General features: G+C 43.6%; 1 protein-coding gene across 5 annotated transcripts; it reads right to left on the reverse strand.

Moving 5' to 3' along the window:
- Positions 1-4,940: 4,940 nt before the first annotated feature.
- On the reverse strand, positions 4,941-87,825 carry NAXD (NAD(P)HX dehydratase). 5 transcript variants are annotated; one of them, XM_050948874.1, is made up of 11 exons: positions 87,716-87,825; positions 83,627-83,998; positions 79,646-79,796; positions 74,108-74,153; positions 72,807-72,895; positions 41,561-41,669; positions 30,463-30,513; positions 30,274-30,378; positions 29,794-29,914; positions 17,033-17,153; positions 4,941-5,349 (listed from the first exon to the last, which is right to left on the reverse strand). In XM_050948874.1, exons 1-11 carry the CDS (start codon positions 87,780-87,782, stop codon positions 5,199-5,201), a joined length of 1,383 nt encoding a protein of 460 aa, XP_050804831.1. In that variant the 5' UTR covers positions 87,783-87,825; the 3' UTR covers positions 4,941-5,198. The 5 variants fall into 5 exon arrangements, 4 of the variants coding, with proteins under 4 accessions (XP_050804831.1, XP_050804817.1, XP_050804850.1 ...); XM_050948860.1 differs by lacking the exon at positions 87,716-87,825 and adding an exon at positions 85,302-86,195; XR_007773782.1 differs by lacking the exons at positions 4,941-5,349; positions 87,716-87,825 and adding exons at positions 25,740-25,859; positions 85,302-86,199 and having other exon boundaries at positions 17,055-17,153.
- Positions 87,826-144,179: the final 56,354 nt, after the last annotated feature.

Consider the following 144,179-nt stretch of genomic DNA (forward strand, 5'->3'; position numbering starts at 1 on the left):
CCTCTCCACTGGAGCCAGCCTAGAGGGTGACTGAGCTAGGCTAACTAAGGAGAGGCAGAGGCAACCAGGACAAAAAGGGTTGACTAATTTTTTTAGAACTTTTAAGGGAAAACCCCAAAATTGTACCAGGAGTATAAATAATATACAACATAAGAACACACTTTTCCCCCACTGCAGACAAGGACAAAAGGGTCTGTTCTTGCACTTGATGTAGGAGCAGGGCCTCAGTCTCTTCCAATGAGATTCTCCATAAACATAATACTTATAATAATAAACTATAGGCTACCAACACATGAACCTTTGTGAGCTTGTACATACTACTATTGTCTGTGCAGATACCAAACATTTATTAACAAAAGCACTTATAGTGTCACTTAAGAGAACAATCAACTTTTCCTCTCCTTGGCTGTCAGTCCAGCTCCATGCTTGCTGTCCTGTCCTTTGCTTCTCTTCCAAAGGACATGCTCCTTACGGCTGCTGTTCCTGGGGCTGAACCTTTTTCACCTAAAAGCAGCAAAGAGTCCTGTGGCACCTTATAGACTAACAGATGTTTTGGAGCATGAGCTTTTGTGGGTGAATACCCACTTCGTCAGATGTTAGTAGCAGGTGTTAGTGCTACTGTCAGGGTTTATAGCTTTTGGTAAAATTATCAGAAGTGCTTTGACTTAGGCCCCTCTCCCAGTGACTATCAGTGAAATTTAAGTTGCTTTTGAATGTTTTTCCCCCCGTTTATGTAGTACTCAGGCTTCTACATTATTTATATAGCATAAAACAATGCTATTAAAGTATATAAATTAGCAAGCCACTTAGGCCATATGTAGTCTCCCATGGCATTCCAGGTCATGGCAAAGATGAACTACAGGTGCTTCCTTCAAAAGAAAAGAAAATGACATGCATTTTCCTCAGCCCAGCACTATAAAAAGTTGAAGTGCAGCTGCCATTCTGAAAGCACTGATCTTCCAGAACAGTACGTTATGTGTGACAGTGGAGAAGCCAGCATCCTAATCGGAGAAGGAACATAAGCAATTTAGAAACTAAGGACTGGCTTCTTCCAAAAGAAGTGTTTTTTTAAAATTCTGCTACACTATTCAAAAATATTAAACTGCTTTATAGGCTAATCTGCTAGTGCAGACCTGTGCAAAGTCTCACAGAAGGCACTGCAGCACTCTGCACCTATACAGGGCCTATTAAGAACCCACTTTTTTGCCCACTGCAGAAAAAGAAAAAAGGGTCTGTACTTGCATAACTTGAAGTAGGAGCCAGGATCTCAGTCTCTTCCAGTGAGATTGCCCATAACCACCTCCAGCTCTAGGCTCAGGAGTATAAAGTTACAATTAACAGTAGACGCCATGAAAACAAGCATTTAAAATACATAGACAGTTGCTCTGAGTTCTTCTTTAACCTGTAAAGAAACCAGCTCTCACTTCAAGAAGAGGTTTGGTAGGAGGGTGGGAAGGGCTTCCACTTACTAAAAGACATCTAGGAACTTTTCTATGGAGCTAGTCTCAATGTATTCAACTGCTGGAAACCCTCTCTTATCCCTGCTTAGCCTGCAGCTTCTTGTTGCAACCAGCCTCACCACACCCATTTGCTGAACCAGCCACAGGGGCAAAATGTGGGCAAGGGCATAGAGGGAAGTGTGGTAGGGGACATAAATATTCTCTTGTCCTTAAGCTTTAACATTTCACAAGCACAGAACAAGCCTGACTCTTAAACTTCTGCTTTTTTCCATATCTGATAACATAGATTAGGTCCTATGAGGTCTGTAACGAGGTTAAGTAAAAGATGCTATCAACTTACCTGTGGCTATTTCTGATTCAAGGTGCCTGTATTTCTAATTCACTTTTGCACAATGTAAGTTACAGCTGCCTAACAATGGTAGTGGAGAAAGCTCAGGAACTATCAGCATTAGAAATCAATTCTTAATGTGTATAGTACTTCTCTCGCTGAATCGTTAATCCTCACACCACCTCTGTAAGGTAAGTATATACTTTCGGGGATGAAGGAAAATGGATGTTAATAGACTTTCCAGCAAATCATTGGGCGAGTTGGAATTAGAATTTGGGTGCAATATAAGAACTTGAAAAGAACAGAGACCAGCTGTTATACTTAAAGCCAGGCTGCTTACATTGAATTTTATAATTTCTAACTACCACAAAAGGATAGTGTACCTTTCCCAAAGAGGATACTTAAGTTCATATTCAAATAAAGAACTGGATGGTTTAGGTAACTGGTAGTGCAATATAGAGTTTAACTTCTGGAGTTAAAGGTCTACATTCAAATTCTATTATCTGAAAGTTGGTATGAGCTCACTGGAGTTCTTCAGTGTTTAAATGAAGCAATTTGTGAAAGTATATGAGGGGGAACATAACTTTAGATCTACAATGATCTCTGAAAATATGAAGTAATCCAATGTATTCAATAGGCTAAATATTTGCTTTTTAGCCATTTCTTTGATTAGAGAATAAACTGTCACTACCAAGCAGTTTTCCTGCCCCGTTTTTGGGTACTGGCACTCTTCAGAAGGCAGGGAAGTTTCTTTCACGTGCGCACACACACAGCTGGTTGGAAGTTTTTCAACAAAATGCTAAAGAGTCTCATGAAAGTGAGTCAAGTTTCAAAGGCAGGGTTACAATGGAAACCTGGCTGGTTTCCTGGCAGACTGTCTGAGGCCACAGGATTTCCAGGGTCTGTGGCAGTTCTATCATGCAATGAAGTCATCCAGGAAGCTCATCTTGAGCCAGGGCTTCCAAGCTTCCTGGTGCACAGCTGGGAGCCCCAGAACAAAACCAAATTTAGAAATTTCTAGTGATCCCACATTTCAACCAGCTCTACACATGATACTGTTCATATAAAAATTGCCATCAGTTGTATCAACTCTGTCAGTAATAAAAGTGAATGGGTACGGAGTCTAAACCATCTTCAGCTAAAAGTCTCTTCAGCTACTGTGGGTGCTGTGTGACTAAGTCACTGCAGTTAAAGTACACACGACAGTTTTGTTTTATTTGCTATAGTTTTATTTCCTATGGAAAGAAACTTGCTACATTTCCAGAATCTTTTAAAATTAACTTGTAACAATTTGTATACAATGGTGAATAACAAAGTTACTTTTGTGTATAGTTCAAACAAAGGCAAATTGAAATTTATACTGACCTCTGATATCAAGCGATTTCGTTAAAAAAAAAACAAAAAAAACCCCACAAGGTCTTATTTGATTTGGCTTTACCTACAAATGTAATTTAGAAATAATACTTCTTATATACCAAATACAAAAACCTTATTTTAAAATCAATTCAACAACTGTTCTAAAACTGTTTAACTTTTTGATTTTAAGAATTAGCGTTCAAAAGTCATTCCAAGGGGAGAAAACAACAATAGCTTCTGTTCCCCAGGAAAGTAGACAGTTTACAAACCAGTGCTTTGGTAAAACACTGAAGTCTTTTCGTAGGAGTAAACAACTGCTCTAATTTTAGAAGTCTTAGAACCCCAACGGAATAAAATGAGCAAACATATAACAACCTATTTTAAAAATAGGTTACCAGTTCAGAAAGAAAAGCAAAAATGCATTGGGGGTGAGGTAGTAGTCACAGTGCATCCAAAAATATGACTGATAAGGGCCAGAGCTACTCAGAAGAGCCTTTCTGATTGAATGTGTTCACTGAAGGAAGATGTGAAAGTGCAATCTGACTAATACATGGGGTACTAAACTCCATTCTAGAGATAGGCCACTGGAAAAATGGTTTAAATGAATATGTAACATCTAATAATCACCATAGTAGCTAGTTTACAAAATGAGTCCCTATGCTCTAATGAATATGCACACTGAGTTAGGTGGCAGGCTAAACCACAGGGCAGTACATTGGTACTTACTGAAACTTCAAGAAATGTACTTCTGACCCCCCACCCTATAAATTAGTTTTACCCCAGTATTCAACCCTATGTCCAGAAGTTTAAGAAAACCAGACTGCACAAATCTCTCAACTTCTGATTTCTTCCTGCCTGCCATCTACTCAACCAGCAAGACACACATGGAACTGCTGACCTGTCCTCCTTGACACTAAAGTGCTGCCTCTGTTAAATGATGATCCAGCAAAAGCCTTTAAAAACCTTGCTACTGCCACGGCTTGACCACCCCCCCTATTTTTCTATCCCGTGGGCCCACTACAGTCTCCTAGTGGACTAATTGTATTTGACTGCCTGCATGGCACTAATGTCGTATAATTAAGTGCAGCTTTCTGGCTCCTCAATTACTATTTATGCTGGCAATAAATAGCCACATATGCATACATACAGTAATGTGCTCAGAGCTCTACACCAGCAGTTTGAGTTATAACTTGTTCTGAGCTGGCATAAAAGCACTCAACCTTCTACCACCACTGACATTTTTGACCATTTAAATATCACTAGTTCCTCACCACACCTAGTACCTTTTCTTCAAATGATAAGGTTTCACATTGTGTTCCATATTCAATTTTAGTCTAGAGCAGTAGATGGAATATACAGTAAATTATTTCAGCTAAACATAATTCCTACCGTTCATGCCAACACTTCTAGAATAAATCCTTACTCTAAGGGGGTTCCCCCCCCCCCGGCTTTTTAAAACGAGAGCCTCTGAAAAACGAAGAGCAAGAATTTCAAAATCAGATATTGCTGCCTCAGTGTCTAAGAATGGGCAAAGGCAACCAATTACATTCAAAATTGAAAGCAACTCCCAAGCTTTCCCTTTCCAAAGAGGCAAAAATATAAATGAAAAATGAAGTGCAGTAGCTAATTCTAGATACAGAGTCTAATAACAAAAACATGACAACCTTGGTGCAAGCCAAGGAATTCCGTTCAGCTGGTGGAAGAATTTTACTTTCTTCTTAAGTATCAAGTGCATTTTTGCAGTTCACACACACACTTTAGTTATTGCTCAGTAACTATGAAAAAGAACAGAGGAATACTTTCACTTTAGTTTTATTATATTATATAACAGATCTGCAACTACAGCATATTTCAGCCAAAACATTTTTTGTATTCCAAACTCTTAAAAAATTATCTACATTAATCATTTTTTCTATTTAAAAAAAAATATCTACCTAGCATACCAATGCTGCTACAGCACTTGAAAGGGGGTATTACTTATGTATATTCTACTGTAAATGTAATTACTGTTGTAGCCATTGTTCTTCCTTTCCTTCCACTCTGCTGCTTTGGCTTCAGGTTTCAAAAAGTTTGTTAAAAGCTGTTCCAACTTCTGAAACCATATCAGATGTAGTCATTGAACGTCCACATTTTTGAAAGGCCTGGTTGTTACATTGCCTTGTAAGAGAACAAGCACCAAATGCAGCCACTAGAAAAGGATTTTGACTAAAGGAAAAAGGAAAAAAATATCATGTTAATTTTCTTTAAACACTTACATAGGGGAACCTTGCACAATCCCAAAAGGTAGTGGCTTATCAAGATGGAGGGTTGCAGTAAAAATTAAATTCAGCTGGAATACACTACTGTCTTGTTACTGAATTTAATATTACCATAATTTATATGCATGAATGATTTCTGTTATGAATTCTGAGATTCTTCAGTGCTTCCATGTACCTTCTTGATACCTACATTTTCTATAGCTGTAAGAGTTTCTCAATGTTAGAGTGAAGCACATTTATCCTTATTTACTACCTTATACTGGTTCTTACATTTCCATATTACGGACCCTAATTAGGCTAGAAATCCCGTTGTGAAAGTTTCTCCCCCGCCCCCAGTGATATAGTACTCAACTATATGAAAAGTAATATTAGGACAGAAGGCCAAGATAAAAACAGACTTGCTTTAGCGTAATGGGGGAGTGCTTAAGTCCATTCCTATCCTGCATCTGTGTATGACATTTCTCTTCTCTTTCTTGAGGGGAGGGGGAGGGATTTACATTTGTTAGTACGAAATCTCTCCTCCTTCAAGTGCTTGCTCATGTCCATTCCAAAGTAGGTGAGTGCTCGCCCTGAGCAGAGCCACCAGAAAGTTTTTCCCTTAGTGACATCTGTCGGGTTAGTTCTGATGCCACCTGGAGTCGCGTGCTCGTAGCACTGGCATAAAGGGGCCTGCCACCCCTTCAATTCCTTCTTACCCCCCATGCCAGTCATTGGAACTTCGGCTCATCCTTGCAAGTACCTCTCTCAGTACTGTTCTTTTATTGCCTGTACATAGTTATTTGTAGTGGTTAAGTTTCAGTTAGTCTGTTAGTAAGTTAGTTAGATTAGTGGACTGTGCTTTATGCGGTTAGCCCTCCTCCGGCACTGGGGCATGCCTCAGTCCCTGGGGTTTAAGCTGTGTGTGTCATGCCATAAGCTGATGCTGGTTAGTGACCCCCATTCCAGCTGCCTCAAGTGTGTGCGGGAGGCCCGCGTGCAAGAGCGCTGCAGGATCTGTAAAGGGTTCAGGCCCTGCACTAAGTCACAGGGACACCAGGCTTAAGCTCTTCCTCATGGAGATGGTACTTCATCCTCCCCCAGAGCCAAGCCAGGCCAACTTGGCACCAAGTACTTTGGCCTCAGTAAGAAGCACACCAGCTTCTCTTAGACAGATGCAATGCTGTTCTGCTCTGGCACCAAGGAAAGACGTTCCTTGGGCTTCTTGGTATTCCCGGCCCCAAGAGTCATCCCTGGTGCCAAAGAGGACCACTCCTGCAAGGGACTCTTGGCACCACTCTCCTTGGTCGGTGCCTGGAAAGCAGCAGAAGAAAACTGACCGGGGGTGATCCCCAACACAGAATATGACCCGTGCCGGGCCACTCGGAGATACCTGCTGTACGGTGGGTGCTGTTGACTCCAGCCCCAGGAAGGGCTCCATTGAGTCTGGCACCTTTGAACTCTCCAACAAGAAAGAGCCCTTGGACAACTACCCTGGTGTTACCATCCACGCCAGAGGCAGCAAGAGAGGAGCCGTCGCTCCCAATACCACTGTCCCCACCATTTGGGAGTTGTCAGTGGCGGCACAAGAGGCAAGAGCTCCCATGGCACTGAGACCCCAGGTGCCGTCAAAAGGGAAAGGGGCCACAATGGCACAGCACCAGTCTCCTCCCTCCCAGCATTGCTCAACCGGCACGAGTGAGCACCGCTTCACCTTGGTCACCAGGAAGCATCTCCTTGGAGTTGGACTCAGAGGCGGCGTACACCTCTCTCAGGAGCCGACATTGCTCTGGTCTGTGTTACCCAATCGCTGACATGAGCCAGGGCATTCCACCGGTGGCCTGGCCACCAGCGCAGTGCCAGATGCCTCTACCCCCACTGTCACTTCCCTTGAAATAGGGACCAGGTTCTGGTGCTGAATTTCAAGATTTGGCACCGCGAGACCCATCTGGTGCCAAGGGGGAGGAACAATACCCCTTGCCTGTACAGGCTTCCTCTTCCTCTCCTGAGAAGGCAGTGGAGGGAACAAATATAGAACCCATCCAGGACGGTTATAGGGAGCACCAGGAGTGCCTCAAAAGGGTAGCTCAAAACCCAGGGATCCAGGTACAGGAGATTACAGAGTCCTCTTGTGTCCTGGTGGACATTCTTGGGGCATTAGGTCCATCAGGAATAGTTTTGCCTTCGAATGAGACCGATAAAGGCCTTATGGCAGACCCCTGAGTCCCTGCAACCAACAGCAAAAAGGACGGAGAAGTAGTACTTTGTTCCAGCCAAGGGCTTTGAATTCCTCTACACCCATCCTCCACCAGGATCACTGGTGGTATCAGCGCCCAACAAGCGAGAATGGCAAGGTCAGCAAGGTCCAACTCCCAAGGCCAGAGATGCCAAAAACTTAGACCTTTTTGGCAGAGAGGTCTGTTCAACTGCTAGCCTCCAGCCCAGGATTGCAAACCAGCAAGCGCTCCTGAGCCATTATGAATTTAATTCTTGGAACTACACCTCTCCCCCGCTATAATGCTGTCCTCAGGAGCCAAACAATCTTACCGCGTTATATTGAACTTGCTTTGATCCACTGGAGTGTGCAGCCTCCCCCGCTCCCCGAGCACTGCTTTACTGCATTATATCCAAATTCACATTATATCGGGTGGTGTTATATCGTGGTAGAGGTGTATATGGCAAAATTCAAGGGACTATTGCCAGAGGAGTCCAGGAATGAATTATCAGCTCTATTTGAGGAGGGAAAATTGGTGGCAAGAGCATCCTTACAGGCAGGCTTGAACGCAGTGGACTCTGCAGCCAGACTCATGTCTTTGGCTGTGATTATGAGAAGCTTTTGGTTTCAGTTCTTGGGCTTACCCTATGAAGTGCAGAAGACCGTACAACATCTCCCCATTGAGGGTCCATTGCTCTTCTCGGAGCAAATGCCAAACTGCACAGCCTGAAGGACTCAAGAGCCACCCTGAAGTCCCTAGGGCTACATACACCGGATCCAGCTAGGAAGCACTATAAGCCCCAACTGGTTGCTTGCTTCCATCTGCCACAGACATGACAAGACTATAGTAAGGGAAGGTGCAGAGGTTACAAGAGGAGACCTCCACCTCAGTCCTCATCTGCTTCCATGCCTGCCCCCATCCCAGGCAATCAATAAGGTCTAAGCAGGCCTTTTAATGGGATGCTCAGAGACGACATACCAAGACAATATATGGATCTCATTTCCCCCATTTTTGTGGACTAGTTATCCCACTTCTATCAAGCGTAGGTCTGCATTACCTTGGATCGGTAGGGGCTATGCACAATAGCACGGGGATACACCCTTCAGTTCAGTTGTTCCCCTCTTTTCCACTCCCACCCTCCATCCCTCCTTCCGGGGCCCTTCTCACAAGCAACTCCTGAAAGTAGGAACAGTGGAGGACGTTCCACTGGAATTAAGGGGCCGAGGGTTCTACTCCCATTATATCCTAATCCCGAAAGCCAACAGTGGTCTCAGACTAATTATGGACCTGTGACACCTCAACAGATTCATGAAGATGATGAAGTTTTGTATGGTCTCCTTTGCCTCCATCATCCCTTCCCTGGATGGGACTGGTATGTTGCCCTCGATTTGAAGGATGCTTATTTTCACATTTCAATCTTTCAGGGTCACAGAAGGTTCCTCAGATTCATCGTGAACCACGTGCGCTACCAATTTGCTGTGCTTCCATTCGACCTGTCAGTTGCCCCTCAGGTGTTCACGAACTGCATGGCAATTGTCACAGACTTCTTCAGAAGACAGGGGGTTCAGGTCTACCCTTTGCTCCATGACTTACGATCAGAGATCGGACCAAGGCCCAGTTGAATTCAAAATGTAAATTTAATACAGTCAACTTTCCAGGACTTAGGTCTGTTGATAAATATGCAGAAGTCTACTCTCTCCACCCAGTTCTGAGGATAGAATTCATTGGGGTGATCCTCAATTTGGTTCAGGCCAGAGCCTTCCTCCTGGAAACCTGGTTCTGAGCAATTAAGGTCCTCAGAGAGTGCCTCAGAAATCATCCCAGCACCACTGCAAAAACCTGCCTAAAACTCCTAGGACATATGGCATCATGCATCTATGTGGTGCAGCATGCGAGATTATGGCTCAGACCTCTTCAGGCTTGGCTGGCATTGGTATACATGCTAGGCTGACACTACCTGTAGACATGGTTGTCACAATTCCCTCTTTGGTGATCGTCGCCCTTTGGTGCTTGGACCCTCGGGCAGTACATGCAGGAATCCCATTCTTGAGACCTCAACCATCAATGTCTCTCATCACAGACACCTCAGCAATGGGATGCGGAGAGGGGAGGGGGGCTCCCTCAGAACTCAGGGAGCTCAGAGCAGTTCACCTAGCCTGCCAAGTGTTCCAACCCCACCTGGACCACAAGTGCATGTCAGTTCTTACAAACACCACAACGTTTTACATAAACATGCAGGGTGGTGCGCACGCTCCTCTCTCCTGGGCCAGAAAGCTCTTCACTTCTGGGAATTCTGCATAGCTCACTTGATCCACCTTGAAGCCTTTTATCTCCCAGGGATGCAAAACAAGCTAGCAGATCACCTCAGCAGATCCTTCTCCAACCACCACGAGTGCTCCATCCATCCAGATGTTGTGAAAGGCATTTTCCAAAAGTGGAGGAACTCCCCAGATAGATCTGTTCATGATTAAGCACAAATGGAAGTTTCTTCAGTTCTGCCTGTCCCTGAGTCAAAGTCTGGTGTCACTCACAGACATCCTTCTCCACCCTTGGATGGATCATCTCTTCTACACATTCCCTCCCATTCCTCTCATACACAAGGTTCTGCTGAAGGTCAGATGGGACAAGAAGCATCTTGTCCTGATAGCCCAGGCCTGGCCACATCAGCACTGGTTCACCCCCCTCTTAGACCTCTTGGTAGAAATGCCAATCTGCCTGCCTCCGTTTCCAGACCTGATCTCCCAGGACCACCTTCATCATCTGAACCTGGAGTCCCTTCATCTCATGTCCTGGAAGCTCGAGGGATGAATCCCACAGAAACAGTTTGCTCTGGGCCAGTTTCCAAGGTGCTTTAGGGAGCAGAACACTGTCCACTAGAGCAGTGGTTCCCAAACTTTAACAGCCTGTGAACTCCTTTCACTAGCTCATCAAGTCTCGCGAACCCCCTTTTGAAAATGAATATTTCCAGGGATTTTCTCCTGTACCTGGGTATAAATTATAAAAGCAATGATCTTGGAAATATAAAATTTGTTTTTATGACATGCTTATTACACACTATTTATTTTTTATAATTACAGTATTTTTATTACATTATGAAAATGGCAACACTCGTCCAAGATCTCACTTTTCCAAGATCTCACTCAAAAGAGTTCCTCCTACACAAGCATTCAGGTCTTGAGCAGTCCAGGCAAACAGCACATGTTACAGAAAAGCTTAAACTTGTTCTTCATAATAATTTTAAAAACAATACTAGCTGCCTATTCAATTTTAAAAACATCAAAAAATATTTACTTCCCTTTCTATTTCTAATAAGGAGTCTTGAAGTTTAAATCTCAGTGTGATAGATATGCTTGCTTTGATCTGCTTAGTTCTTGGAAGTCTAGGGGCTCCAGGCTGCTGGCCCCATGCTGCCCAGGATCCCTAGGGAAGCTCTGTCCGCCATTAGGGAATTTTTTTCCCCCGAGAACTCCCTGTAACATTTCGCGAACCCGTTTGGGAATCACTGCACTAAAGCCACTTTTCTGGCAAAGTGGAAAAGATTTTCAGTCTGGTCCACACGAAGGGTGTTTCACCTACACAGTCAACACTACCTTTGATTCTAGATTACTTGCTCCACTTGAAATAGCAAGGCCTAATGTTATCTATTAGGGTCCATCTAGCTGCAATCCCAGGTTTTCACCCATGGATGAATGCCCAATCTATCTTCTCAAACTCTTTCTATAGTCATTTTCTCATTCTACCCCATGTATGGCAGCTGCTCGCTCCCTCAGACCTCAACTTTGTGTTGGCAAGGCTAAAAGGACCTCCATTTGAACTGCTGGCAATGTGCTCTCTGCTGTTTTACTTATCCAGAAAGGTGGCCTTTCTGGTGGCCATTACTTCTGCCAGAAGGGTCTCAGAGATCTGATCCCTTATTTCAGAACCATCTTATACGCTCCTCTTCAAGGACAAAGTTCAACTGCAGGCACATCTGACCTTCCTTCCAAAGGTGGTCTCAATTCCATAATAACTGGGAAGCCACATACTAATAGGGAGGAACAAACTCTACTCACTGGGTGTTAGATGTGCGTTAGCCTTCTACATAGAAAGGACTAAACCTTTTTGAAGAATCAGTCCTGGTCTGGGTTACAATGAGCTAGAAAAGATCTATAGATTTCTGTAGCAAAGTAACAGTTCTGTGGTTCAACTAAAAGCAGAGGATAATTATATTAAACAGAACTTGAATTCAAGATTAAATGGAGCAGCACAGCCAAGTACTGTTCCCACTGAAATCCGCAACTAACCTATTGCTACTCCTCTTCTAGGTGTGGAGGCAGTGACAGCATTAGCCATCTTCTCCCCAGCAGTTAAAAGACTTCCATAATTTTGCACACTCAGATGCTGCCCTCTGATCAACAAGAATCACTTTAGGAATCCTAAACTCAGAAACAGCTAAAGGTTAACACCAGTAGGAATCTAGTTTCTAAAGCTACTACATATGCAGCTTATTGCATTAGCAAGCTCCAGAGAGGAGTCCTTCCTATATGTGGTGGAGGAGACTGCTCGATGCCCTCAACTGAGGTATCAAAACTGCCTCTTAGAGGGAGGTGCAGACTGGATAGTGGTAGAGGCAGATGGACCTCTCTTCTGGAGTTTAGGTCTTCTCCCAAAGGCTCCAGGGTTTGGGGAAGGCATGATGGTATTGAAACAGCCTGGACTGCTGAGTGGTTTGAGATCTGCTAAAACAAATTCCCAAAGACCAGAGTGTTGCCCTGGAGTCCTCAGGCTGTGGAAAGAGGAGTCCAGGTGCTCAATGAAAAGTTTGGGCCCTTCACTGGAAATGTTGTCTACAGTGTTCTGCTCCTTTCTCATGAGGCGAGAAGACTGAAACCAAGATGATGTTCTCATAATCACAGCCACGGTCATGGATTTAGAGGCTGTGTTATCAGCATCTAGAGCAGACTGCAGGCAACTAACTGGCCTTCAGAAATGAGGGACAGAATTTGGTCTCTCTGGTCTTGTGGCAGGTGTTCAATAAAGTGTGTGAATTTCAAGTAATTGTTGAAATCCTATTTCATCACCAAGGCCTGATAGTTGGCAATTTGAAATTGAAGAGCAGATGATGAGTAGTATTTCCTGCCTACTAAGTTCAGTTGTTTGGACTCCTCATCCAGAGGTCTAAAGCATATCTGACTGTTCCTTTTGCTGGCTATGTCCACCCTTAGGGAATTAGGGGTAGGATAGAAGAAAAGGTGCTTCATTCCCTTAGGTGGAATATAATTTTTTTTAAATCTGTCCACTTACAAGTGGGTAGAACTGTGGCAGGTGTTTGCCACAGAGTGTGAGCCGGAGATGATAATCTTTCCTTTGGGACTGATGTTAAAATACTCACTGAAGAGAGTGCTGGGACTCCTGGCCTTCTTCCAGGGGGATCAGGACAGAATTTGCCAGGCACTTCATGAGGTCCTAGAAGGCCCAGCAGTCATCAGGATGTGATGGTAGCAGTGGCAATGCTGCCTCCTCTGGAGAATGAGGACCAGCTGGCTTAGGAAGCGAGACCTCTTCAATCTGTGGTTCTTGCTTCTCCTGTGTACCATTTAATACTGACAAAGTGTGCGGTACTGGAGATTGGTTTATCGATACCTGAGGGTGATATGGTACTGCTGGGAGCTGAAGTTTCTTTTTTGATGACATCCTGAAGAACTGTCCTTCAGAGCGGCCCTGTGATTCCAGCAGGCACAATGTAGATGGGGAATTAGAGAGGGGGTCATCAAACATGGTCACAGTCCCAAGACGTAGGAGGTTTGGTTTGTTCTGGGAGACGCTCTTCATTAAATGGGCTCATAGGAGCATCATGGTATGGTATAGAGGTTAGGGAGAAGTAAGTGGGGGGCAGGCCTCACATATTGTTATCAGTACCAAAAGGTTGGAGGCTCAACTGAGAATTAGCGTGCAGGTGCCAGGGCTGTATTGGGGAGGAGACTATAATAGACCTCTTTGAAATGAGGGACTCCAGTTCATCCACAACTACGAGGTGCTCTGTGGAAAGGAATCTGGAAGGCGATGGAGGGCTATGATAGCCAGTGGCCAAAGCCAGGGTCAGGACTGGAGTGAATATTGGCCAGTAGCTGGTGAATGAAGTACTAACGAGTTCTCCGGATCTTCTTGGACCTCAGAGTTATGGTAAGATGATGATACTGGAGCATGTGGGGAAGGTGTGTGTGTTGCGATGCCAAGGTGTCAGATGGTACCAAAGACTACGGCGCCCTGAGGGTAGAGGGCTTGTCTATGTGGAATTTTTTATGAAGTACTGGTGTCTCAGTGGTATCCTTTTAGGTCTGTGAGGTCTCCTGATAAGTCTTTTGGGGTGAACCACCCCTCTGATTTGTTTCCCTGCTTGGGGAAGTATGCTTCTTTTTCCTGAAGGTCTTGGTGTCAAGAGCTGCTGACAAGGTTCCAGCAGACACTGGAGTGGCCCAAGAAGTTGAGGCTGATGTACTGGGGCTAGGGAGGCAACAGATTCATCTGGAGCTAGGAGAAGTTCAGTATAGTTTTCCTGTCTTTCTTGGACCCACCTTTGAACCCCAAGTAGACTGTGCACTTGAAGGAATGTTGGATTCACCCAAGCACATCAGGCAACTTGAGTGTCCATTGCTATAGGGAAAAAACCTTTGGCAGGTCTGATAGGGTTTGAACCCAAGGATTTTAGGCATAACCAACAGGATCTAGACATTAACTCCAACTTCTAAGGGATAAAACTATTCCCTCTCCCCTCCCCTCAGAGCACAACTGTGCTACAGTTGAAATAAACCCAATGAAATAAAACAAAACAAGTAAAGGTTCACAGGGAAAAGGCAGGAAGCTGAAAAAAGCAGACACCAAATTTCTCTGTCTTGAACTGCAGGTACTTAAGAAGGAAGCTGAGTAGTGGCAGGGCCACACGAGGCACTGCTCTTCACTGGTGCGGACCCATGGACACTATTCTCTGGTTAAGAGTGCATGGGCCCGCACACATCTTATGGAGGAGCACCCATAGAGACATATACCCAAAAAACTAAGAGTTCTCAAGAAACTTAAGAGTAAAATGGCTGAGCTGCTTCTAAAAATATGTAATCATTAATATCAGCTACTATACTGGAAGGCTATGAACAACTAATGGCTATTAGCCAGGATGGACAGGAATGGTGTTCCTAGCCTCTATTTGCCAGAAGCTGGGAATGAGCGACGGGATGGATCACTTAATGATTACCTGTTCTGTTCATTAGCTCTGGGGCACCTGGCATTGGCCATTGTCGGGAGACAGTGTACTGGGTTAGACAGACCTTTGGTCTGACCCAGCAGGGCCACTTATGTTCTTATATTCTAACTTGGGTCAGCAACCTTTCAGAAGTGCTTTGCCGAGTCTTCATTTATTCACTCTAATTTAAGGTTTCGCGTGCCAGTAATACATTTTAATGTTTTCAGAAGGTCTCTTTCTAAAAGTCTATAATATATAACTAAACTATTGTTGTCTGTAAAGTAAATAAGGTTTTTAAAAAGTTTAAGAAGCTTCACTTAAAATTACATTAAAATGCAGAGCCCCCCGGACCGGTGGCCAGGATCTGGGCAGTGTGAGTGCCACCAGGAGCGGCACGAGGGTTTTTGGCGCCCTAGGCGCAGGGCCAGCTCGCCAGTCCCGCGGCTCCAATGGACCTCCCACAGGCGTGCCTGCGGACGGTCCGCTGGTCCCGCGGCTCCGGTGGACCTGCCACAGGCGTGCCTGTGGATGCTCCACCGGACCTGCTGGACCAGCAGACCATCCACAGGGACGCCTGCGGGAGGTCCACCGGAGCAGTCTGCCACCCTCCCAAATCCTGGTGCCCTAGGCGACCGCCTAGGTCGCCTAAATGAAAGTGCTGGCCCTGAGTGCCACTGAAAATCAGCTTGCGTGCCGCCTTTGGCATGCGTGCCATAGGTTGCCTACTCCTGTTCTAACTGCTAAAAAAAGAAAAAGATACTAAGGGTGATGCTAGGATTTACAGACCCATGATTCGTACTTCAGTACCAGCAGAATAAGTAGCAATGATTATTAAAATTAGAATAAAAAAACCACACCTAGATGAAAATGATAATGAGAACAAAGAACTGGGCATCACGGTGGACAGTTCACTGAAAAACATCTTGCATGCACACTGGTGGTCAAAAATAGCAAACAATATTAAGATGAATAAAGAATGTAATAGAAAAATAACTGATAATTTTATAATACTCTGAGTCAATGGTATCCCCTAACCCAAAATACTGTGTTCAGTCTTGGTTACCTTATCTCAAAACAGATAAAGTGAAAACAGAAGGGTTTTAAAGGGAGAGGGGGAGATGATGAAAATGCCTAGAAGCATAAAGAAACTGCCACAAGGAGAGATTAAAAAGACCGAGACTCTTTAGGGAAAACATATAATAAGGTGCATCATAAAAAAGTATAAAAAATAACATTTAGTATAGAGAAAGTAGGTGGGATGATCCCATTTACACTCTCAAAAAAAATGAGGGGACATGCAATTAAATTTAAAAAGGCAACATTTAAAACATAAAAAAGGAAAAATTCTTTTTTAACATGGTGCACAACCTGTGGAACTGATTGGCACAATACACCATTGAGGCTAAGAGTAGAACAGGATTCAAAAAAGGATTACATAATTATATGGCTAATGAGATCATCTCCCATTCCTAAAGACAGGGAAAGTTATTCCATAATTGCGCACTTCAGGATTTTTTGTGATTTCCTTTGAAGCAGTGGTACTGGCTACAGAAAGGATATAGAACTATCTGGATCACTAGTCTGATCTGATAGGAATTATTAAATATTCTTAAAACAGCTGGTAATGACCTTTTATTTTAAAATGTTTTATTGTGAACCCAAATTACTTATAAGATTTTGACATATCCAAATGAAACGTTTTTAAGTACCTGTAACTAGTTTAGTTGATTCTTCGGTTAGTCTATTAGCATTTTACAATTTATTTATACATTTATAATTTAAATGACAAATTACATTTGTTGAATTACCTGACTGAACCAACGCACTCATCATCAATACACCACAGAGAGGAAACAAAATTATATAATTTGTATATTGTTGAGATTTCACTGCTGTACAGCAACTGCCATTTATTTAATATTACGTTTGATATATATTCTGTCTATGAAAATCATATAAAAACATGTGTTCTGTAAATAAATATTCTTGGAAATCAATTCAGGTTTGTATTGCTTTTCTGCCTTGTGATCTTGAGCCATTCTCAGGGTCAAGAGACAGTCTGACCTCATCAAAATCAGAACTATTACAATGACTATTGCCTATTCTACAACGTAAAGTTTGTCAGAGTGATCTATTTCAGTGGGTTTCTTAATAGCATTTCTACAGGAGTTGCTGTGAAGAATATGGGCTCATATGAGATAAAAGAACTAATGAAATCATACCCATTAGTTTTTTCTGGTCCAGCAAGAAATGCCCAGTGTGCCAAGACTCCAAGAGAACCTGAAAGAAGGTCCCCTTGTCCACCACATCTTCGGCTGCTTCCTTCATGACTGCACACAAGTACTACAAAGAAACCAAAAACAAAGGGTTATGTATACTTACCCTCTATTTACGTGACATACTACCATGGCTGTGAGGGTTGAGGAAACACAGGAAATGCAAGGTATGCTAGAACATTTCTTCTCTGAGGAGAGACATTGTCAGGTTAGAATTTACTTTAAAGAAGACGTCATCGCCCACTTCTAAAAAAACATCTTTCAATGATTAAAAGCAACATCATTTAAAAATAAAACTTTTTATCTAGTATGCAGTTTACTTTTTCCATTTCTCTCAGCATGGAAAATCGACTCTGTCTCTAGCCAATTTCACATGTAGGTTTTCATGCACTATTAATTATATTACCATAATGACCAGAAGCCTCACTCAGGGCTGGGTCTCCACTGGTATGAGTCATTGTACAAATACAGTGCACAAAAAAGTCTCTCACCTGAAGAGTTTACAAATCCGACGAGTGATTTACAAAGATGGAGCGGGGGAAAGAAATACAATTAGAAACCAATCAATCAACTAGTAGTGTGTGGGTTGTAAACACAGCTTGGAAATTTTTTTTTTTTTAAATAAAACCTACATTGTGGGCAAAATTTGATCAACGTATCCCTTTCAAAGGCCATAAATAATAATCAAAATACTAAGATCTTATAATATCTGCATTAACTGTCCCAATAAAAGGGGGTAGGTAATTTTTTAAAAATTAACAGAAGATTAGGGCACAGAAGTTTTCTGGGTCTCTTAACACACTGTAAACTCTCAGGAGAAAGGACTGCAGGTAAAATTTTTAAAAGCATCTAAAAGTAATTTAGGAGCCAAGGTCCCACTGAACATTAATGAGACTCAAGCACTTTGGAAAATGAGACAAAGATTCTTCTGAAATTTTTACTTTGTGTGCATCAGATAGCACTAATATTACCATGGATACCATATAAATTACATTAATACCCACTCAGTCTACAGATACAATGCTCAACACGAAATGATTGAGAGAACAATTTTTTTTTAAACAGAACATTTGTAACAAGTTTAATATCGGAATCCAGCATCCATCAGGCTATTTCAAGTAGTCCACACTTCCCACAAAAGGTTGTCTGCAAAACTAATTACATTTTATAGGAATGAGGAGAAATTATTGCAAAGTGCTGTTAATGTTCTGTTAACGTAGCTATAGAAATTGAATTTTCCCATTACTGGCCTGCCGGTGACCTTGGTAAGTCATTTCATTTCTCTGTACCTCAGTTTCCCCATATGTAAAATGGGAATGATGCTTACCTCCCTTTTATAAAGTGCTTTGAGATCTACTGATAAACTATATAAGCAATGGGTATTACTATTTTTATAAATGTTAATTGTGACACCTTTATGTTGCATTACTTTTGTGGGGAAGGAGATGGGGGGTGCTTTTTCCCTTTTATTTAGGGAAGAGATTGCTTGTGCTTAATAGGTTCCAGATAGCATTTAAAGTTATTTTCTTATGGGGGAGGAATAAGGGGGAGGGGGAAGGGCAAGTTCAGACCTTTGCAACTGAGATTTTCTTCTGTTCTTTGTCGACAGTGTTACTATGGAAAGGATAGGTTACAGTATTAGATTTTGCATTTTCACTCTGAAGGCACCCAGCTTCTTGGAATGAATTCAAGATAGTATGGGCGTGCTAACAGTTCAGCTGTAATCTAACTGCTACTGCCCACAGGTTCACTTTCCTCCATTCTAGACATACTGAGATGCAAGGGCTCATAAAGCAAATAAAAAGAAAACAAAATGAATTCAGACACATCCCCTCCAAAACCCCTCCTCCAGGCAAACAACCAGACTCACCTTCTTCTCTCTTTGTTGTTGGGCTATGGGGCAAGGGTCACAAAGCCTCTCCCAGATCGGAAGCAATTACTTGGGACATCAACCCCTGGCTCCCAAGTCTCTAAAGGCCACCTCTGGGTCCTGGCCTTGACTTCCCCAAGACCCCTGAACATTACTGTTCATCTAAAATATCTGAGCTGCTCTCACTTGAATTTTCTGCAAGAGGAACCACTGCACCTTTTTATTTAGAAAATGGAGCAATTTGCATGAAAAATTGGGGAAATTTATTTGCATGTGCTTAAACAATAGCATTTAAAATCCGGTTATCACAATCACACCCTTTCCAGTTCAGCTTTAAGGCTGTACTCTCTCTTTGTTGGTGGGTGTGGCAAAGAAATATACTATGAGCTCCTGTCATAAACAGATAAGTAAGAGTTAATAGAACAAAAGTACTTCATATCTCTTTTGCCTGTAAAGGGTTAACAAGATCAGTGAGCCTGGTTGTCACCTGACCAGAGGACCAATCAGGGGACAGGATACTTTCAAATCTTGAGGGAGGGAAGTTTTTGTGTGTGCTGTTAGATTTTGGTTGTTCTCTCTGGGTTCTGAGAGCGACCAGACGTGCAACCAGGTTTCTCTCCAATCTCTCTGATACAGGCTCTTATGTGGTCAGAATAGTGAGTACTAGGTGATAAGGCGAGTTAGGCTTATGTTTGTTTTCTTTATTTGCAAATGTGTATTTGGCTGGAAGGAGTTCAAATCCGTATTTTGCTGAAAGGATTTTAATTTGTACTTGTATACTTAGACTGGGAGGGTATTCCCAGTGTCTATAGCTGAAAGACCCTGTACCTATTCCATCTTAAATTTACAAAGATAATTTTTACCTTTGTTCTTTCTTTAATTAAAAGTTTTTTCTTGTTTAAGAACCTGATTGTTTTTTTTTATTCTGGTGTGAGACCCCAGGGGACAGGGTCTGGATTCAGCAGGGAATTGGTGGGGAGAAAGGAGGGAAGGGGGAGAGAAAGGTTAATTCCTCCCTGTGTCAGGATTACTTTCTCTCTCAGGGAGAGTCTGGGAGGGGAGAGAGGAGGGGGGGGAGGTGAATTTTCCTCTCTGTTTTAAGATTCAAGGAGTTTGAATCACAGTAATCTTCCAGGGTAACCCAGGAAGGGGAAGCCTGGGAGAGGCAACGGTGAGGGAAAGGGTTTACTTTCCTTGTGTTAAGATTCAGATAGACTGGGTCTTGGGGGTCCCCGGGCAAGGTTTTGGGGGGGACCAGAGTGTACCAGGACTGGAATTCCTGGTTGGTCGCAGCGCTACAGGTTCTGAGCTGGTAATTGAGCTCAGAGGAATTCATGCTGGTACCCCATCTTTTGGACGCTAAGGTTCAGAGTGGGGGATTATACCATGGCAGCTCCTCTCTCTCCTGCCAGTTGTCTAAGCAGTAATCCATCTGGGCTCATCAGGCCAAGCAACTGTGCTTTGTTGGTGTCATCAAGAGGGCATGGATTCATTAATCACTAATAACATTTTTGCAGATGCCACCACAACATGCCCAGAAGTTAATTTTTCAATCACTCCTCCCTCTACCTTCAGTTATGGATGCGTTTCTCAGTGTGTACTATCTGTGAGTCAAGCTTCAAAGGTCAGAGTTTTTTTTTCCATTAGCTGTGTGACAAAGGTGATATAATTTTGGGGAAAATCACTAATTCTGCTATTCTGAAGATAATATATCACAGGATTTTCACTGGAAGGTCTTGAACTCTTGGCAGGAGGCAGGATGGAAAATCTTCTGTTCAAAGCTTTTATTTTGGCCATTGAGTGGCAGCTGAGCACAAGCCCCTGCTTATCAGCCGTGTGTCACCATCTGCCACTACCTCACAGTCCCTTAGCCTGCTAGTCAGTTCTGAATTGCACAGGAAGCAACTGCTCTTCAAACTAAGCTAATTATAAAATTAAACTATAAAGTAAAAAGATTTCTGCAAGCCTCATATGTACACACCACCTAGAAGGTAACAAAAGTGCCCCCCCAAAACCATAAGCAGAGATGATGGGACACAAATCTGAGGAAGCTTCAAAGAAGCAGAATTCCATGTACGTAACAAATAATGGGAAAAGGTACCATCATCCTCACAAGTCTCAGTCTTAGAGACTCAGTAACTCAAGGTGTGTTTCAAGATAGGTTGATACACTGCAGTAAGTGCACTGCGAAAAGAAATAAGGCTGATGACAAGTATTAAGATCTGTGAACTTTTAAAATTAAAATAAATAAAAAGGAATAAAATACTTCCAAGCAACAACAAAGGCACAAACTGATGGACTAGCAGCGCCTCAGAGGATATGTCTTTGTCATGCTTTTTCAAAAATTTGGCTAGTTCAGTTGGCTAGTTCTTTGACCCCCACAAAGGAACCGCAGGTCACCTGGTCTTGGAAACAGGTTCTGCAGTACTAAGAATTTAGATTGGGGCTCTTCCCCAGAGGCCAAATCTAAGCAACAGATCTTTGTAAAAATGGACAGGGACGACCATGTGGTTGACCTTCCACATGCCCTGCATGGGACAGTGGCAGCTAGTGGCAATGGTGCTGGCCCATCACTGGACAGAGGTGGTAAAATTTATTAAACGGTGCAGAAAAGAATTCAATAAATATTTCTGTTCTGCATTTGGAAAGAACCAGGATGATGCACATGTATCATAAAAGAATAAAGTATTTTCCAGACCATTAGTTACTAAAGAGGATGTTAGACAAGAATTGCAAGGCATAAACATTTTAAAATCAGCAGGCCTGGATAACTTGCACTTGAGTCCTAAAAGAGTTGGCTGAAGAGATCTCTCACCTGCCAATGTTAATTATAATAAATCACGGTATACTGGGGAAATTCTAGAAGACTGGAAGAATGTTAATGCGCCAATATCCAAAAACGGCAAGCAGGATAATCTAGGTAACTACAGGCTGGTTAGCCTGACATCAATCCCAGAAAACATAACAGAAAAGCTGATATGGGATTCAACTGATAAACAATAGGAATATAAATGAATACCAGTCAACATTCTTTTATAGAATATAGGTCCTGGCAAAGAAACCTGATTCCATTCTTTGGAGAGATTGTAAATTTGGTTGATAATGATAACTCCATTGATATAATAAACTTAGACTTCTTGTAACATGTTTAACTTAGTATATCATGATGCTCATTATAAAACTGGAATTATACAACATTAATGGAGCTCTTGTTAAACAGATTAAAAATTGGCTGACAAACCTAAAGAAGTAGTTGTCGATGGAGAATCATCATTGAATAGGGTGTTTCCACTAGGACTCTAGCTACAAGCTAAACACTATTCAACATTTTTATCAATAATCAGGAAGTAAATATAAAATCTGTGAATGACACAGATTGGCAAAAAGGTAAATAATAATGAGGACAGGGTAGTCATACGGAGCAATATGTATCTCTCTGTAACCTAGGCCATTCAAACAAAATGCATTTTGATACATCCAAATTCATAGTATGCAGGCCACACCTACAGAATGGGGAAGTGCATCTTGAAAAGCAGTCACTCTGAAAAGGCGCCACAGTGGACAACTAAACATGAGCTCCCAGCACAATACTGTGGCAAAATGGGCTAATGCGATCCTTGGACCTATACCCAGGCGAGAAGTGAATAGGAGTACAGAGATTATTTTACCTCTGTACACAGCACTGGTGAAACAGATACTGGAACACTGTGTCCACTTCTGGTGCCCACATTTTTAAAACCATGTTGAAAAATTGGAGATGGTGCAGAAAAGAGCCACAAAAATTATTGGAGGGATAGATAAGAAATGCCTTATGGTGGGAGACTCCAATAACTCAATCTGTTCATTTTATCAAAAAGATGATGAAAAGGTGATTTGATTACACTGTGTAAGTACCTTCACAGAGAGAAAATAAGAGGTATAAAGGGGCTTTTTATAGGAGAAATGCTTAACAAGAACCAACAGCTGGAAGCCAAAGCCAGACAAATTCAACTTACGTCAGGTACAACATTTTTACAGCGAGGGTGATGAACCATTGCAACAATCTACCAAGACTAAATGCCTTTCTGGAAGATTGGCTTTAGTCAAACAAGTGATTGAGTTCAATATAGCACTAACTGGGTGAAATTTAATAGCCTGTGTCACACAGTAGGGCAAATTAGGTGATTGAACAGTCACCTTCTGGCCTTAAACTCTGAGTGTATGACATGAGAAGATTAGGAGCAAAGTGGTTCAATTGGTCCAGTGGACCTGGTTCATTTCCTAGCTCTACCACAGACTTCCTATGTGACCCTAGGCAAATCACTTAGTCTTTCTTGTGCTTGTATTTCCCATCTATAAAATAGGCATTTCCCTATCTCACAAAGATATACTGAGATTAAAACACATTAAAAATTGTTAGGTGCTTAGATATTAAGAGGGCACATTAGATAGGAACCCTCATGCCTAGCTACCATTGCCAAGAAGTTTTGAACTGAAGGAGTTCCTATTCTGTGGCAAACTAGGTGCTCAAAACTCAGAGTAAGACTCCTGTGAGGATGCTATGCTTAGGAAAAAAATCAAAATGGCTGGAGGTGCTCCAAAATTCCAAAAACAATTTAATCGTTTTGCTAATAACAAGCATGGATAATTTCACCCTAAAATCAGGAAGTTATGTGAAAACAGGAGGTTATAAGCAAGCAGTCTTACAGCATTTGCTATTAAGGGTATGATATAATCAGAAAAATCAAAATGCATGGAAATATTCAACACAGCAACACTCAGGTTATTCATAGTATGCCATCAATGCTTGATTTATAAAATGTTAATCAGAATTATTAGGTTAATTTTAGATATTCATGTTCATAGGTTTTTTTTATTTTTATTTATTCCTATTTTAAATGTGAGATATGGGCAAGTTCTAGCTATGACCAAATGCTTAAGTAACACTGGTAAAGATAATGACTAGTGTAAAGATTTAAAGTGACATATGTATAATGAGGCTAGAGACCAAGACACAAATTCAGAGTCACATTCCTGACTATGCTTGTCTAATTCCTGTCTGTAATAGATCAGGCAAGTCGCTTAACTTTCTCTGTGCTTGTTTCCTCATCTACAAATCATAATTGAACAAGGTGTTTCTACTAGGACTCTAGCTACAAGCTCAACACTATTCAACATTTTTATCAATAATCCGGAAGTAAATATAAAATCTGCGAATGACACAGATTGGCAATGTCTCTTACCCACCTTCTCAAAATAATCAGAGATCCTCAGATGAAAGGTGCTGTAAAGTGCAGGTCTCACATACTGTCTGGCCCCAAACAGAATTATATTTCTTCCAAAAGTTTCTCTCAGACAACATCAGTTTTCACACACAAAACTTACTTGGCCACTTCAGATAGCTATCCAGGCCCATTTTGCTTCACTAAATGGAAGATTCAGCTTTAAGAAAAAAGTTATTCCAATTTGAATGAAATCCCCAATAAATACATTTATTTGATCTGGCAACTATTAATACTGATGAGTACAGGAGCACGCCAGCTTTTTTGGCACCTTAGGTGGCGGAAGGTCCTGCCGCCGAAATGATGCTCCCGACAGAGGCAGCAGAAGATCCTGCCCCCAAAATACTGCCACCCGGGGAGGCCGAAGATCCGGCCGCCGCGGTCACCGCCTCCCAAATGTTAGCACCCTGGTTGCCTAATGGGTTGCGCCGGTCCTGAATGAGTAACATTTTAACCTTTTCTCTTTTGCAGGTTGGTCCACAAAGAAATCCCAGCGACATGTCCCAGCATGCAAAAGAAGAGTGATATAAATGCTAATGACTAGGGCTGGAGTAATCAATCTAGTGATGTGGGAAAGGTAAGCTGGCTTTTATTTAAAGGGTGTTTATACTGTTATATTCCCTAATCACACTTAAAATTTAGCTAGGTCCTTGAGAGTAAGAAACCAATTGTTTGAAAGTTAAATAAAAAAATAAAAAGTCAGATTTCATTTTAATTTTCCAGTCATCTCTGTTTCTTTGATGGAGGCAGGAACTGAGGAGCTGCTCTGATGGCAGGTGGTATAAAATAATGCCAGGGAGAATATAGGCTGTGCTCAGTAGAGTGTATATTGAATCAGTGCACTGGAACTGCAATCTCTCAATCAGGTCTAGCTTGGAGATGCAGAAAGGGAACAAACATCCTGTCCTCTGATTAAAAGACCAGAAGACTATTGGATGGGCTCGGACATTGCAAAAGCAGCCAAGCAAGACAGGGACTCTAACAAGCAGCTGAATAGCCACTTATCCAGCCATAAAGGGAGCAGGGGGAGGATGTGGGACCTTTAATTCAAGGCTTGAGTGGCAGTGGACTGACTCTTATGCCAGGAGGTAGCTTTTTAACCTCTGTTCAATAGCAAGATACTCCCCTCACCTGATGCTTTCCTACTTTCTCATACACGTCTCCAGGCAGTAGGAGAGGAAATGGAGACAGTAGTATGCTGCTGCTACCTACTGGCAGAGGGCTTGGGGAAGAAGCTAGCTCGCTACTTGTCAGAGAGACTGTGTCTTTTCAAGCTATACTTTGAGGAGGGAAGCCAGTAACTGTTACAGGGTTGGAGAAAAACATAATAAATTTTTATTTTATTTTATTTTATTTTTTTAAAGAAGAGTCAAAATACAGACACTTCTAGGACCTAACTAAATTTTAAACTTGTTAGGAACAAAAACCGGTATAACCACACTTTATTATTGCCCAGTTCTCCAAAGAATAATAAAAAGAAAACCTTAGAGAGCTGTGCCATATTGAATAAAAGCTGACTTACCTTTTCCCCTTAAGCTGAGTACTCACGCCTGCCCTGATCAGTGATGGTACTGATATCACCTATCAACAGAATGGTGGGGCACATCTTTGTAGAGCAGGAACTCAACAACTGTAGACCAGGCTATAATGTAGAATTGCAAAAGAAAAGAGAAAAAACGAGTATAAAACTTAATTAAAAGCCTTGCCAATTATGTTCACTAAGCAATTGGCAGTGCACACCTGAAGTTGAGACTTTTAAAAACATTACAACTCCTCTCACTCCCCAGAAAAAACAGTAGAGAATTATTACTGGTTTCTCAGAGAACTATATATGTGAATAAACAATTCACAGCTCAGAAGGGACCATTATGATAATCTAGTCTGACCTTCTGAGTAACAGGCCACAGAATTGCATCAAATGGCTTCTGCATCAAGCCCATATATTCTGTTTGAGCGTTAGCATATATTTTACAAAGATATCCAGCCTTGATTTAAAAATACATTGACTGAGAATCCATGAAGTCCCATGGTTAATTACCTTTACTGTTAAAAAATACATGTCTTATTTTATTCTGAATTTGTCTGTCTATCTTCAGCTTCCAGTCACTGGACCTCACTATGCTTTTTTCTGCTGGATTAAAGGCCCCTACTATCAGAAACCTTCCCTCCATGTAGGTACTTATAGACTGTGATCAAGTCATCCTGTGACCTTCTCCATGTTAAGCTAAATAGATTGAGCTTCTTTAGTCTGTCACTCAGACTCAAATACCAAAGGAAAAGGCTGCTTGTGATGACTATATTTGCTTTACAATCATCTGAACAGAAGTATGCAATTAGCCATAGCAATCAATTGATAAAAAAATAATGCTCATCAAGCTATAGTTTTCACTGCTACAGACAGCTGTATGGTCAAAGCTTTACTCTGCACCAACTAAGCACAAAGCAGCCTGAAGGCTTTATCTTCAAAATTCCAACTTTTTTACCTTTTCTGTACCATATTCAGATTTAGTTTTTAATTTTTTTCACTAGATGTGTAAGAGGTGAGGATGAGGTCTGGAAACTGCAGTGTTTAAACAATAAGGATTAGCGTGTTAAATATGTAGGCTGAAGTATAGGAGCAGAATTTTATAATTGTACTATGAGAATTAATGTATGATTTGATTTTATCCTGTCAGCCACCCTTTTTGAAGAACAGAAAGGAATGACAGATCAGAACAATCCTTATGACTGATTATGGTCATCCTTTTGTTTTAGGATAAGTTATAATGTCTACTATGGTTTCCTATATGTATTACATATTAGGCACTCTAGTTAAATATACATTTCTTTGTTTTAAGGTTTTAGTAAGTAAGAGACAGGATCTTGTATTGCATTTATGTTAAAGAGATTAGAGGAAAGTTGAAGGCCCGAAGCCCCAGTGTGAATTGTTTTAGTTATAAGATTTGGCAAGGCTTGATTTACAATGTATTCTGCTGAATATGAAATACTGCTGTTTGTGTACCTTTGAAGGTTTCTGTAAGTGATTGTTTGTGTGAATGAGGAACGCATGCGTCAGTAAAAGATAAGGTGTGAAAGCCATCACAAATGTCCAAATGGTCAAGAAAAAGTGAGAGACTTGGAAAAACCAGGAGACAATCAGGAAACATCCACTGTATCCGATGCTAAACATGTTAGCAGCATGGATGACCTCAGAGGTGAAGCAGGCACCCCGAAGGTGAGACAACAAACAGAAGATAACAATGGGAAGCCCAACAATAACCATTAAATGATAACAGCAGAAAACCCCAAGATTAATACCACTTAAGGACTAACGATTACAGGATGACATTGCAAAATGCATGGACTCAAATGGGAATTTATAACTATAAAACTGAGGTGTTTTGCCATGGAACTCTGGGTTTAGTCCTGCAAAGCCTCAGCGCATCGGATCATGACCAACAAGAGCCCAGCTCCTCACTCGTGCTCATCTAACTGGCCATTAGATTGACTTGAGCTACAACAGACTGGTAACTATAAACATCAACTGGCAGGAGTGTGCGTATGTAGGGGATAAAGATTGTTGGAAGATGGCAACTTAAAAAAAAGAAGTAGGAAGCAGGAGTACAAAATTTTTCAGAACATGGAATTATGCCCAGGGCGCACTTTCCTAATCCGATGATATGGATTTTCCCCAGACTGGAATAATCATGTGTGTTGTCTCATCTGATAAAAAATTACATCAGACCAAGAGACCACAATTACAAATGAAGCAGCAGAAGTAAAGACTAAAGATTTTGGAGAGACATGGTATGGAGATTGGTCCTTAGCTGCAGCACAAAAGCAACAAGCAGTGCCTCCCCTCTCAATGCAATTTTGAGAAGCAGTTCTGCAGCATCAAGATCCTCTTAACATTGCCAGAAGTCCCCAGACTCAACTGGCTGAGTTCAAAGAACCTCTTTGTCAACAGGAGTCTGAGATGCACTTTGCAAACGGAATACTTGTATTGGTTATAACCTCTTTCCAGGCATGACAGACAAACAAACATGGACGTTTGTAACAGACATCATATCCCTGAAGGCTGCTTTCTTAGCAACATCAATAACGCTGCCTGAGACATCAAAGGACCCAAGACAGGGAAAATATTGAATATATGGTCTGATGGGACTAATATAACAAGTAAGGGAAGCAACCTAACACAGCTGGGCCTCAGACAACACATGTAATGGCCTGGCAATTGAAAAAAGTTTTGTTTTTTTTTTTTTAAAATGAAAAAGAAAATGAATGGCCATACAACTATGAAAAAATAGTACTCAATAGAGCGGGCAGGGGAGGGAGGAGAGAAACAATTAGGAAACACCACATCTGCTCTGAGCTCATTGCACACCTGGTGGTTAAAAGGCACTGGAGAACAGTTGGGGCACCCCCTCTTTTATGGCCTCTGAATCCTGGGGGGTGGAGAGGGGGAACGCTGAGTGGCCCAATCTTCTAGAACATTCTGAGGATGCACTTATCCAAGGAGTGGGAAGCTGCATGGGCAATTTTCAAAAGGAGAACAGAGAGCTATTCCCTCAACTTTCCACCATCCAGGAAAACACCTGTATGTAATAAGGAAGCAGTGAAGAAAAACAAATATTGCAAAAATCCTACATTGCTCTAAACACTGTTGGCAACTAACAGCACACCCACAGGACAGCCATACACTGGAAGTCAGGATATTCTGACTTTGACAGTGTATTCATAAAATAACTGTTAAAGTTGCATATATGCTTGTCAGAGATTGGTAGTTTATATCAGCCCCTGGTAAACCTCAGCTCTCTCTTGTTTGTTATGTAAACCATGATCACACAGTCACTCGGGCATTACGGCATTGTTTGAATTAATTTTCTATTGATTACTGGAAAAATCGTGGCATCAAGCCAACTACTCCTTTTTTTAAACTGCTAAGTAGTAAATTTAACAATTTTTTAAAATAGAAGTTTTGAAGGGGGCAATTGTTATCTACAAATAATTTAGCAAAAATATTGCTAAGTCTAAAGTATGTTGCAAGTACAGTAAGTCTAATAGATATGAGTGATGTATATCACTGCCTGTAGCGTTGTTGATAAAGAGTTCGCAGATCTATAAAGAGGATAGATAATATCAGGTGATCAAGCAGTTGATGGAGCCATTCAACACATCTTCATTCCTCAGTCACATCAATACACAGTGAAACAACTAAGTTTCCCTTGAGTAAATCCATCTGGAACTAGTATGTTAAATACACTGAACTTATAATTGCACTCCTTTCATCTCAGGATTTTAAAGAACTTCACAAAAAAAATTAAGCTTCTCAACACCTATGTGAAGTAGATAAGTATTATGCCCATTTTAAAGAGGGGAACAGGGAAGTTAAAGGACTTGCACATCAAAGCCACTAAAAAATCACAACAGCTTTTTTAAGCATCAAGCTTCAAAAGGCATCTAAAGTGCTGTGCAAAACTGTATCAGTCAATCCTTGAATCAAATGAATCAGCTACAGATGGACTACAACTTAAAAAAACAAAAACAAAAAACCCACTAAAAAACAAAATAATCATACAGCTGAAGACTTCATTTACCTTTTTCTCCATCTGAAATAAGATCTCTTTCTCCTTTCTGAACAATTGTCAAATTCCCCATGGCTTGACTGAGCCGTAACACACATCCATGGTGATCATTGCTATCCACAGGATCTCTAAGCTACAATACAAGAATTCCATACAGAATTACTCATTTTACCATTAATGCAAAACCAAACAATTTAAGTCTATGAAAAAAGATTTGTTATTCAACATTTCTATACTATTTATATTCTTTTCATTCATTCAAAAAAGAAAATTGTTTCAAAAATGTCTTTTTTGCTTGCTTTAAAGATGTGCCAAACAATGATCCAGTGTTGTCATGACAACCATCACATGCAGATTTACCTATCCCCAGGACACTTTTTACATAGATAAGGAACAATATGAAAGTGCTTGATTCATCTTTCAAAAAATGTATGTTGATATTGTAACAAATACATACTTATGTATCACCAAAAAATTAAATCAGCAGCTCACCATAGCTTCATAAAGTCTGCTAAACTCCATATAGTTTGGAGTAAGAATCGCTCGCTGGTAACCCTGAATAAGAGAGGGCTGTTGGGAAATGAGCCACAATCCATCCTGCACAAGACAATTAAAATTTTTTTTTTATTTAATAGCACTTTAAATGTCAGACAAATAAACAGTATGAAAAAAAATACTTACAGCATCAATGACAATTGGAATTCCTTTGACCTTGGCTTTTTCTATAATACCCTGCAAGAAATGCAAATGATTGTAAGACGCTTGGTATGTTAACTCCCAAAAGATCTAAATGAAATTCGGCAGGTTTATTTTAGTCTAAAAAATGCTGCCTAAGGAGTCTGGTCATATAGATCACCATTTCAAAGAAAGAATTAAAAACATGGTTAGAGTACGACAGAAGACACTTCTGTATCAAATTTGTGCATTTTACAGACCAATATCTTCTAACTGCTAGCAATGCACCATTAGTAGGAGGTTTTAAAGATAAGCTGTGCTGTTTCTGGTTCACATTTAACCAGCAGCAATGGAATTCTGCAAAGTGAATCTAGGATATTATTTATTTGTGTTGATATGTGAATGAGAAAATAATCCAACTCTCACTCTCATAGCTGTAGCCGCTTCACATGCTAATAAGTAAAATTCAGGAAAGAAAAGGAAGACGACGACGACTAAATACATTCAGGAAATGTATCTACTGAGCAAGACTGTGCTAAGTTTAGTCAGGGCCAGTGCAAGGATGTTTCGTGCCCTAGGTGAAATTTCCACCTTGTGCCTCCCCCGCACCCCCACTCTGAGGCGCCCCCCCCGCCCCGCGGCAGCTCTCCACCCTGAGGCGCCCCCCCACCCCAGCTCACGCCTGCTCCGCCTCCACCCCGAGCACACCATCGCTGCTTCACTTCTCCCGCCTCCCAGGCTTGTGGTGCCTAAGCTGATTGGTGTTGCAAGCCTGGGAGGCAGAAGAAGTGAAGCAGCCACGGCGTGCTCGGGGGGGAGGCAGGGCAGGGGTGGGCTGGGGCAGGGAGTTCCCCTGCATGCCGCCCCCCCCTTACTTGCTACAAGTAGCCCTCCCCACACTCCCCTGCCCCAGCTCCCTCCGCCTAAATGCACCCCTCAAATGCCAGTGCCCTAGGCGACCGCCTAGGTCACCTAAATGGTTGCACCGGCCCTGAGTTAGTCACTTTTCTGACTATAACCACACCGTAATAAGACTGTGTTAATAACATACATTGTGTGACAAGACAAACATGAGATGTGCAGTTTCACTTATAAAATGGAGATTTTACACTAGCAGAATGAGTTTAAAAACAAACAGGAATGGTGGACTTTTATTTGCAAAATTTCTTGCAATAAGTACATACCTATCCAAAAATAAACTGTCTGTCTCTTTGTCCCCTCATAACTGAAAGGCAACAGTGATTAATAAAAGCTTTTAGAATGTTTGTCGTTGGCTTACGTACCGACGCTTATCAAAAGGGGTAGCCATGTTAGGCTGGATCTGTAAAAAGCAACGAAGAGTCCTGTGGCACCTTAAAGACTAACAGATGTATTGGAGCATAAGCATGCATCTGACGAAGTGGGTATTAACCCACGAAAGCTTATGCTCCAATACATCTGTTAGTCTTTAAGGTGCCACAGGACTCTTTGTTGCTTTGTACTGATGCTTGAGGGTTTAGATCTTCCCCCCCACCCCATATAGCATAACAGTGGATGTTATCCATCTAAATGTCTAATCATTTTTTTTAACCCTAAGCTTGAGTTCAGATGATATCACATTGCCATGAGCTCCACAGACTGACTATATATAGTAAAATCTGTGTTATCTGGCACTTTAATAAAGCTTTCCAGTTGGTAATCGGCATTTCTAATATCTCCCAATACAAATCTTCAATCTAGTAACTGGGACTAGTCCAGTGGTCAGCAACCTTTCAGAAGTGGTGTGCCGAGTCTTCATTTATTCACTCTAATTTAAGGTTTCACATGCCAGTAATACATTTTAATGTTTTTAGAAGCTCTCTTTCTATAAGTCTATAATATAGAACTAAACTATTGTTGTACGTAAAGTAAATAAGGCTTTTAAAATGTTTAAGAAGCTTCATTTAAAATTAAATTAAAATGCAGAACTCCTCAGACTGGTGGCCAGGACCCAGGAGTGTGAGTGCCACTGAAAATCAGCTCGTGTGCCGCCTTCCGCACCCGTGCCATAGGTTGCCTATCCCTGTTGTAGAGCAAACAAATGGCGAATGAGTCAAGTACTTTATTCTATCTTGTGCACCAAAAATAGAATTATTATGTTCCAACAACACTAACACTTGTGCAAACCCACTGAAGGCTATGGAGTGGCATGTGTGCTGAGGGCTTGATTTGGTTTGCAGAACCTTTAATAGTGGTTATGATTTAAAAGACAGAAAGAATGAACCCAGCTTGATTGCGGGGATACATCAACACTGCAATAAAAGACCACGGCTGGCCTTGGTCATTTGACTCAGGATCATGGGACTTGGGCTGCAGGGCTAAAAATTGCAATGTAAACATTCATGCTCAGGCTGTAGCCTAGGCTCTGAGACCCCACAAGGAAGGAGGGTCTCGGAGCCTGGGCTCCAGCCCAAGCCCCACCCCCAGCCTGAATCTCTACACATGTCGGCAATTTAGGTGTTACCCTGGATTTGAGGGGTGTGTACCCCAAAATATTACCAAGCCAACTGCAACCACCTTATGTGCATTCACCCACCGTTAATAAAAAGAGAACACCACAAAGTCAGGGGTTAATTGGAAAGCAGGTTTTTAGAGGCAAAGTCAAAACTAGCTGGCAGTTTCTGTTAATCAGAATGGGAGGAGGGGAAGAAAAGTAAACAAATGAGACTGAAAACCTTGGTGGTTGGAGGACCTTAACTCTGGGCTCCTCTGATATTAAAGGTATATTGGAAGTTAGGAGAAATGATAGCTCATAGTGACCCCCTGCTGGCTTACGTGTTTTGTAAAAATTAGTTATAAAAAGACAAGATAATAGAGTGTAATTTGGAGCAGTCCTCTGAAGCCACCTTGAAAGATTTTTTCCTGACACCTTTTCTCCCACAGCGGGTGAGCAACTAGTCACTGCAAACCTGCTGTTAATTACTCACTATCGTTCCAGATGTTAGGTAAGTATTTGGGATGTTTTAAAACTATTGCTTAACTCTGTATGTGCTTAAATCTAATAAACTGAAGTCTCAGATCGAGCATGCTTACTTGCATTCATCTTTTATCAGACAGAATTGCTATGTTACCATTGATTTATTCCTGATACCACCTGGAGTGAAAAAGTTAAGTTACTCGTGCTGGGGAGTCTGAAAATCCTGGGGAATAGGGGCATCTATTTTATGAAAATATTTGCCCTTCTGTATATGAACGTATTAATACAAATCAACTGAAAGCTAGTTAAGAGATTTAATTTTAACAGGTACAGAATGCATTAAAAAGTTTACCATCACCTTTGTAGTTTAAAAGGGTGGGGAAGGAGAGTGGTCTTTGGCAGAGGAAAAAAGAAATCTTAAAATGATTTGGGAAAAATTAAAAAAGCAGAAACACCTAATCACTGAAACTAACAAAACTGGAGAAACTACATATAAATTACTCCCCAGTTTTCTTTTTCAGAGGAAACAATTATAGGCAAGACCTACCTCTAAGTTTCTCTCTGAATTCAAAAAGAATCCTTTGCCAGTGCACCTGTTTGGAATCCGCAATTAAGGGCTTTCACAGTACAGGGCAACTGCACCTGTATTCCCCTCAATAGTTCAGCAAGGGCAACAACTCTTGGCTTCCAGCTCCCCAGCTGTTGCCTCTTTTGGGTCTCTCATCCTACTGACCAGGATATTCCCAGGCTGAACAGCTGCCTTTCCTTTATTGTGTCATTCCCAGTCAGGTTGTCCTAGGACACCTGCTTCTTTTCTTTTCAGAGATGGGTAACAGAGTGATTGTTACAAATGCAAGTTACCAAACAATTCTTTGTAAGCAAGCATACTTTATAAGGAACAAAGCATTACAGAGAAAACATAACTAAAGAACCTACATGGCATGTTAATACATTTACTAGAGTTCATCCCATAAGAACATAAGAACGGCCGTACCGAGTCAGACCAAAGGTCCATCTAGCCCAGTATCTTTCTACCGACAGTGGCCAATGCCAGGTGCCCCAGAGGGAGTGAACCTAACAGGCAATGATCAGGTGATCTCTCTCCTGCCATCCATCTCCATCCTCTGATGAACAGAGGCTAGGGACACCATTCATTACCCTTCCTGGCTAATAGCCATTTATGGACTTAGCCACCATGAATTTATCCAGTTCCCTTTTCAACATTGTTATAGTCCTAGCCTTCGCAACCTCCTCAGGTAAGGACTTCCACAAGTTGACTGTGCGCTGTGTGAAGAACTTCCTTTTATTTGTTTCATTTGGTGACCCCTAGTTGTTGTATTATGGGAATAAGTAAATAACTTTTCCTTATCCACTTTCTCCACATCACTCATGATTTTATATACCTCTATCCTATCCCTCCTTAGTCTCCTCTTTGCCAAGCTGAAGAGGCCTAGCCTCTTTAATCTTTCCTCGTATGGGACCCTCTCCAAACCCCTAATCATTTTAGTTGCCCTTTTCTGAACCTTTTCTAGTGCTAGAATATCTTTTTTGAGGTGAGGAGACCTTTTCTGTACACAGTATTCGAGATGTGGGTGTACCATGGATTTATATAAGGGCAATAATATATTCTCTGTCTTATTCTCTATCCCCTTTTTAATTATTCCTAGCATCCTGTTTGCTTTTTTGACTGCCTCTGTGCACTGCGTGGACATCTTCAGAGAACTATCCATGATGACGCCAAAGATCTTTTTCCTGACTCATTGTAGCTAAATTAGCCCTCATCATATTGTATGTATAGTTGAGGTTATTTTTTCCAATGTACATTACTTTACATTTATTCACATTAAATTTCATTTGCCATTTTGTTGCCCAATCACTTAGTTTTGTGAGATCTTTTTGAAGTTCTTCACAATCTGCTTTGGTCTTAACTATCTTGAGTAGTTTAGTATCATCTGCAAACTTTGCCACTTCACTGTTTACTCCTTTCTCCAGATCATTTATGAATAAATTGAATAGGACTGGTCCTAGGACTGACCCTTGGGGAACACCACTAGTTACCCCTCCCCATTCTGAGAATTTACCATTAATTCCTACCCTTTCTTCCCTGTCTTTTAGCCAGTTCTCAATCCATGAAAGGACCTTCCCTTTTATCCCATGACAGCTTAATTTACGTAAGAGCCTTTGGTGAGGGACCTTGTGAAAGGCTTTCTGGAAATCTAAGTACACTATGTCCACTGGATCCCCCTTGTTCACATGTTTGTTGACCCCTTCAAAGAACTCTAATAGATTAGTAAGACATGATTTCCCTTTACAGAAGCCATGTTGACTATTGCTCAACAGTTTATGTTTTTCTATGTGTGTCTGACAATTTTATTCTTAAACTATTGTTTCGACCAATTTGCCCAGTACTGACGTTAGACTTACTAGTCTAATTGCCAGGATCACCTCTAAAGCCCTTTTTAAATATTGGCGTTACTTTAGCTAACTTCCAGTCACTAGGTACCGAAGCTGATTTAAAGGACAGGTTACAAACCTTAGTTAATAGTTCCGCAACTTCACATAAGAGTTCTGAAAGAACTCTTGGGTGAATGCCATCTGGTCCTGATGACTTGTTAATGTTGAGTTTATCAATTAATTCCAAAATCTCCTCTAGTGACACTTCAATCTGTGACAGTTTCTCAAATTTGTCACTTACAAAAGCCAGCTCAGATTTGGGAATCTCCCTAACACCCTCAGCCGTGAAGACTGAAGCAAAGAATCCATTTAGTTCCGCCACAATGACTTTATCGTCTTTAAGCGCTCCTTTTGTATTTCGATCGTCAAGGGGCCCCACTGGTTGTTTAGCAGGCTTCCTGCTTCTGATGTACTTAAAAAACATTTTATTACCACCAACTCTGACATGGGCTCTGGCAAGTGCAGTCTTTTAATTTCATTGCGTGACCCCAGGTTCTTGTTTTATGTGAAGGGGTAAATAACACTTCCTTATTCACTTTCTCCACACACTTCATGATTTTATAGACCTCTATCATATCCCCCTTCCCTTACTCATCTCTTTTCCAAGATGAACAACATTTCTTAGTCTTTTTAATTTCTCCTAATATGGAAGCTGTTCCATACCCTTAATTTTTGTTGCCCTTCTCTGTACTTTTTCCAATTCTAATATACCTTTTTTGAGATGGGGCAACCAGGGGGAGGAACAGCTCAGTGGTTTGAGCATTGGCCCGCTAAACCCAGGGGTGAGAGTTCAATCCTAGAGGGGGTCATTTAGGGATCTGGGGCAAAAATCTGTCTTGGGATTGGTCCTGCTTTGAGCAGCAGGTTGGACTAGATGACCTCCTGAGGTCCCTTCCAAGCCTGATATTCTATGATTCTAACAGAACCACAGATAGTATTCAGTGTGTGGGCATACCATGGCTTTATCACAATGCCACTATATATTTACCGTCTTATCTATTCCTTTCCTTATAGTTTCTAACATGAGAAATAAGAAGCCTCAATTTACTAGTATCTTAGCTCACTCAGATACTATGGAAATCTTCATACACTACAGACAAGATCAGAGTTAACACAGATGGACAGAGACCTAAGCCTTCCACTCACTAGAAAGGAGCAAATCTTATAGCCCTCCTCTTTCCCATCTTCACTGCCAGTCAAAGAAAGATACAAGGGATAATTACAAACCTACATCCCATTCCTATATGCATAAGGTAGCTTGCCTAGACTAGCCAAAAATATTGTAAAAGAAAAGGATATACAAAACCCCACCCTTTAATACAAATTTAAATGGCCAGTTGCTGTAGTTGCCTTTTCCCCTCGGGAGAAAAAAAAGTTACAAAAGTTAAATTTACCACTGAAGCAAACAGACTGCACCTATCTCTAGCACAGAGATGATGGAAACACCAGGCCTCGCTAAGTAAGCAACTGGGATTCACCTGCCCTAACTACATGCACATACTGAAGCCTCAGGTGAATACAATATTTAAACAAATCCAAATAAGCAACACAAAAGGAGATTGAGAAGTAGGCCCTTTCTACCCTGTACTAACCCAGAAAAAAAAAAAACACACGCAAAACATGGCTCCTGGATTTGATGTGCTTTTGTACAGTGTCTAGCAGAATGGAGCCCATATCCTGATAGGCTTGGTCTTCTCTGCTAAAAAAAAAAAAAAAAAAGTGCATATTTCACCTCAGGGTAATGAATGTGCCTGAGCTATCCCCATGGTTAAAACACAGTGAAGACAAGACATTTCAGTTTTACCACCAGGTAAGCTTACCAAGGTCAACCATATATCCCTGCTTGAAGTTGGCGTTGACTAGCTGACCACATGGCGAAACTAAAGCACCTTATCGTCACTGTGTTAATACCTCAGGGATAGCCTATGTATGTCAGTTACCCTGAGGCAAAACACACACCTTTCTTATTAGTGAAGACAAGGCTATAGAGGCTTCTTCTACAATACAAATGAATCAGCTGGTCAAAATATTTAGACCAAAATTGTTTTTTACCTTCAATTTCACCCAAATTTTGGACTTTTCATTGAAAATTCTAAACTTTGTTTTGCTTTTCAAAAATTTGAAATAAATAAAACTTTCAAATGGAAATGGAACATTACTATCATTTTGTTTTAGTTTTTTGTTGAAAAACAAAACTTCTAATAAAAAAGTAAACATTTTTAATGAAAAACTGTTTTGTTCTAAGTTTTTCACAGAAAAAAAACTGGATTTTTTGACCAGCTTTATAAATAAAGAGAACCCTTCACTTGTTAGCACACTGGGACGGTGAGGGCACGGTGTCTTTTCACTAATATAAAAGCAGCAAAGAATCCTGTGGCACCTTATAGACTAACAGACTTTTTGGAGCATGAGCTTTCGTGGGTGAATACTCACTTCGTCAGATGCATGTAGTGGAAATTTCCAGGGGCAGGTATATATATATATGCAGGCAAGCTAGAGATAATGAGGTAGTTCAATCAGGGAGGATGAGGCCCTGTTCTAGCAGTTGAGGTGTGAAAACCAAGAGAGGAGAAACTGGTTTTGTAATTGGCAAGCCATTCACAGTCTTTGTTTAATCCTGAGCTGATGGTGTCAAATTTGCAGATGAACTGAAGCTCAGCAGTTTCTCTTTGAAGTCTGGTCCTGAAGCTTTTTTGCTGCAGGATGGCCACCTTAAAGTCTGCTGTAGTGTGGCCAGGGAGGTTGAAGTGTTCTCCTACAGGTTTTTGTATATTGCCATTCCTAATATCTGATTTGTGTCCGTTTATCCTTTTCCGTAGCGACTGTCCAGTTTGACCGATGTACATAGCAGAGGGGCATTGCTGGCATATGATGGTGTATATTACATTGGTGGACATGCAGGTGAATGAAACAGTGATGGTGTAGCTTATCTGGTTAGGTCCTGTGATGGTGTCGCTGGTGTAGATATGTGGGCAGAGTTGGCATCGAGGTTTGTTGCATGGATTGGTTCCTGAGCTAGAGTTCCTATGGTGCGGTGTGCAGTTACTGGTGAGAATATGTTTCAGGTTGGCAGATTGCCTGTGGGCGAGGACTGGCCTGCCACCCGAGGCCTGTGAAAGTGTGGGATCATTGTCCAGGATGCGTTTTAGATCCCTGATGATGCGTTGGAGAGGTTTTAGCTGGGGACTGTATGTGATGGCCAGTGGAGTCCTGTTGGTTTCTTTCTTGGGTTTGTCTTGCAGTAGGAGGCTTCTAGGTACACGTCTGGCTCTGTTGATCTGTTTCCTTATTTCCTCGTGCATGTATTGTAGTTTTGAGAATGCTTGGTGGAGATTTTGTAGGTGTTGGTCTCTGTCCGAGGGGTTAGAGCAGATGCGGTTGTACCTCAGTGCTTGGCTGCAGACAATGGATCGTGTGATGTGCCCGGCCATCACATACAGTCCCTAGCTAAAACCTCTTCAAAGCATCATCAGGGATCTACAACCCATCCTGGACAATGATCCCATACTTTCACAGGCCTTGGGTGGCAGCCCAGTCCTCGCCCACATGCAACCTGCCAACCTGAAACATATTCTCACCAGTAACTGCACACTGCACCATAGGAACTCTAGCTCAGGAACCAATCCATGCAACAAACCTCGATGCCAACTCTGCCCACAAATCTACACCAGCGACACCATCACAGGACCTAACCAGATCCGCCACACCATCACTGTTTCATTCACCTGCATGTCCACCAATGTAATATACACCATCATATGCCAGCAATGCCCCTCTGCTATGTACATCGGCCAAACTGGACAATCTCTACGGAAAAGGATAAACAGACATAAATCAGATATTAGGAATGGCAATATACAAAAACCTGTAGGAGAGCACTTCAACCTCCCTGGCCACACTATAGCAGACTTTAAGGTGGCCATCCTTCAGCAAAAAAACTTCAGGACCAGACTTCAAAGAAAAACTGCTGAGCTTCAGTTCATCTGCAAATTTGACACCATCAGCTCAGGATTAAACAAAGACTGTGAATGGCTTGCCAATTACAAAACCAGTTTCTCCTCTCTTGGTTTTCACACCTCAACTGCTAGAACAGGGCCTCAGCCTCCCTGATTGAACTACCTCATTATCTCTAGCTTGCCTGCATATATATACCTGCCCCTGGAAATTTCCACTACATGCATCTGACGAAGTGGGTATTCACCCACGAAAGCTCATGCTCCAAAACGTCTGTTAGTCTATAAGGTGCCACAGGATTCTTTGCTGCTTTTACAGATCCAGACTAACATGGCTACCCCTCTAATACTTTTCACTAATATAGAATCTTTACATCAAATAATTTTTAAAAATAAAGAGAACAGGAGTCGGAGTGGTTTTGGGGATTTCTGCATTAAAACTTTCTCCATCACATTCAGGATACTTTAACCTTCTGGTTTAAGTGTTTCTTGAATCTACTGTTTTGTAAATTTCAAGTTTAGATGTCAAGATCTCTGAAAAACCCAGCAATCCAACTGTCTGTTACTATCACTGATTAGCCCAGCATTTCGCTTCATCAAAATTTTCTGTATTGTACATGCAGCTTCCGGCATTAAACTGAAACATTAACTTTGGTGTGATACAGTTATTGCTGTCATATGTTAACAGTTTGTTCCTGTCTGCGTAGAGATATTTAAATGCTCTTTTTAAAAACTTTTCACCAAGATATGAAACAAGCAAGAATATTGTTTCAACTAGAATAAGAAGTTTATATTTATTTATTATAATGAATAGCAACTCCTCCAATGTGTGGGTACACATTTGCTTACTGATATTGTTCTTGGCAAAGAGTTTTCAAACCTGGGTGCCTAAAGCGAGTTGAAGCTTAAGCATTTCAATGACTATTTTTGATCATTTCCATTTTGGTGGTGAATCTGTTTTAAAAAAAAAAAAGGGGGGGGTGGGAGGCGGAAGAGGAGGTTGGGGACAACATTTTCTGACACAGGTGCCTAAAGTTAGGAGCCTAAATATGGAGTTAGGTGCTTAACTTTAGACATCTGCGTTAGAAAATGTTGGCCTTTGTTTTTACAGATTTACCATCAAAATGAAAGTGATAAAGAATAACCACTTGGATGCATAAGCTTCAAGCCTCACTCTGAGTTTCCGATAGTGAAAATATGACTTTGGGCTGGTCTAAAGGGCAAGCTAGCAGCAAGCCAAACGACAACTCCACAGTGTATAAGTTTGCCTCCCATTTGAAAGTGGAGTACATCCAAGTGTACTTCATAACTGTTACTGTGTGGTAGCAGAGTCCATACAGTGACTTAATGTGCAGCGATCTAGTGTGCTACAGAGTCTCACCGTAGCTTGCCATGCACCAACTTGCCACATAGACAAGTCCTAAGATCTATGACCCTCACCACAAAGGCTAGGCAACTCCTAGTTTTAACTTTTCTCTTTAAATTATAGTTACTAACATTTAGCAACCAACAGATCTTAACTACTACCCGTCATAACAAAAAGAAATCATTTACAGAAAGTTCATTTGAAGGCAGTTTTGATTCACTTATAGCCAGTAATTCTATTACAGATGTTGCTTTCCAACTATATTTTAATGGCTCCAGTAAGCCTATTACACAATAACCCCACTGAAAAACATTCGTTTAGCTGCACAGAAGCTGCAAACTTGGTTTATAAATTCAGTAACGAAGATACAGAGCAAAATACTAGAGTATACATTACCTTAGCATTCTCAAGTAGTACGTCATCTCTACCTAAACCAGGTCCTATGACAACTGAATGCAGTCGCGGCAACCACTTTTCCACTTCATGAACAGCATTAGGACTGTCACTAAGTAGAGAAAACAAGTACAAAGCATTTACTTTCAACACAATCAAATCTGAAATCTAGGATCTCCCATGTATATCAGAGGTTAGCCAAACATTACTGCTATCATGCTGGTTTTTGCCCCCTAGTGAAATAAACAGATTTTTGTTTTGTTGCAAGTTAGTTTGTTTTTTAATCTTACTGGGGAGAGGAGACTTGGGAACAATTTTGGGCCTGAGCCCGAGGGCTCTCTAAGGAGTTAACACAGGCCACAGTCTTGCAATTAGATCTGTGCAGGCAGATTCTGATCCCACAAGGAATCCTGTTCACTTGAACAGGATGCCACACAGATCCACCCTCATGGATCTACTTGCACAATCAATGCCTTAATTAGGAGTTCTAGGGACCAGGATCTTTATGCTCAAACGCCCAGCTATTTCATTAGTTAAAAAGGACTGGTGTTCTCTGTTCTATATAGAGCACAGGCTCCCCTCAAATCACTACCTAAAACTGTAAAGAAACCACCTTTGAAAAATAGATTTGTGGTAAACGATGCATCTATTTACTTATCCTTCACCTTTCCGAAGGTAAGGTTCACTTACTGAAATTACTGTATGCCTCAACTGTAAAAAAAAAAAAAAAAGTCAAACAAGTGGAGTTCTACAAAACTCAGATTTGAGTTTTAAACTATGCCAGTATGAGGAACTTGGCAAACTACAGTATAAAGGTAAGTGTCATTGAAGAAATAATAGATTCCCATTAGATTAGTACATGAGGCCTTGTGTATACTAGAAAAATGCAGTTGTTTAATTAAACTGATTTAACAGTCAAGCTAGTTCAACTTGTGCAAACCCCAATACAGTGTATCAATACGTTATCAACTTAAGAAACGGTTAAACAGGTTTAAATACATCTAGGATTATGGATTTGCACTGGTTTAAGTAGACTGATTTTTACATCTACACCTCTACCCCAATATAAACTCTGTTCCCGGGAGCCAAAAAATCTTACTACGTTATAGGTGAAACTGCGTTATATCGAACTTGCTTTGATCCGACAGAGTGCGCAGCCCCGGAGTGCTGCTTTACCGCGTTTTATCAGGTCGCGTTGTATCGGTGTAAAAGTGTATTTAGTTAAAACAGTACATCTTTCTATATTGGAAAAAGCCTTAGAGATGGAAGAGATCTCTTAGACCTAATCAGTCTCCCTACAGAATTGTTCCCTACAATACATGCTGTATTTCCCACAGGAATATGAAGGTTACTTACCTGTAATGGAGTTCTTTCAGAGGGATTCTGCATATTCACACTACTGGGGATATGCCAGTGGATACACCTCAGGAAAACCCGCTCATAGCAATGCCAAATGAGAACATCATGCACCCCACCACCACTCCCCTCTGCGTTCTTGAACATTCCAAGGCTGAGGCTATGAAAGGGGGCTTGACGCCCTCTGCCACCTCTGTTCCTTCCACTTCCTCTTCCAACTCAGGGAGATTCTGAGGAGGAGGAGAAGGTGAGCAGGGAGTGTGACAATGCAGAGTCCATCTCAAAGAATTCTCATTACAGGTAATTAATCTTCATGTCTTCTTTTAGTATCCTCTGCATATTCCCACTCATGAGGTAGTTTGACAAGCAGCACTCCTGTAAGGAAGGTATGATTTGGGGTCCTAACTGAATAGGGATCAAAGTAACGCTCTTCCAAATTGCGCTTTCCATTGAGATGCTAAGTCTAGGGAGTAGTGTTTTGTAAATGTTGACAGATCTTTGCAATTTGAACATGTCTATGGTGTGCTACGAAGGCTACCATTGCTCTAGTAGAATGTAATCTAACCCCCAAGGGGGATGGAATGGATACTAGTTCACAGCACTCCTGCTTGCACTGCCTAACCCAACTAGGTAGCATCTATGAAGAGATAGTGTGCTCCATACTGTTATCAGCATATGAAATGAAGACACTGTTAAGACACTAAGTCTTTTAGCATCCAAAGTATGCAGCTCTGTCTTGTTTACATGAGTACAAGGTCTAGGGAAGAGATATTGGATAATAAATCATTTGATTAAGGTGAAAGTCACACACCACCCTGGGAAGGAAACTAGGATTAGAGCAATGCACCACTGTATCCTCTGGAAGACAGTGAATGAAGGATACACCAGGCAAGCACAATCCACTCATTTGTCTAGCTGATGTCACGGCTATGACAAAAGCCTTTTTGATAGACAAGTAGAACAAAGAACACTCTGCCATGGCCTCAAAGCAAGTCTGAGTAAGGACTAATTGGAGATCCCAGGATGGGGAATGAAACTTTTATGCATGGATACTATTGTAAACAGATGGTTAAGGGTTAATGCCTCTTACCTGTAAAGGGTTAAAAAGTTCACCTAGCCTAGCTAACACCTGACCAGAGGAACCAATGGGGGAACAAGATGTTTCAAAAGGAAGGAGGGAAGTTTTTCCTTTGTTTAGAGTTTTCAGTTTCAGCCAGAGTGAAAAGATCAAGGAACCAGCCTCTTACCAGAGTAGTAAGTTTCAGAAAGGAATAGGTTATGTTTATTTCTTTGTAACCTGTTGTATGCAAATTGAGGTAGAATCAAATTGGGTATTTTGAGTATTTTTTTTTTGTATAACTAAATTTGTGCCCAGGGGAACATCCTCTGTGTTTTGAATCTGTTGTCTGAGAGAGTAGCTGGTATGCTAATCTCTCCCAGAGGGTTTTCTTTTACCTTTCTTTTCTTTAATTAAAAGCCTTTTTTCTTAATACCTGATTGGATCTAGAAAAACAAGGAAAAATCAAAGGGACTGGATCTGGACTCACCAGAGATTGGTGGGGGGCAAAAGGAGGGGAGATGGTTAATTTCTCCTTGTTTTAAGATCCAAGGGGTTTGGATCTGTGTTCACCAGGGAATTGGTGCAGTCCCTCAAGGCTACCCAGGGAGGGGAAAGTTTTGGGGGGACAGGGAGTGCTCCAGACACTGAAATTCTGGATGGTGGCGGCGATACCAGATCTAAGCTAGTAATTAAGCTTAGAAGTGTCCATGCAGGTCCCCACATCTGTACCCTAAAGTTCAGAGTGGGGAAGGAACCTTGACATGGTGAGCAGCGGTGAGGGATTTTTCAGAAACCAGAAGTCAGATTTTTTTTTCCCTCCTTTGAGATGCTGGGGAAGCAGTGAAGGAGAGATACCCTGAAGGTGAACAGATAAAGGTTTTTCTAACAAAGCCTTGTTAGAAAGGATTTCCAGCTGGGCTTAGCTGGAGGGTAATTAACAGTTTGCAAGAGGCAAGTTACAAACCAGTTTTTCTGGTCTCTTCTCATTCTGAGAAGTCCAGTTAAAAGCTGTGGGGCTTTTTGTTTTGTTTTTTTACCTTGCAAACCAAGATAGCTCAGGCAGGGCAGCGAAACATGTCAAGCAAAGGAAAAAAACACCATGCTACAGGAACTGGAATTAGCCAAACTCCTGGCTGAGGAGAGCCAAAAGGAATATGACAGACAGATGGCCAGAGATGAGGCTGCCCACAAAAGAGCTATGGAGGACAAAGAAAAAGAAGAGAAAGCAAAGAGGCTGACCACCGGAGGGCTATGGAGATCCAGAGGGACGCCCACAAGCAGGCTCTGGAATTAGCAAGGGCTAAGCAGGATGTGCCAGCCAACCCTAACAACCCTTCTCCAGGTACTATTTCCCATCCCAGAAAATTCCCAACCTACAAGGCAGGTGATGATACTGAGGCCTTCTTAGAAAATTTCGAAAGGGCCTGCCATGGGTACAGTATCCCTACAGACCAGTACATGATAGAGCTGAAGCCACAGCTCAGTGGACCCTTAGCAGAGGTGGTGGCTGCAATGCCTAAGGAACACATGAACGATTATAAACTTTTTCAAACCAAGGCCAGAATCAGAATGGGGCTAACACCTGAGCATGCCTGTCGGCGGTTCAGAATCCTAAGGTGGAAATTAAGATGTGTCATTTACCCGACACGCTTACCACATTGGAAAGAATTGGGATGCCTGGATATCAGGAGCAAGTGCTAACTCTCTGGAAGAGCTGTCCGTCCTAATGCAAATGGAGCAGTTCTTAGAGGGTGTTCCTGAGGAAATAGAAAGGTACATCCTAGATGGGAAGCCCAAAACTGTAACCGAGGTGGGGGAGATTGGAGCCAAATGGGTGGAAGTGGCAGAAAAGAAAAAAATTACTAGAAGTTGGAGCGAATATCAGAGGGGGCAAACTGAAATCAAACCCTATCATCGGAGGCAGCCCAAGGCCCCACCTACAACCCAAGGAAAGCCACAGACACCTTATTGTCCCACCTCACCAGTCTCCAGCAATCCACCTCGGCCCAGTGACCAGTCAGCTGGGCGATGTTTTAAATGTAATGAACTGGGACATATAAAGGCCCACTGCCCCAAGAATCCCAACCGAGTACAGTTCATTACACCAAAGATCCCTAGGCCTAGATGCCTCTCAAATACCCTCAGAGGAAAGGGAAACCTTGAGAGTGGGCGGAAAGAAGGTTATCGCGTGGAGAGACAAAGGGGGAACAAGTGTCAGCTATCCACCAATCCTTAGTGGACCCCAAATTCATCAACCCAGAGGCCCGAGTGACAATTCACCCAGTCATGTCAAAATCTTTAAACCTGCCTACAGCTGAGCTGCCTGTCCAGTACAAGGGCTGGTCAGGAACGTGGACTTTTGCAGTCTATGACAATTATTCCATCCCCATGCTACTGCGGGAAGATTTGGCCAACCATGTGAAGCTGGCCAAGAGGGTGGGGATGGTCACATGCAGCCAGGCCAAGCAAGCTTCCACACCCATCCCTGTTCCTGAGCCGCCCACCAGGGCCCTGTCTGTGTTACCAGAGACCTAGACAGAGGTGGTGGACCCGGATCCCCTGCCAACGACTGCAACAGCCATAGTGCATCTAGTCCCAGAACCGGAACTGGAAAAGCAGCCAGGACCAGAACCGTTGCCAGCACTGATGCCAGCGCTTGCAAACTCATCTACAACTCCAACGCCAGAGGACACCAGCGGGCCTGGACTGGCAGAACCAGCGGACAACCCTACTCAAGAGGCTCTGCCAGAGCCTAAAATATCACATAGTGCACCAGCGAAAAGCGGTTCACAATCAATGAAAACAACCCCATCACCTACATCACTTCCAGAGGGACCAAGCCCAAGTCCACAGTCTAAGGAGAAACTGATGTCTCCAGCTTCAAGGAAACAGTCCCAGGCTGAGCAGAAAGCAGATGACAGCCTTCAGAAAGCTTGGGTGGTGGCACAGAGCACCCAGCCGCCTCTCAGCTCTTGTGAGCGATCCCGGTTTGTTGTAGAACAAGGACTTTTATATAAGGAGACTCCTTCTTGTGGACACCAGGAAGACTGGCATTCTCGAAGACAGTTGGTAGTTCCAACTAAGTTCCGGGTAAAGCTTGTGAGCTTATCCCATGATCATCCCAGTGGTCATTCTGGGATGAACAGAACCAAGGACCAGTTGGGGAAGTCTTTCCACTGGGAGGGAATGGGCAAGGACGTTGCTAATTATGTCCGGTCTTGTGAGGTGTGCCAAAGAGTGGGAAAGCCCCAAGACCAGGTCAAAGCCCCTCTCCAGCCACTCCCCGTAACTGAGGTCCCATTTCAGAGAGTAGCTGTGGATATTCTGCGTCCTTTCCCAAAAAAGACCCCCAGAGGAAAGCAGTACATACTGACTTTCATAGATTTTGCTACCCAATGACCGGAAGCAGTAGCTCTAAGCAACACCAGGGTTAAAAGTGTGTGCCAGGCCTTAGCAGACATTTTTGCCAGGGTAAATTGGCCCTCAGACATCCTTACAGATTTGGGAACTCATTTCCTGGCAGGGACCATGAAAAACCTGTGGGAAGCTCATGGGGTGAATCACTTGGTTGCCACCCCTTACTACCATCAAACCAATGGCCTGGTGGAGAGGTTTAATGGAACTTTGGGGCCATGATATGTAAATTCGTAAATGAACACTCCAGTGATTGGGATCTAGTATTGCAGCAGTTGCTTTTTGCCTACAGGGCTGTACCACATTCCAGTTTAGGGTTTTCACCATTTGAACTGGTGTATGGCCATGAGGTTAAGGGGCCATTACAGTTGGTGAAGCAGCAATGGGAGGGGTTTACACCTTCTCCAGGAACTAACATTCTAGACTTTGTAAGCAACCTACAAAACACCCTCCGACACTCTTTAGCCCTTGCTAAAGAAAACCTAAAGGATGCTCAGGAAGAGCAAAAGGCCTGGTATGATAAACATACCAGAGAGCGTTCCTTCAAAGCAGGAGACCAGGTTATGGTCTTGAAGGCGCAATAGGCCCATAAGATGGAAGCGTCGTGGGAAGGGCCATTCATGGTCCAAGAGCACCTGGGAGCTGTTAGCTATCTCATAGCATTCCCCACATCAACCCTAAAGCCTAAAGTGTACCATGTTAATTCTCTCAAGCCCTTTTATTCCAGAGAGAATTAAAGGTTTGTCAGTTTACAGCCCAGGAAGGAGATGACGCTGAGTGGCCTGAAGGTGTCTACTATGAAGGAAAAAGTGACGGTGGCGTGGAAGAGGAGAACCTCTCCACAACCCTGGAACGTCTGCAGCGGCAACAGATCAAGGAGCTGTGCACTAGCTTCGCCCCATTGTTCTCAGACACCCCAGGATGGACTGAACGGGCATACCACTCCATTGACACAGGTAATGCTCACCCAATTAGAACCCCACCCTACCGGGTGTCTCCTCATGCCCAAGCTGCTATAGAATGGGAGATCCAGAACATGCTACAGATGGGTATAATCCGCCCCTCTAACAGTGCATGGGCATCTCCCGTGGTTCTAGTTCCCAAACCAGATGGGGAAATACGCTTTTGCATGGACTACCGTAAGCTAAATGCCGTAACTCGTCCTGACAACTATCCAATGCCACGCACCGACGAGCTATTGGAGAAACTGGGATGTGCCCAGTTCGTCTCTACATTAGATTTAACCAAAGGGTACTGGCAAGTACCGCTAGATGAACCCGCCAAGGAAAGGTCAGCCTTCATCACTCATGCAGGGGTGTATGAATTTAATGTGCTTCCCTTCAGGCTGTGAAATGCACCGGCCACCTTCCAAAGACTTGTAGATGGTCTCCTAGCAGGATTGGGAGAATCGGCAGTTGCTTACCTCGATGATGTGGCCATTTTTTCTGATTCATGGGCAGAACATCTGGAGCACCTGGAAAAACTCTTCGAGCGCATCAGGCAGGCAGGATTAACTGTTAAGGCTAAAAAGTGTCAAACAGGCCAAAACAGAGTGACTTTACCTGGGACACCAGGTGGGTCAAGGAACGATAAATCCCGTACAGGCCAAGGCGGATGCTATCCAAAAGTGGCCTGTCCCAAGGTCAAAGAAACAGGTCCAATCCTTCTTAGGTTTGGCCGGATATCACAGGCAATTTGTGCCACACTACAGCCAAATCGCTGCCCCACTAACAGACCTGACCAGAAAGACACAGCCAAATGCAGTTAAGTGGACTGATGAGTGTCAGAAGGCCTTTACCCAGCTTAAGGTGACACTCATGTCTGACCCTGTGCTAAGGGCCCCAGACTTTGACAAACCATTCCTAGTAACCATAGATGCATCTGAGCGTGGTGTAGGAGCAGTTTTAATGCAGGAAGGACCAGATCAAGACTTCCATCCTGTCGTGTTTCTCAGCAAAAAACTGTCTGAGAGGGAAAGCCTCTGGCCAATCAGTGAAAAAGAATGCTATGCCATTGTGCATGCCCTAGAAAAGCTATGCCCATACATTTGGGGATGACATTTCCAGATACAAACCGACCATGCTGCGCTAAAGTGGCTTCATACTGCCAAGGAAAACAACAAAAAACTGCTTCGATGGAGTTTAGCTCTCCAAGATTTTGATTTTGAAATTCAACACATTTCAGGAGCTTCTAACAAAGTAGCTGATGCACTCTCCCGTGAAAGTTTCACGGAGTTAACTAGTTAAATTGTCCTTGGAATGTAAAAAAAATCTCTTAGTTTTACATAATTAGTAGTATATGTAAAGGTGCATGTGTTTTATTAATCTGTTTATTCTAAAGTTCTAGGAAGAAATCACCGCCAGTGCGGTTCCACACTATCTGAGATTTGGGGGGCGTGTCATAAACAGATGGTTAAGGGTTGTCATAGTATAATTCCCAAATCTGGACCTTAGCGTCCAGGATATGGGTACCTGCATAAAGTCTTCTAAGCTTAATTACCAGCTTAGACTTTGTAGCGCTGCCACCAATCAGGAATTTTTGGGGCCTGATACCCTCTGGTCCCCCAAAACCTTCCCAGGGGACCCCAAGACCCAGATTCCTTGAGTCTCACAACAAAGGGAAATAAACCATTCCCTCCCACCTCTTTACCTCCTCCCAGGTCTTTCCTGCCTGGGTACACTAGGAGATACCGTGAATCAATTCCTTGAAACCCAACACAGAGAGATCAAGTTTCTCTCTCCCCCTCACCCAGAGGCAATACAGATTCAAGCTGCCTGAATCTAACACAAAGAGGAAATTTACCTTTCCCTCCTTGCTTCCCACCAATTCCCTGGTATATACAGACTCAATTTCTTTGAGCCTTAATTAGGAGAGAAAAATCAACAGGTCTTACAAGCAAAAAACTTTTAATAAAAAAGAAAGAAAAAGAAAGTAAATGGTTTATCTCTGCACTTTAGATGGTAAACAGTTACAGGGTCTTTCAACTTATAAACAATAGAAAGAAACTTTCTCCAGCAGAAACACAATTTAAGCTGTTCCAGCAAGTACACATATGCAAATGGAAAAAAAACAAATTAAAAGACTATGACCGCCTTTTCTTACTTACCATTCTGAATAGATAAGAGACTGTAGCAGAGAGATTGGCAGAAACCTGGTTGCACCTCTAGCCCCATCCAGGACCCAGAGAGAACAAAGCCAAACCCAAAACCCACAAACAAAGGCTTCCCTCCACGAGATTTGAAAGTATCTTGTCTCCTGATTGGTCCTCTGGTCAGGTGTTTGCAGGTCACTGTTTGTTAACCCTTTATAGGTGAAAGAGACATTAACCCTTAGCTATCTGTTTATGACAAGGGTTAATGCCTCTTTTACCTGTAAAGGGTTAAAAAGTTCACCTAGCCTAGCTAACACTTGACCAGAGGAACCAATGGGAGAACAAGATGTTTCAAAAGGAAGGAGGGACGTTTTTCCTTTGATTAGAGTTTTCAGTTTCAGCTAGAGTGAAAAGATCAAGGAACCAGCCTCTTATCAGAGTAGTAAGTTTTAGAAAGGAATAAATAGGTTACGTTTATTTCTTTGTAATCTGTCTTATGCAAATTGAGGTAGAATCAAATTGGGTATCTGAGTAGTTTTGGTTTTTTTGCGTAACTAAATTTGTGCCCAGGGGAATATCCTCTATGTTTTGAATCTGTTGTCTGATAGAGTAGCTGGTATGCTAATCTCTCCCAGAGGGTTTTCTTTTACCTTTCTTTTCTTTAATTAAAAGCCTTTTTTCTTAATAGCTGATTAATTTTTCCTTGTTTTTCTGGATCCAAAGGGATTGGATCTGGACTCACCAGGGATTGGGGGGGAAGGAGTAGGGATGGTTAATTCCTCCTTGTTTCAAGATCCAAGGGGTTTGGATCTGTGTTCACCAGGGAATTGGTGAAGTCCCTCAAGGCTACCCAGGGAGGGGAAAGTTTTGGAGGGACAAGGAGTGCTCCAGACACTGAAATTCTGGATGGTGGCGGCGATACCAGATCTAAGCTAGTAATTAAGCTTAGAAGTGTCAGAGTGGGAAAGGAACCTTGACAGATACATACTGACAAGTGCCTTCATAAATTCCTTAAATGTATTATGTGCAAAGATTGACTTACCTACCAACACATTACGGACAGCTAGAGTTGTTAGCTGAACTTTCAAAGGAGAATATAGAAAATCCCAAATGATTTAATTAAAGAATTCAAGAGTAGACTGAATTGCTGCTACTGATGGATTGTGTGTGCCCTTTCCACCTCTTTTAAAGGGGTCGAGTTAGAACCTGGACATTAAGTTATTAGTAACTATCCTGACTTTTGAGTGTTAAGTCACATACTTCATAGTAACTGATATTTGCTTGTCACTGGAACCTTTGAAAAATTGTAATTAGAGAATAATGAGCTCAAACTGTTACATGTTTTAGGCATACACTACACCCTGCTTGGAATGAGTACCACTGTTCATTGTTCTAACACGGCAAAGTTATGATCTACTTGTATTCTTTTTCTCGACTGTTTAAGCATTTCTTACTTGCCCATTTCACAAACTTATTCCACTTGAGATAAAACCTTCTAGTAAACCGCTTTCTAGAGTTCATCAATGCTTGACATACTTCTGATGTGCAAGATTTCCCAAGGTACGTTAGAGTCCTATAGGCTACGCAGTCAGGTGCAATAATAGGGTGTCAGGAGATAACGCAACAGAAGGGCAGAATTTAATAAGTCTTTGGTCACAAGGAGAGGCCTATGTACACCCTTGGAGAGCTGGAAAAGGTCTGAGAACCACTGTTGCCTTGCACATGCTGGGGCAAATGAACATTATTTTGGCTCTGTCTTGTTTTATCTTCTTTATCACCTCTGGAGGAGAGGGAAGGGGGAAAAGGTATAAGGCAGACCTTCTCCCCAGTCCAGTAGAAAGGCATCCAACATGGACAGACTATCTCTCCCACTTCTTGGGGAACACTTCTGACACTTTGCATTGTGTCTGGCTGCAAATAAATGTATGTCTGAGAACCCAACAGGGTGAAGATCTCATCTATCAAATATTTTTAACAACCAGTCATGAAGTTGCATTACATCTCTGCTCTTTTGATCCACCAGTCTGCTGTCCTTGCTTATTAGGTGAATAGCTATGGGATAAATAATCACACAGCACAACTGCTTCCTTGCGCTGTTGCAGAGAAAGAATTCCCCCATTTGTTCACATAATACACTGCCATTGTGTTGTTTATGAAGACTTGCACTACCTTGTTCTGGTTGTGAGATAGAAAAGATTTGAGAGCCAAATGGATTGCCCTCATTTCCAGAGCTACATTGTCTCTTTTCTTGAGAATTCTAATGATTGTGAATTGTTAATATGTTAAAATGCACTTCCCATCTGTGGTTGGAGACGTCCTAGGTGGATGGTTGAAAGGGGCTGGAGGGTTGAAAGCCACCCCTCTTAGAATGTTGCAATGTTGAGTTTCTTTTGGTCTTCAGGAAGCACTTTGGCAAATACTGTATGCTCATTTTCTCCATTAAGTGGTACTAATAGTGCAATCTCCCTACCTGAATTTGCCATTCTAAACATTGAGCAAAGGAGATGAAAATGCTTTTCTATCAGTTACATCCATTTTCTTTCCCTCTGTCCGAAGGAGCAGAATGTAACTGTCCTTCTCTGGATCTTTATACTGACACTACCACATGAGAATTAGAGGTAGTTTGTATATGAAAGAACGAGAACCTTCATACAGTAATTGGCACAATATGCCGTGGGGGTTTCAGTATTGTCTGCCATAATAGAGAAGTCCAAACTTCCTGTTCATCTGTCTAAAATTGGAAGGGTAATCCTAGTTATAGACCGAGAACCCAGAACGCTGAATACAACCTGAGAAGTTTCTTGGTCTGTGATTGATGGGAGAGATCAAAAAAGTCGTGGAATTGTAATGCATCCTCACATGGGGAGGATGCTGAAGCAACACCAAGATTTTCATCCATGAAAGATTCCTCAAGATCTGGCTCCAAATCCTGACATTCAATTTGAGCAGCAGGTGCCACTGCCTCCTCTGATAATGCATCAGGAACTATAGTGGGAGAATGCTCCCTAAAACCAGGTGAAGATGATGGATCCAGGAGTCTGATCCGAGAAGTGATACTTTTCTGAACCATATTAGGAAGGGAGTTTCTACCTTGACTAGAATGTGGAACATTCCTATACTACCTAGGAAAGGGCTAATAAGGCCATCAAGACAAGGGCAGGATCTCCCAGTCATGCCAGTAACCAAACTCAGGCTAGGAGGGTGTGTTCTGTAAGCGTTGAATTTAGGAGATGTAATCTTTCTAACGAGAAAGAAACATGGGGGTATATTAGTATGCTTAGCACGTTTCAAAACTTCTTCAGACTGCAGCTCTACTCTTGCATCAGATCTTGACTCTGACTCAAATTATTGGAGAAACTACAGGACCTGTCGCACGTAAAACTCAAGAAGGGCAAAATAACTTTATTAGGGAATCCCAGAGGCATTTTAAAGGAAAGGGTCCAGGGATATCTACAATGGATTTGTCTGACTGCCTTCTTTTCTCTGGTGAAGAGATTCAAGCAGAAGAACGAACAGGATTCTTCCTCTTTTCTGCTTTCCCTTTGGGAGATGAAACAATATTGTCTCATTGCAGATGTGACAAAAGGTCCAAGTGCAGAACCATACATTGCACTTGTAATACCACTGTGAGGGCTGATACAGTGTGGCTGGGAGATGCAGAACCTACTGCTGGATCTCTTCAGACCCAATACAATCTTAGAAATCAGAACATAAAGTTCAATGTGGATAAATGTAAAGTAATACACATTGGAAAAAATAACCCCAACTATATGTACAATATGATGGGGGCTAATTTAGCTACAACTAATCAGGAAAGAGATCTTGGAGTCATTGTGGATATTTCTCTGAAGATGTCCATGCAGTGTGCAGCAGCAGTCAAAAAAGCAAACGGGATGTTAGGAATCATTTAAAAAGGGATAGAGAATACGACGGAGAATATATATTGCCCTTATATAAATGCATGGTATACCCACATCTTGAATACTGCAAACAGATGTGGTCTCATCTCAAAGATAGATATACTGGCATTAAAAAAAGTTCAGAAAAGGGCAACTAAAATGATTAGGGGTTTGGAAAGGGTCCCATATAAGGACAGATTAAAGAGGCTAGAACTTTTCAGCTTTGAAAAGAGGAAACTAAGGGGGGATATGATAGAGGTATATAAAGTCATGAGTAATGTGGGAAAGTGAATAAGGAAAAGTTATTTACTTGTTCCCATAATATAAGAACTAGGGGCAACCAAATGAAATTAACAGGCAGCAGGTTTAAAACAAATAAAAGGTAGTTCTTCAAAGTGCCCAGTCAACCTGTGGAAGTCCTTGCCTGAGGAGGTTCTGAAGGCTAGGACTATAACAGGTGTGGCAAATTTGCCGGCGCTATTATGATGGGTCTCGTGCTCTCTCTTCTTTAGGTGGGGGTTCAGGGCGCCATTTCTTGCCCCTGAATTGGAATATTAACTGCCCCACTAGTGTCCTAGAGGAGGGGAGTGGAGAGGGAGGGACCTGGGCCTGCCCTCTACTCCAGGTCCCAGCCCAGGGGCCCTGAGGATAGTGGTAAATCACTTGAACTGACAGTTCCTTCCCCTGGGTAACTTCCCTCTCCTGCTCTTCAGCTTGTGGGGGCTTCCTGCCCTCCCTCTGCACAAACCAGGTGCCCCTTACCTAGGGTCTTGGACTTCTCAGCCCACCACAGCACTTCTCCAAACTGTTCTCTGCTCCAGTACCAATCCTTTCTGCTCCAACTCCCACACTGTCTGATTGAAGCAGGGGTTTTTATCATGTGACTGACTGCAGGTGCTCTAATTGGTTTCAGGTGCTCTAATTAATTTATAAGCGAACTTTCTTCCCCTTACAGAGAATACGGTTCCCTTCTAACCTTCTTCTGCTGCCCTCTGGCCATGCTGTATCACACAGGGTTTAAAAGAGAACTAGATAAATTCATGGAGGTTAAGTCTATTAATGGCTATTAGCCAGGATGGGTAAGGAATGGTGCCCCTAGCCTCTGTTTGTCAGAGGATGGAGATGGATGGCAGAAGAGAGATCACTTGTTCATTACCAGTTAGGTTCACTCCCTCTGGGGTACCTGGCATTGGCCACTGTCAGTAGACAGATACTGGGCTGGATGGACCTTTGGTCTGACCCAGTATGGCCATTCTTAATATGTCTCTTAACGTCAGATTTATGTCATGCCAGATTTTTTTCTTTCATTTAGGATTCGCAGTCTTTGGATTGGATCTGAGGATTCCCCTGAATGAGATGTGGCTCTGCTTATAGAAGACTTCTTGTTCTGTGGAGTTCACCTTAGAATGGAGTTAGAAGGATCTGAAGGTTTCTCCTGTGGTTTGCCTCTGAATTCAGAGGCTAGCAAAGGGATCCTCTGAGCGCTTTGAGGTCAGATCCAATGGCCTGGAATCAGTTTCCACTGAAGTCTTGAATTCTGATCCTGGGGCAGAGATTGGAACCTTTGGTATAGTGCTCTCAATCTCCTTAGACCTCAGGGTAACAAGAGCAACTCTCTTGTACAGACCCTTTAAACGGGTCAGATCGAGGAGTTTTTGCAACCAGAGATTTTTGCAGTAATGAGGCCTGCAGCATGTTCTGGCATTCCCTGTGATCCAGCAGTTAACAGTGTTGCAAACTGAGCAGCTCGAAGAACAGGGACTCTCTCTGAGGCACAACAGGCATCTGGTATGGGTGTCTGACACTAAGACGACTTTTGGCCAACAGGTACACCTCTTGAAGCCTAGTCTTGTTTTCAGATCTGGTGATTGGAACCAAAGTAGGAATTAACTAGCCTATCCTAAGAAATAAAAAAAACGTACAGAAAATTAAAAAGAATCAGCTAATTAACCATCCTTAAAACTAAAACTGTCTAAATATAAGGCACTGAATTCACTAGTGAAGGACCCAGATTAGATGGGTCTGGAAAAGTCGAGGTCTGGCTGCAGCTGTGGCTGGAAGGAACTGAGGCAGCAGGGGTGCCAGCCCACCCTGCTTTTTACAGCCTGCCTCTCAGAATACTCATGAGCACAGAGGGCAGGGGTTGGAGGGGCACTTCAGCACACCAACAAGCACTGCTGTAAGAAGGTGTAACCATCTGGGCTGCGTACACCAGCTCATCCCCACGAGTGGGAACATGCAAAGACACATGAAGAATGTACACTATTCAGATCCTGTTTGGGTGGCCGTGGAGAGAGGGAAGAGGGGGCAGCAAGTTTCCCTACTTGCTGGTGGAAGGGAAAGCAACAGAATAATGGCAGAAGGAATTTAGCTCCTCCCTCTCAGTAAGCGTACTCTAATACCAAAAGCTGGTATATTTTAAAACGAACTGAAATTACAAATAGTAATTCATTGTGTGTGCCCTTTCCACCTCTTTTAAAGGGGTCAGGTTAGAACCCGGACATTAAGTTATTAGTAATTATCCTGACTTCTGAGTGTTAAGTCATATACTTCATGGTAACTGATATTTGCTTGTCACTGGAACCTTTGAAAAATTGTAATTAGAGAATAATGAGCTCAAACTGTTACGTGTTTTAGGCATACACTACACCCTGCTTGGAATGAGTACCGCTGTTCCTTGTTCTAATACGGCAAAGTTATGATCTACTTGTATTCTTTTTCTCGACTGTTTAAGCATTACAGTTCAGTTATGGTCACTCTCCTCCCTCTTCCCTGTCAATTAACAGAAAAATCAAACTATTCAACTAGTGATATTATCCAGTAGTAATACTCCTGTAAGCTGTACAGAATAACCATTGCAGGGAAAGCTATTCTGCAACTGATTAGAGTATGCAACGGCTATTCTGGTCTAGGGCTTCTGGGGATGGAGAGTAGTTTGCCCTGGGCCCCCAAAACCTGAGTGGTGCTGCAACCCTGTACATCATGTCACAATGCCACTCACTGGAATTTGACACCGTGGCCTGTCTGTCATGATGGAGTGCCAAATCTGAGTGGTGCTGCAACCCTGTGGGATAGGAGCCACAGCTGCAGGGTGAGAGAAGGGCAAGCTCACCCTCTACACTGTCTCTCCTCCGGCCTCCCTGAGTAGAAATAATTTTTCTGGAAGGGTGTAGGTGGGGCCTCAGTTTCAGATTTTGCCCCAGGCCCCCAAAAACCTCTGAGCAGCCCTGTTCCGGTCAACAAGCCCTACTATTTTCCATGCACTTCACTCACTTGCTAATTAATCCTCACAACACTCCTTGGAGTTAGGTTAGAGGTAGTAAGACACTATGGAAGGATGACTTTGTTTTGCCTTTTTTTTTTTTTTAAATGGCATTAGCAAAACTACATTATAACAAAGGAATGAGCAGCAAACCCTCCATACATTAAGCAAAAGAAGTGTTGCAAGATACTATTACTTGGAAAATCTTGAATTTGCAACATTTGTACAAAAGCTTCATGTTTACAGATAACAGCCATCTTAGGTGTTTTAGACATCAGTTATAACGGTTGGTCATAACACTTGGGAGCAAACATTTAGCTTAGGTCTGTCAGAACTAGTGCGCTAACAATGATTTCTTCAAGCATGAGGCAGGAGTCAAAAGCATTTGCACCTACACGAGCTCAACCAGTTCTCTCAAACCCATTCCATGATGCAGTGTCTCATTTGGAAGTTAGCCAAAAGCCCTTCTGACTAGCAAGAGCTGCTTCAGGAATCCCAGAATGCACTAGTAAGAGCTCCCAAAAGGCACTTTGTGCTGACACGCCAAAAGGGTTCTGTGCAGAAGTGATGAACCACTGCATAGGTAAATGAGACACACCCCCATTTGATAAAAATTTGTGTCCCTGCAATAGTTTCCTTGCTTAGTGTACTCACACCCAATTTCTAATTAAAGTTTGTCTCCTTTAAACCACGAAGAGCAGTAATAAAACAGTCTCCAAATAGATATTTTCTGTCTTCCCTCTAATCTGATATAGAAACTATAGGAAAAAACATTAAAGGCAAGTAGGAATGTGCTACTGGAAGTCTTGAGCTTATAAAGCTTTATTCAAAATTTGTTCTTTTTTACATGCCATCGAGTATGTGAAAAGCCTCCAGTAACCCAAATTCTAATAAAGGTACCATTTCTGGACAAAAAGTAATGTGGGCCACTGTTTTATTTATTTATTAAATAACATTTAAGTTGTAGAATGCAGAAGAGAAAAGTAATGTAACAAGATTTTACTCCGTACTAAAAGAGAAGCTTTGTAAACCATGGCTTTAACATGAATTTGGCTAGGAAAGGCCAACTGCATTTAATAAGTAAAAGAGGTTTGTTACATTTAGGCCAATAGCTGAATCCAAGTCATCAATAGTTGCATGACAATGTCGCTTTTTGGACAGTTCATGAAAATAACCTCATAGCAGAACATTCACTAATTTTTTTTATTTTCAAGCTTGAAAGTTTTATTTCTGCAGCCCAAATCAATGATACACACTCAACGCAACCATTTCTTGAGAAATACAAAGTCCAATATCAAGCCAATCCTGCTTATTTTGCCTTTGGTGGTAATATTTAGCATTTATGTACTGTTTTTCAGCTTTAAAGCATTTTACAAACATAAAAACTTTCATGTAACACTTCTTTGCAATTTCACATCAAGAAAGAATATAAAGCAGACTGTCAGAAAGGCCCCGAGATTAGGAGCAACAATAATGATGATACCACAAAATCACGGACATGAAGAGATGCTGAAAAATGATTGCTGGGTTGTTTTTTTTAAAATAAAAGGGAATCAGAACAAGTACTGCCTAGAGTAGCATCAAACCCACTTCATTTCAGAATCTCTCTGGTGTTCAGAACACCTATGATTGCATCACAAAAGATAATTATGGATTGCTTATATTGCACAGTAGTTTTGAATACATAAATCATAAAATTGCCATCTTATAGTCTACACCACACACACACACCCCAATTACAGATGTAACACTGTTATTGTAACCAATATGGGGTAATTACCCAGTACGTAACCTTGTTTCGCTGAAGATACAATCTTGCAGGATTCTCAACCAAAGTAAAAACTAGACACTCCCACCCCTTACTGGTCACTGTGTTGACCCCCCCAAGTCACGGTTCTCAACCAAGGATACGTGGACCTCTGGGAGTACATTAACTCATCTAGATATCTGCCTAGTTTTACAAAAGGCTATATAAAAAGCACTAGCAAACTCAGTACAAACTAAGGGTTCATATAGACAACAACTTGTTTATGCTGCTCTATACACTATCCCAGCGGTTCTCAAAATTGTGGGTCACGAGTTTATCTTTATGGGGTCATCAGGGCCAGCCTTAGACTCGCTGGGGCCTAGAGCAGAAAACTGAAGCCCAAGGCCCACCACCGAGGACTGAATCTGATGCCTGAGCAATTTAGCTTCATGGGGCCCTATCTAGTGTGGCGGTCCAGGCAATTGCCCTGCTTGCTACCTCTTAACACCAGTCCTGAGAGTAGGAATAGACTCAATGTGGAGAAAGAAAAAAAAAAAAACTTAGTTGCTGCTGTCGCTTCACTGTCTCCCAGAATGACAAGGCTCACAAGTGAAAAACAGGCTCAAGTATCACACTGAAATATAAATACAATATTTATAGTCCAATTCAGGGCCGGCTCTAGCCATTTCGCCGCCCCAAGCACAGCGGCATGTCGCGGGGGGGCGCTCTGCTGCTCACCGGTCCAGCAGCTCCAGTGGACCTCCCGCAGGTGTGGCTGCGGAGGGTCCGCTGGTCCTGCAGCTCCAGTGGACCTCCCGCAGGCGTGGCTAGTACAGGAGGTCCACCGGAGTTGCAGGACCAGCGGACCCTCTGCAGCCACACCTGCGAGAGGTCCACTGGAGCCACCTGCCGCCCTCCCGGCAACTGGCAGAGTGGCCCCCGCGGCGTGCCACCCCAAGCACACGCTTGGCGTGCTGGGGCCTGGAGCCAGCCCTAATCCAATTGATTTGTTTTATAATTATATAAATAAAAGTGATAAAGTCAGCAATTTTTCAGTAACAGTGTGTCTGAGACACTTATTTTCATCTCTGATTTTGTAAGCAACCAGTTTTTAAGTGAGATGAAACTTGGGGTGTGCAAGACAAATCAAACTCCTGAAAAGGGCACAGTAGTCTGGAAAGGCTGAGAACCTCTGCCCTAAGGAATGCAATTGCTACCCTCTATACATTCCAGTCAGCACGTTCAACTGATCACTAGCTTCAGCTCCCAGAGAGCCTATTCAAAATGATCAACACAACAAAAAGTGTGCCTCAAAGGGGGAAACATAACAACAATGTGCAAGAGAAACCCCCTTCATCCATCAGGTTCTGAGGGGAACTAGTCAGGAGAATAAGAATCATAAAAGTTGAGATCTTCAGAGAAGCAGAGTTATGAGATAAATTTTCTCTTATCCAACAGATATTACCTCTGCAGGACTCCTACTCCTGAAGCGCAAGCAGCTCTAGCAATGTCGCAAAAAGAACAGCACCAACAATATAAAGAGGAGCCAGGAATCTCTTATAAGTCCAACACATAGGGGCTGCTCCAGGCACCAGTGCAGCAAGCATGTGCCTGGGGCGGCAAGCAGCGGGGGGCAGCGTGCCAGTCACCGTGAGGGCGGCAGTCAGGCAGCCTTCGGATGCATGCCTGAGGGAGATCCGCCGGCCCCGCGGCTTCAGCAGTAATTTGGTAGTAGGTATCCCGAAGGCGCGGAACCGGCAGCAGATCACCCACAGAAACGCTGCTGAATCCGCGTGACCAGCGGACCGACTGCAGGAGTGCTGCTGAAGGCCGCCTGACTGCCGTGCTTGGGGCTGCAAAAAACAGAGACGCCCCTGCCAACACACAACATTTGAGAAGGCAAAAAGGATTAACAATCCAATGCAAAAATTGACCAAATGAAAATTAGGGATGTCCCCAACTAAAAGCTTTTTTTGAGCGGGGTGACTGGGCAAGTGTTTGGATTCCCCTATCGTGGGAATGAAAATCTCATGGTGAAAATCCACTTGGAGGTTGAATCCAAGCAATAATACTTCGTAAATTTGGAGCATAAACGAAATAGTTGCTTTGCAGATAATCTGCAATGGAAACATTCCTGAGGCAGACCTAGGTGGCAGCTTTTCTTCAAATGGTGTGAACCTTTAAGCATCTGCTTAGCTTCAGATTAGCCAAACAACAGCAGTGTGAAATGCCATCAGATTTTTTTTTTAAACTAGGTTCCCTGAGTAATAGTAAATTAAATGATAGACATAAATAAAGAGGAAGTGTCCCTACAGCGGGATCCAAAGGCACCTTCCTGAAAGGCCCAGCAAAGATCTCCCTGGTTCTCCCCTGGCTACTGGTAAAAAGGGCAGAAGGGAAAAAGGATACAGGGCTTAACTCTCTCCCTCCTACCAGCTGCTGAGAGGACAGTAGTTTTGCTGGAAGACAAATGTGAGAGCTTTATTGTCTTTCCTCCCTGCTCTCCCTCTCCGGGATGACCTACATTTTATTGTCTCATGCAAGTATGAATAGGTGTATTTGTCAGCATCTTATGTGCTTGTTGTTCTTGTTTTTTTCTATGCCCAAAACACATATGAGGCACAATCTGCAGTGAGTATCTAGGAACTGTGGAAGATGATAGAAAAATACAGCCATAAACTCATAGGCAAGAGTGTGGCAAGACTTGGTGCACGTGAAATTTGTTCTAGGTATCCTTTCGAATCAGTGTTCTGCATCTGACCAAATGGAGGCCTGGTGTTGTGGGAGGATGCAGAGCACTGGCAAGCAAAGGTGCAGTCACCCAATCAATAATTTCACTCATCACTGGAGAATGTTTTCCAAGTCTTGCTCATTAGCAGTGCACTCTAAGGGCAGGTCTATATTTACAATGCTACATCAGTGCAGCTGCAGCACTTCAGCGAAAATGCTACTATGCCAATGGGAGAGCTTCTCCCATTGTTGTAGTTAACCCACCTGTGATGGGTTCCCCCTGGGGTGCCAACTGGAACTAGGGTATCACTAAGCCCCCCGACCTACCAGCCTGGGCTCCTACTCAGCCCATAATGCTGTGACAAGCACAATGGCAGTAACCCAGCTGCAGCAACATGCAGACAGGCTTTCTGACCAGCCCCTGCATGGGAAGGCTACACAGCTAGGCACTTACCAGCTTCCGAGGCCCACACCCCTCTCTGGAAAGTATACATGAATTATGCAGTCCTGTGCTGCACAGGGAACTGTACAGCATAAGCTCATGAAATTTGCCCCTCTCCCTCAATGTGAAAGAAGATATGCAACAGCTTTCTGCCACAAGTTATGATTTCCACACATTGATTTTAGACAAAAGAACAAGTTTATTAACTACAAAAGATAGAATTTAAGTGATTATAAGGGATAGCAAACAGATGAATGTAAATTACCTAGCAAACAAACAAAAATGCACTCTAAGCTTAATATACTAAAGAGACTGGATATGAGTAGCAAATTCTCACCCCACTTGTTGATTTAAGCAGTTTGAAGAGATTCTTGAGGAGCCAGCTGCACTTGCTTGCAGCTTAAAAACCTCAGGTGTTCCTTTTGCAAGTTAGAAATCCCTCTAGCCTGGGTTCCCCCAAGTGCAGTCCTTTTTTCTCAGGTGTTCCCAGCAGTCTCTTTGAGCGGGGATCAGTGAAGACCCACAATGTCACTCCCCAGCCTTAAATAGCTTTTGCATATGGTGTGAACCTTTTGTGTGTCAGCTTGGTTCTTATGCCTTTCAGTGGAAAAATACTGGTATTTCAAGATGGAGTCCAGTACCAGGTGATCTGGTCACATGCTCCTGTAGTGTTATAGCAGCCATGACTTGGAGACTGTAGCATCCTCAGGAAGGCTCCCTGGTGGGAAATTAGCTTCTTCTAAGACCTATTGTTCTCCCTAACCGCCCCTCCCAGCCAGCCATCTAGACTGATTGCATTCTGCCTAATGGATGTTCCCCAGGTGTAAACACATTTGTAATAGATGTATGGACAATACTCCTAACTTCAGATACCAAAATGATACATCCATACAAATAGGATAACCATACTCAGTGTATCATAACCTTTTCAATGATATCTTACATGACCTATCTTGCACAAAACACGTCAGTTATGCCATAATCAGAACACTATCTCTATGAAGCATATGGAGCATAGCGTCATACCACCTCTGCAAGAGGCGATAGCTATGTTGACAGGAGACGCTCACCCATGAACATAGCACTGTCTATACTGCGAGTTAGATCGGTATAATGGTGTTGCTCGGGGTGTGGATTTTTTTAAAAATGTATGTTTATAGTATTGACCTGCCTGGCCTAAGACTCATTTAGGTAACTCTGAATAAATTGGCATATAGTTACAAAGGTCTGTTATATAAAATAGATAAAGCCATTTATATTTTTAAGTGGCCAGTTTCAAAAGTCTAAGCAGAGTCTTATCTTCAAAGATAAGAAAAAGTTTCTGCTTTGTGACTCAATAGGCTTCACTTGTGTTCGTCCAGTGCTGCAGGTAATTATAGGAAATCGCATTTTAGATCTGCTGACATTTACACTGAGACACCTTATACCGTAGATAAACGGATCTAAAACCAGCACACAGTGTGTAGCTCCAGGATTTAAGTAATCTTAGAAAGTGGAGTAATTAGCCAATGTTCCAAACGCTGAGTCAGATCATAATTGGAAACTATATGGGAAGAGAATATTCTGGGCAGATTAGCTGCAGAAAGTGTGAGGGGGAGGATTTTCCTTTTTTGTGAAGTTATGTGAATCTATAAACTCCTACGACTGATCTATTTGTTAAATTCATAAACAATTATTCTTGCCATAAACTGACAAGTTAAATTTTATTTCAGAAATGCTGTGTTTAAATATATTTAAACATAAGATAAATAATTTTATGTTCATGAAAGATAGCCGACTGACAGCTGCAGCCAATGATGTGCTACACAGGAAATGCAAGAGTACTTACACTGTCCACCCGTGTGCCTCAAACTGAACCTGGGATGGACCACCTACATGGACACAGGATACTTTCCTGTTGGCTTACTAAATGTTTGGTCTCTTTTCTGAAGCTGACAAGGGTTTGTACAGTAATAATGGATTTTGTGGTTGAAATCTGTCTACCAGGGATGGAACCGAGTCCACTAACTTTTCATACAGATCACTGAAGAGACATCAGAAAGCAGAAACTTTCAATATTTAATATCTTGAACTGGATTTGAAGTGGTGATCTTTATATGAAAGCTCTATAATCCCATTACCAATCCAAGTTTCTCTCATAAAGGACCTTAATCAACCAGATCAAATCTCAGTGACTTCACTGGAATGCTGTTGGGTGAGAAGGTACCAGAGAACCAAAAAGACCTATTTGAATTTTAAGAAATGGTCATTTAAAGGGTTACACTGACCTAAATTCAGAAGATAAGACTAATACTTTTATTCATCAACCAAGTTGTGGTTAATCATCACAGTGGATTTCAGACAGATTGGATGACTTTATAACACACCTGAGTTGCAGACCCCAGGTATACCCCGAGTTAGTTTCACCTTTAATGCCCTTGCATTTGTGGACTAGATTAGCAAAAACAAAACAACAAACCAAAGAAAGAGAGGGTTCCATATCTTTAACATCAACAGTTTTCTTCATGGCCTTACCAGTAACAAGTGTTATCAAACCCCCACTAGAGAACCTGGCAGGCTTCACCTGCAGACTAACACAGTAGCCACAGTGGCAGTCCAACAGGCAGACAATGCACATCCAAGAGCCACTGGAGCTGTATGTTCACAGTGAGATACTTTGTTTAATAAATGGGCTGCCATGTTCGGCACCAGCTTCATTTTCTAACCTGATAATGACAAAGACATGGATGACTGTATCAAGATCTGCAACTGAAAGAAACTGCCACATTCATCCTACCAGGCAATGATGGAGAACCAACAAAATGAGCATATTTGGCCACAGCTGCTAGTTGAACATCCAGGAACAGACTTCGGTCAAGTTTCAGTTCGTTAGATTTCAAACACTGGATCTTTTGTTTCACTTTGCCAACATGATCAGAGGTGATACAGCCATCGAGCTGTGTACTGTCAACACACTATTGTGGACCATGTCTCCTTATTAACTATCCCAGAGGCATTATATGACTGTTGGGCAACAGAAGTCACAGAATACAGCCCTATGTACATTGCCAAAGAGCCCTCGGGGCAGATGAGCCACTGCCTAAAACTATCCTCTGAAGGCTTCTCATACAAGAACAAAGCCACTGAAGAGCAACTTCACCCGCCCTGCCAAAGACTGTGTCAATACAACCATTTTATAGCCTGCATTTGGACATATCCAACTCTTTAACTGAGTTACAACATGGTTTGGTTTCAATCACACCACCAATTTTAATTTGTTGCAGTAATGCCAGGGCACAGCCATATTGGAACCACATACCTTGACTCAGATTTTTTTTTAATAGTTAGATCATCATGAAACTGGGGCCCTGACCAGCTGAGTCATTAAAAATTCCAAGCACTAGTAGGCTGACAATTTCAACTTCATAAATTTTACACTACCTATAATTTTCTTGTACTTTTAAAGTGGGGGATACAGTAGTTACAAACACCCCCCCACCTCCAAAAAAAACAACCATGTATTGTTGCTGGCACAGATGGCTGCCATGTAAGAACAGAAGAATGACCATACTGGGTCAGACCAATGGCCCATCTAGCCCCAAACCCCATATTCCAACAGTGATGAGTGCCAGATGCTTCAGAAGGAATGAACAGAAGAGGGCAATCAAGTGATCCATCTCACATTGTCCAGTCCCTGATTCCGGAAGTCAAAGATTTAGGGACATCCATAGCACGGGGTTGTCCCCCTCACCATCTTGGCAAATTGCCATTAATGGACTAGATGAAACCTTAAACTATAGCACTGCCATTGTAAAGACAGACACAAGACATTTAAAAATGTTAAAAGACAACTGCTGCAGAACTTTTACAAACCCCACTAATTCATGGAAACCCTCTTTCCAAGAATTATATTTTGCTACTGGCCATATTATAACAAATCACTTTTACCCTAATTAGGCAAAAGTTCGCATAAAGTCTTGATTATTTACATACAAGACCTGTGGTCTAAGCTTCTGGTCTATGGGTACAGCCACAAGTCCTAGTCCCTGAGCCAGTCGTAGTTCCCCAGGTTGGCAGGGGCTCAGAGTATGACTGCAGATGAGTGAAGCTAGGCTTTGCGGAAAAGGGAGCACTCAAACTGCTCTGAAATCACCCCTGTAGTAGCACCCTTGCTCTTTCAGGGTGGTTGGCCCCAGTCCAAAGTCTCACTCAAAGGTAGGTTACATTTGGGGTGAATCAGGTGGGCCTTTTTCTAGGGTGTGGTGATGGTTAAGTATGTAAGAATTTTTGCTGTATCTGCCAGACTTCTTACCTAACCTTGCAACATTATCTCTTCTCATACAGCCAGCTGACATTTAGGAGCTAGATCCTGCCCCTTAAGTTTTACTATTGATATCGATGGGTATTGAATGGAGTCCTTAATGAGGTATTGAGGGCCAAGATGCACCACTTGCCTCTCTATTGAGAAGAGTCTGAAACAGAGTCCAGGATGTTCCAAATCCCAAAGTGCAAATATCACAGACCACTGTTTTTGTGCATTCACAGCACATAAATTTGGTTGAGCAGGCCTGTATGCAGTGTTTATCATTGTGGCCCAAAAGCTGCTAGGAACTCAGCTACTTGTAAGGCTGGGAAGAGAAGGAGGTTGATTGGCAGGGGCATGAACAGAAAAACATTTGGCTGCTTTTGGAGGGCACTTTGTGTGACCCCTGCAGCTGGAGGACCTGCCTCCCCTCCCCACCCCCGACAGCCAGCCGAGCTGCTTCTCCCCTCCCACCCCACAGTGGCCACAGAGCTACCTCTCCCCTCCCCATCCCCCAGTGCCAGAGGAGCTCCCTCTCCCTGTCCCTGTCACAGCCCTGGGGCCAGAGGAGCTGTCTTCTCCCCCTCCTCCTGTGGCCCCAGGGCCAGAGGAGCTCATTCTCCCATCTCCGGCACCAGAGTTGTGTGCTCCTGCTGACTGGGGAGGAACCTGTGCCGCCCTCGGCACACACCCCTGTTGGCTGGCCATGTCAGCCAGGTGGAACTAGGACATTTACCATCTGCACTGCAATAGCACTTAGAGGCTCCAGTAAGGACCTCAACAGGGGTGGGCCAACTTTTCGGCCCAAGGGCCACATCTGGGTATGGAAATTGTATGGCAGGCCATGAATACTCATGAAATTGGGGTTGGGCTAGAGGAGGGGGTGATGGTCCTTGCTAGGAGTGTGGGCTCTGTGGTGGGACCAGAAATGAGGAGTTCAGGGTGCAGGAGGGGGCTCCAGGCTGGGGCAGGGTTTGGTTTGTGGTGGAGGAGTGGGAAGGGCTCCAGCTGGAGGTGTGGGCTCTGGGGTGGGGCTGGGGATGAGGGGTTTGAGGTGCAGGACTGTGCCCCAAACTGGAACTGAGGGGCTCGGAGTGTGGGAGGGGGCTCTGGGCTGGGGAAGGGAGGATGGTGTGTGTGTGTGTGTGTGTGTGTGTGTGTGTGTTCAGGGGGCGATGGCTCCGGCTGGGGGTGTGGGTTCTGGGGTGGGGCTGAGGATGAGGTGTGCAGGAGGATGCTCCGGACTGGTACCAAGAGGTTCGGAGGGCAGGAGGGGGATCAGGGCTGGGGCAGGGGTTGGGGTATGGGAAGGGCTCGGGGGTGCAGGCTCCAGACCACGCTTACCTCAAGCAGCTCCCGGAAGCAGTGGCAAGTTCCCAGCCAATGGGTGCTGCAGGGGCAGTGCGCGGAGCCCCCTGGCTACCCCTACATGTAGGAGCGGGGCGTGGGGGAGGAAGGACACGTCACTGCTTCCAGAAGCCGTGCGGAGCTGTGGCATGCACGCAATGAGCAGCCCCCAACCCTGCGCCCCAGCTCAAGCATGGGAATGGGGAAAGCCCCAGATCCCACTCCCCAGCGGGAGCTCGAGGGCCAGATTAAATTGGCTGGCAGGACAGATGTGGCCTGCGTGCTGCAGTTTGCACACCTCTGTGCTAGATACTGTACACGCCTATAAAGACAACACAGTGGCCACTCCAAGAAGGTACAGTGTAAGTATGTGATGACGTAAAAGTTTAATATGATGAGAGATACGGGGTGAAGAGGGAGATTGTGATCAGGGCCCCGTGTACTTCGCTGCACTATGGGCTCAAGTTTTGCAGCATGTGCTATTCAATTCAATAGCTATGTTAATTAGGTTACCTTGTTGATTTTTTTGCATTACTTTGCCAAATCCTCTCAGAAGGTGCAGCAGTATATTTTATGGAATCCCTGAATAAAGGAGAAAATTACTCCTGATAAGGCTGACTGTTTAGGTTCCCTATAGAGACAGCTACTATTGCCCAACTCCTGAGATGTAGTAGGGAGAAAAAGGAGTACATGGCTGCTAGGTAAAGCTTTATCCTTCCCAGGCCTCATGCTGCTACCCTTGCCTCACTGGGAGGGGAGCACACATCACCATCCGTCCAAGTGACAGGTGGAGCTATGGTATGAAACTAGGTGTTGTGGTACACCCAGGACTGCAAATTACCCTAATTCAGCCTTGCATCCTTTGCAGCTCACAAGGGATGAACGCCTGCAGCTCAACAGGTTGGCCCCTGTGCCCTTGCAATCCTCCCCCTCTAAACTTTGTTCAGACCCCCACCCAGAGGTGAAAGTAAGCCGGTCTGGTCCGGTCCGGCATACCGGCAAGAGCCAGTACGCCGTACTGGACCGCACCGACTTCCACAGAGGGGACTGAAAGGGCTCTGGGCTGCCCGCAGCGGCAGGGAGCTCTGAGCCCTTTAAATCCCGGCCACGGCTGAGATTTAAAGGGCTCAGAGCTCCCCACCACTGCGGGCAGTCCAGAGCCTTTTGAATCCCGGCAGTGGCTCCAGCAGCCGGGCTGGGGCCAGGATTTAAAAAGCTCTGGGCTCCCTTCAGCGGCAGGAGCTCTGGGCCCTTTAAATCCCTGCCCCAGCCCTGCAAAGCTCGGGGTTTCCCCCGGCACCCTGGGCCCTGTAATTTGCCCCTGAGCCCCGGGGGGGCTCCCGACCACCTCTTCAGCTGGGAGCCTCTGGTTGATTTAAAGAACCTGGGTCTCCCAGCCACAGCTGGTGCCCCAGGGCCTTTAAATCTGAGAGGCCACGCCTCTTCTGGATGAGGCCACGCTCCCCTCAGGACTCCGGCAGTACCGGTAAGTCCTGTAAGTTACTTTCACCTCTGCCCCCATCCCATCACGTTTTGAATCCTGGGCACAAGAGAGTCTGCCTGGCTTTCAAGGCTCATCAGCTCAGCCTCTGACTGTCACATACCTCCTCTGACCCACACCTTCAAAAGACAGGCAAAGGCCATCCTGATGAGCCCAGAGAGCTTTTGTCTCACATTCCAGCTCCCAGTTTTATAGAGAGCAGGGCAGAAAATGTGCTACTTATTGTAATGCACTCCCTCTTGAGGTGAAAGCAGTACTAAAAGAGGAAGCTGCAGTCAGGTCTCTCTGCTCTGTTGTGACAAGATGTCAGACTCCTGACTGCAGTAAAATGGGGCACTGTTCAGCAGTTTGGCAAAATGTCAAACTCTCCAAAATAAAAATCAGTCAACACAGAATCACAGAACACACAAGGCCCTGATAATGATTGGCATAACAAGCAGGATCACAGAGCATCAGCTGCCTAGCCACTGTCATGCACTGTGCAGTTATCACAGCAAAGGTGACCTTTAATGAGGAGTACAAAGGAGGACAATGCAATAGCTCTGCAAACTTTTACAGGGAGCTCCTCCCGTTCATAAAGGGCAGCATGAGAGATAAACATCCCATTCATAGTTGAGAGAAAAACGGACGCACAGGCTTTGCCGTTGCTGGAAAAGCAGAAGCAGGGGCTGCCTGCTCAACACCACATAAGAGGTGATATGTAACAGATGCAACTAAGTCTTGAATGGCTTTAAAAGTGAACGTGGGCAGTCTGTTTGATGCAGACAAAACTGGATTTAAAACATTCAATCAAGAATTTGGGAACCTGTGAAAAATGTACAGTGCCCACACTTATGAGGAAAGACCATTATTAAGGCTGCAAATCATTCACGGAGGTCACAGGAGGGGGATCAGGGCTGTGGCATGGGGATAGGGCATGGGAGGGGCTCAAGGGTGCAGACTCTGTGAATTCTGCAGCAGCAGGTGCAGCTGACCCCAGGGCAAGCCCAGCAGCTGGGGAAGTCCCGGAGCCAAACACTACTCTGGCAACCGGTCCCTGGCGCTGCCCAGGAGCAGCAGTCTTCAGGCACATTCCCCTCCCAGCAGGTAAGATTTAGTCACAGGTATTTTTAGTAAAAGTCATGGAAAGGTCACAGGGCCGTGACATTTTGTTTACTGCCTATGACCTGGCCATGATTTTTATTAAAATACCTGGGACTAAAACATAGCCTTAACCATTATCTCACATTTGGAGGCAGGAGAATGGGCAAGAAGTCTTATGGGGAGATGAAAAAATTTTTAGAAAACCTATCCTGAACATTGTTGTTTGCATTTTTAAATCTTAAATTTCATTCAATTTTAAATAATGTTCCCAGCAACATCCAACCATACTGAATAAGTATATTAGCTGACCGTTTCTGCTAAGTCAGTCTGAAGTGTAAAAATTAGCAATATTGACACTTAAACAGTGATCAGGCTTCAGACCTAATGTTCTATTTGGATGAATGGGGAAAGTTCTCTCTCACACACACACACACACACACACACACACACACACACACACACACAGTGTTTATTTATTTTACAGAAAGAATAGGACAGCGCATCGGATTAGCATCAAAAAATTCTCTTTGCAACGAGAGGGGCAAAAAAAAATTTGTTGTTTTTTTTTTAAACTGACAATTTTATTCTACAGAAGATGCTGAACTAAAATCTGTGTGGAAAAAAGAATGTAGAAATTCCACAAATAGAGATTTAGGGAGAGAATATGTCACTTCGTTAAGATCCAGCAATCTCTTGTTTGCTCACGATTCTCTCCTTTCTGACCATATTGTCTCTTTTTTTTTATGATACTTTTCCATTATCACCAAAGTAGTCAACAGTACTATGTATGAACTCCTCCCACGTAAAATCATATTGGTTAGCCCAACTGTCATAGCTCCACTGACTTCAATGGAGCTGTGGCAATTTACACCAGTTGAGGATCTAGCCACTGGACTATAGACATTAGCGTGGTTGCACCAGGGCAATGCAAATAGCTTTACCTTGTCTACACCAGGAAAACAAAAAGATGATGTGCTGGGAAAAAAAAAAAACAACCCTCCCCCAAAAAAACCCTGATTGCTTACTTGTTTTAAACATATTTTCAAATGCAAATTTTCACATAGAAAAGGTTTAACATTTTTAAAATGTGCTAACTGGTAGCGGTCAATCCCAGGCTTCCCTTTAGAGTTGATCACTTTAAAAAAGGTGCTAACATGTTTTTTAAAGTATTAAATCCTGTCTACAGTAGCATTTATCAAACGTTTTGACTCTTGTTTTTAAAGCGCTTTTTTTTCTAGTTTAGATAAGGCTTTAGTGTGTGTAGACATAATTTACACCAATGCAGTGCAATTTGTACCGCAAGCTTACCGTAGCCTTGTTTACAGGGCTCTAGATCTCAATTCTTATTTGGTACATTCATACCTAACCCAAACAGTGTCTCCCGTAAGATATCCAGTTAGCGACACACTCCGGACAACAACTGAAACAAACCAAACAACTAACCCCTCACAAACTGATATAAGCAGACCTTGATATTTTATAGTGCATCTAGTTAACCTTTAATGGCTAAATTTGTTATCTACAAGGCGAAACATTTAAGAAGTTTAGATTAAGAAGAAAATCATAAAAAATTAAAATCAGTTTCTCGTGCAGTAATTTAGCATGAATAGTGTTATGTCCACAGTGGTGAGAAAGTAAAATCGATTCAGAACCAAGAAGGAAGAAATTAGGGATGCGAGTGTTTTATTTTGGCTTTTAAAAAAAGATTCTGAACTGCTGACTTGTTCCATACTCAGTTCTGGATTTTGTGACTGTTCTCATTTAATGCATCACAATTACAAACATGTCAGCAACAAGATGAAAGAATAATCTTTGCTTTTTTAATTTGTGCTTTGACAAAGTGGTTCTAACAGGTCAGAGTCACCACATGCTCTTAAATGAAGATACGTAATACATAATCACTTTTTTAACCTCTGATTTGCCTGTCCTGTGATTCAGGAAGAGAAATAATGTAAACCAATGAACTGTCACACTGAAATGTTCAATCTAGTAGCCCTGACTTGATCATTTAAAGGAAACAAAAAGTCAAACTTACAGCACTGGATGAACAATCAGTTCTGGACTATATGATTTTATTACAGCTGCTGCATCTTTGGTACAAAATACATGGGATAAGTCTGCACCCTAAAAAAGAAAATTTGAAGAATTACAATTTGTAATCTTAGTAGTGCATAAACAATTATTCACATAGCTATTCATTGAACAACTATGAACTCCTACGGCTTATTAAATAAAGCAATCTTGCCTAGCATGTCATTCAATAATTTGGAGAGAAATTACTTTATTTCTTAAATCTAACTTCCATGCTAAAATGCAAAACTTACAGAAATACTTGCTTATTGAACAGGATTATGGCAAAATCAGTGAAAGTTTAGGGCCAGCTCTTGAAACCCTTTATCACAGGAGTAATCCTCTCCATTCATGCATGAACAAGAATGATAGGCCTAGGCCCACAGTAAGGAAAGATAAAAAGGAAACAACCAAGTAGGAGCTGGGTTACAGCACAGACAAAAAAAAAAATGTGTTGTGCTGTATTCACGCAGGATAAACAAGATTACCCATGAGTTCTTTTCCAGTCCTAAGGTCTTTTATCCAATGAGCCAAATCTGGACTAGATATAAACTGGCACAATTTCTTTTATTATGGTTGAATTGCATGCATTTCTGAGTTTGACCTTAAGTTTCTTTTACCTCTAATAGGAAAAAGCAAAAAATAATATACACGTAGGTTAGGTAGCCAGGGACAAGAAGTTTCCAATACTTCAGATGTAGAAAGAAATACCAAATTAAAAAGATACAAACACCTAAAGGAAGACAGTAACCTACTAATGGCTCCTCTGGTGTATTAATATCATTTAACATTTTCCAAGCCCTGAGCAATTTAAGGTCCTGATCCTGAAGTTTATTCTGTTAAGGAGAAATGTTATGCCTGTGCATAGGCCCACTGAATTCAGTAAGGTTCAGTAAGACTGCCTGCACATATCAAATGGCTGTATTATGGCCATAGTATCTTACTGGATATTGAGTAGTCATCTCTGTCCAACTTTAAACACAGAAGAGCCCAGGTTATTATTTTTGGTCTTGCCTAAATTAAATAATAATAAACTTTGCTTACTGAAAAAAAAAAAAAAGAATGACTTTTACAAATCTGATAACTTCTACGACTAAGAAGAATATCAACTTCCTAGAACTCAGAAATTATTAAAAAGATAAGGTTACATTTCTAGTAGAACTAAAATCCCATGCACAGTACAATGCAAGCCTTTTACATATGACACTAGACAATCCAGTTATGTTATTAAAAATACATTACACACGAAGGCAGTAAAAAACCTACCACTTTTAGAGCTGAAATTGCAGCAAAATATGGTGCCCCAGTGTACCTACAAATGAAACATTTTCTAGGTTAGGAAACAGACACACACAATTGTTATCAAAAGAAAGTTAGCAGTTGATCACCCTGCTACAATGAAGAACCGAATTCAAGAGCAAGTTAAATAAATAAACTCAAGTAGTTCTTATTTATAAAGAATGGGTGAAAGCCTGACCCTACTGAAGTCAATAGCAAAACTCCAAGTGACTTCAATGAGGCTGACATTTCACCCTATGCATTCACTCTCACTTGTGTGATATTTACATGGACTACATCACAAATAAAAGCTAAAATAAGAGTCACCTCAAAGTACTCACATAAAGCACGAGAGAGAGACAGACTCAATCCATACAGAAAAGAGACTCAGAAAAAGCTCACATATAAAATATAGTACCTTGGAACATGCTTTGGCAGGTCAAATTTGGGCTCTAGTAGGCTAATCAAAAAGTGAATTAGAGAGACGGGGTAATCCAATAGGGAAATCCTAACTGTAACAAAATAGTGTATTTAGCTCTTTAAGTAGTATTTTTAATCTGTAGATTTCCAAGCACTTCACAATAGAGGTAATATCTCCATTTTGGCCATCTCTAAATGGAGGCACAGTAAGGTGAAATGACTCACCCAAAGTATCACAATGGGTGTCATGACTGGGAGAACTGGCAGTCCTGCCTAGGGGTCAGAGCAGGTCAGAGTTCAAGACAGGCCTGAGAGCAAAACTGAGTGTCAGGTTTCAGAAGGAGTCAGGTTACCATTAAATAAGCAGCAGGATCAGATACTGTAGGGGAAGCAGTCCTAAATACAGGAAACCCAGCTGCAGGGACAACTTCCTGTCCCTGTGCTTGGTTTAAATGGAGGCTCGGAACCAAACAGGCCCATCACCATTCTGTCAGTCAGATCCCAGGACTGGACTCCTCTGTCAGAGTTCAGCTTCTATTCCAAAAACTGTTAGGTCACTGGGTGACAGGTTGGAACTTACTAGCTCCTCAAGACCAGGGTTCAAGACATGTGGTCCCTAACCAGGAATAGAGGCTAGGTCTTATAACTTCCAGTCCAGTGCCCTCCTCAATTGACGTACACTGTCTTCTGTTCCCCAGAGTTCAAATCAGGATACTATTAGCAAAAATATGCCACATGGTAAGTGTTGAGAAGGTGCATAATAAGAGTCTCAAAAGGCAGCTTGAATCCAAACCAAGGACCATGACCAGGTAGCCAAGATGTAGTTCATAAGGTTGGTGTAAGTCAGGAATTTTATGAGGGCATCACAACTACGATCAGTTTACAGCAAATGTTTCACCTTGTTACTTTATTCTCAATGTTTCTCCCATAAGCTCCTTTCACACAATGTAGAAGGTAATTTAAAGTAAGAGATTAGGGTGGAAAGAAGAAAGAAGGTAGAGGGGAATGGAATCCAAACTTCAACTGCATGTATAACCAAAACAGAAATGGCACGACATTTACCAGAGGTGGTTTTTAACTACCCCTGGAAAAGCTAGTTAGAAAATGCCTTAAACAGTGACTATGATAAAAACTGTTTCATTAAAGCAGACCACCTTACACTCAGTTTTAGCTACACTCAAATTGTGGTTACATAAATTAAATTTCTGAATTTATTAGCTTAAGTTTGGCAAAAAAAAGTAAAAAACTGAAGTGGGTGTAATTCTAATATATGTAATCATAGCACTGAACACGGGAATGTCTACACATTTTGTCTGGTATTTTCTCAAGGAAGTTATATATGTTAGTTACGACCTGTTCCATATTACATAAATAAAAATCAAAAACAGTTGATTATGTGAAAGTGACAATAATGCAGAGCTATAGGCTTGAAGCATTAAGCAATCAGAAGCATGCAGAGTTGTAGACTACCACTCCAGGTCCATCTAGCTGTACAGCATTCTGTAGCACAAGTCCAACTTCGATGAAGTGTACAAACTGAGCCTCAATTTTGAACCGATGTATCCGAAGTTTGAAAAGATTTGCTCTATGCTTGGTGAACACTGATGCAATTGCATCACCAGTTCTATGAAGTCAGATGCAATATCAGTATTCTTCAGGTTTTTCCACCATGCTACAGGGGAAACTTTTTCCTTCATAGCAGATGAAAATACTGATTTTGGATATGGAGTTTCTACATTAAATGCAAGTGAATATGGCAGAAAGTAAGGATTTTTACTGAGCAACCACGGCCCGGCAATTTCTTCTTGTTCAGTTGCCAATTCTTTCCTGCTTATTTTAAATGAAGACCAAACCAGGTTGACGAACATGCATACAGAAGTAATTGCTCCATGAAATCTCTCTTGTGCTGTTGCTTTGCTCAGTGCAAGATCTTCAGTAGATCCAACCATACAACTGCAACTGTTAATGCACTCCTTTGGAATGTGTCAAATGCCACAGCAACTGGTTTCCATTGACTGATCATGTTCTTATGCTTCTTTGTAAATCCCTTGATAATTAGTTATACTGACCACTCTATCTTCAAATTCTGCCTCATGATCACTCACAATCTTGAGATAACACAGCCAATTTTTAATTTATGTTTCTAAGCACGTTATTTGACTGTTCCATTGTGTCTCACTGGGGATTTGGGATTCTACAGATCCTTGGCATTTTTTTGAACAGGCCCCAGTATTCACAAATACTTCCGTAAATCTACTACATGTTTCATAAAAGCACTTGGTGCAAGGTCTTGTCCAAGTAGATTTAGCCAATTTAAGGCAAATCAATATGTAACTAAAGTGTCATCTTTTCCAAATCACTTCTCATTCTTTACATCTTTTCCCCCACACTGTCTGTTAAGTGGCTCTTTACACCACAAACATACAATTCATTTACCAATGCCTTGGCTTCTCTTGCCACGGTAGCACAGTACTTTCCAGTCTTATTGCTTCCAGTCTCAACCTCTGTCACATTTTGAGATCTAACCCAGACCAGTGAGAGGTTGTGTCATTACTTGCCCTGTAACTCTGAATGCCTTAAAATGCTCTGTATGCTGTAGCTCCCTGTCTGTCCGCTCCCAACCAGCATACAAGCATGCACTGAATGACTGTATGTTAAGCAGCGCTGGTTCATCAGCTCTGATTCCAGCAGCCTGCTTGCTACACTATGGTCAAAGTCTGGTCTCCACCAGCCTTTGTTTTTATAGCCAAGTGACCCCAACACACACCCAATCCCTAAACCATCTACCCTGAAAATGTCCAGCCCTGTCCTGGAACATTCAGGGAAGTAATACGGTCTGTTGCTCCTTTAAAATCATAAAAGCACAGCAAACTGTTGCTTTAACTGGAATTAATAATGAATTTAAGTCAAACATAGCAGTAGACTGATTTGGAATAAAAGTAAAACAAGTTTATTTAATCAAAAATACACAGATTAAGTGCATTCAAGAGATGAAGTCAGAAATGATAACAATAAAAGTGAACATCTAAAAATTCAAAACTTAAATCTAGTACAATAGTCGTTGTTAAAGATGATTTTCCTCTGATCCAGTCTTCTTTCCAGCTTTTTACTAAATGACCTGGTCAGGACATCACAGAGATTAAACTGTTTGGTTTCTTTGTCTCCTTCAGGCAAACAATCCCTTAGGGGCTCACTCCCCCTCTCTTTATAGTTCAGTGAACCTTTGCAACATATTCTTCTGAAGGGTACCCTCAGGTAAAATTCATTAGTTCATGCCGAATAAAGGAGCCATGAGGTTTGGAGGATAAGGTTCCAAGCTGGATCCTTCCCTGCTGGCTGTTGCTACTATGCCCGTTATCTCATCCTGCGGCAACTTCCATACAAATGAATAGCTCACTGAATTTGGCCACACCTGTTCTGAGGTGTTGGCCTCTTTTCTTGTCTGAGGAAAACCTGTTTATCAACTCCCCATGACATGCCATGTTTAAACACCTTTTAGTCACAGCCTTTAAAGCATAATATTAGTGAGTATCTATAGTTTCATACACAGCCTTGTTACATATATTGTACAATGACATTATTGGCCAGCCTGTTATTTGTTTTCAAATGATACCTCACAAGGCATACTCTGTACAAAAATCATTGCAGTGGTGTGAAGGGTGTGAATACAGAGGTGCCTAGCTCACAATCACTGATACATAAACCACAATTTTCCCAGCGTGCATACAGTTAGCTATCACTGGATCACTACACATTACTCCAAACATCTGCTTTTCCATATAATTTATTGTGTGCTACTATCGTCAAGCCATCAGTATTTGTGTTTAACAGTTCACCTGCTACCTGCTTTCAACTGGATGCTTTGCAGCTTGGCCTTAGGCATCTAATCATTGCTTGAAAAGTTGGATGTTGAATAAAAGAGAAGGGAATATTATAGCCATAAAATATTCTGCAATTTTCAAGTCTAATTTTTGTTTCTGTTTTGGAGCTGTTATTGTTATTAAAATATTCATTTGTAGGTCAAAAACCATGATACTTACTCCTTGTTTTCTTTAGCCAACCTGGATCTGGCTGTTTTTTGATGTAGTTGGCAATGGCAATGTAGGTATTATCAGTACTCATCCTCAGGGTTTGATTCCAATTCTACTATTTAGCGTATGCGCAACACGCCTTAGGTGGCACGTGACCAGGATTCAACACCAAATTTGGTCTGCTGGTTGGATCATTAGCTTCCCCGAGTTGGACCAGATACTGATAGGGAGTGAAGTGTGAATGCTGATCCATGCATTTAGCCAAAGGGGATCCAGTGTCTTTCTTCTTTCCACAGCACTTTGCAAAAGGTTTCCTCATATGGTCTGGCTTCCCAGTCACTTTTTCTTTGCAATTTCTGCCTTTAAGACTCTCTGACACCACCATGAACTTTCTCAAAATAGCCATGAACTTGGTCAAGTGGTCTGCCACCTTTGCTCATGCTGAAATACTTTGACTTGAGTCACTGTACAAGTTGCAGCAATTGTACCCCAGCTAGCCAAAGTAAGAGAGAGTGTACTGGACTAGACAGTTAGTTTAGCAATTTACCTCAAACAGAAAATGAAATGTCTGAATATGGGAATTACCCTTTTCTGTTTGCTATAGCAAAGGAGGGGTATTCCCTAGATTCAGATGTTTCAGTTTCTGTTTGAGGTAGCTATGGCACTAGCATACTGTTTTAGGTGGAGGGGTTTTTTTGTTTTATTTTAACTGAAATTAAAAGGGACCATGTTACTGCAAAATCATCATCAAATTGCTCGATATTTGCCAGTAATTTTCATTAGTATGTTCTAATAATTTTATTCTTCCAGTTTCTCAGTTTAAACTGTCATTTACCAGCCCTGTCTTAAACTAGTTTTTCCCCCAGGAAATTACCAACCCTTAAGTCTTGCATCACTGACATAGGGGGACATGTATTCTGATCCTAATGATCGACTAAGCAAAGCCGCCTTTGAAAACATGGGGTTCACAATCCCTTAAAAACAGTATTTTCAATGTAAATGCTTTTTAAAAGTAGTAAAACATGTACTTGAGATCCCTAATCAACAACAGCATATATATTTCTGTTTAACTTACTCTTGACATCCTCCCACGATGCCTACCCGTCCATCTTGACCTTTATGCTTCTTTGCTGTTAGAGGAGGAATAACATTGCGCACCAATTGAAAAATATTCTCCATATCCTTTATAGAATGTGTTTTGTGTAGTGAAAAGGCTCTCTCGATAACTGAAAAAGATAAAGACATTAAAAAAATTACTTCAGAAATGTCTTTTTAAATTGATAGAAACCTCAGTGAAGTTTGAAACATTCAGAAGTATTGGTGTAATCAATTTCTATAACAGAGGTGTTACATAGCTGTACAGAATGATTAAAACCCCCAAACTCTCCAATTTTACTTTTAATAAAACTATTCAGTCTTGTACTCAGTAATTGTCCTTGCCAAACCAACACCACACATAGAAAAATAGATGTTTGAAGAAAGTTAGGACACAACTCTGAAAATATTCTGGTAACAAACAAGAAAACATCAGCTCTGTGCATTGTCATCAGAAAACCCTTTTCTCCAACCTTTACAGAATTTAAGATTAAACCAGACTAGCTAAATTGTAGCAAAAATCACTTTAGTGTTCAATAATGATAAATATTCCTGGCTGATCTCTTGTTTTGAAAATCCTTCTATAATACAGGCATTCCACTCCCACTGGGATCAAACACTAACCTTCTTGGAGCATGGCCAAAATATCATTGTCACAATGCAGAATATAACAAAACTCATCTCTGCTCTGGAAATAGGACAGTATTTCCCCCTTAAAATTATTACACATTTTACAAACTATCTTGTTTTCTACCATAAAATCTACAAGAAATATGCGTCCCATACACCTCACAACCTACTTACAGGGCCATGGCTGCTAAAAAACCTTCAGTTTCCTTGCATTTCTAGAACAGAGACTCTATAACAGGGGTCGGCAACCTTTGGTACATGGCTCGCCAAGCTAAGCACCCTGGCGGGCCAGGTCAGTTTGTTTACCTGCCACGTCCGCAGGTTCAGTGGATCACGGCTCCCACTGCCTGAGGTTTGTCATCCCAGGCCATTGGGGGAAGCAGTGCAGGCGAGGAATGTACTGGCCGCAGCTTCCCGCCACCCCCATTGGCCTGGGACGGTGAACTGCAGCCAGTGGGAGCCACGGTCCGCTGAACCCACCAATGTGGCAGGTAAACAAACTGGCCCAGCCCGCCAGGGTTCTTACTCTGGTGAGCCGTGTGCCTGAGGTTGCCGACTCCTGCTCTATAATGAGGGGAAAACAGTAGACAACACAAAAAAAAAAAAAAAAAAAGGATCTCTAGACTGGATTTCACTTCTGCTTTAGATACAAATAATTATGGTCCTAAATCATTAACATATATATTGCCTTAAATAATTACTTTTAAAGCATATTTTATTATAAACTGTAAAAAACAAAAACACACACCCTCATGATTGGAAGTCAATTCTGAGTTTCTCTTGCTATAGTATAAAATTACAACTATACAAGAATATATAAGAAAACTTGGCTTCAGGTTTTCAAAGGTAATACAATGTCTTTCAGACTAAAATGCATTCACTTTTAAAAGTAACAAATATTAAGGCTAAACATGTACTGTCAAGGCCATCCCTAGCTATTTTGGTGCCCTACGCAGGGGTGCTATGTGGGGCCCCACCCAGGCCTCCACAGGGAGGGGCTGACCCCAGGCTTCCGTGGGGGATGGGGCGGAGGGGGGCTGGCCACTTCCTGCGGAAAGTGGAGTGACCCGGTTCCAGCCTGCTCTGCTCTCCTGGCTCCCAGACATGGGGTGAGGGGGGCGCTGCTGGGAGCCAGGGAAGCAGAGCAGGCTAGGACCGGGTCACTCTACTTACTGGTGAGTGCAGACCCAACTGCTTCTGGAGCCTTCAGAAGAGTGGGGGCGAGGCTAGGGCAGGGCAGAGCAGAGCAGGGGTTGGGATCCTGGGGAAGAGCTGGAGCAGAGGCTGGAGCAGCAAGCAGGGCACCAGGAAATGTGGTACTCCAAAATTTCATGGTGCCCTATGCAGCTGCATACTTTGCATATGGGTAACAACGGCCCTGTGTACTGGGTTCAAGATTTAGGAGCTTAAGTAGTTTTCTGTATCTGTTTTCTAAGTTAGACTGAAAAGCAAAACCACTATTTGTAAGAAATAAACTGTAGTATCCACACATGTTCTAATTTAAATATTAAAATATTGCTCAAACACTTGGAAAAACTATTATGACATCAAAAAGTAATACTACAGACCAGATATCCATTCAACAGAATAAGAAAGTATGTTATGGTTTAAGTTAACAGGCCTGAACATTCATTCCTTGTTTATTCACAACTCCATTAAATTTAAAAAGAAGTTTGGAGGTCAGAGAAACATAGGACTGGGCCTTACATTTATTTGGTTCTTTAAATGTTCAAACTATAAGTTCTGATAGCCTGTCCAGAGCCAGAAACTGGCTTACAGAGTTTTATTTCTAATTCTGCTTATCGCTATTATTTTTTTAAGACTACTCATCCATTGAATACTGAACCCACATATGATTTTAAAAACAAAAAAGTAAAATAAAACTGTTCATTCCAACCTGATGGGCTATAGACCGCAAAGCCTATATGGCTTATGATGTTAACGTTGACAAAACAATTGGTATGCGATTACTGTTACTGTCCATTCTATGTAAACATACAGAGAGATCGTCAATATAAATGACAAATCTTGAAAAAAGTCTGTATTACTATGCACTGCATACTTGATTAGACTCTAGTCCACATGCCTTCTGTATAGCGAAAAACAAAAAAAAAAAAAAAAAAAAACAACTTTCCATAGATGCCAATTCTAAGGATATTCTGAAAAATCCAGACCATGATAAATTCATAAATTAATTGGGCCAGGAGGAAAATAAGATTCAAGATATTTTTATCAAGAAATGTAAGTATTTGAAGGATAGACCCTCAAGCAGGCATAAACTGTCATAGCTCCACAGCACTGAACCGAGCTACTACAATTTGAGGATCTGACCCTTAGCCAGTACATAAAGTATACCTTCACATAATTCAATATCTAGAGCACAGATTCTCAAACTTCACTGCACGGCGACCTCACTCTGACAACAAAAATTATTACATGAACCCAGGATGGGGGGGGGGGCAAAGCCCAAGCCCCACTGCCCCATGTATGGGGGCCAAAACTGAAGCTCAGGGGCTTCGGCCCCAGGTAGGGGGGCCTATAATTTAAGCCTTGCCACCCAGGGCAGAAGCCCTCAGGCTTCGCCCCAGGTGGTGGAGCTCGGGCTTCAGCTTCGGCCCTGGTCTCAGCAAGTCTAAGCCAGCCCTGAGGTGACCCCACTAAAACGGGGTCGCGACCAACCGTTTGAGAACCGCTGATCTAGAGTGAAATCCAGACCCTACTGAAGTGAATGGCAAAATGTCCTTTGACTTCAGCAGGGCCAGGATTTCAGCCGTCATGTTCAAAACATGTCAGACATACCCACTGTTAAAAATCCCAATACAGGTTATTTTCCCAGATCTTTTTCATTACTTTGAATTAACATTTTCAAGTATGATGAAAGCCTTGACCACAAAATTATTACTGAAAAATGTTAAGATCTGTATTTCTTTTTTCAATTTTATGTAGACTATTGTTTTATTCTGCTGCAAGACACATACTTGCTTCCAGATCATTTTCAGTAAAGGTTAAGCTCCATAACATATTATATACAACTGCATATTATATATATAACTGCATTCTATACAGATCTGAATGTGACACGAACTGACCAGTTCTTAGACTCCTTTTCCAAAATGTTCGGTCAATATTTAGAATTTGTTAGAGCATTTTTTTTTAATATATCAGTACAACAGCATGGCAAGACATTTTAATTCCATTTACAGACAAAAAACTCATCACAATATTGAAAATAAGTCAAAGCTAGAAATTTATTTTCAGATACTACCACCAGCCATCACGCAAATATTTTAAATATAATATTAGATCTTATTTATGGTATAGAATGAAGTACCTATTGGTGGAGAAAGTGCTGCTGTCATAGCATTATAATTAAAGTTATCACCATATGATCGGTGATTTGCTCTTTGAGGTGGACTAGTTGGTATAGACTGTGACCTTTGCGATACTGTGGAAGAAATTCCTGCCAACATCTGTCCCAACATTTGTAACATCTGGAGTTCTCGAGCATGCTCAGCTTCACGGCGCTTGTCCTCAATTTTAAGCCGCTGCTCTTCATATTTGTAAAATTTCTCTTCTGTATCCACACTTTGTTGTAGGAATTTTTCCATCATTTTATCCAGTGTTAAATTTGCATGGCGTTTTTTTGATCTTTTGGGTTGAGAGAGTGGTTGTGTACTGGTTTGAGCATTGATTTGTTTAAAGCCTAAAACAAAGTAGATAAAATTATATTCAAATCTTCCAGACATACTACAAGGAATGAGTAAATAGCAAAACTGTTCCCCTTGTGAAATGTAGATCTTTTTTGCCATATCAAGGTATTATTTTGTTTCACAATTAGGCATGATTATTTCTGATGATTTTAAGAATACCAAAACAGGGAATACATGCTTATCCAAAACATAACGTGAAATCAACTAGGCACACCTTTTAACTGCTATAGTATTAAACTTCAAAAATAGGAAGAGGCTTTTTGATCTTTTAAACAGGTTTGTGAAGGCTATTCAACAGTATAGCCTCATTTGTGTATTGTAGGTAATTACACTAATCAGAATTCAGTTTCAGCCTGGTGTTTTAGATTTGCATTTCAAAAAAGATGTTAGTGTAAACAACACTTTGATGAGATTTATGTATAAAAAGGAGACTGGTTAAATGTCAACCAATTGGCTAACTTCTGAGAGTTCCAAAGATAGATTCAGGTTTTAGCCAGATACACACAGCACAAGATTGGACTTTAAAAAACATTTGTGCAGAGTACAAAGGGCAACAGGGAAAGGGGTAGGCTTTATCTTGCTTTCTATATTTCCCACCCCCTGCAACTGTACTACTATACCACTTAGGTTTTTGGCCAAGTAACGACAGGATATAGTTAGGATAACATTCTGTTTGTTTTTACCTATTATCATAGAAAACTATTTTTAAAAAATAATAGTTACACAGTGAAACAGAACTGCACAGCATCTATAGCAAAGTTTAAACATAGCAGGAGTGATGAGGATGCTGCTGTTTTTATCCAGAACAGTTTGACACCTCCTATCTTATCTCTACATTAGTTTCCGATTAGTTTCCTATTGATAAACGAATGAAAACTAGCAGAACCTTCATTCTCCCTTCCTCATAATGCAACTATTTACTTTGTATTTTTTAAGAGCTTCATTAACTACAATAATTCCTTTCAGCTCCTGTTTTGGTTCTGGGAAGAGTCAAAGGGATGAAACACTGGGACAGGGAAGGAGAAGATAAATTAAATGGAGGAGATAGGACTCCATAGTGGAGAGAAGGGGTTAAAGAGACTAAAGACGTTTTAATCCAGTTCCCCTTGAAGAGGATGAGAGGGGTCTGGAAGGGAAGAGGCCAGTGCAGAAGCGATTAGAAGCACGTTAGCTAGAGGCGCTAGTACGTCTATTGTATGGGGGGTACAGAGGCTATGGGGGTGAATACGGGGGGAGGGATTCCCCTACCGGCGTGCCTACGGGGTGGGGCTCCCCGGCCCGGCTGCGGGTACTCACCCTCGGCGGGCGGCACGGGGATGGCGAACGGGGGGCACTCCACCTTGATGGGGTGCTCGGCGTAGGACGAGCACTCGCCCGAGTCCTCGGTGAAGTGGTCGTGGGGGGACTCGAGCTCGGCGTCCTCGTCGAGCTCGGTGTCGGGCTCGCGGCTGTTGTGGGGGGTGCCCGGCGTGGGCGGCCCGGCGGCGGGCTGGGCGCTGTCGGCGGGCTGGGCCAGCGGCTCAGGCGCGCTGTCCGGCCCGCCCCGGCAGCTGAGGATCCGGTCCATCTCGTCGTAGTACTTGCAGATCTTGCGGGCGTGCCCGTTCTTCTTCAGCCCGTCCCGGGCCTGGTAGTACTGGCGCTTGAGGCCCTTGATGCGGATGCGGCACTGCTCCGGGGTGCGCTCGAAGCCCAGCTCGGCCAGGCGGCAGGCCACGTCCCGGTACACATGGCTGTTCCGAAAGTTCCCGTCCAGCGCCGACTGCACGTCGGCCTCGCCCCAGATCTCCAGCAGCGCCCGCGTCTCCAGGTCGGACCACAGGAAGCCCCGCGTGTTGGTGATCATCCTCGGCCGGCCGGCCGGCGCTGCAATGGCCGCGCACCCGGGGAGGGGGGGGATAGCGCCCGCCCAGCCTCGCCTACAGCCCCGGCGGCGTAGCGGCAAGCGGCGGAGAAGCGAGCGCCGGGCCCCGCATCCCAGCCCGGGCCGCCCCGCGCACAAACAAACTTTCCGGCCGCCGCCCGGTCCGGGTCCCCCCAGTAGACAGAGCCGCGGCCCCGCAGGCGCAGGGCGCCGCCCGCTCAGCCAGTCACCCGGGCGCGGCCGCTCCCCGGGCCCCAGAAGGACGCTGGCTGGGCTGCTAGGCCCCGCTCGCTGCTCATCACACGGCGCCCCCGCCCGCCGCGGCCGGAGCCCCGCACGCTGCCCTCCCCCCTCACACACACACACACACGGCGCCGCAAACAGCTCTGCGCCCAGACCCCCCCGCCCGGCGTCACCGCGCACTGCGCCGCGCGCTACCTCACCCCGCACGCCGGGGCTCAGCCGGGCCGGCCGGCGGCTGCTGGGAGCGGGGCACGCGCCGGAACTACGAGCTCGCTCAGCCAGGCCAGGCCCGGGCAATGCAGCGGGGACCGGACACACAGACAGCACCTGCCGCTCGAGTCAGGCTGCGGCTGGTTCCTTAACCAACCAACCGGCCCCGGTGGCCGGTCCCCTCAGCCCTGCTCTCTGCAGCTCCTGGCAAACATCCCACTCCCCGTGCGTCATGCTCCCGGGGAACTCGCTAGTTTTGTCCATCATCATCCTCACGGTAAAAGGCAGGGGTGGGAGTTTTGCGCCTGGGTGTATTATTTTTAGTCCAGACGCACTAGGAGAGGTTATTATGTTAGGCGACAGGCAAACACCGAGGCCCCTACGCTGAAAACTGGTCCAATGTGATGTGGACCCCCTTGTTAAGAGACAGCTCCTGCCCTGAGCAACCGAAACAGCTCTTCAGTAATCATCAATATCTTCTTACCAAACACCAGCTCCAAAAACATAAAGCTTCCCGCTATAGCTCCCCCCACGTAACGTTGCCTGCTATTTACATCTCACTCCTATTTGGATGCTAGTGAGTTTCACTTTGTCGCTGTCACGTTGAAACCCTGGATTGCGACCATGGCAAGGGAAAGCCTCCGTCCAATTGACTATAGAACAGTTTATAATCATTACACACATTTCCATGTATACCAGGTTTTATATAAAACGATGAAGGCACAATGTACAGGTTGGACCTAAACATTAGCTAATATTTGTACAGAGCGTTGTAGATGCAAGACACGACTGAAATCAAATTACAACTCATTGCTGTTCTCAGCTAAGGCCCTGCGTCTCACAGCAGGAAGCACAACCCTCTTCCTGAGCTCCTTCTTCCAATGCTTTCCGTGGCACTGCTCTGGGAAAACACCCACCCACGCTTTTCTTTCTAATTCCTCCGCGCCGCGCCTGTAAAACCCCGCAGGGGAGTCAGAAGGGTGGGGTGCCCTAACGAGCATCAACACCGGGCAACCCAAACCAACAGGCAGTTTGTCTGACGAGTAGAGACCCTGCTTGGGTACAGGACAGTTTGCTTTGTCCAGCCGTTTTCAGAAAGCCAGCGCCCAGCACACACCTGTCTGGCCTGTGCCGAGCTGGGAAAGCTTCCGCCATTCGCTTAGGCTGGCTGCAGCTGCCGCCCACGCAAAGCTGCGGGCCCCCCACTCCCTACTGGCGAGACCCCCAGTGGAGAGGGCTTATACCTTCATCATGCTGCAGCCAGAAGATCGTAACTACAGCCGAGGCCAGTGCTGCGAGCACACAAGTGGTGACAGTGCCCCTTTCCCAAGTCATCTCGGAAGGGGGCCTGGGAACGGGCCCCGCACGCCCCCGCTCTGCACTCTCCTCTTACCTAGCCACCAAGCGGGGCTCACACCACCTCCTGCCAAACACACAGGCAAGTGCCTGACACAACTCATCAGCGCTGCTTCCAGCTCCGCGCCACGGCGCGCTGCCCACACAGGCCCGGAGCTCCACGCCTTCCTCTGGGGCACACCCACCAGCGGCAGCCAATCCCGGCTCTAGCCGAGCTCCTGACAGACACGCCAGAGCCTGCTGCCGGCTAGAGCAGAGTAGGCTGCCTTGCTGCACTTGGGCTCGAGCAGGTGTCAGGGCCTGCTGAGAGCATTTTACCTGCTGATCTAAGGCAACAACTATGCACCAGGAGCCATCTCTCCCACCCCCTACTGCACAGACTGAGAAAAGAGTGAAGGTTTCCACACTCCTGCTTGAAGTGGAGTGCGAACAATATTATGCATTGGCCAAAAGATAGGTGGAAATGTAGGGAGGTGAGGAACACCTAAACCCAAAGCCAGGAACAACATGGGCAGTTGGATTTTGAAGGGAGTCAATGCCCAGTACTAAATCCAGCCCACTCTTCCCCTCCAGAATCCAAGACCAAAGGCAGAAACTGCTTGATTCCTCCTCATTCTGACTTCTTGAGACCTGCTTGGAGCCCAACAGATTGTAAAATCTGTCCTTTAAGAAGTTATCAACGAAATTGCAATTTTGCCAAAGGATCTGAATTTAGTTTAGGATTGTTGCTTGACAAAATATTTGGGTTAAAAATCCAAGCCCAGGATGCTGTTAAAATGTAAATGAGACTGTTCAAATCAGGCTTTACTTTTCATATACAAAATAAATTTATAAAATAGGCTTTTCAAGTTGATGGTTTAATTTTTTTTATCCTATAAATTATCTTTTCTATTTTTTAATTTGATCTCTTCTTTCAAAAAACTCCCTCATCTGACCAGGGTTATCTGTGTGACACTCTGATTTATGAGTGAGAATCATCTCTAAATTACTATTAATATCTCTTGGTAGATCATTAAAATGAGATTATTGAAGTACTTCCATTAACTCCAGAACATGCCAGGGTGAATGGAAATGCCATGATTATGGACATCCCTAGTTATATTTCACATATGAAACCCAGGTAACAAATGAAAAGAGGAGGCTAGCCAGTGAGGTTGAATTTGGCTCATAAGAAATCTGAGACATCAAGGCTCAGGACAGTTTTACTTTCTGTCCCAGATTCATGTACAGTTTTACCAAGAATACTTTTGATATCAACTCATATAAACACCTGGTCTAACAACAGAGACAAAGTCAGTACAGTTTTAATGGTTTGGTCAATTCTTATTCTTATAGGGACAAGGCAAATTATTTTCTGCAGTCATTTTTTTTAAATTTAGGGTCACTGTCAAGTATTAATTATTTTTAGTTGCACTTCCTTAATATAGGTTCTTCGTGTTTGCTATGAATGTAAAAATAAATACCAGTTCGGGCAAATTTCCTCTGTACTCATTTAGCATGAGTAACCTCTTTTTTCCTGAGCTGATGTACAGATTGCATGGCAGCCCAAAAGAAGTCCAGTTGCTAATGCGCTTTAGCTATTCCAAGGAATTTGACCCAAGGAATGGAATATTATGCTGTGGAATTACAAAGTTCCAACTCCAGAGTAAACGTCTGGAACCTGGCATCGGGGACAGAGGTCATGTAGCCACCTTTGAATCTTGTTTCTGATGATCATTTGTCTATTGGGGGATGAGGAAGAAGAAAATGAATGTCTGTTGACTCCCATCAAGGCATCTCCTGCTTTTAGTATGCAGGATACTGGCAGCTGCACCAAAGAGGTATTTTGTGCTAAATATACAATGATAGATGACAAGATGGGAAGTTATTAATTACAGAAATGTTTGTTTCAGTGTTTCAGTCTTCTGATGTAGCAGGATCCTCTGAAGTCTGTTGATGCAGCAGTGAAAGGTACTCCTCCAGAAGCTCTGTTTCTCAGTTACTTTGGGGTTTTGGGGGAAGGCCACGATAAGACACCTTTGCGCTCCCCATATTCTGAGGCTGTTCAGTGGCTGGCCTGGCACAGACCCAGGATCAGTTAGAGCAACTTCATTACTGCTCTAAGATACACTCTGCTTCCTGTAGACGACAGAGTCAAAGGAGCCTTAAGCAGAACAAAGAATCACCTATAACATGGCCTGCAACTTCACATCTAAGGTTGAGTGAGTGATCCAGGCTCCCTACTCTGGTAGTCATGGGTGCAAACCTGAATCCACAGAGCACATTCCATAAATATCCCACAATGATTAATGTCCCCTAAGCCTATTTACCTATTTCAAAAGGTTTTATCCAATTGGGTGATAGGGAAGAGAAATTACAATTATTTATAAAACTAGATATAGTCACATCCCCATGGCGCAGTGAGAAAGAGTAACCACTAATACATTTACTTCAGGTTAATTTTACAGCCTGTGTTTCTTTCTTAGCAACTGGTCCTGATAGTTCCTTCACTTGCTCACTCTCTTTCTCTGGTTTCATTTCTCCAGCTCCCTTGCATGCTTTGTACACTCTTCTTCTTAACCTTCATACTGCTCCTCTTTAATTCCTCTTCTGTGACTGGGCCACGCTGTCTCTTCCCAGCTCTGGCTGCTGTTGCTGGCTGCACTTTCGTCAGATCTTTCTTTCTCCTCCTTCCATCTACTTCTTCGAACCTTCCTGGAATTTTCTGGCTCCAACTATCTGTCCTTTCTCCAGTTACAGAGTCACCTGACACGTGCTGCTCACTGTTCGACTAGCTTCAGAGAATAAAAACATTGGTCACTGAAACTTGCTGTTATGCACAGGGAGAATAGCCACCAATGGCCTACCTAAAAAAGTCTCATTTTTAAGAACCAGGAAGTATGTCTCACTAAAGATGAAACAATGCAGACAAATGATTGAAGACTTGGGATGGTTTTAGTATATGGAAGGAAGGAGTTCTGTCTGCGGACTGATGGTTACTGGGGACAAAGTGTATACACAGTTGGGATGGAGATAGAATTTCGGCAAAGTATCTCTACCTTTGGAAAATGTTAGCCATTATTTTCTTATGTGTGTCAATTCTTGTCCCTATTCTCAGGCCCCTTATATATTGCTTCCTGACCATGATAACTTTGGACCCTTTTTAAAGTAGGTGCTCACCTGGGTCCTTCCCTTTCCTTAGCTAAACTGTTATGCAATCCTTGCCATACAAGGGGAGCAGGGACATCAGATGACAAGCCACACAGCCCATTACTATATCTCTCCAGATTCAAAGAAATTGCCGGTCTGTCAGAGAATTTATTTAAATTAATGATATATTCAAAGAGTTTAGACATTTGTATGGAGCAAAGGAAGGCAAGAAATAAAAATCCAGTTAGTATATTGCATTTAAAGAATTTACTGCAGGTACAGCCGCTCGCAACTCCCAGTGGCTGCGGTTCATTGCTCCCGGCCAACGGGAGCTGTAGGAAGCAGCACGAGCTGGGCGAACCGTGGCCACTGGGAACTGCGAGCAGCCATATCTGCAGACGCTCAGGTAAACAAAGTGTCTCACGGCCCGCCAGGGGCTTACCCTGAACAAGCCACAAACCAAGTTTGTGAACACCTGACTTAGGCTAATAAACACCTTTCCCCCCCTCTGCAACAAAACAAAACAAACCCCAAAATGGTGCAGGAGTAAAAAAAGCTTCAGGCAGAAATCCTGCAGCAATCCAGTTTATTGCACTGAATGCAGCATGTATGATTATGTGCCCTGTGGGCAGGTGGCATATGTGTGCATTCAGTGCAAGGAGCTCATGGCCCTCAGAGACTGAGTACAGGTTCTTGAGTCCAGAATACCTGAACTGGAGGAGCTAAGGGAGAGAGAAAGGTACATAGATGAGACTTTCTCGGACAGAGTAGAGCGGTCCCACCCTCCACTCTGACAGCCTCGGTGCTGTTGAGAAGGATGAAAATCTTGGGGAAGGAGAATCTCAAACTGGAATGGAGCAAAACAATTGCATAGTTGGGACCCTCCTTTTAGATGGATGTCATGGTATTATCCTCTTATACTGAGGATATCTCTCTATGGGAGGGAATCCCAGTTATTAGGAAGAGACAGGTAATAGTAATGGGGGATTTGATCATTAGAAATATAGATAGCTGGCTTTGTGATAACTGGGAGAAGCTCATGGTGAATTGCTTGCCAGATGCAAAGGTTGCAGTTCTCTCCAGACATCTAGGCAGGATTATGTGCAGTGCTGGGGAGGAGCTGGTGATTGTCGTATGTGTAGGTACCAATGACATGGAGAAAGATAGGAGAGAGGTCCTAGACTTCCATGATAGCATTCTCTGAAATGTTTCCAGTTCCCCACACACAGTCAGTTAGATAGGCAGAACTGCAGAGTCACAATGCATGAATGGGGTGAGGAGGAGGATTTTAGGTATATTAGGAACTGGGGAACCATCTGGGAAAGAAGGAGTCTATGCAGGAGGGATGCGCTCTGCATAAACCAAAAGGAAACCAGATTGTTGGCATGTAAAATTAAAAATGTTATTGAGTAGTTTTTAAAATAAGGGCTTGCGGAAAGCTAACAGGTACAGAGAAGCACACAGTTCAGACAGAAGTACCCTGTAGGGAAGGATATATTAATGGGGATCTCTCCATAGGTGCCAACTTTTCCCGGTGCCAGTGGGTGCTAAACCCCCCCAGCCCTGCCCCATCCCTTCCCACCCCTGTCCTGCCCCCATTCCAACCCCTTCCCCAAAGTCCTCACCCCAACTCCTCCCCCTCCCTGACCCTATTGGACCCCTTCCACAAATCCCCACCCTGGTCCCGCCTCTTCCCTGAGCATGCCACGTTCTCCCTCCTCCCCCCTCCCTCCTAGCGCTTGCCGCCACGAAACAGCTGTTTCACATCAGCAAGCACTGGGAGTTAGGGAGAGAAGCAGAGCTGCGGGGCGCTCAGGGGAGAAGGTAGATGTGAGCTGGGGTGGGGTGGGGAGCTGCTGGTGAGTGCAGAGCACCCAACAATTTTTCCTCATGGGTACTCCAGCCCCGGAGCACCTAGAGAGTAGGCGCCTATGGATCTCTCTCTCTCTCTCTCTCTCTCTCTCTGTCTTTATCCTAGTAAAGAGAAGAGAAGAGAAGTTGATAAAGTACAGCTAGGAACTGAACAGAAACAGTCAAATGAAAAAGAGTCCCATTCAGTTACATCACATGAAGACAGACAACTAAAAAGTGATACATCTTACAAGTGCTTGTATACAAATGCTAGAAGGCTAAATACTAAAATGGGTGAACTTGAGTGCCTGGTATTAAATGAGGATATTGATATAATAGGGATCGCACAAACTTGGCGGAGAGAGGCAATTCTTAATTTAATCCAAAATGGAGCACAGGATCTGGTCAAAGAGTTAAATATAGTTGAACTGCTAGCTAGGTAATATCGACCATTATATAATTAAATTTAACATCTCTGGGGTGGAGGGCAGATACCGAAGAAGCCATTGCAAAGAAGCTAAATGAATTCTTTGGTTTGGTCTTCACTGCAGAGGATGTGAAGGAGATTCCTACATCTGAGCCCTTCTTTTTAGGTGACAAATCTGAGTAACTGTCCCAGATTGAGGTGTCAGTGGAAGGGGCTGTCTGTGACTTCATGTTTAGGCTGTTATAGTGTCTGATGAGATTACACTTGATAATTGGTTGGCAAAATCTAAGTATAGAATTCACAACCAATTTGGGATTTGTGCCCTGGTTCTTAACAGTCTACCCTGAGGTTGGTACTCATACTGTTGAGTCATAGCAGGCAGCTTTCTCGTAAGGTCAATGACTAGATTTTATATATTATTTATTTGTATTTTGATAACGTATCAGTGATCGGAGCCCCATTGTTCTACATACTGTACACACATATAGGGAAAATATGGCCCCTGCCTTGAAACAACAACAAAACACCCCTAAAACTTTAAATTCAATTAAGACAGAGACACTCAGAATGATGGGGCAGATCCTTTAGTGTTATAAATTGGTGTAAATTCATTGGCACAATTTACACTAGGGCCCGGATCCTGCAAACGTGCACCTATTTAACATTATTTCCATGAGGAGACAATGGGTATGTCTACATTGCAGCTTGGAGGGTGCTTCTCGGTTCGGGTAGGCAGATACAGACTAGCTCTGCTCGAGCTAAAGTTCTAAAAATATCAGTGCAGCTGGGGGTAGAATGGGCAATGGCTCAGGCTAGCCACTTGAGTAGGTACCAAGGGGGTCCAGGTGAGTTTGTACTCAGGCAGTCAGCCTGAGCGGCTGCCCATGGTATCCCTGGCTGCACTGCTGTTTTTAGTGTGTCTGTTTACCCATGCTAGAAGCACACTTCCAGCTGCACTGTAGATTGACGATAATGTTTGTAGGATCAGGGTCTACCTGAGCATCTGGTCCAATCATTATAATAATAGTAATAATAATTAATAAATATAAATACATGTCCATTTATATAGTCATTTCTATTGGAGGAAATCAAAGCTTTTAAAAAACATTTATGAATCCGTTTTCATAAATGGACTGAGAAATTGGGAAATATTATTAACTCCATTTTTTATAGATGGAGAAACTAAGGGACAATGAGATTATGGCCAGAGTTTTCAAAAGGTTCTGTAGTTTGCCCAAATTCCTATAGAAATTCTGAGGAAGAGCTAGGAAGTGAACCAGATCTTCTGATTTGCAGTCATATGCTTAAGCCACAAGGCTATCATTCCCTAAATAAGGAGAGCATCAATTCTGTGCCCATTTCAAATGTCATAAATTAGTCTTATAAATTTTTCTGGCCACTATCATAATCGGGCACACTGCATCTTTTTTAGCTACTAGGAAGTGGTTCAGCACATCTGTGTTTATTTTCTGAATTTTTGTTCCTTTGGCCTGAATGGTTAGCCAGGATTCAGGACCTGATTTTTTCTGTAGCGAGGAGAAATTGAAGATATGAATCGGGTATTTCTTTAGTGCAATCCTGTTTAATTGCAAAGAATAAACACATAGTCCTATTTCCATGAGCACAGTTAGAAACAAACACAATAGCACAAGTCTGCCTGTCCAGTCAATTCTGTGTCCCATGGACCTCTGTCTCTCTCTGCTTCCTCGTTACAGGATGACTGTTTCTCTTGAGTGGCTGGGCTTTCTTTTCTCACACACACAACTTGCCTAACAATCCCCTGTTTCCTGTGTTTTGCCACCAGTCTCAAAGAAACTCCTCAGAGTTTAGCAATCCTATTCAGGCTTCCATATGGCTGACTGCTTTGGGCAGTAGCTCCAGTTGTCTCCAGCTATCTACTCCTGGGGGAATTCTGCAGCACTGCACAATGCAGAATTTTGCAGAAATTAACATTGTGTGCGTAGAATTTACTTTCCCCCATAGAAATAGGCTGCAGTGTGCTAGCCGTCTGTAGGGGACAGTGGACTTGGCAGAGCCCAGCTTATACATGGAAGACACTGCTGGGGGAGGGAGAGGGAGACAGAGGGTTCCTGGCAGCTGCAGTTCCCAGCATGTTGTGAAGGAAGGAGAGGATGGTGTGCAGGAAACTCTGTGTAAGCTTGGAACTGAGCATCAGGATGTTTTTCCTTCTGGATCCCTGGGCTCTGGGGAAGAGCGGGATGGGTGTCTGGATAAGGGGGTCCCCACAGCTGGGCTCTGGGGAGGGATGGGATGTGGGTATCTGGGCTAGGGGCCCCCACAGTTAGGCTCTGGGGAGGCGGGGATTTGGGTGTTTTGCTCACGGGGCCTTCAGGTAGGCTCTGAGGGGGACGGGTTGTGGGTGTCTGGCCCCTTGGCTGGGTTCTGGGAGGGACAAATGGGGCAGAGAAACAGGAATTGGGTAGTCATGGCGTTTCTTTAACTCTACTTCTGGGGGAATTTTTGTGTGTGTCTGTATTGTTACAGACATACTTGCTGACGTATTTTGAGATAAATTACCAAAATAATTGAAACTGGCATGATTATGTAGTGTTATTTTGACAAATAAAATTTGCAGAATTTTAAAATATTGTTCACAGAATTTTTAAATTTTTGATGCAGAATTTTTAATGTTTTGGCCCAGAGTACCCCCAGGAGTAAGCTCTCTCTCTTCATAAAGGGGCTTAATGCTTCTTCCATTTAGCCTGGAAGAAGGATGGTTAGCACACCTATTAGCTTTTACAAGGTCTGTAGATCAAGGGCCTGCTTGTTGGCAGCTATTAATACCCTTCAGCATAACAAAATGTAATCCTTTCTGCTGCTAAAGTATTTGATCACATTTGCCAAATAAACACACCCACTAGCTCAAACATTGGTCATATTTTAAATGATCTCACCCAGGAACTAATTCATTTGTTCAGCTATTAACTTGGTCCCAGCCATCAATTTTGCTATAACATAACATAATCCCTTTATTGAAGCTGGACTCCTAATATGTGTTTTTGACATTAAGGCAGTTTAAGATCAAACTGGATAGTCACTCACTTTGAAATGGGCCCACTTAAAAGGAGCCAAGTAAAGGCTAAGGTTCTTTGGGCCTTATCCTACAGCCGCTGACTTCAATCAAACACTTTATCTTTCACAAACCACTGTCTACCTGATTGATCAAAGGGAGTCTTTTTACTGAGATCAAAGAAAGCACCTTTCTCTTTGGCTGGTTAAACTACTCTGCCTATGCTCAGTAGCCTGATTTGCAATCAAAGAATGAGTTTACTGTAAAATAATTTCAGATTACCAGTACAGACATCTTCATAACATTATTACTGAAAACAAAGCAAGGAAAAGTGATGAAAAAAGATGTAGACAATCCAAATGTTAATTATTGAGATATGTAGAACTAAGGATTTTGACTAGGAATATATTGCTGTCAGATCAAGAAACATATTTCTACAGAAGATATACTTAGTGTAAGTTCATTGGTTGGGGAATAATGTCAGTTTAGTCTTTATGAGATTTCACAGCCATTCAGTTTAATAATTTGTATATTTTGAGCAGTGTAACTGAGAGCAGAATTTTGCTTTTCTGGTTGTTTTTCACAAGGATTGCCTGCACAGCTGATAGTTGAACTGTGTACTGATATTATATCTCATTTACTAACGAGAATATGTTAAATTGTTAAATCAAATCAGTATCAGGATTAAATCTGCTACCTTGAATAGTCCCTTACAATATGTTCTAATTACTTATGATAAACAATGTTTCACTTTTTATTTTGCTGTAATGCTGGATATACCTTTCCCAGACCTGAAGAAGAGCTCTCTGTGGCTCAAAAGCTTGTCTCTCTCACAACAGAAGATGGTCCAATAAAAGATATTACTTCACTCACCTTGTCTCTCTGCTAGCAACATATGTCATACTCAGACAAGATGTACTTAATTAGTAATTAAACGTTCTCCTATGAATGTTGGTATTAGAAACAAGGGATCATCCTTAGTTTAAGTCCACAGAAGTAATTCGATTTACACCAGTAATGCATTGCACCAGAGAGGCTAAGGGATGAATGAGCATGAAGACAGAACTACATTCTTCCCCACAAGAATGGTTCCTCCAATTCTGGATTGAGCCACTTTGATTAGTGAGTGTGGAAGAAACATGTACTGCTGCTTGTGGCATATCTTTTACAGAGAGATTTAAGATTTCAGTCTCCTGGGTTGTTGATTTGTTCTCTCTCTTGGGTAGTAATTGCACAAATATATACACATGGATATAGTCTCTATCATGAAGTATAACCTCTCTCTTCTCTTCCTCTTTTTAATCCAGTTTGGCTTTTTTAACTCATTCGTAGTCTTAAATCAAGTTTACTATTTGTCCTGTTTTAAGATGAACTCACTCAGAATCCATCTCATAAAGTGTGTCAGGGTATGTCCATACAGCAAAGAAAAACCCATGGCTGGCCCATGCCAGCCGACTTGGGCTCATGCAGCTTGGGATGCCGGGCTGTTTCATTGCTGTGTAGACATACCCTAAATTATGCCTATTCTAAACCCTCTCAACTGTAAGTGATGTATGCAAATAAGAGCGTGCCTTATACACTTAGCCCAGATCCTGAAAGGTATTTAGGTTCCTAACTTCCACAATGAACCTTTGAGGATCTGTGCTTTCACTCATTTGGCATTCCTGGGTTAATCTACACCAGTGTTTCTCAAACTGGGGTTGCTGCTTGTGTAGGGAAAGCCCCTGGCGGGCTGGGCTGGTTTGTTTACCTGCCCCATCCATGGGTCCGGCCGATTGCGGCTCCCGCTGGCTGCAGTTCACAGCTCCAGGCCAAAACGAGGTGTTGGAAGTGGCGCGGGCCAAGGGACATACTGGCTGCCACTTCCAGCAGCTCCCATTAGCCGTTGGGAACCCGTGAACAGGGGAAGGTCTCAGAGCCCAGGCTTCACCCTGAGCCTGGATGTGTACATTGCAATTTTATAGCTCTGCAGCTCATGCTCAAAAGCCTGAGACAGCTGACATGGGCCAGCCGCAGTATTTTATGTCAGTGTAGACATACTTCCTAGGTCTACAATGATTTATGTGGCTCTGGAAGGAAGAATTCAGCTTTCCCCTTGGGCTTTCTGCAGACCTAAACTGTCAAATTCTCCCTTCTCTGACTCCCTTATAGGAAAGAAATTAATTTGAGAATGCCAGCCAATAATTTCCTTATATGTATTAAACAACATCTATACTGTTTAGATTATAAAACTAGTAGTATTTATTGACAATTTATACAGGAGAAAACCAGATTTTTTTTTAAAAAGCTAGCTATTAAATAGCTGAAGTAGGCAGGACAGAATTAATGTCCTTTCAAGCTAGCTTTTCACTACAGTTATTTGTAAAATTTTACCTAATCTGTCACGCAGTTGAAAAGTCTTAGCTTTCTCACAGCCTGAAGCTGCATCTTCTCTGTCTCTCCCTATCAGAGCTGTGAGCATGACACACTTCTAAGGCATCTCTGTGTCTAGAAAATCCACTACAATTTATCTATTCTTTAATGTAAAAGTGCAACAATTTACCATATGCATCTGAGTTTAATTACAAAATCCTCTTTTTGAAAGTTGGTCAGTGTGCAAAAATATAGTTTCCTTCTTTCTGTTTTCACTGCCATATAAACATATGGAGAACAACAATTAATTTAACCAATACCCATGCCTGCTCTAAACTTTTACAGGTATTATTATTCTGGTCAGGGATATGATTTTTTTTAACCATATAGTTATACTGGTAAAAGCTCTGGTGTGCTGCAATTACATTGGTATAAAAAATACTTAAACCAGTATAGCAATTCCCCTTTCTGTATGGGAATAGAAATTCTAGTACAGTGGTCCCCAACCTTTTCTGGGTGGCTGGCACCAGACGACGAGCCACCGAGGACCGTGGCCGGTGGACAAGCATCCACCGAAATGCTGCTGAGAAGTGGCTGCGTCAAGAGGCATCGCCACCAAAATGCCGCTGAAAATCAGCAGCATTTTGGCAGCGATGCCTCTTGGAGACACCACTTTTTGGCGGCATTTCGGCAGTGACGCCCCTTGATGATGCCACTTTTTGGTGGCATTTCGGTGGATGGTTGTCCGCCAGCCAGTACGCGGGCGCACATAGATGCCCCGGTGGGTGCCATGGCACCCACGGGCACCGCTTTGGGGACCACTGTTCTAGTATAAAGCAGCTGGTAGTGGGACAGGGTCCCACTTTAGTCAGGTTAAACTTAAAGAGCACCTCTGGGCACAATCAGCTCCCAGCCTGGTGCACTTATGAGGTCTGGCAGAACTGAAGGGGAGAGGCTCCTTAAAACGGAAGATCCAAGATCACTGTAGGGTGACACTCAAAAGAAAGCAGAGTTAGAGCTCTATCTCCCTAGCCCTACAGAGCTAGGACTGCCTACCAGGAAAGCTGCCTAACTAGAGCCTCAGGTTTCAGAGTAGCAGCCGTGTTAGTCTGTATCCGCAAAAAGAACAGGAGTACTTGTGGCACCTTAGAGACTGGACCGTGTGGAGAGGCTAGCAGGACCTTTTTTACTCTGTTTTCCCTTTTAGAGCCCAAAGCGCACAGCCTGGGCCCTCAGACACACAGAGGGTCTAGGAACCCAGATCCCCTTCACAGAGATGTATCTTTTGCCTTGCAGGGAACAGTAGGGTGAGCCCGGATTGTCTTGTGTCCTGCAGGATTATTTTTGTTTGCCTTTTTTGTTTTGTACTGCTCTTATGTTCAGAAGAGGGTGTGGCAGGGGGCTGTCTTTCTAGGATTTACTGCTGGAGGAACACACCCTGGACTCCAAACTGGCACTATAGTGACATCTACATACAAGGAAGGATGTCTGGGATGAGAGAGGTTCCTAGGGTCAGATTAAAGAATTATGGAGCCCTGTGCGCTACAGAAATTGGGGCCTCCACCTTCCATAAACTAGATAGCAAATTGTTCCTGCTCCAAACATACCCCACCCCACCCCACACACAGACCCTGAATGCCCCTCTCTTCCCACCCCACACCCCTCACAACCCACCCATAAATCAGCCCACACAGACCTCTGAATGCCTTTCCCACCCTACCCCTCTCCATACACAGACCTCCAAATGCCCACCCAACACCCTCTCCTAACCCTGCTAATCCTGACAGCCCCTGCCCACATACCAGCAGCAGCCCTGATATACATCCCACTCATCTCAGCCCCACCATCCTCAGCTCCCAACATCCCAACGCCAGTGTCCCCAGCATCCCCCATTCCCCGCACAGCCCCCACAACTCACCCCACTGTCCCTGGCATCCTTCATTACCCCCACAACTCACCCTATCTCCCCCAACATCCTCCACTTGCCCTTAACTGCTCACCATGCAACACTCCCCACTCACCCCGCAACACTCCTCACTCACCCTATAGCCCACCAATGACTCATCCCCAGCCCCTCATCCCCTGCTTTGAGGCCCTTCCTGGCCACTCACCATCATCCCCTCTGCTCAGCGCTCCTGTCCCAGGCTAGGGCAGCTCCTCCTGATCCTGGCTCTCAGCTCTGCTTACTCTGCTCTCACACAGTCCACACTGCTCAGGTTTGGCCCCTCCATCATGGTTGTGCCAAATTTGAGCAAGTGGCACGGAGACACATCACCACTTGGTTTACCCCTCCCTCCACGGTTGTCTGGGACCGCCCTGAGAAGGGGGCTCTGTGCAAATGCACAACATATACATTGGTTAATCCAGACCTGGAAGTGTTTACCCTCACCCCAATGGGATGCCCTAGAGATATAACCTATGATATACCTTTATACCAGTGGTCCCCAAACTTGTCAGGGTCATATCCCCTTTACCCCTGTCTGCTGCCCTGCCCCCAAGCCAGGGCTGGGAGCAGGGCCACAGTTCTGGAGAGGGATGAGGACAGAGGTAAGAGGGCCACGGTTTGGAGGGGCTACAGCTGGGGGTGTACAGGGCTGGGAGTAGAGTCCTGGACAGGGGCCAAGGCTGGGGGCCAAGGCTGAGGGCCCTGGGTGCAGGGCCAGCAGCCGGGGTTGGGGCCAGGAGCTGAGTGGTGCTCTCTCTGCACCCCCGATGGAGGTTGACCCCAGCTGTGCCCCTCCAAACCTTCTACCACATACCCCTAGGGGGGCATGCCCCACAGTTTGAGGACCTCTGCTTTATATTAATATAACTGCATCTACCCTAGAGGCTTGTGCCACTTTAAATATAATGGTAAAGTTAGAGAAGTACAACTTTCTAGTGTAACCAAGAATCTAATGATCAATTAGTTAATTTAGCCTCAGGTTTTCTACAGAGTAATTACGAGCCTTTCAGGTAAGGCTGAATAAACAAACTTTCATGAATACATTTCAATGTTCTGTCTTTTTGTATTGCTAAAGAGTCCAGGTAACACCTTTCCCAGAATGACATTATCATGTAAATGAAGAGTCATTTTCTGGTAAGTCATTTTCCTAATGAATACTTCATTTGTGTAAGGGAGGCATTATAGGCATTAAGATCAAGGACAGGATTTTTGAATGAGGTGGGATAATGGGAATCAGGAGTGTTAAAAGGAAGCTCCCCAGAACTAGCAATGCTGCTGTACTTATTGCACTGAGGTGGATGTGGGCAAGGACAGAGAGGTAGAGTAAGGGTACGTCTACACTACGGGTTTATTCCGATTTTACATAAACTGGTTTTGTAAAACAGATTGTATAAAGTCGAGTGCACGCGGCCACACTAAGCACATTAATTCAGCGGTGTGCGTCCATGGTCCGAGGCTAGCGTTGATTTCCGGAGTGTTGCACTGTGGGTAGCTATTCCATAGCTATCCCATAGTTCCCGAAGTCTCCCCTGCCCCTTAGAATTCTGGGTTGAGAGCCCAGTGGCTGATGGGGCAAAAATCATTGTCACGGGTGGTACTGGGTAAATGTCGTCAGTCATTTCTTCCTCCGGGAAAACAACGGCAGACAATCATTTTGCACCCTTTTTCCCTGGATTGCCCTGGCAGATGCCATAGCACGGCAACCATGGAGCCCGTTCAGCTTTTTTTTTTTTTTTACAGTCACCTTACGTGTACTGGATGCCGCGGACAGAGGCGATACTCCAGCGCTACACAGCAGCATTCATTTGCTTTTGCATGATAGCAGAGACGGTTACCAGTCATTCTGTACCGTCTGCTGCTGGTGTAAATTAGCAATGAGATGACGGTTATCTGTCCTTCTGTACTGTCTGCTGCTATCATGGGTGCCCCTGGCTGAGATCAGCTGAGGGCGCAAAGGCAAAACTGGGAATGACTCCCCGAGTCAATCCCTCCTTTATGGTTTCTAAAAATAGAGCCAGTCCTGTCTAGAATATGGGGCAAGTGTACTAGAGAACCAGTGTATCAGAGAGCACAGCTGCTCCGTGTCAGATCCTGCAGAAATGATGAGCTAGATGCCATTCACGGGGGGTGCCCCTGCAATAACCCCATCCGTTGCTTCCCTCCTCCCCAACCTTCCTGCGCTACCGTGGCAGTGTCCCCTCCATTTGTGTGATGAAGTTATAAAGAATGCAGGAATAAGAAACAGTGACTTGTTAGTGAGATAAAATGAGGGGGAGGCAGCCTCCCGGTGCTGTGACAGTCCAGGCAGGACATTAAGCGGTGTGGAGAAGAGGAGCCCAGCATCCCGCTGCTATGATAGTCCAGGCAGTACAGAATCTTTTCTTTACACAGGAAAGGGAGGGGGCTGATGGAGCTCAGCCCCCAGTTGCTATGATGAGGACGGTTACCGGCCATTCTGTCCCACCTACTGGGAATGACCAGGAATCATTCCTATTTTTACCCAGGAGCCCCCGGCCGACCTCACCTGAGGCAAGCCAGGAACACTCACGGGCTGATGGTGACAACGGATATCAGTCATATTGTACAGTCTGCCACCAGGGAGGGGAGAGGAGCGGATACTGCTCTTCACTGCTGCAGCATCGCGTCTACCAGCAGCATTCAGTAGACATAGGGTGACATTGAAAGAAGTCAAGAAATGATTTCTTTCTCTTTTCTTTCACATGGGGGGGGGAGTAAATTGACGAGCTATTCCCTGAACCACAACAGACAATGTATTTGAACCTACAGGCATTGGGAGCTCAGCCAAGAATGCAAATACTTTTCGGAGACTGCTGTGGACTGTGGGATAGCTAGAGTCCTCAGTACCCCCTCCCTCCCTCCATGAGCGTCCATTTGAGTCTCTGGCTTCCCGTTACGCTTGTCATGCAGCACTGTGTAGCCTGGAGATTTTTTTTTCAAACGCTTTGGCATTTCGTCTTCTGTAACGGAGCTCTGATAGAACAGATTTGTTTCCCCATACAGCGATCAGATCCAGTATCTCCCGTACGGTCCATGCTGGAGCTCTTTTTGGATTTGGGACTGCATTGCCACCCGTGCTGATCAGAGCGCCACGCTGGGCAAACAGGAAATGAAAATCAAAATTTGCAGGGCTTTTCCTATTTACCTGGCCACTGCATCCGAATTCAGATTGCTGTCCAGAGCAGTTACAGTGGTGCATCGTGGGATACCGCCCGGAGGCCAATATCGTCGATTTGCGGCCACACTAACCCTAATCCAATATGGTAATACCGATTTTAGCGCTACTCCTCTCGTTGGGGATGAGTACAGAAACCGATTTAAAGAGCCCTTTATATCGATATAAAGGGCCTCGTAGTGTGGACGGGTACAGCGTTAAATCAGTTTAACGCTGCTAAAATCGGTTTAAACGCGTAGTGTAGACCAGGCCTAAGTGAGGACCATTGAGAACACTTCTGGAATCAAGAAGTCAGCTTCATCCACCTTACATCCTTTTGTCTAGCATATATTGCAGTGGATGCTTTGGGGCATGCATCAGCAAATAGCATATTTTGGTAGTTTATTATTATATGTGACTGGCTCAATAGTATGATGACATAGCCTTCTATGTGAAGCTTGAGTGATATTGCAGGGTTTTTTTAAAAAACTGCCTCATCATGAAGCTATAGAAGGCCAGGGCATTGCTTTGGTCCCAAAAGTGGCTTCTTAAGGATTAAAAAAGACAGTGAAAAACAAATAACAATATTAGAACTTGCATGCACCTCTAAAAGGATATTTCTGGTGGAGTAAGTCCTCACGGCATGCCCAGTCGTGTGTCATCATGTTGAATTTGGCTCATAATTTGACTCTGGTTACAGAGAATTTATCGCTTAATCCCTGGTTATGATGTGTACGTGTTTCTTAGGAAAAAATAACCTTTTTGATTAGTTTATTCCCTATTTTCTTCTTTTAAGTTTCCTTTGCTTACATTACAGGTTTCTTTTTACTGAAGGCTTTGGAGGCCAATGAATTGCTCCGATGCTACCCTAGTCCAGTAGTTTATTCCAGTGACTGGTTGCTGACATATCCCGGGAAGCCTCATCATCACACAGTTCTAGCAGAAGATGTTTGGGAGGCTCTATGCTCTTGTTTTGATGGACCCCTGTTCCCCAATTCTGCAAACTCACCTTGGCTAATTATTCAATTGAAAGGAAGCAAAAATACATTGAAGGATGATTTTTCTTAGCTTCTTAAATGTAAACGAGTAGGTTCTGCAATGGCATGTGGAAAGATATGAAAGCTAAGGGCACAAATTCAAACCAAGTGTCCATTGTTTGAGAAATTCAGGGGTGGCTGGCTTACCATGAACTGTTAATTCAGTATGTATAAAGAGCTTCTGGCAGTATAAGCAAATCTTGTATTATTAAGTTCATCTAAGGTAACTTTATGATAGAAGGAAGTAAAAATCCAAGATGAGTGGGAAAAATGACCCTTTAACATAAAAATCTACCCCAGAGAATGGGAGTAGTGAGAAAAGGAACAGCTGACTCCATTCGGAAGTCTTACCCATTCTCAATAGTTTATTTTGAGGGGCTGATCCAGGGACAAAGTTTAAAGAATTGTCAGCCGAGAGCAGGGGCCTGCTATGCATGAGATCAAGATTAGCCAGAGTATGGTCTCAAAGTAGCTATATTTCTTCCCATCCCCAGCAACCTCTTTGGTCCTTGGAGCCAGAATTTTTCCCTATATATTTTGACAAAGCATTTGGAGTAAGGTGGGTCATATTGAGGATATGTATGGGAAGACATAAGATTATTAGGGGCCCAATAGACCAGAAGCAGGTTTGCTTATAGTAAAGACGTGGGAACTGACACCTCACAAAGGAAGAGGAGAAGGCGACCTGGCACTTTTCTCAAATTTTGCAGATTACCTTTTGAGAAAAGTTTATCATTAGTGGCTGATTGACCCGAGAACATTTTCTAGCTGCGTGGTTCGAAGAGGTTTATATGTGGGCTACAACACAAGCCACAGAAGCTGTTCCCTTTCAAAACAATTCTCCGCTGCACCAGTCTGTTGTGAAAGATAGCAGGAACCTTAGGAAAGTTAAATTTACTACATAAAAGTAATAGTGACTCCTTATGATTCTTTCCATTTATGTATGTATTGCTCTACCTTAGTGGTTCTCAGCCAGGGTTACATGTATCTCTGGGGGAATGTAATGATCTTTCCCCAGGAACACTAAATCATCTAGATATTTTCTAGTTTTACAATAGGGTACATATTAGCAAAGTTAGTACAAACTAAAATTTTGTATAGACAATGACTTGTTTATACTGCTCTATATAAAATACACTGATATGTAAGTGCAATATTTGTATTTCAATCGATTTATTTTATAATTATATGGTAAAAAGGAGAAAGTCAGCAATTTGTCAGTAATAGCGTGGTTGTGACACTTTTGTATTTCTATGTCTGATTTTGTAAGCAAGCAGTTTTTAAGTGAGGTGAAACTTGGGGTGTTCAAAACAAATCAGACTCCGGAAAGGGGTACAGTAGTCTGGAAAGGTTTAGAGCCACTACTCTACCTGACATAAACTTGTACTTAAGTCTTTGTTTTCACTGCAAACTTTACTCAGGTTCGAACACAGATTTTTCCTGTAACACGTTCCACATTTACACACCCACACGCCTCTATTTTTGACACATGGCCAGGCAGCCACCACATCCTGAGATATAGGGCTGATCCTGAGTTAGTTTATCCTGTGTATTGCTAACACAAGGTAACTGCAGTGTGAATGTACAGTCACGGTCATCAGTCACAACCATCAATAGATAATGGTCCTCCAATGCTTTCCCCCAAGCCCTTCAACACCCATTCTTGTCTACTATCTTGTCATCTACCTGTACTCCGATCCCTGACTGGAAGTGCCTTCCTATGCCTCTGCTCTGTGTACTTGGTCCCATACAGCTTGCCTGCTTGCAGCTTCTCCAGCTTCATTAATCTCCAGTGCTTCGCACAGCAGAAAGATGCCCAGTGAAAACCCATGTATCAGCAAGCAGACACTTGGCCAGAGGCTGACAAGACTCTTCATGCTGCTTTGGGACAAAGTAAGCAAGATGTACGACTTTAACTCCTCAAAGAGGGGCTTCAAACTGTACAATGATGATTTATCACAGCAGCAGCTGACTGATCAAAGTCTCAAGCAGACCAGACAGTGCAGAGAGAAGAGGTGAGGTAACAGAAGATCAAAGATACGAATTCTAAATTTCATGCTGCCCACCCAACAAGCAATCTGTTTTACCATGAACAGGACTGAGCAGTGCCTCGTGCACAGAGACCCATTTCAGCATGGACTCAGCTGGGATGTGGGGGGTGTTCAGAACTTGCATGTTGCAAAGATATCCTCCCCTCGTTCTCCCCTCTCCCACAGCCAGCTTGGAGGGGTTGGGCTCCACTTCAGAGACGACACCAGTCCCAGTCCCAGGATCTCTTCCTTGTTTCGACCAGGAAGAGTACAGTGGGATGTAGGGACACAACGCAGATAAACCAGGGAGAACACAGCAGCGCAGTCAGGTAAGATGGAGGCAGCTATCTTTGTTATTACAGTATTGTCAAACTGTCCTGCAGTGGTTCAAGAATATGAGTATCAACTTCAGGCAGACCATGGAGAATGAGGGTACATACAAATCCCAAATTGGTCATGAGTTCTTTACTTAGATTTCACCAACAAATTATCAAGTGTAAACTTCTCAGCCTTAACATCGAGTTACAGACAGTCCTCCAGTGCTCCAATCCATCTTGCCACCCAGGTAAACCTCCCTTTGTGACAGGTGGTCCCTTACACTAAGAATCAAAGCAATAATCAGGTTACTCCCTGTCCCAGTGAACCAGTCACTTACCCCAGGTCATTTGCACTTTAGATATCACACCAGACACAATGCCTGTAGCCAGTCGTATAATAAACTATCTAAAGATGTATTAAATAGGAAAAGGAAACAAGAGAGTTATTTACAAGGTTAAAGCAGGTAAACATATAAACACAAAAGAGTTACAATCTTAAATTTCAAAAAGTAATAGAAGCTTCTATTATGACCAAGTTCCATAGACCCCTTAGGGCTAACCCAGGCTAACCACTGGAGATCTCTTGCTTATGCCTAGTATTCCTACCCCGTCCCCCCATCTCCCCAAATCCAAGTAACAAAAAGATACAGTTCCTCCTTATAAGGGGTTTTTGAGTCCTTTCCCCTCTTCTGCTTTGAGCTGCAAACTCAGCCAATGAAAGGAATTCACTTGCAAAACTCATCTTCATGGTGGTGAGGGGAGAATAAACATGTCGTCTTTAATGTTCCACTCCAGTCCATCTGTTGTCGACTGGCCTTCCAGGCTGGGCAGGATGTAACACCTTCTGTTGGAGACCAGAATTTCACATTAGTTAATGTCTCTCTCCTGTCTGGTGATTTACGCAGTTACAAAGACTTACAATTCAGATTTTCAAATGTTACCTTACAATATGGAATACAGATGTTATAAGTGAGATTAATGCAGTCAGCAACTCACACTCATTAAAGTCTAAACACTAAACACATTCTTATAATTCTAATACCCATTTTAACAATATGAACACAAAGGTGAGCCAGATGAATTCCAGCTCTGTATTTGTCAATATTCAATTGAGGCATGGGGACCTTGGCATGAGCGGGCATCTGGTCTTCCTGCATTATAATTATTATGAAAGATATTACAAAATATTGGGAAGGTTTTAGCCTATTCCTAGTGTTGCTTCATTTATGGACAGATGCTGTGCCATTATACTTGGGTACTACACCATCTCCTCCTCCGTCTTGCTACCACGTTGCTTCAAATGACAGACAAGTGGGGTGCGGGGAGCTTTCAGGGGCTGAACACAGTAGCTTTTTATAATGGAAAAACATTAATGCAAAAGTTAAACATTTGTGGCCTTATCTCAGAGAAAATGTAATCTGTTGTTGTAGCACAATCCTAGTACTTCTATCCAATACCCCTGCATGCTAAATTGCCCTCTCACTAGTGCAGAATCTGGCTTATTGCTGATCTTACTCGATCCACTCCTGGAGAGAGTAATAAAATAGAATTATTCACCTAATAAAAATTCCAATCAGTCTCTGAGATTCATTGGTAAGGGAAGCATCCATCTGCCACTGTTTTAACTTGCAATCCCTGTCTAGACACTTATCAGTTCATCTGTCACAAGACACAGAAAAGATTTCCCTTGCACACAAAGACGATCTTCCTGAAGTCTAGAATAACAGGTCCTTCTTTCATTCTGGTATCTGGCGCAGCATGACATCTTGTAAGGTGGCAGCAGCCTGAAAAGGGTTTAGTATAATTACCATTTCTGCTCTGTCTTCCAGGACCTGGACCCCCACCCCCCTTTGCTCAAAAAGAATTTTTTTAGAGAGTTGGAAGGTAAATTAACTCATCATTAAGGCTAAGATTTTGTCATGGATGTCACAGAAATCACAGAATCCATGACTTCCAGAGACCTCCATGACTTCAGCCCATGGCGGCTCGGAGCAGCAGGGCCCGCCCTCACGTGCGGCGGCTGGGAGCTGTGGGGGTACCCTGCAGAGCCTGGGCCGCAAGGCAGCTGAGAGCTCCGAGCTGTCGTGGGTGGTGGGGGGACCCTGCAGCTTAACACTGTCGCAGTCAGTGGGGGGGTTCTGAGCCGAGCAGCTCCTGGGCGTTACAGGCAGTGGAGATCCCTGGAGCTGCGAGCTGCCACAGGCGGCAAGGTGAGGGGGACGGCATAGGCGGCAGGTTATATATATTTGGGGGGCCCGAGCTCCAGGAATATTCAGGGCTGGGGGACCTGCTCCACCAATATCTGGAGCTGGGTCTCTCCCCCGGCCCTGCCTGGATCGGGCCCCGGCCCCTGCGGGTCGTCTCTGCCTGCAGTGGGTCCCGGCCTCCGCCTGCCACCCCTCCCCGCGCGTGTCCCCTCTCCCCCGCCCCCCGCCGCGTCCCTGCCTGCTCCTGCTGCGGGAGTGCAAGGGCTCCCGCTAGAACTGCTGTCTGCTGCCCCTGGGTCCCTAGTGCCTGCCATCTGCTAGTGGCAGGGCAGGCTGCCCTGACCCTGCCCTTCAGCCCTAGCCCCGAGCCCTTCCAACGCTCCAAACCACTCATCCCCAGCCACAGCCCTCATCCCCCCGCACCCTGATCCTCTGCCCCAGCCCTGAGCCCCCCCCCGCAGCATGAACCCCTCAAACTCAGCCACAGCCCTCATCCCTTCACACCCTGATCCTCTGCCCCAGCCCTGAGCCCCCCCCCCGCAGCATGAACCCCTCATCCTCAGCCCCAACCCTCATCCCTTCACACTCTGATCCTCTGCCCCAGCCCTAAGCCCCCTCCGCAGCATGAACCCCTCATCTCCCAGCCAGAACCCTCATCCCCTCGCATCTTAATCCTCTGCCTCAGCCCTGAGCCCCCCCACCAGCATGAACTCCTCATCCTCAGCCGCAACTCTCATCCCTTCACACCATGATCCTCTGCCCCAACCCTGAACCCCCCACAGCATGAACCCCTCATCCTCAGCCCCAACCCTCATCCCTCCGCACCCTGATCCTCTGCCCTAGCCCTGAGCCCCCCCGCATCATGAACTCCTCATCCTCAGCCCCAACCCTCATTCCCCTGCACCCTGATCCTCTGTCCCAGCTCTGAGCCCCCCTCCGCAGCATGAACCCCACAGCTCTCACCCCACAGCCCAACCCTCTTCCCTAGCCCTGAGCCCCCCCACATCATGAAACCCTCATCCTCAGCCCCACAACCTTCACCCCTGCACTCCCTCCTATCCCCAAACTCCCTCCCAGAGTGTGCACCATCTCCCCATTCCTACACCCCCAGCCCAGAGCCTGCACCCAAACTCCGTCCCAAAGCCTGCACCCCTCACCCCCCCCCGCACACACACCCCCTGCCCCAGCCCAGATCCTGCACCCAGCACCCAAACTCCATCCCAAAGCCTGCACCCCTCCTGCACCCTAATCCCCAGCCCAGGACCTGCACCCCAGACCTCCCCCCCGAAACCCCACCCAGAGCCTTAGGCAAGTAGGGGTGGAGTTGGAGAGCGGGTTCTCGGCACCACCAAAATTTCTACAAACTTGCCACCCATGGGACGGATCCACAGCTCCGAGCCACCACGGGCACTGTAGGGACTCCACAGCTCCCCATTTTGTCACAGATATTTTTAGTAAGTCAGGGACAGGTCATGGGCTTCTGTGAATTTTTCTTTATTGCCCGTGACCTGTCCATGACTTTTACTAAAAATCTCTATGATGAAATCTTAATCTTACTCATCATCTCTTTCCCAGGGAAAATTTCTGGGAATATTTGGTGGCCAAGAGACTCAGCAAAGAGAAAGACATTCTCTGGAGATAGATGCTGATATACTTTATTTGTGGCTGTGTACAATGAGAGATTCAAGGGCACTCACAAATTTTTCTCCACTCTCTGTCAGGAGCAAGTACAACAGTATCAGACTCACTGAAGGAAGGAAGGGCACCTAAGAGATCATTTAGTGTCAGTGAAAGCCTTCAGAATTTGAGGCCAAAGCAATAGCGGATCAGAGATGCATTGGAGGTGCATAAGGACTCCTGCAGGTGACTGGAAAAGCACAAGAAATCTGAGAAGAAGTGAAGGAAGGAGGACAAGGAGATGGAGAAGAAGCTGCAGTCTAGAATCTCATGCATGATCATGAGATGAAGGAGTGACACATGGCATTTCAGAGGACATTATTGGGGCTCATGAGCCATAAGGGCAAATCCATAGGGTGCATGAGCACCATGACTCCGCTTCAATGTTGTCACGTCCTACAGCCTATGAACCCAGTGCCTGAAGGAACCAATCAATGAGCCATGGAATCTCAGACCATCATCAGGTCTGTGCACTCTACACCTGTTACAATTCAAGGAAAAGAGAACAGATAAACTAATGTGCAGTTTTCTTATTAATAACAAGTTTTTATGTTATGTCTTATGCTTGCATGTTTGAACCACTTTAGAGCAGCTGGGTTGCCCGCATTTTTAGCATCAATCAACTTCAATAAATGTAAAGAAAAAGGATCTTTTCTTTCTTTAATGCATGCAGAAACATTACATATGATTTCAAGGCAGCAGCATCAATGAGCCCCAGTACATTCCCCATGCAGTTCAAGAATATCAGTGCACAAGGCATCCCTTATGACCTTTTCTGTAACAGACCCTGTGCCAGCAAGGGGTGCATTTGGTAGCTGCCTGGAAGCACACTCCAAATCAGGAGTGGGCAAACTTTTTGGCCTGAGGGCCACATTGAATTTCCAAAATTATATGGAGGGCTGGTTAGGGGAGGCTGTGCCTCCCCAGGCAGCCAGTCATGGCCTGGCCCCCACCCCCTATCCTACCCCCCCACTTCTCACCCCCTGATGGCCCCCCAGGACCCCTGCCCCATCCATCCCTCCCTGTCCCCTGACTGTGCCCAGACCCCTACCCCTGACTGCCACCCATCGCCCCATCCAGCCCTCCCTCTTCTTCCTGACTGCCCCCCCGGGACCCTTGCCCCCATTCAACCTCCCAGTTCCCTGACCTCCGACTGTCCCGATCCCTATCCACACTCCCACCCCCTGACCACCACCCCAAACTCCCCTGCCCTCTATCCAACTCCCCCTGCTCCCTGCCCCCTTACCGCACTGCCTGGAGCACCGGTGGCTGGTGGTGCTACAGCCGTGCCACTCAAAGCACCAGGACAGGCAGCCATGCTGCTCAGCTGGAGCCAGCCAACCATACCACACAGCACAGAGCACAGGGTCAGGCAGTGCAGCTGAGCAGCCATGGCCTGGCAAGAGCTTGCAGCCCCCATGCCTAGAGCATTGCACCAGCAGCACAGTGAGCTGAGACTGCGGGGGAGGGGGAACAGCAGGGGAGGGACCAGGGGCTATCCTCCTGGGCCAAAAGCTCAGGGGCTGGGCAGGAGGGTCCCGCAGGCCGGATGCGGCCCATGGGCCATAGTTTGCCCACCTCCGCTCCAAATCATCATTGTTGGCAATCAAATCCACTGCAAAGTATTTGCCCTTATCCTACCATATAACATGAAGCATACAACATGCCCTGATCACATGTATGGTGTTAAACACACTAAAGTCCAGACAAATCAGTAAGCAGTACCATCTTGCTTTCAGCTGGCCAAAAGCACATTCTACCATCAACTCGTACCTGTTCAATGTGTTGTTAAACTGCCCCTTTTAAAATCAGTGTAAGCAGAGTCTGAATGAGCTCTCCCCTGACATCTAGTGATGAGCCGTAGAAGAGGAGTTCAGGAGCTGGTCTCAACTGCATGGGCATACTCACCCTGCCTAGGTGCTCAGCATGATGGAATTGCCTGCCCAAATGGTCACTTTTGGCTGGTGTGGGATCCCCAGTCTCCTTGTTATTGGGGCAGGAGTAATAAAGGATTGTTAACCTTGTTGTTTGAATCAAGGGCAGCAGAACTATAGATGGCATTTCCTGAGTGGGGGACCCACCCTCAACTTAACAGCACTCGGTAGGCAGGGGACATGGGTTCCAAAGCCTAGCAGGTTGAGAGAGGATGGGTGTGGGCAATTGTAGTGAGTGGTGTGGGCTATGCTTAATGGTGCTGGGCACTGTTTGATCCTTTCTGTCTCCAGTATGTAAGAACAGCTAATTTAGATTTAATTGAGAGTCTTGTTACATGCCCTAGAGCTGAAATCACTGACACCTAGGTCTAAGTATTAGGCCTGCTTTGCAACAATGTCTATGAGGCAAGAGACTGCCCAGGGTGCACCAGCAGTGAGGCTCCCCCACTAATAACTGAACTCACTGAGAGCTGTATGAAGTGGTGAGCCCTGAAGAAATCTTGGCAAACAGCCAGCAGGGTGGCTGGTGGAGAGTGCCAGAGCAGAGCCCCACAGAAAAGAAGCGCAAGTGAGTGCCTGAGCAGCGGAGCGAGTAAGGTGCCTTCTTATTGCCCCCTCCACCCAGGGTTGGAGGTGAACTCTGCAGATGCACCTCTGAACTTTGGGTCTGCACTATCCAAGGACAGCAATTGTGAGTGGGGTGCAGAGAAGGGATGGGCATGTTAAAGGGACTTTTGAGTTGCTGGACTTAAGAACCCGAGTGGAAAAGGACACTGCCCAATTTACTTGGCGGTGCGTCTTTTGCTCATGGTTTATGTTTATGGACCCTGTTTATGGCGTTTCCACAAATTAATGCTGAGTTACTTCCCTCCTTTTATTAAAATTTTTTTGCTACGCTCTGACTCTGGCTTTATTTTGCAGAATCAAGGCCTTCATTTGTAAGCTCTTCAAGATAGGGATCATGTCTTCCTAAGTGTTTGTATACTGCCTGGCACAAATGGACCCTGCTCTTGGTTGGGAACTATTTACTAGATCAAAGATTACTGTAGGATATGCTTTCATATACTTTCATACTGCATAGCTCTGGCATTACATCTCAGTCCGACTTCCTGTATTTCTGCTATTCCATTTAGCTGTCTATGCTACAAGGTAGGGATAGATTCCCCTGCTCATGTGCACATACTTGCAGTAGCTTGATGAGAGTTAGTGTGAGTATAAACAGTAGCATAGCCACAGTAGCATGGGCAGCAGCAGCAGAGGCTGTGCCAAATACAAACCCATTTGAAAACAGTGGGTATGTACTTGGCATGGATCAGCCATGCCCTCACCGCTGCTGCCCAGGCTACACCACTATTCATGTCTGTGCTAGCTCTCACTGAGCTACTGCAAGTATGTGTAAATAAGTGGAGGGAAGTTTGTAGTGTGGCATAGCCTTAGTCTCTTTTCAATCCAAGAACAAGAATTGTGCCAAACTAGGTGTTAGTTTGTGATATATACAAATGTCAAATAAGGATGAATATGGAATTGCCAAACTTATTTTCTATTTGTGATCAAATTCAGATTGGAAGCTAGGCTTCTAGTGGTATGTGTATGTTCTCCCCTTCCCCTCTGTTGTTTCTTTGTGTCTATCTTTGTCACAGAGACTGAAGGGAGAATATCTACTATACATTGGGGTTTCTCTTTACATATAACAAAGCTGAGACATTGTTAGAAAGAGCATCAAAACAAGTGATAGAACCACTCGAGATATTAAGTGACAGTAAGCACCAGGCTTGGATGTTATTTACCCAAGAGTACTAATGGAAATTAAGAATGGAATGTATGACCTGTTATTGAAAATATGAATCTATCATTACAAAGGTATTATACTGTGCTTAGATGCTACAATGATGAGTGCTATTGAAATACCTTAGACAGATTAGACAGATATTTTATTTTCTGTTTTATTAGAGAATGGGAAGGTTGCCAACACTGAACCCATGCTAAAAAAGACCCAAAGAAATATAGGCCAATTATCTTGATCTCATTACTGGGAATAATTGTTAAGAAAGTAATTACAGACAAAATTACAGAGCACTAAAATAAGTATAATGTGATAAGGACAAATTAGCACAGTTTCTGTGAGAGTAAATTGTGACTAATGTTTTATATTTTTTTTTCAAGAATTAACAAAAAATAGTGGCTAAGGGTGATATAATTTATTGGATAAAGTCTCATGCCAGAGCTATAAAATAAACATGATAACCACAGGGTGAGAGGTAAATTATTGTCATTGATCAAAAACTATTTAGGAGGAAGGAAGCAAAGTATGTGAATCAATGGCTAATTCTCATCCTGGATTAGGTTAATATTGGGTTGGCCCAGAGATCAATAAATGAGATAAATAATATTGGGTTGGCCCAGAGATAAATAAGTGAAAAATTTCTGTTGTGCTATCACCAAGCAAAGCCAATAAGAGGTAGAAAATCAATGATAAAAAGCTGTCAGAAAATATTGGTAAAATTCATTACCAAAAAGGTACAGATCCTAAAACTGTTGGAAATTGACATTTAGCACTTATTTCTGCCCCCCTCCAAACTTAATGTCATTCTACCATGCTGCAAAACCATTCAACAGTGTTATGCAATTATTTTGTTCCAAGTTCTCATAATGTGAAAAAGGGTCCAGTTACCATCCTCATCTCCCTGGAATAAATCCACTTGCCATGGCCCAGACTGTGCATCTATCTATGCAAAGGATGATATGCGACTGGGCACAATTGCTCTCTGTTCATGCCCCCTAGAGTGAAAAAGGATGGGAAGTGGGGGAATGGGTTGAGTATTTGGCCAGTGGCGTACAAAGCATAAACCCAAATCCCTGACAACAGAACTCAGACCCAAATTACTGTTAATACTGTAGCAGTAACAAACAAACAAATGAACTTACAAGTAAGGTAACTTTATCAGATGCTAAAAATCTCATCTCCACAATAAAGTTTCATGTCAGTCTCTAGACCCCTGCATGAGACTGGAGAGGTTGGAGGGGATCCCAATTCACTCTCCAGCTATCTGTGTGGGCCTGGTAGCAATGAAGCCTACCAGAGTTGTAAAGTGGCTATTCACCAGACACCTACTCGGGCCAGGCCATACTGCGAGCTTGGCAGGAGGCCCAGAGAACTCCCTTCTTCATTCTCTAGACCCCTATAAAAGGCCAGGAAGTGTCAAGATCCTGGTGAGGAGGAGAGGAAAATTTCCCTTTTTCATTTGCTGGTAGACTAGGGCACCGTGAGATAAATGCTCAGGTCTTTCCCAGAAGGCACTGTTACAAACATGGTTTGGTATAGGTTTGACTAAATAAACTTAAAAGGCATATTGCTGTATTGTGGAAAAAAACTTGCTGAGCGGAGGCACAATTCAGTTGTTGTTCGTAGTAATTCACTTAGATGAGAGTGTCACAAACTGGCTACAAAAACTCAGTTGTACTTGTTGTACTGACAGGCCCTAAATGGGGCCAAACGATATTAGAACTGTGACCCACAGTGGCTGGCTAAGCCATGTTAAAACTCAGTTTAGCTGGAACCTTAACTCAGTTTGATAGTTTCTTAACTTAGTTTGAGTCCTGATAGGAATATGCACGCTTCTGTCCTTCAAAACTTGGGAACACAACAATTTCCTGAACAAGAACTGTTTTCTGTAGCTGAGGGAAGGAAGGCAAACCATGTACTGTGTGAGGAGAGTCTCTGGTTTTTAAACATATTAACATTTCAGAGCTATATTCTGCTTCATTAACACAGTCTCAAAAGAACAATAAATGCATGCAGGTATAATTTATGGCATGTGATTATGTTTTGTTAGTGTCTTGTGTCATTTATATTGTCAGATAACTCTCTGAAGATCAGCGCTTTATTATTCCCTTTACATGAGACAACTGAAGTAAGGAACAATTAGAGAATATGAATAATAAGCATGAAGAAACCCAGTCCCAGGGTCTTAGTCACAAATTGATGTTTTTGACGAAATAATGAAGACTTCACAACAACATTTTTTTTCCTTAATCTCAAAATGCCAAATGAATGAATTAAAATTAGAAGTGCCCCCAGTGGCAGATTAACTGCCAATTTAGGGGCACCTGGCAGGAGCATTGAAACCTGGGTAGATGGGGGGTGGGGGCAATGAGGCCTCACTCTCTCTATGGTGCTGCCCCCTGCTCCTCCCCTTTCCCGAGGCCCCGCCCCTGGCCAGGCCGGAAGCTGGAGTCAGGCCATAGTAAGATCCCAGCCGCTGTGGGTAGCCCCGGACCATCCACCTGCCCTGGGCTGGGTGCCAGGGTGCCAGAGAGGAACCCTGGTCCATGTCCATGCCCTCTGGGGGCGCACCAACCGGGGAGGTGGAGATTCTGGGGCTCCATATACAGCAGCCTGGGCTCCCTGGGTGGCTCTTACCATGGCCCAGCGCCAGCTCTTGGCCTGCCCATGGGGTGGGGCCTCAGGAGGGAAGAGGAAGAGCAAGGGGCAGACCACTGAGAGGATATTCTTTGTGCCCAGGACCCCAATACATTTTAATCTTTCTCTGAGCAGAGCAAGAAAGAATATATACAACTGCTCCTGCTAAAATTATTAGAGATATTCTGGGACCCTGTCTCAAAGACATGAATGGGTTTCTAATCTGAACTATCATGCATTTGTTATATATGTAGTTTTGGGTGATTTAACAAGACAGACTAGATAGAAGACTATGGGAAACATTTAAAAAAAAAGTTAGTTACAGCAGATGTTAGTTGCGCTCAGAAACTGATGAGTACGATTTGCTTACACTCACATAAAAGGGTTTCTTAGAGCAGTATGAATTGTAGCGACTCGTAGGACCAATTTCTGCCCTGATGTGTACTCTTTGCGACCTCATGAAAAGTTCAGATTGCACAGGGTTTGATCATGGCTCAAATGTTACTGGGGGCAGATTTTTCCTTTACAGCCCTGCTGTGGTTCTAAGAATGAAGTCCCCTGATAAAACTCTCTTGCTAAAGAAAAACTCCTTTATTTTTCCTCTGTTTTTATTCCTCTCCTCATCATGCATTGCAACTGTTAAATGACTTTGAAGCCCATCAGTCCTGCTTTTTAATCACCCATCAGTCTAGCAAGCAAGAGACCAGAACAAGAAATTGAATAATCAAGCCAAAGTCTACTGTAGAATACTACCAATTAACCAACAGGCTAGTCTGAAGGAAAATATTTTTGATACACTCACAGAAATTGGAAGGCATCTATTATGCCATCTCCCACAATAGGAACTCAGTGTGTGCACAGTATCACTAAAAATCAAATAACTTGTTTAGGTGCCTACCCTTAGGTATCCGAGTTTGAAAATTTTGGCCTAGGTTACTATTTCTCATGATTGTTTAAAAAACAAAACAAAAAACCCTTTCAAATGTGAACAGAATTTAAATTGATGTAGTGTTATCTTCTGGAGTTTGTAAATTGACAGCTTAAAACAATAGCTTGAAAGTATCTCCTTGTGTGTTGACTCTGAAGCCTAATGACAACACATACTTTAAATGTCAACATTAACTCCTTTACTGCTGATCATTTTAGCAGAAACATCCTGCTAACATGCTTATCTTCTGTTGCTGGCTGCAGTGGTGGATAATAAGGATGGAGGTGGTGGGACAACTGTTTGGGCGGTTGGAAATTTAGCACTTCAAGATCCCTCTCAAAATTTCAGATCACTTAAGAGCCTACTCACAGTGAGGTGGGAAGGAGGAGACTCATTCCCTCCCCCTTGCAAAAGGCTTCATCCTATGTCATGACTTCCTGGGTTCCCAAACCTCTAATTATTTCTTATCCACATGCAAAACCACCTGCTATTTTTCTTCTTTGCTCTGGAAATTTCTCTAGTGCATTACATATTGTTACTATAAACATCTGCAGTCCATTGAAAATTGAAAACGGGGGCCTCACAAAATAAACTGGAGTTTAATATTCAAATAAATACCACAAGGGATACTTGTGTTATTCATTTTCATATGTGATTCAATAAAAATAATTTTTTAATTTACTTGAAGTTGATGCCTAATTTTCATTTTGCCAAAAATTCTGCACTGGTTTCATACTAAACTCACATAGACTGATGTTACAATGGTGTAACTCCACTGGCATTAAAATGACTGGTTTAAAGATTATTTTTACCTTCTGAGGGCTTGATTTTGATATTTACTTACACTGGTATAAAGGAAGTGCTCCAATACATCTGTTAGTCTATAAGGTGCCACAGGACTCTTTGCTGCTTTTACAGATCCAGACTAACGGCTACCCTTCTGATAATGAAGTTATATAACGTTTATAATAGTTTAAGTAATCAGAATCAGGCCCTTAAAAATAAAATAACTTTTAATCTGGTCATTTCACCACTTTACTGCCTACTGCTTACTTTCATATATTTTATTCCTACTGATATGTTCACCAAGCCTTAATTCTAGGTTTATTGTCACACTTGAACTGCAACTTCTGTTTCAGAGTCCTCCTTCTCTGGCCTTTTCAGTTATGTTCCTAAAGCCTCCAACAGGTATCTATATTTAGACACAGAAATGCTTTTTTTGCCTTTTAGTTTGCTTTACACAGTTTTGCTATGTCTCCATCTCAGCTGGGAACTCTCTGCGTTTCACCCAGCATTTTCTGTCAGGCACTACTTTTCCATTTTCTTGACAGTTGTGTTTTGCATTTAGAAGTACACTGTCAGCTACTTTTAAAAATAGTTTGTGATTTCTTTTCATGAACTTAAAAATATTTCCCCCATACTCATATTCAGTCAAACCCGGCTTGTTTTGTTCAGAAGAGTAGTCAAAGTGAAATCACCATCTAAGGCAAACAGCATTTGGCCAGAATTATTTTCTGCTTAGCTGACAATGATTTTTTGTTTTCATCTTCCAAATTTCTAATGTAACAGAAACAAAGACTGCTCCCTTTTATTCACTTCCTCGCTGGTGAATGAGCATCATCAAAGAGGTCAAAAGGAAGTAGCTCAGCTCCTGGAAAAAGGGTTGTGAACTGGATGAAGCCAAAAGCACTGCTCTGTAAGTGCTAGGCAGCACGAGTAAGAGTGGCAGAATCAGGCCCACAAAAGAGCACTCATATTCTATGTAAAGTGAGAATGATGTCAAGGCTTGGGATAATAAGGCTAGAACAAAAATATTAAGATCCCAGCAGCTTAACTCTTAGAATGATTGTTGTACTTGTTTAACAGATTTGCTTGTAAATGGCAACATTTTCTGAAGCAATCGAAGTACCAATGAGGATAGAAGGCATTCCCTGACATTAGGCTATAAACATTGATGGTGAGGAAAAATATAAATTTTGGGGAAGAGTGGGGACAAAGAAAAAAAAGACTGCTCAGTCTGGGGACACATATGTCTTGTAACAGTCCAACTCATCATCCTAGCACACAGCCCAGAGAGATGAGCTATGTGTTGGAGTAATACGTAAAAACTTCTTCCTCCCAAGGCCATGGAGTATCACTGGAGCTACTCTGATGTCATTACTGTCACCTAAAGGATGCACTAGTCTCTGCAGTGGATGTGTCCTCCTTTCACAGGGGTATGCCTGGTGAATTCATGTAGTCCTGGACCTGCCCCCAAAGCTAAATTTTCTGTTCCTGCCTGCCATTTTGCACAGCTTGGGCCATGGTAAGTAGTTCTATTCTGGCCAGAGGTGGTCAGCAGAGAATTCCCTTTGTGTAAAGAAGCCTTCCACTCTCATGAAGCTTGCATAGGCATTCTAGCTACCTTTTGCACCAGCTACCCCCCCACACATCTAGGTCGGGGGCATGTTGAGAGAGGGAAGGATCATGCTGGATCAGGCTGAGATTGGGGAGAGGTCATGACAGAGCAGAGCTCCACTATGCCTATCCTCCACCAGCATAAAGTCACTTCATAGATTTTAAGGCCAGAGGGACCATCATGATCATCTAGTCTGACTCTGCATAATTTCAGAGCCTTACACCAGTGGCATAAAATAGAGCAGCTCATTGGTTGTTATAATTTACCATGAGACTAGTCAACACAAGATCAGGGAGCTCTGAGATTCTGCCTTTAACCCCAAATTTACCCTTCAACCCCAAATTCTCCTCAGTGCTGGGATGAAGACAGTCCCTGAAGAACATAAGGGTGTATCATCCTGCTCAGCCTTCCAGGATCCAACAGTCATTGCTCTGTGCAGCAGTACCTCATTGGTTGTAATACTGTTGATGAGAAGGGGAAGAATTTACCCTTTGTGGATAAACAAAGGGAAAACACAGCATAAACAGTGGTCCCAGAATAGCAGAGTGAAAGCAAACAATCTGAACAGAATGACTCAGACATTTGGGTCTGGCAGCTCTGCTCAGAGCAGTAATAGAGGGAGGAGCAAGAGTAGGTTTTGCTCTCTCCCATCCTGGGGCAGTGAGGGTCAAGGTCAGCCCCTAATGTGGGTTAGACAGCCCCACAGTTACTCTAAAATATGCCAGCTTTTAATGGGCCTGTAGATATCTTTATGCAAACCGGAGATTGTCAGACCCTCATGCTTCTTGCATACTCCAACAAACCCCTGTTCAGTCAGTCAGTTATGCCAGCTTTATGCCTGGCAGGAATTCCCTTACACAAAAGGAATCCCCAGCTGTCCTTTTGTGGCTGCTATCAATAGTGCAAAGGTACATACTGGGGCCAAGAAACAGGTCAAATATCTGGAGTGGTTTTTGTGTTGAATGAATTGCAGCAGGGTATTCATTGCTTGAATGTCAGGGTAGTAGATGCCTGAGCAACACAAGCCTTCATGAGAATATAAAATGTGATTTAAAAGAAGTTATTTGCTCTCACATCCTTAAAGGCTATTGTCAATCTCTATGCTTATCAGAAACTAACAGCAAATACATTTTCCAGGAAAGGGAAGATGATAACAACATCTAACTAGACATGTATTTTTTTAACACAGTGACACTTTAATGCATTTATTGTAAAGAGTGCTCCAGTGACTAAATGAACTCACTGCAAAGACCTCACAGAAAGAGATGACAGAAAAACGACTGCAGCATTAGTCTGTGCAAGAAGTGACTAGTATCAGTGCCATAAACATATGGGACAAGATCATCAGCTGGTTGCATGCAGAGTCAATTGCAAGAGGTCTCTGACTCTAAACTTAAATTTAATAGAGTGTGTCCATCTAGACTGTGAGTTAAGACAGGACTGATCATAGAATTGTAGGACTGGAAGGCTCAGAGCTTCTTAACGAGGCTTTGATCCCTAAGCCCTTTAACATCCATCAACCCTTAGCCAGGGGGTGGGGCTACTCGGGAACACCAGGGCTTTAAAAAGCCCATTCCTAAGTGACCAGAGGAGCTAGCGAACAGGAGTGGCTAACAGGGGAGTTTTGCAAGGAATGTGAGGGGGGGCTAGATGCACTTAAGATTCTTTAAACTTAAAGCCCCAAACACCCCTGATAAAAACAAAACATCAACAAAGGAATGAGCAAGCATGTGGACAAGGGGGATCCAGTGGATATAGTGTACTTAGATTTTCAGAAAGCCTTTGACGAGGTCCCTCACCAAAGGCTCTTAAGCATAAGAGGGAAGGTCCTCTCATGGATTGGTAACTGATAAGAAACAAAGAGTAGGAATAAATAGTTAGTTTTCAGAATGGAGAGAGGCAAATATTGGTGTCCCCGCAGGATCTGTACTGTGTCCAGTCCTAGTCAACATATTCATAAATGATCTAGAAAAAGGGGTAAACAGTGAAGTGGCAAGATTTGAAGATAGTACAAAACTACTCAAGATAGTTAAGTCCCAAGCAGACTGTGAAAAGCTTCAAAAGGATCTCACAAAACTGGTGACTGGGCAACAAAATGGCAGTTGAAATTCAATGCTGATAAATGCAAAGTAATGCACATTGGAAAACATAATCCCAACTATACATATGAAATGATGGGGTCTAAATTAGCTGTTACCACTCAAGAAAGATATCTTGGAGACATTGTGGATTGTTCTCTGCAAACGTCCACTCAATGTGCAGCAGTGGTCAAAAAAGCAAACGGAATGATGGGAATCATTAAGAAAGTGATAGATAAGACAGAAAATATCATATTGCCTCTATATAAATCCATGGTATGTCCACATCTTGAATACTGTGTACAGATGTGGTCACCACATATCTAAAAAGATATATTGGAACTGGAAAAGGTTCAGAAAAGGGCAAGAAAAATGATTAAGGGTGTGAAACGGCTGCCATATGAGGAGAGATTAATAAAACTGGGACTTTTCAGCTTGGAAAAGAGACGACTAAGGGGGGATATGATAGAGGTCTATAAAATCATGACTGGTGTGGAAAAAGTAAATAACATCACACAAGAACTAGGGGTCACCAAATTAAATGAATAGGCATCAGATTTAAAACAAACATAAGGAAGTATTTTTTCACACAACATAGTCAATCTGTGGAACACCTCGCCAGAGGATGTTGTGAAGGCCAAGACTATAACAGGGTTAAAAAAAGAACTAGATAAGTTCATGGAGGATAGGCCCATCAGTGGCTACTAGCCAGGATGGATGGGGATGGTGTCCCTAGCCTCTGTTTGCCAGAAGCTGGGAATGGATGACAGGGGATGGATCACTCGATGATTTTGTGTTCTGTTTATTCCTTCTGGGGCACCTGGCATTGGCCACTGTCGGAAGACAGCATACTAGGCTGGATGGACCTTTGGTCTGACCCAGTATGGCTGTTCTTATGAAGGGACCTTGAGAGGTCTTCTAGTCCAGTCCTGTGCACTCATGGCAGGACTAAGTATTATCTACACCATCTCTGACAAGTGTTTGTCTAACCTGCTTTTAAAAATCTCCAGTGATGGAGATTCCACAACCTCCCTAGGCAATTTATTCCACTGCTTAACCACCCTGATATTTAGGTATTTTTTCCTAATGTCCAACCTAAACCACTCTTGCTGCAGTTTAAGCCCACTGCTTCTTGTCCTACTCAGAGCCGGCTCTACTGTTTTTGCCATTCCAAGCAGTGCGCCAAATTGCCTCTGCGGATGGTGGGGGCAGTCCGTGTGCCGTTAGGGCGGCACGCGCGTTTCCGCAGCGGCAGCAATTTGGAGGCAGCTTCTGTCTTCAGCCGGAAGACAGAAGCTGTGCCGCTACGGAGAGCTGAACATAGAAGCTGCCGCCAAATTGCTGCCACCATGGAAACACGCGTGCTCCCTTAATGGCACACGGACTGCCCCTACCGTCCGCGGCAGCAATTCGGCATGGTTCTTGGGGGCAAAAACACACAGACAGCCACCCCTTGCAGATTGCCACCTCAAGCACTTGCTTGGAATGCTTGTGCCTGGAGCCAGTCCTGGTTCTACCTTCCGAGGTTAAGGAGAACATTTTTCTCTCTTCACCTTGTAACAACCTTTTATGAACTTGAAAACTGTTATCATGTCCCCACCTCAGTCTTCTCTTCTCCAGACTAAACAAACCCATTTTTTTCAATCTTCCCTCATAGGTCATGTTTTCTAGACCTTTAATCATTTTTGTTGCTCTTCTCTGGATGTTCTCCAATTTGTCCACATCTTTCCTGAAATATGGTGCCCAGAACTGGAAACAATACTCCAGTTGAGGCCTAATCAGCACAGAGTAGAGCAGAAGAATTACTTCATATATCTTGCTTACAACACTCCTGCTAATATATCCCATAATGATGATCACTTTTTTTGCAACAGTGTTACACTGTTGATTCTCATTTAACTGATGATCAACTGTGACCCCCAGATCCCTTTCTGCAGTACTCCTCCCTAGGCAGTCATTTCCCATTTTGTATGTGTGCAGCTGATTGTTCCTTCCTAAGTAGAGTACCTTGCATTTGTCATTATTGAATTTTATCCTATTTACTTCATACCATTTCTCCACTTTGACAAGATAATTTTGAATTTTAATCCTAGCCTCCAAAGTACTTGCCACCCCTCCCAGCTTGGTATTGTCCACAAACTTTATTTGTGTACTCTCTATGCCATTATTTAAATAATTGATGAAGATATTGAACAGAACTGGACCCAGAACTGTTTCCTGTGGGACCCCACTTAATATGCCCTTCCAGCTTGACTGTGAACCACTGACAACTACTCTCTGGGAATGGTGTTCCAAACAGTTTTGTACCCACCTTATAGTAGCTCCATCTAGGTTGTATTTCCTTAGTTTGTTTATGAGAAGGTCATGTGAGACAGTATCAAAAGCCTTACTAATATCAAGATTTACCACATCTACTGCTTCCCCATATCCACAAGTCTGGTTACCTTGCCAAAGACGCTATTGGTTTGACACAATTTGTTCTTGACAAACCCATGCTGACTATTACTTATCACCTTATTATCTTCTAGATAGAAACTGATTGCTTAATTACTTGCTCAGTTTTATTTCTGGGTCCTGCCATTAAACTGACTGATCTGTAATTCCTCAGGTTATCCTTATTTCCCTTTTTATAGATGGGCGCTATATTTGCCCTTTTCCAGTCCTCTGGAATCGCTTGCTTCAATGAATTTTCAAAGATAATTGCTACTGGCTCAGATATCTCCTCAGTCAGCTCTAGGATGTATTTAATCAGGCCTTGGTGACTTGAAGACATCTAACTTGTCTAAGTAATTTTTAACTTGTTCTTTCCCTATTTTAGCCTCTGATCCTACATCATTTTCACTGGCATTTACTGTGTTAGACATCCAGTCGCTACTAATCTTTTTGATGAAAACTGAAACAAAAAAGTCATTTAGCACTTCTGCCATTTTCACATTTTCTGTTATTGTTCCTCCCCTCATTGAGTAATGGCCTACCCTGTCCTTGGTCTTCCTCTTGCTTCTAATGCATTTGTAGAATGTTTTCTTGTTACTCTTTGTCTCTAGCTAGTTTAATCTCATTTTATGCCTTGACCTGTCTAATTTTGTCCCTACATATTTGTTATTTGTTTATATTCATCCTTCATAATTTGATGTAGTTTCCATTTTTTGTAGGACTCCTTTTTGAATTTCGGATCATTGAAGATCTCCTGGTTAAGCCAGGGTGAAATTGCCATTCTTCCTATCTTTCCTACGCAGTGGGATAGTTTGCTCTTGTGCCCTTAATAACGTCACTTTGAAAAACTGCCAACTCTCTTGAATTGTTTTTTCCCTTAAACTTGCTTCCCATAGGATTTTACTTACCACTCCTCTCTATTTGTAAAAATTAAATCTAGAACAGCCTCTCCTCTAGTAGCTTTCTCTACCTTTTGAAATAAAAAATTGTCTTCCACACATTCTAAGATAGGGATCAGCAATCTTTGACCCGCAGCCCACCAGGGTAAGCATGCTGGCGGGCTGGGCCAGTTTGTTTACCTGTCGCATCCGCAGGTTCGGCCAATCGCAGCTCCCACTGGCTGTGGTTCACCTTTCCAGGACAATGGGGGCTGCGGGAAGCGTCGGCCAGCACATTCCTCGGCCTGTGTCACTTCCTGCAGCCCCCATTGGTCTGGAACGGCAAACCACAGCCAGTGGGAGCTGCAATCTGCCAAACCTGTGAATGTGGCAGGTAAACAAACCGGCCCGGCCTGCCATGGGGCTTATCCTGGCGGTCCACGTGCCAAAAGTTGCCAATCTCTGTTCTAAGAACTTGTTGGATAATCTGAGCCCTGCTGTGTTATTTTCCCAACAGATGTCTGAGTAGTTGAAGTCTCCCATCACCAAATCCTGTGCTTTGAATGATTTTGTCAGTTGTTTAAAAAAAGCCTCATCCATCTCTTCTTCCTGGTTAGGTGGTAGGTAGTAGACCCCTACCTTGACATCACCCTTGTTTTTTACCCCTTTTATCCTTACCCAGAGACTAACTCTGTCTCCTATTTCCATCTCAATCTCAGTATAAGCGTATACATTTTTAATATATAAGGCAACATCTTTTTTTCCCTACCTGTCCTTCCTGAGCAAGCTGTACCTTACTATACCAATATTTCAGTCATGTATACTATCCCACCAGGTGATGGGCTGCGATGCCAACTATGTCACAGTTGTGTTTATTAACTAGCATTTCAAGTTCTTCCTGCTTATTCCCATAATTCTTACATCAGTATGCAGACATCTAAAACACTGATTTTATTTTCCCCCTGTATTTGCTTTTGACTCTATCTTATCCCTGCAATAATGGCCTACGCTCCCCCCAGATTCCGATCCTTCTCCCAGGTCTCCATATTTTTGATTTACCTACAAGCTTTTGCCACCTGCCCCTATCAAACCTAGGTTAAAGCCTTACTCACTAGGTTAGCCAGTCTGTATCCAGATATGCTTTTCCCCTTTCTCAATAGGTGGACCCCATCTTTGCTTAGCAGTCCTTCTTACTGGAACAGTATCCCATGGCAAAGAAAGCTGAAGTTCTCCTGGTGACACCATCCTCACAGCCAGACATTCACCTCCAGGATGCACCTGTCTGCCTGGGCCCCTACCCTTGACGAGGGATAGAAGAGAAAACCACCTGTGCCCCAACTCCTTCACCCGTGCTCCCAGAGCCCTGTTGTCACTTCTGATCTGCTGAGGGTCAAACCTTGCAGTATCATTAGTGCCCACATGGATGAGTAGCATGGGGTAGTAGTCAGAGGACTAGATGACCCTTGACAATTCCTCCATAATGTCTCAGATACGGGCCCTGGCAGACAGCATACTTCCCAGGATGTCATGTCAGGCTAACAGATGGATACCTCCGGCCCCCTCAGAAGAGAGTCATCACTCTATGATGTGGATATATATGTAGGACCAGCAGCTCCTTTGGTTGCCATGACAGCCCTGGTAACTCTGGACTCAGCATATGCAGCCGAGCACACAATATATCTTGGTTTAGGGCTGTTGGTGGTGGTTACTCCTCTCTCATTGACTGACTATTGCCTCCTTCAGTTTCCTCCTTTGACTGAGGTCAGGATGAACCTCTTTCCTCAGAGTCAATGATCTGCTATTAGTTTGCCCTCCAAGGTTAATGGGACCAGTTGGGGAACAGTCTGATTCCAGATAATCCTGGGGAAGGACATTGTATGAACTGATTACTCTTATTAGTAGCCTAGAACATTTATAATAATATTTTGTCTGTTATTCTCAATACAGTGACCCCTACACCTTTGATTTCCTGGTGTTGTCCACCTAGGTTATTATAATGGGTATATGATGGTGGCAATAGATAGAGTGGCAAGACAGCTCAAATGCCAGTATTGGAAATCCCAGTCTAGCCTGACTACAACATGCATTGTTCCTGGAGTCATATGCCACGGCTGTACTATATCCCATCTCCATCATAGCCTCTGTTTAATTTGTGGATAGGATCACTCAGATTTAGACTGCACTGTGGTAGCAGAGCCATATCTTGAAAGGACAGAGGCATTACTGCATTACTGCAATTTGATGATGAAGTCACACTGGTGTAAAACTGGAGTAATGCAGTAGTGAATCAGACCTACAGAGTCTTCTGTGCTTGAGTTTTAGCTGGTGTCTAGCATTAAAGTGATGGGCAACATGCACGCTGTGACTCACATGTCAGATCAATGTTCCTTAACACCTGATGAAAACTATGTGGGAGGTACTGGGGTCATTGTTGAAGATGATTTTCAGTTCCTTCCTCTGTTAGTGCAAGAAGTCAGTTTTCTTAAATAGCAGATTATCTCTTGTTGCTTCAATCCTCTCTAGTTGTTGTCAAGTGTTCATTCTTCCTTCTTAGGAAAAGGTTATTGAAAAAAAGTGTAGTCAGACAATGTGCTGAGTTCTCAGGTCTCTTTGGGCCCGGTAGATTTGGATTTAGACCTTTGCTTGGTACCAGAGGTGCAGCGGTTTTATTGGATGATGATTGGATGTCAATACTGAGTCTTCTGGATCTATCAGCTTCCTTCCATACCACAGTAGAATCTCGGAGCTACAAACACCAGAGTTACAAACTGACCAGTCAACCGCACACCTCATTTGGAAGCAGAAGTATGCAGTCAGTCAGCAGCAGAAACCAAAAAAAAGAGGCAAATACTGTATGACTAAGCAAAATGTCAAGCAGTGGGAAGCGCAAATGTGTCACACTTTCAACTGACACAAAGCTAGAAATATTTTAAAAAACCTCAACTACGGTGTTAGCCTCAGCAACATAACAGTAGAATATAGTATCGGGAAATCAATCGTCATTGATATGGGGAAAGCCAGGAAAAATGAAAGCAGTTTGCAAAAGAAGCCAAAGACATTGGAACAGTTAAAAACAGGTATATTGTATGCATAGCTGCTGCTGTTGCGGCTGATTTTGATAAGGCCATGTATCTGTGGTTAGCACAAGAGAGATTAAAAGGCACTCTTACAAACGGTGTGATGGTTACAGAAAAGGCAGAGTTACTCTGCTGAGAAATGTATCCAGACAAAGGTGCAGGCCATTTTAAAGCAAACATAGGGTGGTTCTGCTGGTTCAAAAATTGGCATGGAATATGACAATTGGGGATGCAAGGAAAGTCTCTGACAGATGACTCAAACACCACTGGTGAATTTAAAAACACTTTCAGATCTTTTATTGAACAGCACAAATTTACCTGGGACCAAGGGTTTAACTGCACTGAGATGGGCCTGTGCTGGTGCCTGCTTCCAAACAAGACTCTGGCAGGCAGTTCAGGAAAATTGACGAAGAATTTCAAATCCAGTAAAAATTGGGTCATGCTGATGGCTACTGCTAATGCAAGTGGGGATTTCCGTCTCCTTTGGTTTTCATTCACAAAAGTGTGGAACCTTGCTGCTTTGCAGACATCTCTGTTAGCTCTACCTGTCCTAGGGTGACCAGACTGCAAGAGAAAAATATCAGGATACATGGGGGGTCGAGGGAACAGCCACAGGCACACAGCTCTGACGGAAGCCATGGGGGTGGGAAGTACATAGACCTAGGAAGCTGCGAGGGGTGTGTATGATCCCTGCTGCAGCCCCTGCAAGGGGTTCATGGCCCCAGCTCCAGCCCCCGACTGAAGCTGCAGGGTAGGAGCACATGATCCCAGTTCCAGCCCCGGCCAGCCACGCTGTTGGCTCAGCCCAGCTGACAGTCACTTCACCTCCCAGCAGGGCCAGTGATTGTGGCCAGGGGAGGGGCCAGGACATGGGGGAGTGAGTGTCTGGGAGGTCTGGGGGGGGGAAGCTGGGCTGGGAGGGGGTGGAGTGAGCTAGGCAGTGGGGGAGGTTTGTGTGTTTTGGATTGCTAGGCAGTGGGGGGGCCTATTGGGAGGATGCTGGGCAGTGGGGGAGATCTGTGTGTGTCAGGGCACTGGGCATTGGGGTCTGTGTGGGAGTCTGTGTAGTGGTGGTGGTAGGGCTGTGGGGAAGGGCACTGGGTAGTAAGGGATATCTGTGTGTGTTGAGGAACTAGGGAGGGGGGGTTCTCTGTGGGGTGCTGGGAAGTTGTGTGGGGCTGTAGGTGGGGGGGCATTGGGCAGCGGTGGTGGTGTGGGGGGCACTGTGCATATGTGATGGGAGGTGCTGGGCGTAGTGGTTCTGGGGGATGCTGGGCATAGTGGGTCTGGAGGGTGCCAGGTGGGGGAGCCGTGTGGCACAGCATGGGCCCACCTCCCACAGGAAGGGGCACACTGGCAGCACAAGGCCAGGTGGACCAGTGTTCATCTGACCATGCAAGGCATACCCCATTGCCCTCTGGCTGGTCCCCTGTCTGCCGCTCACCTCCTCACCTGCAGGCTAGGGTAGGGAGAGGAGGTGCGGGCCAGGGTTCCAGTGGCACTTACTGGGGCGGCTCCAGGGAAGCAGGCAGCTGGTACCTCTGGCTCCTAGAGTCAGGGGTGGCCAGGTGGGTCTCGGCGTGCTGCACCTGCCACAAATGCTGGCCCCGCAGCTCCCATTGGCTGGGAATCGCACCAATGGGAGCTGTGGGGGTGGGACTTGTGGGCACGGGCAGCATGCAGAACCCCCGGGCTGCGCTTGACTCTAGGAGCCAGAGGGAAGTGCCTGGGACGGGGGTGGGGTCCTGGCAGCACTTACCTGGGGTGGCTCCCGGGAAGTGGCCAGCAGGTCCCTCTGGCTCCTAGGGTCGGGGTGGCCAGGGGGCTCTGCGTGCTGCCCGTGCTCACAGGCCCCACCCCTGCAGTTCCCGTTGGCTGCGACAGAGCTGGCACAGCATGCGGAGACCCCTCCGGCTGCCCTTGTGCTTAGGGGCTGCAGGGTTCTGCTGGCCACTTCTGGGAGCTGCATGGAAGCCTGCAAGCTAGGGTGACTAATTCACTCCAGCCTCACACCAAAATATCGGGACAAATGGCATCCTAACCGTACATTGGTTGGGATGCGGGACAAACAACTAAATATTGGGGCAGTCCCAATTTTATCAGGGCTTCTGGTCATCCTAACCTGTCCATTACTACAGCCAGCTCAGTGCTTGAATGGATAAAGGCATTTTCTCTGACTTGTTTTTTAAACACTTTGTTCCACTTGTGAAACCTTGTCAAAATCTTTACCTGTCCGAATTGTGGTACTGATGGATAATGCTCCATCTCACCCTGCCATTGAAAATCTATTGACAGAAGATGGAAGTATTTGGTGTTTGGTTTTGCCACTAAACATCACAAGCCTCATTCAGCCAATGGACCGAGGTGGAAAATATGAAAAGTTCTGGAAAATATGAAATGTTGATACAAGTGAAAACTCTTATGGTGATTATTACTGGGATCGATGCAATTTGAATCTTACACAGACTTTTGTAAACAGCTGACAATCAAAGATGCTGTTTACATGTGTGCTGAGTCCTGGAGTAAGATTGGCTCTGAGTTTTTGAGACATCTGTGGAATAAACTTTGGCTGTGTATTGATAACACTGAGTCAAATCTTTTGGAAAACAACAATCAGATGGAAATAAATCAACTAAATTTTTCAGATGAGTGACAGCTTTTGGATATCACCATGGAGGAACAGGGGTAAATGTGGATGAACAATAAGAACAGCCCGGGGCAGCTCTGGCTTTTTTGCTGCCCCAAGCACAGGGGTTAGGCAGCCTTCGGCGGCTTGCCTGCCGGAGGTCCCCGGTCCAGCGGATTTGGCGGCATGCCTGCAGCAGGTCTGCCGGTCCCGCAGCTTCGGCATACCCGCTGCCGAATTGCCACTGAATCCGCAGGGCTGGCGGACCTCCTGCAGGCAAGCCGCTGAAGGCTGTTTGACTGCTGCCCTTGCAGGGACTGGCAGGGCACCCTCAACCGCTTGCCGCCCCAGGCACATGCTTGGAGCGCTGGTGCCTGAAGCCGCTGCTGGAGCAGCCACCTCATCTTAGTGACCATGACTCTGAGATAATTGAATTGGTATGAGAAACTGCACAACCAGACAGATGTTGACAGTGACATAAAGAAGAGGAAGAACACCAAGAAGATCCCACAGATGCAAGCAGAACAGTGCTTCCCTACCTGTCTTCAGAATGGCTTGAACAACAGCCGGAAGCCTCACCGATGAACCTTGGCAGCAAAAAAGCCTGTCAGCAACCTAAAGCAGAGTACCATTCAGGGCTGGCTCCAGCTTTTTTGCTGCCCCAAATGGCAGGATAAAAAAAAAAAAAGCTGATTGACCTGAAAAGCTGATTGACCTGCTGCTAAAGCACCACCGAGGACTACAAGTGAGCGATAGAGTTGCCGCCAAAGAAGAAGAGAGGGACCCAAAGGACCCGCCACCAAATTGCTGCCGGAGACTGGGACGTGCCACCCCAGTAACGTATGGAGTGCTGCCCCTTTCTATTGGCCACCGCAGGTACCTGCTTCCTTCCTTGGTGCCTGAAGCTGGCCCCGGTACCATTACAGATTTTTTAAAGCCCCGTAATATTTAGGCAGGAAAGTTAAGTTTGGATACTTTTTTTTTTTTTAGTTGTCATTATAAAGACTAGCGCTGATATGTTTTGCTGCAGCATTTTTTTGTGTGCTATTTGAATGGACATTTAAATTGGTGGGCTTTTGTGTTGGCATTTGTTTTCATTGATAACGAACACTAAAGAGGAAGCAAGAGGAATTATTTAAAATTGAAAAACAGTACTGCGTTAAATGTAAAAGACTGAAAAATAAAGGGGAAAGTTTAAAAAAAGATTTGACAAGGTAAGGAAATTGTTTCTGTGCTTGTTTCATTTAAACGAAAATGGTTAGAAGCAGCATTTTTCTTCTGCACAGTAAAATTTCAATGTTCAGTTGTAAACTTTTGAAAGATCATAACATTTTTTTAGAGTTATGAACATTCCCGAGGTGTTTGTAACTCTGAGGTTCTACTGTATTGTCCGCTAGGTGGTGCTAACACACGTGCAGACCCCAGAAGTAGATTGAGTCATTTTTGAGTAGTTCCACTGTTACTGAAGTATAAGGCAGTGACTGTTCCTTTATAGTGATACCTGTGCCAAAGTGATATTTCATCACAATGGATCCCTGTAAAACACCCTAAAACAGTGATTCTCAAACATTTGTACTGGTGACCCCTTTCACATGGCAAGCCTCTGAGTGCGACCCCCCCCCCCCCTTATAAGTTAAAAACACTTTTAAATCTATTTAACACCATTATAAATGCTGGAGGCAAAGCGGGGTTTGGCGTGGAGGCTGACAGCTTGCAACCCCCCCCCCCATAATAACCTCACCAGAGTCCTGACCCCCAGTTTGAGAACCCCTGCCCTAAAACCATTGGAAAACTGAAGTTAGTGCAGAACATGGTGGGCCATTTATTAAGTGGCTTATTTGTAGCGTACACATTGCATCAGGGGTCCATTGCCAGAATTGCCGGGTGGCTGACTGAGGCAGGAGCAGATGCAGGTTGGAGCAAGGTCTGACTATCATGGAAACAAGGCTTGCTAGAGCAGGAGCAGTCTTTTGAAATTACTGGCAATGGGAGTGCTCCCAGCAGGTAGTGATATTAAGCAGACTAGAAGTATGTCTATATGGCAAAGAAAAACCCACGGCTGGCCCGTGCCAGCCAACTCAGGCTGCGGTGCTGTTTCACTGCAATGTAGGCTTCTGGGCTTGGGCTGGAGCTCGAGCTCTGGGATCCTCCCACCTCGCAGGGTCCTAGAGCCTGGAAGTCTACACAGCAATGAACTGGCCCTGCAGCCCACGCCCCCTGAGCCCGAATTGGCTGGCACAGGCCAGCGGCAAGTTTTTCATTGTTGTGTATACTTATCCTAGAAAGACTGCTTCCTTTAGGAGCCTATACACTCTCTTTGGGATCAGCTGAGTAGAGCTAAACCCAAGTTTGGCTCAATCCGGCTTGAATGGCATGGGGCCTATCACAAGACATTCAGGTAATTGTCACGCTCTCTGGCTCAAGGATGACTCCTCAGGCTTAAGCAGGCTCAGATACCGGTAATTCAGGGTTGACTAACCAGGTTTAAGTAGGCTGGGGCTCAGAGATAACTCAGGATTAGGCAGGCTCAGAGATATCACATCCATAGTATGCACCTGTTTTCGCTGCCAATTGATTTTAATGTGACGTTTATAGTTTGAGTCCCTGTGCGGTTTGGGTGCTGCATACCTTAAAGGCCGCCTTTCTCAATACATCACAACATGGTAACTGTAATCAACGGAGTCACGCAAGCTAACAGCCCTCTGGTTTAAATAGGTGGAGTGGATAGAAGGGCATTTTAGTGCGGCGTCTTCATCTCTTGAACTTGTTTTTCCCTTTGGTCCAACAGTCCAGATTTTAAAACTTTCAGGCCACACTGTAAGGCTTATCAGTTTCCCAAAGCTTTTCTGGGAGTGTCAGCTGAATAGACTTATAGAGGGGGCAGTGGATGAGTTTATTTATGTGGCCCAAACTGTCCCCAAAGAATTCAAAGTTAGGAGTTTGTAGGGGCCTTGAGAGTCATTCTGTGAGGAGGAACATACGAAAACTACAGGCAGGTTGGCTGAGTCTCATTCATGATAACATTGTGCACAGCCATGAGGCTACAGGGACTCAAAAAGTTGTTCACAGGCATTTCTAATAAGCAGAGCCAGTGATCAAAAGAATCACTCACTGCTTTCAGATGACTGCACGAAAATACGTATGTAACTAGCTGCTGAAAGGGTTCTCAGTAAACATGTTTAAATGTCTCTTTCATCCCATACTACTCCATGCAGCAACCTAAACTGTTTAGCGTGGTTCTTCAAACTAGCTAACTTCAAGGGGACAAATTCTGCTCTTGGTTACACTGGTGCTATCTCAATGAAGTTGCATTGATGTAAAAGCAGAATTTGGTCAATATTCTCTCAGTCCAGACGATAGGGCCTGATGGAGTAGAACTCCAAAATATTTAAGGACCAGCACAAGTTCTAATTGAAGGTTCTTCACAAGCTCTGACATAGAAGCAAACTCCCATTTTTAATTATTTGTTTCCTGTAACAAAACCACATGCCTGTATTTAGAAACTAGCAGTTTATAGAATTCTCAGAAACATATAGGAAAATGCTTGCTGCCACCTTGTGGGGCTTTAGCTGAAGCAAATATTGAATATGCAAAGCTGATTCTTGTGTCTATGTGAAACTTGAGAATAAAACAAGAAACACACACTCAAATAACCAGGAAACACCAGGAGTGCCAACTCATGAAATTCCCTTGGAGCAGCTGAGTTTGCCTCCCTTGTGGAACAGGCAGTGGGCCTGAACTTCCTAACCGGCTAATGTTCTGAGATTTGCAGGGAGATCCTGCAGATCACAGCACACTCATACAGAACAGAGGCCCAGGGCATCCTCAGTATACTCTGAATCTTGCTATTCCCCCACTGCTCAAACAAAAGCTATGTTTTCATGGGCTCCTCACGGCTACTACCCCAAAATTCCCATCAAAAGGTTTTAATAGGTTGAGAAGGAAACAGTATAAGATAAAGCTGACAGATTCAACTAATTCCTGACATTGTAATGTTTACAGTTCAGCTGCTCTGAGACTGTGGGGAAGGGTCAGGTGAGACAATAAAAGTTTTTTTCCAACACCTCAAAAACCACATGCTAGTATCTTTGGACAAATTAGACAGTGGATCTTGGTACCGCAGGAGGTATCTCCTGATTATCTAGTTTTGTTTGGAACCAGGACTGTCTTCCTATGTGTCTGTAAAGTATCTAGCACGTTTTGGGTACCACTTTAAAATAAATAATATATAAAATAATACACACAACCTCTGGTTGATGTACATAGTTTTCTAGGAATGACTGCCAAAAAGTAATTAAAATATAAGATAGATGCTTTGTGTGTGTGACCATCTTTCAATATTAATTCCATATCACCTTTGACCAATGAACGTTTTAAGACATCATTTAACATACATTAAAAGATTACTGCCTGTTGCATAAGACTTTGTACCAGTTAAAACCATGTATTAAGCACAAAGCATTCCCTCTTGGGAGAATTAGGAAATGCCTAAAATTTCAGCTAGTGGAATTTTATCTGAACCATCTAATTGATGATTCCATCCCTGACAGAGCAGGCAGGGAGCATGGCTTTCTTAATTCATTGGTGCCCAAGATCCATGGGAAAAATTGTGTATATCTTAAGGCATCTATGTAAGACTGGTACATTTGACTGGAGACCCAGTGCTTCCATGCTACTCCTAAGGGAGCCATGATCACAACATCTCGGTGCCTGCTCAAATTCCCAATGTGTTCAAATAGTGGACAGTCAGAGAATGGAGTGGGAGTCTGCATAAAATAATGCTGACAGTAGGCCAGATTATTCTACTTATCCTGTGGAGGGGCTACAAGGATCAGAAAAAGCCTTTAGTGCAATTTTAGGGAGGGAGTTGATCCTATACATCCAGATCTCAGTCCTTCACCTAAGTAGAAACGTGTGATCCTTCTGTGTTTGTATCTCTCCAGGGGCGATGAAGGGACTGGAGGCAGCAGTGGGGGTCAGGGCCATGGTGGGGTAGAGGCTGAGCCTGGAGCCAGAGTCTGGGGTCCCGCTGTATAGCTGGGGACTGGAGCAGGCAGCAGGGGGAGGGGTGACGTGTGGGGGTGAGCCCAGGACCGAATCCCCAGCTCCAGAGCCCAAAGGCCTGTGACTGGGGGCTGGAGCCCACCACCACACACCCACCACCCTAGAACTGAAGCCCGAGCCCCACTTCCCCTGGAAAGGTGGGGAACTCACACTGGTTGCCTGCTCCTACAGTGTTTGTGGCTCCAGAAGGGGGCATGGAACAGCACCTGCTGGCAGTCCTGGGGAAGGGGCCACTGCTTTGTCCCTCTTCCCCCAATCACCACCCAAGAGTGCTGTGGCTGCAAGAAAAGCCCCTGGTGGCCGCATGTGGCCAAAATGGCTGCATTTGAGAAATGCTGGATTAGGATGAGACCTTCATTTGTCCACTGTGGGGGTTTCTTGCCCTGACTTCTGACACATCTGATTCCGACCACTGTTGGAGACAGGATACTGGAGTAGATCAGCCATGGATCGGATCCAGTCTAGCAGTTCTTATGTTCCCTAATACCACAGAAAATATTTTTAAAAATATCTTTTTAAAAGAGTATAGAGGAATGAGTTTTATTCCTCTAAGTGACAAATATAAATGAAATCATGCAGCAGTCAACTTTATCTATATAAGGGCCAGACACTGAAAGGTGCTAAGAACTTCTGAGCATTTTCTACTAACGTCATCTAATAGGGTTACATTCAGCAAGGTGTCTCTTGTGAGGCACTGAGCACCTTCTTATCCATTCATGTTGTTGTAAATAATTTTCCTAAGAAGTTTATTAAGCTTTGCTGTGACTCAGTTTCCACACAAGGATTCCTTGATTTAGTCGAAAGTCCCCTTGGTATTGATTACATCCAAAATGTCAATATAAACATATACATTCTTATATTCTTTATCTTAGTAACAATACAGTGATAAGCATTGACCAACATATTCACTCCTGGGAGGTATCTTCCCATCCTGGCATGACTGCAGGGCAGTAAGGAAAGCTCAGACAAAGAAGAGAAAACCTTGCTTTTAGTACACTATAATAAACAAGTGATGTTATTGTTAGTCCTTGGACCATAGCCAAAGTTAGCTGGAGAAATTTAGGGCTGCACTTTGCTCTCTTCAGAGTTTTCTTTTTATCTTATTTTGCTGCATGTTTTCCAACTACTGAACTAAGCATTTCTAACCAAGTATTTATTGCACTTGGTGCCCAATTAACCACATTTTTTTTTAAATTTCTATTGCTTAGCCCTAACCTTAAATAAGCTAGCACTGGTATTTCCAAGGATATTGCAGGTTTAACACAAACAATTCCTTTTTCTCAAGATTTTATTCTTTTGGTCACATATTTTGGGCCTATTACTTATGTTAAAATCCAAATAATTTAACACTGTAATTCACTCAGATCTAACCTGAGCCTATATTCCCACAGGTGTCAATGGGAGTTGTCTGCATTTAGCACCTTGCAGGAGGTGCTCAGCTCCTAGCAGAATTGCAACCTCTGTGAAGTTAAAAAAAGATTTAAAAAACCATGACTACTGTTAATTGCCTGCAGAATAAATAAAGGAAGATGTAACTGGACAAGTTCAGTCTTATTAAGGATTTTTACAGATTTAATAATATAAAAATTTGCATCAAGTAATAGAAAAGGTGCTTTTTTGCTACAATTTTATTTAAATCACTTAGAATCATTAATAAACAACAGCACAATTAATGCAACCATTAGGAATATCTGGTACAAAATGAAAGTCTTTATGTTGTGAAAGAATCAGAAATATGCTACTCACTCTTCATCAACTATGGTCATCCAGTCATATAATAAAAGAAGATTGTGGCTTGTCACAAGTAAAAAGGAAATTATCTCAGTTCAAGGAAAATCCAAGGGCTAGATTTGTGCCACAATTACTCTCGTTTGTGAGCACTTACAGCAGTAGTCCCACTGACTTAAGTGTTACTACTACAATCAGTAAGGGATCACCAATGTGAGTTCACGTAGTTCCAAGTCTGCTAGAGGTACAAAGCAGTTTCAGTTCTGAGGGGTGTGAAATGTCAACAAAATAGCTGTCATTATTAACGTACAGTTGTCATATATTAACATAATGAAACATATTTTACAGAAGCTGAAGAAGGTGGTCTAAAGCAGTGGCTCTCGACCTTTCCAGATTGCTGTACCCCTCACAGGAGTTTGATTTGTTTTGCATACGCCCAAATTACAAGTCACTTAAAAACTACTGGCTTACAAAATCAGACATAAAAATACAAAAGTAACATAGCACACTAGTACTGAATAATTGCGGACTTTCTCATTTTTACCACACATTTATAAAATAAATCAATTGGAATATAAATATTGTACTTACATTTCAGTGTATAGTATATAGAGCAGTATAAAAAAGTCATTGTCAGTATGAAATATTAGTTTGTACTGACTTTGCTAGTGCTTTTTATATAGCCTGCTGTAAAACTAGGAAAATCTCTAGATGAGTTGATGTACCCCCGAAAGACCTCTGTGTACCCCCAAGGGTACATGTACCCCTGGCTGAGAACCAGTGGTCTAAAGGGACTTTTATTGTGTTATGTTGTCTATAAAAATAGAACTGTAATCAAGACAAATGTAATGTTGTCAGTTCATCCAGACAAAAGATACAGTCAAAACTAAGGGCAAGACTGTGAGCCCCTTCACACACATTGGTGAGCAGTGTCTCACAAGCAATTACTGTCACCCATAATTATAATGCTATATTCTTATAAATTACATTAACTCAAAATAAGGGAAACTTTAAGGACTGTAAACAGCTACAAAAATAATAATCTTTAGTAAAGAGAAAAAATTAACTTTTTCTTCCTTCTTTCCAACCCCTTTTGGCTCCAGTCACAAACTCAGTGGTGTCAAGGTCGCAAATCAAGTTCACTCTTAGGCAATATCCTTTCCAGAAAATGACCAGGATTCAACCTACTGGTTAACAGTTAACAAAGTTTATTTCAAGTACTTGATATTTCTGGGTAAAACATTTGAGAGCTCTGAGTTAATGTTTATTTTAGCCCTTTGAAATATGAATCACTTATTCCTGCTCATGCAGTCTTCTGTGGTTTTTACTTGCAAGTGTGAAAACAAGTAGGACAAAAAGAGTCACCCTGGCTTACCCGAGATATCTAAATAAAGAGCAGAACAGAAAAATCTTTATAAAAATAGAAAAGCAGACGGAAGGAAGTAATAAAGACTACGATCAATAATCATTATTAGGTTATTATAAAATTAAAGATGGAAAACACATTCTGTATTAGCCCATTTAATCCGTTCTCCTGTTGCTGTGGGGTTGTTCCTGACAGCTTATTCACCTCTGCTTTGTCTGATCTAATGTTAAAGGACCAAAAAACAGGGTTTCTCCAAACTGGAACTTCATCCCACTTATTCAGTTATTGGCCTCTGCTGAAATTGCTAGCGAAGGTACTAGCAGCTGGTGTTAATCTGAGAATTGGAAGATATTAGGCACAATACCTAGTAGAAAGTGGACAAAGGAAACCTCAACTCATTTGGAAGGCTTAAGTCACAGAAGAGCTGATACGTAGATGAATGTTTGTTTTTACCTGCTTGCCTTTTGACTGAGTTCGGTTTTTTCAGAATTTGCTCAGTTCCTTGATCTTTAAAACCTTCCCTCTGCATTTCTCTGTTTAAATTCCACTTGCGTTACATCACCTCTAAAAACCACCGTTGTTTATATTTGATTCACTTTCATTGTCTAATGGATCATCATAATACCAACAACATAATGATCCCACAATATAGCATCAGTGATGTGCTGTCAAATGTAACTATATTTGACTGTTGGCAGCTGGTATAGATTACAGTAGCCTGAGGGCTGCTCTAGTTTATGGTAGAGACGGATGGGGACAATATCCAGAGAGTAGGTAGGGGAAACAAAGGGTACCTGCTCCCTCTGCTCCTCAGTCCCCTCCTGAGCCATGCCGTTTTCCTCTAGGGTTTCTACTTCCTGACTGAGAGTTCTACCCCTAAGCTATAGAATCATTCTCATGCATGTGCTTTCTCTCACACACACTCTCTCTCTGGCCCAACTGACTCAATATGAGAGAGAGTGAGAGTGTGTGTGTGAGAGAGAGAGAGAGAGAGCATGGCATGAGAATGATTCTGTGACCTGATGGTTAGAGCAGGATGGGAGACTAGGAGCCAATCCCCCTACTCCAATGACACTAATTATTTAACCAGAGTGCAACAGCTTCAACAGGAGAGATTGAGGGAGCACCTCACCTCAAAATATCCCATAACCCAATGGTTAGAGGACTCACCTCAGAGGTAATAGATCCCTCTTCAAATTCCCACTCACACAGAGAAGGGAATTTGAACCAGGCATCTCCTACAACCCAGATGAGTACCCTAACCATTGGGCTAAAAGTTATGAGGGAAGTTAGTCTTCTTCCCATTAATCTTGCTAACAGTGTAGCTGTTTACTGCCAAGAAAGAGTTTGCAGCTGAGACTCCCAAGCAGAGACAGATGCCTCCCTGCAGCCCAGACTCAGACACCTATCTCTGAGACAGGGTCAGGGGCAAGGGCATTGGAGTGTTCCCAAAAGTGGGGTGGGCAGGGCCCCCTGTTCCCTTGAGGCCCCACTCCTACACCTCCTCTTTCCCCCAAGGCTCTGCCCCCTGGTCAAGCCAGAGAGGGGCTGGGGAGTCCTCTCCCCCTGCTCGGGGTGGGGTGGGGCTGAAAGCAGGGGCTCCAGGCACCAGCTGACCAAGCATGTGCTTGGAGTGGTACCTTGTAAGGGGCGGCCAAACTTTGGGTGGCGGGGCGGTGCTCGGGGTTTGGGGTTTTTTTAAATTCGGCAGGGCAGCTCGAGGGTTTTTTTTGGTTTGTTTCGGTAGGGCAGTGCAGCGCTCGTGGGGGGGCTCTTTCGGCAGCGCGGCGCTCAGGCGGGTTGTTTCGGCAGAGCGGGGCGGCACTGGGGGGGGGTTGTTACAGCACGGCGGCGTGGCACTCGGGGGGGTGTTTTGTCGGGCAGCGCGGCACTCGGGGGCGTTTACAGCGTGGCGAGGAGGCACTCAGGGGGGTTGTTTCAGTGGGGCAGCGCGGTGCTCGGGGGTTTGTTACAGTGAAGTGGAGTTTTTTTTTTCTTTGCTTGGGGCAGCAGCAGCCCCCTGCCTGTGTCCCCACTCCCTGGTGGAGTGACCAACTTCCCAATGCTGCCCATGCGTCTCTGTCCCTGACCCAGCTCCAGTCGGGTGTGGGGGGGTCTCAGAGCCGCAACTAGGCCATGGTAAGAGCTGCGCGGGTTTGGGCTGCTGTGGGGAGCCGTGACAAATTCTCCACGAGCAGCCCCAGGGGGAGAATCCATGGCTCTTTACAGCTGCCTTCATGGTTCTTACCATGACCGGGCTGCGGCTCCAAGCCCTGCCCCCAGTCAGAGCCGGGTCAGGGAGAGCCACGTGGGCATCTATGGGGAGCCATCATGGAATTGCAGACCCTCCACCTGCCCTGGGCCAGGTGGGGAGCCAGGAGCCCATTCACTTTCAAAAAGTAGAAGAGCTATGGCCCCCTGGCCTCCCCTGTTCTGGTACCACTGGGCAGGGTTACCACACAACCCTCTTGTTGGCATCTCCCATGGGCTAGCTTAGGAAGCATCCTGCCTAGTATGCTGGCTTTTGTGAATAGCAGTTTAAAGTGCCTGCCTCTCCCCATTTATTGCATAGGAGCTTAGACACCTAACTCAGACCATGTCTACACTACCATTTATGTTGGCAAAATTTACATTGCTCAGGGTATGAACCCACCTGCCCCCTATCAACATAAGTTTTGCTGTCATGAGTGCCCTTGTGCACAGCACTATGTTGGCAGGAGAGCTTCTCCACCAACACAGCTACCACCGCTTGTTTAGGTGGTTTTATCATGTTGACAGGAGAGCTCTCTCCTGTCAGTATACAGCAGGGTTTCTCAAACAGGGGTCACCGCTTCTGTAGAGAAAGGCCCTGGTGGGCCACGCCGGTGTGTTTACCTGCCCTGTCCGCAGGTCCGGCCGATTGCGGCTCCCACTGGCCGCAGATCGCTGCTCTGGGCCAGTGGGAGCTGCTGGAAGTGGCACAGGCCGAAGGACTTACTAGCTGCATTGAGGCTGCATTACGAGCAATTATAATTATTTCTCCATTCCCATTTGTGAAAACAGGATTATTTTCTACTCCCTTTTCTTGCTGTCAATCTTCTGTATAACCACAAAGTATTGTACGAGGTCCAAATTCAGCAAAGCATTTAAGCACATTCTTAAGTCCACCCCTGTGGGCTTTAATATACGCTTAAGTCCCATTGATGTTAATAAGACTTAGGGTACGTCTACACTACCCGCTGGATCTGAACTCCATCAGTGCAAGAGGTGGAAGCAAAGTCGACAGGGGAGCCGCAGCTGTCGATCTAGTGACGTGAGGACGCGAAGTAAGTAATACGTTGACTTCAGCTACGCTATTCATGTAGCTGAAGTTGCGTATCTTAGATCGATCCCTCCACCCAGTGTAGACCAGGCCTTAAGCTCATGCTTAAGTGCTTCACTGAATAGGGACTGGCTGCTGAAACGGGGCCCCAGATCACACTTTCTGTCTTGTGTAAAATGGAAACATTTCTCAGCACTCGCTGATGCCTGACTGTTGCAATGTGTATTCACAGTTTCTTTCCTTTCACCCTCTTCCCTATTCCTGCCATTAAGATTTAACTTCCCTCTTTTTATGCTTTGCATCCTGTCATCTATTTGGTAAAAGAAGTTTGTTTCACTCTTTAATTTCATATCTTGCCTCCATTTAATTTCATTTGCCCACGTTAAATTAATTTTCTCCTTTCTCCGTTTTGCTCATGTCATTTAGAATAACAATCTTGATATTTTATTCTATAGTAATCTCCTGAGACTTACAAGCTTTTTTATTAAATAGGAATAAGCTCAGTCCAATAATAATATCTTTTTCTAACATCTCAAAAATGTTAAGAACGGCCATACTGGGTCAGACCAAAGGTCCATCTAGCCCAGTATCCTGCCTTTTGACACTGCCAGGTGCCCCAGAGGGAATGAACAGAACAAGTAATCATTAAATGATTGTTGCCTGTTCCCAGCTTCTGGTAAACAGAGGCTAGGGACACCATCCCTGCCCATCCTGGCTAATAGCCATTGATGGACCTCTCCTCCATGAATTATCTAGTTCTTTTTTGTCTTGGCCTTCACAACATCCTCTGTCAAAGAGTTCCATGGGTTGACTGTGCGTTGTGTGAAGAAATACTTCCTATTGTTTATTTTAAACCTGCTGCCTATTAATTTAATTTGGTGACCCCTAGTTCGTGTGCTATGAAGAGTAAATAACACTACAAAAATGTTCTTGACTGTTAATTATTTTTACCTTTTAAACATACCAGATCAAATCCTGTCTTGATGTAAACACGTTTGAAGTCAATCAGGTTATACACTCTTTACTTCAGGGCTGAATCTGTTTTTAAGTTATAGATTTAGATCAAAAAGCAACAAGTATTAATAATTCTACAGA

Source organism: Gopherus flavomarginatus, chromosome 1 (assembly GCF_025201925.1).
Source record: "Gopherus flavomarginatus isolate rGopFla2 chromosome 1, rGopFla2.mat.asm, whole genome shotgun sequence".
Lineage (NCBI taxonomy): Eukaryota > Metazoa > Chordata > Testudines > Testudinidae > Gopherus > Gopherus flavomarginatus.

What these genes read in the sequence shown, in the direction of transcription:
- NAXD (XM_050948860.1), bottom strand. Translation starts at nt 85,851, where the DNA reads ATGATCACCAACACGCGGGGCTTCCTGTGGTCCGACCTGGAGACGCGG. An exon ending in ATCGTGGGAGGATGTCAAGA is followed by an intron (nt 74,154 to 79,645) that starts GTAAGTTAAACA and finishes TTTCATTTGTAG; the next exon opens with GTACACTGGGGCACCATATT. An exon ending in CAATTTCAGCTCTAAAAGTG is followed by an intron (nt 72,896 to 74,107) that starts GTAGGTTTTTTA and finishes TTTCTTTTTTAG; the next exon opens with GGTGCAGACTTATCCCATGT.